General features: G+C 45.9%; 1 protein-coding gene across 4 annotated transcripts; it reads left to right on the top strand.

Annotated features, from left to right (window-relative positions):
• Nucleotides 1-48,542: 48,542 nt before the first annotated feature.
• Nucleotides 48,543-137,706, top strand: STYK1 (serine/threonine/tyrosine kinase 1). Of its 4 annotated transcripts, none has more exons than XM_069242941.1 (10): nucleotides 48,543-48,731; nucleotides 96,955-97,050; nucleotides 98,983-99,117; nucleotides 118,600-118,839; nucleotides 120,444-120,625; nucleotides 121,483-121,566; nucleotides 128,887-129,095; nucleotides 130,474-130,514; nucleotides 133,657-133,753; nucleotides 136,019-137,706. In XM_069242941.1, the coding sequence occupies exons 2-10, from the start codon at nucleotides 96,984-96,986 to the stop codon at nucleotides 136,221-136,223; spliced, it is 1,260 nt and encodes a 419-aa protein (XP_069099042.1). In that variant the 5' UTR covers nucleotides 48,543-48,731; nucleotides 96,955-96,983; the 3' UTR covers nucleotides 136,224-137,706. The 4 variants fall into 4 exon arrangements, with proteins under 4 accessions (XP_069099042.1, XP_069099041.1, XP_069099044.1 ...); XM_069242940.1 differs by having other exon boundaries at nucleotides 48,544-49,730; XM_069242943.1 differs by lacking the exon at nucleotides 48,543-48,731 and adding an exon at nucleotides 59,417-59,435.
• Nucleotides 137,707-144,179: the final 6,473 nt, after the last annotated feature.

Below are 144,179 nucleotides of genomic sequence, written 5' to 3'. Positions count from 1 at the left end.
TATTCAGTTTGTGTCGCAGCACGTTAACATTCCAAATTAGGATCTGGAGACCCTGTCTCTGCTTGCTAGCCATTGTACCAGGTGAATGTTGTGCACTGTCTTGAACTCACGGTGTCCCCACCTCCTCCAAGTCTATGGCATGCCCCAGAGTTGCCAGTAAAACCCCCATGTCTTTATTAAAGAAGCCCCCCTCCCTACTACCTGCTGCCCCAATGCTTAAGGCACCTGTTGCCCTCTCCAACAAACCATTTCAAATGATCAAATCTGAAGTACACAGAAATGAGCAGTGCTTTAAGTTGGCTCGTACTCGAACTAGAAACAATAATGTAGAAGAACATCACACAGGGATATAGAGTCTCGGAAGCAGAGCTATGACACTGCAGTATCTGTCTCATCTCCAGGTCTTCCCTACATCCAGGAGGTATTTGACAATAGCCAGCTGCGTATTGCTCAGGATTCCTAAACTACCAGCAAAATGCTAGGTACGCCGTCCTCCTGATGCGGGCTTGTCCATCCGGTTGATCACAGCGGCGTTATCTCCAGGCACCTACGTTGCGGCGATAGGCGCCTACCGTCATGTTTCTTACTTTCAACCAGACCCCAGACCCCTAGCCAGTCCCAGACCTCCTCCGGAAATGTGAAATACCAGGATCTGCCCTCTGACAGGATTTGCAGTTTAGCTAGTGCACATTCAACTTTCGCAGCTCTGCTTTTGCTTTATCAAAAGATCTTTGCTTCGCTTGCATCTCCTGCATGTAATCTGGGAAGATCAGAATTGTACAGTTGTAGTGCGTGAATGGACCAGTTTGTCATGCAACTCAGAATAAGTGGTCTGGCTTTGGCCCCTGATGTGGGTGGGTGCTTTGGGCACCCTAGCCAAGTGATCTATTTCTGAAATTTGTAGGGGGCACACCACCATCTTGATGAACACCTCCAGGAAACGTTTGAGGTCTTCTCCTCCCATTATCCAAAAAGGCCCACCTCAACGGTTGATTTGTCAGCCTGTCCTTCTGGATCCTCTGCTCTGGCATGAAAGTGTTCAGTGGTTTCTAGTAGCACCTTGACTTCTCTCTCCAAAGTAGCAATGGAGTCAGAGTGATCTACAACTGCTGCTCCAGGGCCTCAAGACCAAGCCCTGCTCCCCACCAGGCTACTAACCTGTGTGTGTGTGGGGGGGGGGGCAGCAGGACCCAGTCCAGTCTGGACACTGTGCACCTAAGAGCAACAGCAGCAGAGACGCACCCCAGTGGCAGCGGAGAGGCCCTCGAGGTCAGTGTACTCTATTTGGGCCTCTGCCAAGGCCTCACCTCTCCCTCCTCCCCACCAGTGTTCATTCGGGAGGAGTGGGGACACTCAGTGAGGGAAGGTCCAGTCCAATCACTCCACACCCAGCAGCAAGAATAGCGGGGACCCTCCCCTTCTGGTCTAATGGGACGCCATCGGGAGCACGCGCACCCTGTGATCACGGTGCCCTGCCAATCCCAAACTCACCTCCTGGGCTGACCCCAGTGCCACCATGTCCTCTCTGCAAACAGCAGCACATCTACCCTGGCCAACCAGGTCCACATCTTTTTCTCTCCGCCACCTCTTCTCATGGCCTCCACGCCTGACTGCAGGCTTGTTTCTACCTGCGGGCTGAGGGTTTCAGTCTCTGCTGCCCTGTTGGGTGTGGGTTGCGCTGCTTCGCCTTGGCTGTGTCTTTGTTCACCCCTGGTTCCCTGCCATCTGAAGTGGTCTCACAGCCAGCAGCACACCTCCACCACTAAGTGTCATTCATAACTGGGGTTGCAGAGGCTGTTTCCACTGGACGAACACCCGAGATTCACTTCCTCAGTGAGAGCTCTGTCTAAGGAGCCATCTTGCCTCGGCACCGAGACAATGCCCTGCATGTTCACTGTTAGTCATTTCTGTAACACGCACTCAAGCGGTCTTGTTCGTTTATTTCCATTGATGCTGTTCTCGCTGTTGCTGAAGAAAACTTTCCAATCTGGAGACAATAATGTTGCTATTTCTCAAGGACATTCCACAAGTTCACTGTACTGCACTCATTCACCACAGTTTGCTGATGTTCTTGTAACTAGTTTGTTCTACTACCTCCAGGTGCCATTAGGCAGAGTGGGTCAAATCAATATTGATATAGTGGAATAGTACTTAGATGGTAAGGCTATATGACGTTTGTAAGTGTCATTGTTTTGCTCACTCAGGATGATTTTGAGGAATTTCATGATTTCCTATGCCAGAAAACTGTATAAAAACTCCAGGTTTGGGGAATGCTACTAAGGATGCTACCCAATTTCATGTTGATTTTGCTGCCTTTTGAAACTTAGGGTATTTCTTGATTCTGCTTATAAATGTGTATTGTCCTATTATGTTGCTTTATTACTGAGAGAGCCTTCATGGCAATAATTCTTTATGCACCTGCACCTTACAATTTTTGTATTGTACCTTTTGAATTTGGGTAGCTCTTTTAAATTTCTGTCTGTGCCCTAGAGGAAGGGAGAGGAAGGAAAAAAAACATCTGAGGTGACCCTGCAGAATGGGCCAGGTCCATCATGACCGCCATCCAGGCGTAAGCTAGGGTAGGCTAATCAGCATCTAGATGGACTTCGATTGCTGAGGCGATAGACCATGAACAATGGCCCTCTTTTTCAGAGGCTTTTGTCAGTTCTGCGCCCTTCTGAACCTAGTTGGATCCCTCTGTCAACACTCTCCCGAGCCACTGGGCTGACCCATGGTATACCCTTCTCCTCATATGTGGACCCCATCTGTGAGACTTTTAACCTTAGTTTGCTTACAGATTCATACCAGTAGGCCACTATGGCCTTGGGCCACCATCCACTAGAACACCACCTGTTTTCTCTGCAGGAGCATGAGAATACACATCCCTCCCTCCCACCTGGGGACCTGTCTGTGTCACCTTGGACCTCCCCCTCAATTTATTGGGTTGAACCTGAACTACAATTCTTGAGGTTACTCCCAGATACCTTGTTGTGGACCCTGGTGCTGAGCCAGAGGTCTGCTTCCTTGCAAGATCACTGTATACAGTGAGTTTGGAATAAAAAGGCACTGGTGTTGATGCAGAAGTGGTCCAAGGCCTTGCTCTCATTTACGTTCTGGGGATGGCCACTTTTATGCCCAGTCCAGCCTGTGTGTGGTAGACACCCCTTTGTCTAACCCCATAAGTAGATATGGTCAATTCTCCCCTCTTCCTTGAATTTAGCTCTAGCCTAGCTGGTGAAACAAAAGACTGGTGTCAGGTCTCTTTATGTGTGTGCTGGGGAAAGTTCCTTTGAAGTGTAATGCAACTTAGGGTATTTCTTGATTCTGCTCATAAATGTGTATTGTCCTATTATGTTGCTTTATTACTGAGAGAGCCTGAGACTGAGAGAAATTTCTGTCTGTGCCCTGGAGCTCACTTATTGTGTTTGTACTTATTTAATTGATGTAATTTTTGAGATGCTGCGTTTTGGCTTTTCTCGAGGCATATTGCCCAATGAAATTGAGGTTCATCATCATTCTGGCCCATCCATCCGTGGATGTGCTATTAAGGCATCTTTTGGGGTGTCAAATGTACACACCCACAAATTACACTTACAAGTGGGACAGATGTAGGGATGTTTGAGTTCAAAAATCAGTAGCATACTCCAAATTTTGAATTGTTTGTAGGTATTCACAAAGGGAAAGCTCAGCCTGCTGTACTGCAACTGCCAACTTCAGATGGTCTGCATTGGTACCCCCAGCAGTTCAAGGCTGACGTTAAGCTACATACAAGTAGCTCCATTATAGCGTTATAAAAACAAGTGTGCAAATAATAAAAATACTCCATAAGTTAGACAAATGCCTAAATGGACGTCCCACTATATTTATCATAGCCTACATATTCTCGCCTATGATTTGAGCATCCCAATTCAGGGTAAGGGTAAAGCCCAGTCCAAGTAACACCACCCGATATCTCACCCTTCCTAACCTCTCAGTTAAAGGAAAGCACTTGGAAGGAGAAGTGAGTGAGAATTGTTCCTTCAGCTTCCCTAGTTCAGATCTTCTACTAGAACAGTGCATACCAGTGAACACAGGATGACTCCTTCGTTACAATGGCTATAGTCTAGTTTACTGCCCTCTCCTCAGAGTTTCTGTTTCATTGAAAACAGTATGCTGGGTCAAGGGAAACTTGATGGGTCTTGCCACTTCCTAGTTGACATCTTTCTCACAGAGGTGTGTGTGGAGCATTATTGGGGCTGAAATAGGGACCAGCAACAGTTATTTGTGCACCTTCCTTCTGGTTATTTGTAGACCCACATTTGTATAATCTAGGGGTTTGGTCTATGAGGGACAAGGGAGACCTTGTGTTTCAGTTAGAAGAACATGGCAATGGGACTTCAGACAATGTGTCTCAAGTGTCCGGTTCATCCCTTCTATATAGAGTGTGAGGGAATGTGGCCTTCCCATTTTGGGGAAGATGCAGCTGACTGCTGTTGAGAAAACCCTTACTGCACCTAATGCTGGTGTTAATGGTGCTCTTTCTGTTCACGCCAGCTGTAATAATCTCATATTGGTCAATTGCCAGTCTAATCTATAATTGTAAAAAACAATCTATCAGATTTGTGTAGTTGACCAAGTCAATATTTGTTACCTTCCAATTATCTTGTTGTGTATAATAGACTGCCCCACCCCCCTGTGATTCTAATGATATAGAATGTTCCATCTGGTAGAGAATGTTGGTGGGAGCTCACGATAGAATGTGAGCTGTGAGGAGTTGAAGCTGTGTGAAGATGGAGCAGTAGAGATGAAAAATAAAGGCTCACACTGGAAGAGTTGTCTCTTGAATTTTACTTTTATTACAACACCAGCCTTGGAAGTTCCTAACAGAAAAGGTCCTCCAAGGAACAATAATTATTTTGTGTCTGAAGATGGACCCCCACCTTGAGGTTCTCTCTTCTGAAATGACATAAGTGACATTATACCATCATGCTACGGTGGACCTGACATTGTGCGTTTTTCTTCCTCAAAGCAATGCCTACCATGCAAGGAGGTTTACCAAGAAGGTGAGAATTCCTTACCTGTTATCGGCCAGATCACCGCCATACACATTTATATGTCTTTCTCAAGGATGCTTGTAAATCCCTTGGAAAACAGGAAGAATATGTACATAGGGTTTGTGTAAGCTATTGAGTTATTAGTTGGGCGTGGTGGAAGCCCCTCTCAAATAAATAAATTCCTTGTCAGAGTGAACCAAGAAAAGTTACTAAATTAACCTGTGCTAAACCCTCCAGTAGGTTGACACAAGAAAGTGTGCCATGTATTTATGTAGCACACAAACAGTAACAAAGGGAAAACACAATACAAAACAAAATACCAACCCCCTTCAGAAAAACAGAGGGTCCCTGGAGCGTGATGTTAGCGGTCGTCACAGTAGGTCGATTCTCTGCACAAAGAGGTTATTTTGCAGTCATCAGGAGCCCAAAACATCTGTGTCTTCATCTTTTCTTCCGGGGGACATTACACTGATGCTATCCAAGGGTCCAGGACCTGCAGAGGCAACCCTGGGATTCACTACTCACTTAAGCAGAGGCCAGCTCAGGCAGGTCCATTTGGTGCTGATCTGCTCGGCAGTTGCAGGGAGGCCTCTGGAATCTTGTTCTGTTCCTGTAGCTCACACAGGAGTTCAGCCTAGAGTGAAGGACAGCACTTCTGAATCTTCCACAGGTCCAAGTGTACTCTGATGAGAGGTTCTGAAGGTCCCACTTTTAAATCTGGTGCCAGCCTTTGTGCCAAAGAATTCCCTTCCTTACTCCTAAAAATAGTCTTGTTAGTTGTTCCTCTTCTCTCCTTGGCTCCAAACTGTCTAGGGTGACCAGGACAGGCCTGGTGTCTGGTTCTTTTCTGTGTGCTGCAGACAGGGCCCTTTGAAAATGTAGTCAGGGCAGGACACATCTCCTTCTGAGACACTGGGTCAAGAACACCCTCTCCCCCACTCATAGCCTCTTTTGTCTCACTGTCTAGAGGCAATGCACAACTTGCAACACAAGAGCCATTCAGTCATGTCACCTAGGACAATGACAGAAAGGCACATTTTATTTAGATCAGAAAATGACAACTTTCTAAAAGTGGCATTTTCAGATTAGTAACTTAAAATTTGATTTTACCATCAAAGAGGAATTTAAGTTACCATGCATTTGAGTGTAAATATAATGTCTCTGTCTTCTCCCAATCTGAAGTTAACATTTATTAAATGTAACAAGCTAACTCACTGGTAGTCAATTGGAGAGGTAGGCCATCCAACAGCGAAAAAACTTTAGGAGTTTTTCACTGTCAGGACATGTAAAACATATACATATACTACTTTTTAAATACCCTGTGCCCTGCCCTAGGGGAGTTTAGGGCTTACCTAGGGTTTACTTAATAAGTAAAAATAAAATGGAAGGTTGAGGCATGGCAAAAGGTTTATTTTGCCAGGTCAAAATGGCAGTTTAAAAGTGCACTATAGGCTGCAGTGACAGGCCTGAAACATATTTTAGACTTTGGAGAGTAGTACAATTGCTGCAACCCACAAGTAGCATTTAATTTACTGGCCCTGGATGCATATAGTGCCATATACTAGAGAATTACAAGTAAATTAAAAGTACAAATCAGGTGTAAGGCAATTTTCTCATGTTGTCAGGAGAAAGCACTTTAGCACTGGTTACCAGTGGTAACATGCACAGAGTCCTCAAAGCCAACAAAAATGGGTTTGCAAAGGAAGGCAGAGGAAGGAAAAAAAACATCTGAGTTGACCCTGCAGAATGGGCCAGGTCCATCATGACCGCCATCCAGGCGTAAGCTAGGGTAGACTAATCAGCATCTAGATGGACTTCGATTGCTGAGGCGATAGACCATGAACAATGGCCCTCTTTTTCAGAGGCTTTTGTCAGTTCTGCGCCCTTCTGAACCTAGTTGGATCCCTCTGTCAACACTCTCCCGAGCCACTGGGCTGACTCATGGTGTACCCTTCTCCTCATATGTGGACCCCATCTGTGAGACTTTTAACCTTAGTTTGCTTACAGATTCATACCAGTAGGCCACTATGGCCTTGGGCCACCATCCACCAGAACACCACCTTTTTTCTCTGCAGGAGCATGAGAATACATATCCCTCCCTCCCACCTGGGGACCTGTCTATGTCACCTTGGACCTCCCCCTCAATTTATTGGGTTGAACCTGAACTACAATTCTTGAGGTTACTCCCAGATACCTTGTTGTGGACCCTGGTGCTGAGCCAGAGGTCTGCTTCCTTGCAAGATCACTGTATACAGTGAGTTTGGAATAAAAAGGCACTGGTGTTGATGCAGAAGTGGTCCAATGCCTTGCTCTCATTTACGTTCTGGGGGTGGCCACTTTTATGCCCAGTCCAGCCTGTGTGTGGTAGACACCTCTTTGTCTAACCCCATAAGTAATTATGGTCAGTTCTCCAATCTTCCTTGAATTTAGCTCTAGCCTAGCTGGTGAAACAAAGGACTGGTGTCAGGTCTCTTTGTGTGTGTGCTGGGGAAAGTTCCTATGAAGTGTAATGAAGGCAGAGCACAACTCCTCCCCAACCACCCTGTCAGACAGGTGCAGCTCCACTCCCTCTGCATCCATGCCCTATTGTGCACTGTCTGGCTCTAATACACATTTCCCAGTGGGAGAGACATCACCAGCCCAGGAAGGTGAAAACACCCAGAACTTGTGGCAGGAAATTGCCAACTTTCGAAAAGTGGCATTTCTAAAATACTAATTTAAAATCTAGCCTTACCATTAATGAGGACTTTAAATTACAATTCAAAAGAGTGGACATTTGTTTCTATCTACTACCAATCCTAATGTAGCATTTCATATTGTAACAATGTAGCCCAATGATTTCCTATTGCAGCAGCCAACCTTGCTACAGTGAAAACCATTCTTGGGAATATTTCATTGTAAGGACATGTTCAACTTTAGTTTCTACATGTCCTACGTTTTAATAGCATGCACCCTGCTTTTATGGGCAATAAGGTCTATGTAAGAGTGATTTAATAATATTCAAAAGGAAGGTTAGGCTGGTCAAAAGAGGTATTTTGACTCATTACAAATTAAAACTGCCATAGGCAGTTCACCTGTGTGCACCTACCAAGGTGTGCATGATTGTAGTCTCTCACATGCTGCCTGCACACCTGCACACACGTGTTCAGCCACTCCAGTGCCCCTATCCTAGCTGTGTTGCAGTGGCCTTATCTTATAAGGCAGGCTTTGGTGGTAAACACGCGCAGTATAATATATCATAAAATTACTGGAAGTGAGACTCGATAGTGAGGCTCATCCACAATAAAGGTTCAAAAATCAGGTGATCTAAAGCAAAAAATGCTGGCATGCTAAATGAACAAAACCTATTTTCAAAATTTTGTTAAAAAGAGGGGAAGAACCCATCAAGCAGAAATTGTGGGAGAACAAATTATTATGTGGAAGGCTGTGGAAACAATTTTGGAGGAAAACATGTTACAAGAGAACAAGTTGTTGTGAGGTTATTTTATCAGCATTTTATGGGCATGTTATTTTAGCCGTAGGCCTGCAGCTTGTGCACTTTAGCCTAGAAAACAATTCATTTTTTTTTTTTAGCAGAAGCTTCATTTTGTAGTGATGTTTTTATTCTTTTATCTGTTGTTCACTCTGCTTCAAATTTTTTTAAATTTTTTAGCACAACATTTTTGTTCTGTGCTTCGCTCAAGACTGTACACAATGTTGTTGGTACCAAGTAGAACATCATATTCCCTGTCATTTCATGGAAATATACATGTTTTTATGTTAGGGCAGTCTTCTTAGAACACCAGTTGTTTTATTATTAAACATCTGTCTGCCCCCATACGTTACAGGGAAATTCCAGCCAGAACTTTGCCACTGCATGCTGTTTGCTTCATTGCAGCTGTCTACTGAGACTAGACATCTTTTCCACCTACATGGGAGAAGACTCTCTGTAGACCAACAGCCCTCTTCACTACTATCATATTCAGGTATGGGGGATGGTGTCTCCCCAGGGGTCCCAAAGGGCGGATTTGGGCTAACACTGCTGTGCTCCAGGATAGAACTTTAGTAGTATAGGTAGGAATTCTAAAACCTAGCATTGTGACACTATGTTGGGACTTTTCTTATTTTTCACTTCTTTTGTCACTGTTCTGCTATTATCATGTTTCATTATCCTTATTATTGCAATACATGCCTCTTAGCTAGAATGCAGTTAATTCAATAACATGTATTGAACCAATTCCTGCTTCTGTTTGTCTTTGCATGTGTGAGACAAATGTAACTGAGACAAAAGGGTAAGATCTGTTCCACTACGATTTTCCTGAGAAATGAGAAAGTCATGCGCACGGCTACCACAAATCACCTCTCCTCTTGGGTACTGGTGAGACATTGCTAGCTGGCCAGAAGGGTAAGGCCAATGGTGTGGAATTGGACTCAGTTCCCCACATTCCGGTGGTGCTGCTGCCCGAATACAGCAGTCTTATTGTTATAATGAGAGCCATTACAACAGAGTGAGATCTTCAGAGTTTTTTTTTTTAACTTTATCTTTTTTCAACAATAAACCAAATAGCAACAACAACTCAGGATAGTCCTATCTAACAGCTCAGCAGTATTTTCATGTCAGGAATCAGTGAGTGCAAAAATCAAAGATAAATCCAATCAAGTATACCAGTATTTACACTGTAGTTTGGATGTTTGGTAAGAAGCCAGCAAACTACAGTACACCATCCCCACTACTTTTCCAACAGGCAACCATCAACAGAAGAATCTTCCGAGTTTGAGTCAATTATTGTTTTGGCAAAGGGTGGTAGGGGCGTCATTTGCATTTGCTCATAAATGCCAACATAGTAGTGAATGTTAATCTGATACTCATGGTAAATGCATTAGTGAGCATTTTAGAAGGCGCAACAGTGTTTCTGATGTTTGATTTGTGATTTGCATATCATCATATTGAGTTAGTACCTGGCTCAGTGTCATTGACTCCAATTATTATCCTGATTGGATAATTCCAGTTTGAGTGAACGCTGTTTAGATTTATGTCAGCATCATCTGTTTTACAGATGGCACTAAACTATCTATTAAATTATATGGATTTCAAAGTAAACAGGGATCCATGTGGTAGGCAGGGACACTGGGCCTCAAGAGCTTGAGCATGTTTGTGTCCGTCCTTCTGTGGATCTGTTATGGACTTGACCCTCACTAGTAGTGATAGTGAGTAGTCATAGGCTTCTCAGGGAATTCAGGACTACACACTATAAGCACAAAATGCAGTTTAGTGTTCCTAGTCGCTATCAGGCCATGCTGCACCTGTCTGCTATCTTGGGCAGTCCTCTGCATTGATACTGCCGCGCCCAAGGCCTCCAACCCCTCACCCCCAGACACAGACTTTGTGTAGATTAATATTTTCCACAGTAGGGTTGTATCCAACCTGGAGAACCCACATCTTAAGCACAAAGAGAAGTGAGGTTTCTGCACTTGACTGTCGTCAGCCAACTGAAGGAGTTAATTAATGATAGCCAGAAGGGCAAGTCTTGCTCTTTTGTCTATTCCTCACCTTGCACAACACAATCTGCTGTCCAACCTCTCCCCCTTAACATCCACCAATTGACTGTGCTAAGGAAGGATAATCAGCAGCTCCAGCATCAGAAATAACAGTAGTACACTTCCACTTCCTGAACAACTACAACGTTTGGCAAAATCCAGGGTTAGGGTGTACAAAATGATCTCCCAGGTCTCCATTACTCTAGCTCACTCACACATTCACCATGCATGTACCGCACATGCATGGCGCACTCATACATGCACATCATACATGCAGAATGTCAGTGCAAGGTACTAGGAAAGCACATAAGGAGGGAATAGTACCTGAGTGAGCACAGAGGCCTCCACTCCAGTGACATGGATGATAAGGTGTGGTCATAACTATAGATTCACAAAATGTAGTACTCTACAACTACAGCACCTTGCTCTATAGCCACAACTGGGACAGTAACCACTGGCTGTCAATGAGGCAATGCATGGTGTGCTCCTTCGGGTCCCAGGACCTTGCTGATGTCAATGGAGAGGCCTAGGTCTCTGCGCACATGGTAGATTAGCATGACACTAGGACCAAAATCAAAAAAACTGATTACCATATACTCACAGTCGGGCACTCAGTGCAGAGGTACACAACTGTACACCATGTAGGGAACATTCACATCCCAACACTTTGATGTGTGTGTATGTGGTTCATAGCAGTATGGTAGCCAAGAAAATGGTATTGAGAAGTATAATTTAGTGGTCAGGTATCAGTTTGTATGCCAGTTGTTTGATTTATGATAGTACTCCGTACACACCAAGAGACAGAATGTTATGAGTGGATTGTTCACTGTTGATTGGCCATGGTTTGCATGGCAGAAAGTGGCTTTAGACATTTCAGATTATATTCTACATTGCCATACTCCTCTCATTATTTATCAAAGGTCATTGATTAAAAATAGCCTCAAATTGTTGTATTCTGTAAACGTGAACACGTTTTGGTACAGGCCCGCAGTCAGTAATGCAAGCGGAGCTCACAACTCACTGTATTTCCTCAGAACACATTCGCCGATTGCAAAGATTACTACTAATGAACCATATGTGCAAGTGTGAACAGTTCATACAGACATTCATATCTTCCCTTAGGCACAGACAGTCCTCTTTCACGGATCCGTACTTGGTACTGTAAACATTCTTTACATGCCTTGATGCATTCTGGTCTGTATTACAATCTCATTATATCCTATGGGAATTGTAATACGGCGAACGGGATATCCGCCGTCACGTTTGTGAGGGAGTAGCCCCTCCGCCAAACTCTAAATCAGGCCCTTAGTCTTTAAAAGCTAACAGAACGTTGGTGTGTGCTAATCTGGTATGTACCTCCCATCACTGGAGAAAGAGTTTTTTTCCAAACACCACAGTGTTTACTGTTGCTGAAGTCAGCCTTCGTTCCTTTCCTGGTGGAGAGCAAGAGATGCAAGAACTGTGTCTTCAGTGGTCTTTCCAGTAAACTAAGTGGTGCATGGTTTTTAGTCCTGCGTTGCAAAATGTAGGTTTCAAGTACATTAGACCCCCCCCCCCCCACCAACAATTGTATAAACAAAAAGGGTATAAAAGACCTGAGAAGTTGTGATGAGAAGGTGGTTCGACCGGTTGCTGGCTGGCTTTGTGCTGTTTGGCATACAGATACAGGGGCAGGTTTCAGGAAGTTGCAAGGTTATGCATGTGTGATAAACAATGTTTGGAGTGCATTAAGATTTCACTCATCTTACCTTTTCATCTCAGAGATATTCATTAATATATAGCTTATAGATCTGATTGGTAGAATAATAGCACTTAATAAACTCCAAATCATTATCCATTTACCAATATTTATGTGCGCACTGATTTGGGGCTTCAGTGGGGAGCTCGACTGTATCACCTGTAGATGCAAGACATTTTCTGACAGGTTTGTCTGCTTCCAAGCATCCTTATTCTGCATGAGCATAGCTCGGTGGAGGAATGGGAAAGATCCGCCAACTTCCCCATTCCCCACAGAGGATACATTTTCCTTTATTGGCTGTGGAAATTTCCCAGGTGTGGTCCCCAGAATTATCAAGTTGGAACTTCTTCTCTCAGAACGAGGGGTGGGAGAGTTACAGCGTGAGAATACTCTTGCACAAGGGCTTAAGAGGAGTCGTAGCAGCTCTCTGCACCGAGTCAGAGGCCCTTATTTAGGTAAAGAAATAATGTTCCTCCTCTACTATTTCATCTTGCCTCAGTGAAACCGTACAAGTACACATCTCTACAGACCGGAAGTTAGAACTACAGCAAAAAGGTGACCTAACATCCAATAAAAAGGCCTCATCTAAAATAAGATTTCTGTAGATCTAATCCTTCTTTGCTGTTCAGCAGCCAGACGTAAGATGTGTTTATTTCGGTGGTTGAAGCAGTGTGGATTTACAGTTATGTCAACGCATTGTTAGGGCGAGTAATGTTGCCGCTAGGTCTCTAGTGAGGGTTTGCTTCACACTGTGGTCTAGTTTCCTCTCCCACCCTCCAGTTTATTCTTGTCCTTGCTTCTCCAGAGTCCGCTCTCGTGTAAATTCCGAGGATTCTCTGCGGCAAAGCTCTGGCGAGGGCAGGTGCACCACTCCCGCTACACAACAGCACTGAGAAAGGCGATGTTACCGCTTCCTCCTCAGAGTGCTGGAGACTCCAGGTGGCTGCAGACCACACACACACGCAGGGTCGGTAAGGAAGTTCTCTTTCCTACCTAGAATGTGTGAAGGTCCACCATTTTGCAGAGTACACAATGGGAGGTCGAAGACATTGTCCTGCATGTATATTTTCTCAGAATGGCCTCAATTCAGATGAGGACTCCTTTGCTTGTCGACCTGTCGGTGTGATAACTGCAGATATGTGCATTCCCATATATATCACAAGGGAAGCAAGATTGATTTCTTATTTCTCCAGGATGGTTTCAGCCTGCACAGTGCAGCGGCATATATGGGTGCACCGCGGTTCACACTTGCTGTGTTTTCGCTTTCAGTTTAGTCATGTGTGCTGCACTGACCATATTTGTTCTTAGTAAGCATTTCATATAGACTAATCACATAGGTGGAGTACAAAGATAGGCCAATGGCAAAGTGGAACTTCATGCTGATTCTGGGTGCAGATCTAGAGAACCACTTAAGACTGAGCCTCCTTATCGTGTGATCTATGGCTAAGGACAGCCATAAACCTCAGATCAGTCCAGTTTGCCTTTGCAAATCCATGCTGGAGCTTACATCTTCTTGTATCCTACTGGTTCCATTATATAATCTCTCACTTTCCAATCAGCAGGATCATGGGATGATGAGGTATACGTCAAGCTGTTGAGGGTAGCACTGTGGTTGTGGCAGTTGTTCACAACCTCACAGTGGGCCTACTCTTTAGGGCACCTATGCCACAGGTCATTATGTCTACTGACTCTTCTATGAATGGATGCAGAGTCCATCTACAGGAGTTGTCTTCCAAGGGTCTGTGGTCAGAACTGAGAGCAGCCCAACTATGGCGTCAGACCTTTCTTTCCTAGATTCAGGGATTGCCTTAGTATAAACATAGTTAATACAACATCCCTGTTCTTCATCAACAAACAGAAAGAAAGAAAATGTTCCTTTCTGTCAGAGGCGGCACAGACGTTGTGGAACTAGACTGTCACCCATGACACCTGAAAGTTGCCAGAACATCTGCCAAGAGTAAACAAGTAGATGGTTACTCAAGAGCACCTTGCATTTGGCCATTTGGAGAATCCACTTTTGTGGAGGAAAGTGCAAGCCTGTGGATAAGGACTTTCCATTACAAAAGCTTACAAAGCTAAATGGAAGCAGCAAGACTTCACCTGCTGTCATTCAATCTCACCAAATGCTTCTCTATCTCTTGTATTTAGCAAATTCGGGCACAAAGTAAATTTCAGCTAAGGATCCATCTTCCATCCATCAAGGTTTTGCCATGGTTCTACCCTGCAATGCCTTAGGAAATACCTGAAATTATTGATGAGTTCTTGATTTCAACTTGCATTCCTCTCCTTTTGTTTAATCAAATGTGTTGTTATTTTTATATCACACACATCAGTCACTAGCAAGGCAAAAATCATGTTATTGGTTGGACCACACAATCAAATCCCATATCCCCACAAAAAAACAGCCCAGGTGATCACACCCTTTTTTGCAAGTTTAATTCTGTGGTCCATGTTTCAGTTACTGTTTCAGGCTGAGGGAGCAAGTTGATCAGTGTAAAGCAGAGCCCTGGCCACTCCAAGTAATCTCAAAATTCTTTCTGTTATAACATCATAAATAGCTGGACAATTAAGCTTATTCCCCCTTTCCTCCTACTGAAAGAACCTTTTCCGGGGTCCTCTATTTTAACTATTAACATTCAGCCCTGAGGATGGTCTCATAATTGTCAACAGGAGCCCGAAACGTGGGCGTACATTCAAAGACTTTCACATATATCTATCATCACTGGGACATTCCCTACACCACAGGGACACGAGCTCCAGGAATGTGCTTGTATTAAGGGTAGATCGCACACTTCTATCTAAGTGAAACACTGTATGTAAATATGTACAAACAAAATCCTGGATAGATGTGCATGTTTTGTGAAAAGATCTCCTTGATATTTCTTGCTCCAGTACATATCGCGTGATTTTCACTACATTGCTGGTGCACCTGTTCCTTCGTTTATTGTTTTTTTTGTGACTCCGTAATTAATATCAGGTACTTGATTGGTTCTTGTGAGTTTTGTTCAGTGCGTTCTAGGTGTTTAAACACAAAAATATGCATTATTGTTTGTAATTGATAACCTTGTTGGCCATTTGCTTTGGTTTACACATAATGGCATCCTGAGCCTCCGCTCATAGTGCCCAGCCCACTCCCTCATCCATCATTCAAGCCGCTGAGGAGCCTCTAAAGGCCCCAATTTCAGCGTTCATAGTTTAGGGTCGACCTCCATGTGGCTCGAGAAGGATGTCCCTGTATTGACACCACTCAGCCCATATTTTATGATATTTCTGTGGGCAGTCTCAGGATGCATAAATGGGTATCTCCAGACTCATACAGTGGTACAGACCTTTCCTCCACCCTTCCAAAGGGGGAAGTTCGCCCTTTTCTATGCTTTGGCATTGTCTGTCTTGCAAAGGACCAATCACAGACACATCCAGGCTGCCTGATAAATATTGCTATCAAAGTCACTTGTACCACGGAGAAACATGCATTTTGGATCCCCTTCCAAAAGGGCAAGAGCTTTACACTGGCCCAGATGGTGTGCAGCAGATCACCCCTCTGAGCACCACGTCTCAGACAACTTGCTGAGGCGCCCATCACCATTTCCCATAGCCGCTCCCGCGCGTCATGTACTTTATGCAGAGACCTCAGCTGGATGACTCAATACTGCAAAACAATCACATGTTGTCGAGGGGAGGCCACATGCTCTTGCCAGTCATTGTCTGTCAGGGGTCTTAGGTCTCCAGCCCATGCTTCTCACAGTTAATTTAAAGTATTCCTTGTGTTGAGTACCAAAGAGCGATAAACTTGTGATATTTAGCTCCTCTGTGAGGCCTTTGGCCTCCATGGGACTGGAATCTGGTAGCTCTTCTGAGTCTTCTATTTAAAGTGTAGGAGCGTATCAGAATTGTAAATACGTGAAAAATTACTTCGATGTAACTTGTACTCCCCTTGTTAATCCATGAAAGATTTGATCGCCATATAGACATGACTTCTCCCAACCTGGAGATACCAATGGTATTCCATGACTGAGATCCCTGTAGAGCAGAAGAGAAGGCTTGATAGGATTCCACGGGGAATAAATCACCACCTGGAGCTTTGGACCTGTTAAGCGCTTTGTTTGCTGTATCTGTTTCTTCCAGTGTTGGGTCCTCTAGCCAGGAAACTATCACTCCAGTCTCATCCTGTGGTCCAGCACTACACACCAACTTAAAGTGTATCGTTAAGACTGATAAGACTTCCCACCGCGGTGCATGCAAATGACCCTCTGCATCCCTTTGTAGTGCTTTCCTCTTAGCTAGTTTTTAAGCACTAACATAACACAACAGAAATGCACTTGTGAGGTCAAAGAAGCCTTTTATTGTTGTTAATTCTTCCCCAACCACAATTTTTATGTTGACGAATTAGTAGCTTTCAAGCCCGCGTTAATCAAACAAAATATATCAGTTTGCAATATACACAGCAGGTTATATTTATAAGATATTGAATGCAAAGCAAAACAAATACTTCACCGTGTGGGAACTATTTACAGCTTCATCTTTCTAAGGTCTGCAAGCTGATGACCCCTGTCAGCCGCGAGAAAGAGATTCATCTACCCACACGGGATTGCTGGCAGCTGGCGCCAAGCTCCAGCACGAGGTCCGGCAGATTCGAATCTGACCCTCTGCAGCCTGTTACATTCGTTACAAAGGTGTGCCCCCTCCTCTCAGACCTGGGAAACTGAGCAAGCCTTTTGGAGACTGGCCAGGTCTCCAAGACTACTCCTGTTCCCAAGCTCAAGCGAAGAAAAAACAACACCCATGTACTCTCTCTTATCATGTCTAGTCTACTGTGAGAAAAACATCTTGGTTCTCTTGTGCAAAAACACAGCTTGGAAAAATACAGCTTGGATTCTCAACTGCAATGTCTAACTCCACGTTAAAGGCAATAGGCAGCTAACCTAAGTATCAAATGCAATGTCTAGTGTCATGTCAAAGCCAATAAGCATCTAAGCTGAATACAAAATGCAATGTCTTATATCATGTCAAAGCCCATAGGCAGCTGAGCTGAATACAAAATGCAATGTATAATATCATGTCAAAGCCAATAGGCAGCTGAGCTGAATATAAAATGCAATGTATAATATCATGTCAAAGCCAATAGGCAGCGGAGCTGAATACATCATGTCAAAGTCAATAGGCATGCAATGTCAAAGCCAATAGGCGGCTAGACTGGATACAGCATGTCAAAGCCAATAGGCAGAATACAGAATGTAATGGCTAATGCAATGTCAAAGCCCATAGGCGGCTCAACTGAATACAGAAAGTAATGGCTAATGCCATGTCAAAGCCAATAGGCAGAATACAGAATGTAATGACTAATGCAATGTCAAAGCCCATAGGCGGCTAAACTGAATACAGAAAGTAATGGCTAATGCCATGTCAAAGCCCATAGGCGGCTCAACTGAACAAAACATACCATGTGCTACTGGTGAACATTGAGCAACTAATATGCGCATTGGTGAAACACAAAGTCATTGGTCAAAACAAAACTTATCAAATGGCAGTACACCCTTATAGATAGAATACGGGGTATCTCTGTTTCCCGTCAAAGAATCCAGGTCAGGAGCTTCCCAGATTTGGCCCCCTCCCTTTGTAGTACCAGTAGGATCTTAATGCGGTTTTGTCTAATGTGTCCCAGAGGGAGTGTATTTCACTGTTTACCTTTAGGGTCATTGTGCAGACATCCGATGCACCTATCCCCTTTTTTTGGAGGTCGGCTAGCTGGTCCTCCTGTTTCTTCAGGTCCGCTGTGAGACTCCTAAGGACTCTGCAGACTGGTCCAATACATTCCACCTGCACTACGGCCTTTAATGCCTCCCACTCAATTGCCTTTGTGTCCATTGTCCCCTAGTTACCAGTAAGATAATCTATATAGCAGCCCACAAGTCCCCCCTACAAGCCACGTCCGTGAGAAGTTCAGAAGGCATGCGCCATTCCCTTGCCCTACTCTGCTTGTCACCCCAGATCAGTGTCAATAACGTCGGGCATGATCAGACAGGAATCGTAGCATATGCATCACCTCACCTATTCACGTAATATCTAGAAAACCGGTCTAACCACTGCAAGAGTTGTTTAGCCAATAGTGATGTGTACTTGCAACCATCTAAGTGTAGTGAGCCCCATCCAATAGAACTAAAGTATGCATCACCCTTCTCAACGATTTCACCATTAGCGGTTTAGCTCCCTCTTTTGGCGGGTAGCAATTTCCTGCCTCATCCAGGACACAGTTAAAGTCTCCTTCCCAGATTATAGGCACATTTACACTACCACCAACAGATCTTGTAAACCTTCAAAGAAAGTCCTATCATCCACATTGGGAGCAATTGAGTTTAGTAGTGTAATCTCTCTACCATCCAGCATGCCCCGGACCAGGATATACTGCCTCTCTACATGTGGCTCAATGTAGGTGTGCTTAAAGGGAACTCCTGGGGCCACCCAGACAGCCACCCCGTGGTGTATGAAGAATAAGAATCAGAAAACAATTAACCCCTCCATTTGTTTTGCATTTTGCCTGTTTCTTCACCCATAAGATGCATTTCCTGAAGTCAAGCGATTCAAATCTCATGGCATCGAAGGAACAAGTGAACCATGTATTGCTTAGAATAGCCTTGCAGCCCTCGGACATTCCTTGTGATAATTTTAAATCGATCATCCTACCCTCCCCAACGTTGGCTTACCACTATCGTGGAGAGGCAACCTTCTAAGACATGGCCCCATAAATAATATTATGCCTACATAGGATTTTGAGTATCCCCAAACAAAAGCTAATGATTTCTGGTAAAAACAAATCATTGCATGTGCCACAGAAGTTAGTATTCCACTGAGATCTCCCACCCGAGGCCCCACTGCCATGAAAACCTAAATTACCATTAGCTCTGTCTATAGGAGAAGAATTAAAATGAAGAGAAAGACCATTATAGAGCAGGAAAGAGACAATGGATACTTAAAGTGTCCCCCTCTGTTGCAATCTTGTGTAGCATCGAACTCTCCTCCTGCACTAGAGGCACCCCCTCCCACTCCACCAAGGAGCCAGTCGGGCTAGGGCCATAGTTCCATCCTCCTGTATCTCAACCCTAAGGGGGTCCTCCGTCTCAGGAGTTTGTTGGTAATCGGATACGTGCACCCCCAGTCGCCCTTCAGTCAGAGCTCTCCACTTCAGCCAATCTCCCAGTGCCAGTCCTCCAGGATCCAGTCCATTCCTTGAGCACAATATCCCAGGCTTCCAGCCAGAGCCACATGTTGTCAGGATGATCAAAGAAATGCTACTTGCCACCTGAGATTATTCTGTTCTTGCCTCATTTAATAGTGTTTGCTGAAGAACCCCTTGTGCGTGCAAAGAGTCGCTGAGAATATAGAATGAACACAACACAAAGCCCCCTTCTAATTTTAAACTGCACATCTCCAGGCTGTCACTTCTTGTTGCCTTTGTTTGTGTCTACCTGTCAGGTAGCTAATGAGTTCCCCACACAGAGTTGCTTTAAGAACCTCACAGATCATCTCTAGGGAATCAACCGACTCTTTGTTTACTAGAGAATTTTGCTCAATTGCCTCTAAAATATGTTTGCAAACACCATGTGCTAAGGCACCGTCTCAATCTCAGACATCACGGACCTAGACGCAGCCGCATTTCCTCTGTTGAATGATTGGACAGGTCGCTCACTAGAATACATACCCTCACATCTCAGTGAATCTCACAGCACAGTAGGAAGAGTTAATTCAGTCGAGAGAACACACCATGGGCCTTGAATAAAATATGTGGTGCCATTTCTACGGATGTAGAGCCCTGCATATGCCCACCAGACCCAGTACCTCAAGAAACTGGGGCGATGGAGAGGCCATGATCCCACCACCTCCTCCATAGGATCTATACAGTCTCCAATCCACCACTTCATTAAAGTCCCCTTCGCTATCCAAGGGCCTGCCAAAATCTGTGTCATGAATGTCCCAAAACCTTTGAGGAAATCCACTGTGAGGGGTGAGAGGGCATAGGCACTGAGCTGGGATGTGGACCGTGCATGTAGGAGCCCTAATGTTGCCACATCTCTGCTCTGGTTGTCATGTCATAACTGTATGACCATCAGGGGTAAATGTCCACTAACTGATATGACCCGCCCAGACTCACTAGTAAAGCCGACATGGAAAACATCTGAAAAAAGCATCTTAGCCATGAAAGGACACCTAGTGTCCACCAAATGGGTCTCCTGCAGCAGGAGGAAGTGTGTAGTTTAGCTGCTTTCAGTATTGCTTTCCTTTTAATCCTGTCTAAGAGGTCATTGGGTTTACAGGTAAGAATGCAAATATGGTCCTGTTGTACTGCATCATCCTGTTCAGCCATGAGTGAAGACATACCTGTCAGCAGTGGGCTCAGGAGGTAGGTATGTGTGTAATAGCTGGTTTTCTGTAGTGATCCTTTTTGGGCATGGCTGATGTGATAGTAAACAGATAAAAACGTATCTCCCACCCTTTAATTTGAGGACTTGTGGTGTCTGCTCAGGAGTAAACTAGGAATGAATGCCAACTGGGCAAACAAACCCCAAATATGCCTGACTCCCTTTGCTGAGCCTCACAACTGAAAACTAAAACCAGAGCATAAAAAGGTGTGAGATGGGTTACGCCTGCTGAAAATCACTCCACCAACTGACGGATCATTAGAAGCATTCTAAGTTAATCTGGTAGCTGAAGTGTCTGATGGACATTGTCTAGCATCTACAGAGTTGTTGGTTTCATATCCCCAGTGCCAACATCCACAGATGCTGATCGTAGGGCTGTCCCTGGATGATTGTTTTTTCTGGCAATTCGAGCCAGCCAGGGGAGACGTCTTCGACCTTGGTCTCCACCACTTCTCCTCTCTGTTGTCTGATGACTGAACTTGGCCTCAGCAAAAATCGAGTCTCTTCTCCAGCCAGGTCCTGGCAGCCTCTGGGGTATTGAAGAAAAGAGTCTTGTCATGGAAAATAATCTCAAGGTGAGCCGGAAAGACCACCATATATTGCATTTGTATTGACAGCATATTTTGCTTGACCTCTAAAAAGGTACGTCTCTATTACTGTACCCTTGAAGTATAGGTCAGGATTATCAGGACTCAGGTGGAGTTACAAAGTACGCATTTTATTTCTGTGAGGGCTTAAGAATAGCTTCTCTGTCTGCAAAATATACAGGCAATGATGGGTCATGGCAGAGCCCCACAGTGGCCATGTTCATATTGGCTTGCTCTACTACAAAACACAAGGAGACATAGGGCCTGATTTAGATTTCGGTAGATGGGTTACTCCATCACAACGGTGACGGATATCCCATCCGCCAAAATATAAATCCAATTACATCCTATGGGATTTATATTTCGGTGGACCGACTATCCATCACTGTTGTGATGGAGTAACCTGCCCTCTGAAATTTAAATGAGCCCCATAATCTTTAGGAACCCAAGATTTCAGCTACTGCATGATGAACTGACTAGGGGACAGCCCCTTTGACCTATCCGGGATGCCCACTAATCTGATGTTGTTGCAACAGGATCACCCCTTCACATCCATTGCCCTTGCATCCAGCTGATGTTCTGTTTTTTGCAGTTCAAAGATTTCAGTGTGAGGATGCAGCAAGAGTCCTCAAACTCTGAAATCCGCCTCTCAGCTTCTCTAACCCTCCTAATTGTATTGCTGAGGTCCTGTCTTACTAGTGAAAGGTCCATGCTAAGTTTGTCCATCTTCACCTCCAGGGTCAGTCGGGAGTCTTGGATAGCCTGCCGAATGTAGGCAGTCTAGGGTGGTGAAGACATCCTTGTCTTGGGCATTAGTAGGTTTAATTAATTTGTCGATGCGTCCTTGTGAGGACTGGGCCATTTGATTATTGTCTTTCCCCTTTGTGTTTCATGTCTATTAGATGTGGGATGTCAGTGGGAAGGTTCAGTTCCCCCCTCCCCAAGTACCAGAACAGTCACCTGAGCCTAAAACAAGTCAGATTGACATTGGGTGGGATCACTGGCAACCAGGTCTCTTTTTATCTAGGTTTCTGTAATGTAGGGCAACAGCATAGACCCAGGGCAGTGCTCAATTGGATCTTCCTTCTCCTCAGTGGTGCCATTCTTTCTCATCTATAAATTTCTCTAGTGTAAGAATGGAAACCTACCTCAGAGAGTGTGGTCACTGGAAGGCCAGGAAAAGAAACAGGACAGTGCAGTTGCCAATACGTAGAGGCACTTGTACAGCACACCCCTCTCTCACCTCAAAATCCTGTGTATGATGGGGATATCTGACTGCTGCGGCGCCCCAGATCCCTGACCACTAGTATGCACCTATGCTTCCTGCAGCCTGTCTCCAGTAAAGAGGGCCTTGCTCAACAACGCATTTTGTCCAGGCTCTAGGAGCAAACCAACCCACTGTACTAGCCACAGCTCCTGGAAACGGGTCTACCTCTGATCCCAGCCAGGGGATTAGGGGCAAGGGATCACAAGACCCGATGATGTTGCGGAGGCTACGAGTACGTCAATGGGTAAGATGCCTACTGACAGAAACTAGCTATTGCGGGTCAATATTATTTTTTAGACAACATCGTTGAGTCTTTGGACTCCAAGTATGGTGTGGATTCACTCCTCTTTGATATTTTCTGGCTATGCATGAGAAGCTGAGTGAAGCCCTTCTTGTTGCTTTTCACTCCCTCATCTTGATGAATTTATGGTGAACCTAAGAAACGAGGTAATGTATATACTAAACGAAATCCAGTGTTATGCTGGAACAATCGCTAACTCATCCGCTGTTTTCACCGGGGAAGAGCCTGCCAGCCTCACACTCTGACTGCCAATATTAACTATGGTTGTAAATAAGCCTGCACCCGGAAACAACAGGGTGTTACACTCTTAGCACGCCATATGGAAGTGTTGTAGAAGTTTAGCATCACACGGCATGGGCTGTGTTTGGGTACCTTTAGATTAATACGTGAACCGGAAGAAGCTTGTCCTGTAGGAGGCTGGCCTGGCTTATAGTGGGTACATTGTGGTACTTACACCTTGTGCCAGGTCCAGTTATCCCTTATTGGTAGAATAGAGGTGTTCTAGCAGCTTAGGCTGATAGAGGTAGCTATAGCAGAGCAGCTTAGGCTGAACTAGGAGACATGCAAAGCTCCTACTATACCACTTATATCATATAGCACTATATCACAAGAAAACACAATACTCAGAATTACTAAAAATAAAGGTACTTTATTTTAGTGACAATATGCCAAAAGTATCTCATAGAATACCCTCAGTTAGGAGGTAAGTAATATACACAAATTGTATGTACACAAACCAAAATCAGGTAAGTAACAGTAAGAAAAGTAGTGCAAACAATGTAGAATCACAATAGGATGAAATAGGTAGAAATAAACCCAAAGGGGCAACACAAACCATATACTACAAAAGTGGAATGCGAATCACGAATGGACCCCAGGCCTATGGTAGGTTGTAGAGGGTCGCTGGGACTGTGAGAAAACAGTAAGGGTGTCCAAAATACCCCACCCCAAGACCCTGAAAAGTAGGAGTAAAGTTACCCTACTACCCCAGAAAGACAGTATAGTCGAGATAGGGGATTCTGCAAGAACAACAACTGCTACCAAAGCACTGAAGACGGATTCTTAGACCTGAGGACCTGTAAAGGAAGGGGACCAAGTCCAAGAGTCACGCAAGTGTCCGGGGGGGCAGGAGCCCACTAAACCCCAGATGAAGGTGCAAAAGGGCTCCCTCTGGGTGGAAGAAGCTGAAGATTCTGCAACAAGGGAAGGTGCCAGGAACTTCTCCTTTCATCAGAAGATGTCCCACGGCGTTCTGGAGGATGCAGGAGTGTTTCCATGCAGAAATACCGCAAACAAGCCTTGCTAGCTGCAAGAGTCACGGTTGAGGATTTTGGGTGCTGCTGGGTCCCAGGAAGGACCAGGATGTCGCCCCTTGGAGGAGGAGACAGAGGGGGCGCTCAGCAACTCAGAGAGCCCCCACAGAAGCAGGCAGCACCCGCAGAAGTACCAGAACAGGCACTTAGAAGATCTGAGGACAGCGGTCGACTCAGAGTCACAAAGGAGGGTCCCACGACGTCGGAGTCCAACTCAGCGAGTTGGGCAATGCAAGACGGAGTGCTGGGGACCCAGGCTAGGCTGTGCACAAAGGAATCCTTGGAAGAGTGCACAGAAGCCGGAACAGCTGCAGATCACGCAATACACCGGATTATTGTCTGGCATGGGGAGGCAAGGACTTACCTCCACCAAATTTGGACAGAAGGGCCACTGGACTGTGGGAGACACTTGGACCCAGCTCCTGTGTTCCAGAGATCACGCTCGTCAGGATGAGAGGGGACCCAGAGGACCGGTGATGCAGACGTTTGGTGCCTGTGATAGCAGGGGGAAGATTCCGTCGACCCACAGGAGATTTCTTCTTGGCTTCCAGTACAGGGTGAAGGCAGACAGCCCTCAGAGCATGCACCACCAGGAAACAGTCGAGAATGCCGGCAGGATGAGGCGCTACAATGTTGCTGGTAGTCGTCTTGCTACTTTGTTGCGGTTTTGCAGGCGTCCTGGACCAGTCAGCAGTCGATCCTTGGCAGAAGTCAAAGAGGGGAGTGCAGAGGAACTCTGGTGAGCTCTTGCATTCGTTATCTGAGGAATAGCCCACAGGAGAGACCCTAAATAGCCCACAGAGGAGGATTGGCTACTGAGAAAGGTAAGCACCTATCAGGAGGGGTCTCTGACATCACCTGCTGGCACTGGCCACTCAGAGCTGTCCATTGTGCCCTCACACCTCTGCATCCAAGATGGCAGAGGTCTGGGACACACTGGAGGAGCTCTGGGCACCTCCCCTGGGAGGTGCTGGTCAGGGCAGTGGTCACTCCCCTTTCCTTTGTCCAGTTTCGCGCCAGAGCAGGGCTGGGGGATCCCTGAACCGGTGTAGACTGGCTTATGCAGAGAGGGCACCATCTGTGCCCATCAAAGCATTTCCAGAGGCTTGGGGAGGCTACTCCTCCCCAGCCCTTCACACCTATTTCCAAAGGGAGAGGGTGTAACACCCTCTCTCAGAGGAAATTATTTGTTCGGCCTTCCTGGGACCAGGCTGCCCAGGCCCCAGGGGGGCAGAAACCTGTCTGAGGGGTTGGCAGCAGCAGTAGCTGCAGTGGAGACCCCGGAAAGCAAGTTTGGCAGTACCCGGGTTCTGTGCTAGAGACCCGGGGATGCATGGAATTGTCTCCCCAATACCAGAATGGTATTGGGGAGACAATTCCATGATCCTAGACATGTTACATGGCCATGTTCGGAGTTACCATGGTGACGCTACATATAGGTATTGACCTATATGTAGTGCACGCGTGTAATGGTGTCCCCACACTTGCAAAGTCCTGGGAATTTGCCTTGAACAATGAGGGGGCACCTTGGCTAGTGCCAGGGTGCTCGCACACTAAGGGCCAGATGTATGAAGAAATGGCTTTGTGAATCGCAAATAGCGATTTTTAAGAAATCGCTATTTCCGAGTCGCAATAGGCCATGTACCATAATTGCGATTCGGAATTAGCGATTTCTTAAATATCGCTATTTGTGAGGCCGATTTACCGAATCGCAATTTGCATTTTTACAAATTGCGATTCGGTAATTGAAAATTGAAAATTGCGAGAAAGTGCGAGAAAGCACACGTGGAGGAGCCTGATGACATCACAAGCAGGAAGTGAGTCATCCCAGGCAGTTTCAGGTGCCACACCCAAACCAGCATCCAGAGAGAGTCAGCCCAGCCACACTGAGCAACACTCTGAAGGAGTCAGCACACCAGAACAACCATGGACACCTTAGCCCAAGGAAAGGAGAAGGGAGAAAGAAAGCGGAAGCTCAAATTTAGCGAGCAAGAGCTGGAGGTGCTGACAGAGGAGGTGGTCAGGAGCCATGACCGGCTTTTTGAAAAAAGCTCACTCCAAGTGCCAGAGAGTGAGAAAAGGAGACTCTGGGCAGACATACAAACAAAGATCTGCGCTATTGGAGTGGCACGGCGCTCGGCCAAAGAAATTAAGAAGAGGTGGTACGACCTGCGGTCCCGTGCCAAGGAGAGGGTGGCAAGACGACTGCAGGAGGCCAGGAGCACAGGAGGCGGTCAATCCACAGAGTCACCATCCACCCCGTTAGAGGACCTAGTGGAGTCCACACTCCTCACTGAAGCAGTCAGTGGAATCACAGAGATAGACACCTCCGGCACACCAAGTACCAGCAAAGGTAAGTGCAATATTGAATTGTAACCCAATATGTGTATGCACAAAAGCCCCTTAGGAATTAGCAAGTAATGTAAAACATTCCACATCTTAGAAGCAGCACAACAATGAATTATGGGAGTGGCAGTCCACAACCCAGAGCTGAAAGTAGCACATACAATGTAATTAAGTAGAGCGACACCCAGAAGAACACAAAACCCACAACACAGTGAAGAGAAGTACCTGTACCTTTATTACCATTGTGTGACCTTAATTGTAACAAACATAACTGACATGCTGCATATTGTCGTTGCAGGTGGGCCAGGCCCAGCAGCCTTAGCATGTGCCAGCTTAGGGGAGACTGACACCCATCCAGCCTCAGACTCCAACACGAGTGGGTCTCTGACCATTGCGCCACTCCGACACAGGCCATGGGCACTGCCACTGCCAGAGCTCAGTCAGGATTCCGAGGAGCAGCAGGAAGGGCCACATACACCATCCCCAACTGGCAGATGCACCCAGATGCAGGAGGCCAGTTCGCAGCAGACCACAGCACCCCGCAGGATGGCTACAAATGCGGGTGCACAGGGGTATGAGGCAGGTGAGGGAATCTACTTCTTTGGTGGCCTGGAATCAGCTATGTTGCAGCAGCAGCGCATGCAGAATAAAAAGATCACTGCTTTACAAAAACAGATACAGCAACATAATGCCAACATGGGGGGCCTGCATCACCAGATGGAGTGCCTGAATGCAAATATAGAACAGCTGCATGAGGGACAGGTCCAGGCATCGCAGGACACAAGGGAGCTCACTTCTGCTGTGCAGGAACTATGCCAGGAGCTGCGCCATGACAGGGTGAGCCACCGCAGGCAGGAGCGACGCTTCATGAACATGTTCAGGGGATTTTGTCACTCTGTCACTAGGCTAGCTAATTCAACCTCACATATTTCACATCGTGCAGTGGCTGCACAGGTGGAGGCAGCACACAGCAGCAGGGATGTGGCTCACGGACCAGTCCAAATAACAAATGTGATTGACAACATCATGGGACACAGGTCAGCCACACCTAGCGAGCTTGGACTGCGGGACACGGAGGACACTTCCAGCCTCAGCAGCCTAGCTGTGCCCGCAATGGACACCAGACGGTGCAGTGCCAGGCACAGCACTGCCACTGAGCAGACAATCGAAGTGCCAGTGAGGCAACTGGGCACCCGAGTGGTATGCGTGGCCGCAAGAAGTAACGGTAGCGGCCAGAGGGGTAATGAGTACACTATGAAGTAAAAGGTGCTTTACTCTGAACTTCCATTGTTTCTATTTTTTAACTCACTTTTGTTGGTATTCAGTGGACTAACATTACCTGACATTTAGTTAATAAATGTACTCCACTACAGGTACATTTTTCAGTGCATTTGTCTTATTCATACTTATTTCTGAAATGGTTGTGTGTGATGTCAGCACGCCTTTGCCTTCCCTCTGCTGCACTTGTCCTGTCTGCTGGCTGTAGGGGTGGTATGGGATCATCATCCTCATCAGATCCAGTATCACATAATTCTACAGGTATGCCCCTGGTGATAGCTATATTGTGCAAGATTGCACAAGTTGCCACTATTCTACATGTCGTCTCCGGGCTGTACTGTAGTGCACCTCCACTTTTGCGGAGGCACCGGAAGCGACTCTTCAGCAGTCCAAAGGTGCGCTCCACCACGTTGCGGGTCACCCTGTGTGCTGCATTGTATCTCCGTTCTGCTGGTGTTGCAGGATTTAGATAGGGTATCATCATGTAGGTGCGCACTGCGTAAGCACTGTCTCCTGGAAGGGACAGAGGGTATGATGAGTAAGTGAGCCATCTGACATCAGCACAGCATCAATGCGCCCCTGTACAGAGGGGAAATACCTAGTAGATATCCTTCTCCATACTCCCCAGCTAGCAGTCTTGTGTGAATGCCGCTATGGCGAAAGATGTATGAATCATGTGTGCTCCCTGGGTACCTGGCCACGAGATCAGTAATGATGTATGAGGCATTGCATATCACCTGTATATTCATTGAATGTTGGTATTTACGGTTGCGGTACACATACTCTGTGGCTGATGGTGGACAGATTGCAACATGTGTCCCATCTATGGCACCTAGGACGTGGGGGAACTGTGCTATCTGGTAAAAATAAATTTTGTCTGCTGTATATCCTGTGGGGTGTGGGGGAATCTGGTGTACTGGTGTATCCTGCTCAGCATGGTGTTAATAAATGCATTGAAAAATCTCGAGAGGGTACTCTGTGATACCCCTCCAGCTGCTGCTATGACCCCTTGATAGCTCCCTGAGGCAAGTAGGTGGAGGGAGCATAATACCTGCACATGGGTGGGTATGCTGTGAGTCCTGTGTGTTCTGCGCAGCGGTATGGGTTGTAGCTCAGCTATCAGATCAAGTATCATGGCTGAGTTCAACCTATACCTCTCAAATATTTCCTCCTCAGTCTGGTCAAAAAGTGTAATGCGCACTCTGAAAATGCGCTCCTGCCTCCTCCTCCCTCTCCTCAGACCTGCCAAGATCCTCATCCTCCTCGCTATGACGTAGAGTGCAGCCATTGTGGAAAAAAGTCTGAGGCATTCTGGGCCTCTTTATATAGGTTGCACCTGGTTACCACCTGGTTTCACTTAGTGGTATTTTGCATGTGCAAAATGCCATTCTGCGAAAAATCGCAATTTGCGATTTTTTGGTGCATCGATTTGCGACTTGGACTTTGCGAATCGCATTTTGCGCCTCGCAATTTCCTACTGGAAATACCGAATCACAAAATGCGACTCGCAAAACCAGGTCGCAACGCAAAAAAACACAATTTTTGCGATTTCTTATTTTTGGTCTGCGAATGCCTTTCATGCATCGCAGACCACGTTTTTGCATTCGCAAACGGCCGATTTTTGCGATTCGCACCGTTTGCGAATGCAAAAAAGTTTCATACATCTGGCCCTAAGTAACTTGGAACCTAACCTTCACTAAGTGAGGGTTAGACATATAGGTGACTTATAAGTTACTTAAGTGCAGTATAAAATGGCTGTGAAATAACGTGGACGTTATTTCACTCAGGCTGCAGTGGCAGTCCTGTGTAAGAATTGTCTGAGCTCTCTATGGGTGTGTTATATGAAGCAACAGGGTGAGGAAAGTACCTTTACATTTTAGAATGTGATTGAGATCATTGATCATTATTTACAGTATCAACAGTTCAAGCAGGCGTTCCAGCACATTAAGAGTTGCATTCTAAGTGCCTTGAAGTTATGCCTGGTAGCTAAAAAGCCCTCTCCACTTCAGTTACCAACTCCAAGATCTTTGGCTACTGAGGATTATGTGTGATACCTGGGAAATCTGTAATCCCCAGCCAGATTTCCTCCATGTATTTAACTTAGAGACTCCAACCTACTTTAATCAGTTACCAGTCCTGCAGTGCTCTTGTGGTCAAGTATGTGTAGGTTGTTAAGTACTCCTCTACAGAAGTTGGATTGCTGGTGACAATGCTCAAGGTTACTTAGCGCTGATACTTTTAGCAGCATTGTTTTACCAGTTGGACGGCCTTTCCCTGGACTCAAAACATATCCAATCCGAGTACCTAAAGTAAAAAACACATGCTTTAATTTGCCATGTGAGTTGACAAAGTGGGTATGTTCAATAAGGCTGTCATAAACCACACTAAACATAACTAACTCGTACCTATTCCTGTGCAGGAACTGCCCGTGCCAGCTCAGTAATCACCCAGAAGCAAAAGAGACGCTACCTTAAACTACTCCACTTCCTGTGACCTGGTTACTTTCATTCATGTTAGTAGCTGGAAGAGAATATGTATTTCTGGTGGATACTTCTAACTGCAGATTCCTCGCCCTGTGAATATCCTGAGGTGCCAGACTGGATCCGGAGAATTTTCTAAGCAACTTCTTTGTGTGTTGGAAAGTAACAGCAGGCTCTGTGTCGGGTCCATCCTGCCTCAGATATGACATCATGGCCCTTACATAGCCACCACATCCTTTTCATGCCTTCCAAAGCAGATCTGGAGCTCGCTCCCTTAATTCTGTCAGAGCCTGAAATCTCATATGTTTTTCCAGTGTGCAAGGGATATACCCCTTCTGAAAATGAAAGGTTTCAAACTGTGTAACGACTACTACAAAAAGAAGATAGTGACAGACCCTCATGATGTCTTGTATCTGGGCTCCAACCACGATTTAATGTTGTTCGACAGAAAGATGAACCCAAAGGCCATCTGAGAGTGCGTATACCTGGGTCCCAACTGAGGTGGCATGTCATGCAAAATAATGATAGATTGGAATGCTGCCCAGGTAATTACCAGTGGCTGGGATTAATTCAAGCATTACATCCATCACCTTTTGTAAACTTCAGTATGTCACTCTAAGTGGGATGGATATTCCCAGACATGGGTCCCATGCAAACTGTGCCACTGGAACCAAGCTATACTTGGCTAATCAGCCCATATAAAGGGCAAAACGGTCCTGGGTTGCTTGTGTTCTAGTTCAGGGAACACCAGGCGTGGCAGTTCGGGCTGGACTCTTCCCATTGGAGTAGGGTTTTCTGATTTGCATGTAGCTGGGTCGAAACTGAGGTGGCATGGTGTGCAAAACAATGATGGATTGAGATGCGACCCAAGTAATTACCAGTGGCTGAGATTAGTTAAAGCATTCCATCCATTAATTTTTGTATGCTTTAGTATGTCGCCCTAAGTGGGACAGGTATGCTAAGACCTGAGTCCCATGCACAATGTGTCATTGGAACCAAGCTATACTGGGATTATGAGCCCATAGCAAGGGTGAAACCATTCCTGTGTTGCTTGTGTTCCATTTCATAACATAAAATGTGTATTTGTAAAGCGCACGTTCACCCGCAGGCATCTTGGCGCTGAATAACAGATGTTTATTGTTTATTTCAGGGAGGGCCTTGCATACAGTTTGGGCTGACTTTCCATTGGAGGAGGTTCAAGTCTGTTTTGCATATAGCTGGGTCCAAAGTGAGGTAGCAAGTTGTGCAAAATAGTGATGGATTGTGATGCATCCGAGTAATTAACATTTACTGACATCCGTTCAAGCACTCCATCCATCACTTTTTGTATACTTCAATACCACTAAAATAAAAGCCAACTATCTGATGACAAAAACTTATTTTTTGACCTCCAGTATGCCAGTGGACTCCACAAATGCCCTGACACTGGCCTCCACTCACCCAAACAAACTACAACTACTGAGGAATCTGCCTGCTTTGCTAGAGTCATAGGGGAGGGGAGCAGAGGCTCTGCGTCTTCTATTACCAACCACAGAGACTAATGTCCTCACAGAAGTACTACATCCAGGACAAGCATCACAAGAACATCTCAGTCCATCCAATGGGGCCCTGACTAACAATCAGCTGGGCACCTTGGCCAAACCAGGATCTGGACGCACTAGTTAAATTCAGTCCAGATATTAAGTGATCTAAGGAAGATCCACAATGAGGCACCAGAAGATGAGAAATGAAAAAAGGAAATGTCAAGTTATATAAAACACCACAAAGATGTGTGGGCAACAGCTTAGAGACAATATATTCACCTGATTCAATGTTGTTTTCCAAGTGCAGGCTAATTTATGGTCCAACTCATATTTGTCAAGATTCTATGGTTAGCCGTTTTAATAAATATTGGTACAACCCACACTTTGGATCAGTTACTGAGAATGTGTGTCCATGCTGCATTGCACACATGTCAACAAAATAATCCAGGGAAGAAGTCCTTGCTGACGATGAACCAGATAGACAAGTACGAATTTATTTTTACCATGATACAGTTGGATTTTGGTTACATCCGTGTGATAATTAGTTTTTTTTCTAGGTGGTTGGAAGCCTACTCAATGGGTCCAGGTGGCAGCATGCCAGTAGCCAAACAATTATGAGGGAATTGATCCCTAGATTCAGTTTGCCAACTTCTTTAGAATCAGATAAAGGTACTCACTTCAAGAGTGAGGTGATGAAGTTGTTGCGCACAGCCTTACAAATTGAGCAAAAGTTCCATTGTAGTTACAGATCAAAAGCTTCAGGAGTTGTAGAACAAGTTAACAACACTCTAAAATCCAAGCTAGCAAAAGTTTGTGCATCAATATCACTGACAAGGCTGGACGCAATCCCATTTGTGTTGATAAACTTTAGAAATTTGCCAAACAAAAAGACTGGACTCTCTCCTCGTGAAGTTCTTTCTTGTATTTCTTGCATCCCACCAGCAGGACTTGTGTCAGACATTGAGTTTAGATTTAATTTGTTCATTGCACTTGTAAAAGGGTTTAGTTGGCGTCCTCATTAGTTCTAATGAATGGGGGCTAGAAATAGATTTGGTAGCAGTAGTAAAATTACAATGTTATTTCCGTCATTCGTTGCTTTGGTGATGAGTCTGTCACTGTGATAATTGACAGTAGTGCTGATAAGGAGATGGGATTTGGAGTTGGTGGTCACATTTGTGATACAGAAGAATTGGGGTTGTTTGTTGAAGTGGTGACTCATAATTGTAATCAAGTAATTGCATGTTGTGGATTTATGAAGCCAGGCCTTCGATAGACAGTGGTGATAAGGTGTTGGGATCAATGGTTGGTTGCAAGAGTTAGACTAGTTGATTGGAATGGTGACGGTGTTTGTACTGGAGCAGTTGATTGTAGTAGTGATGTTGGGGTGGGACTTGAAGTTATTTAATGTTTTGGTTAGCGGGACTGAAATCTATATTAGAAGGGGTAATATTGTAGCCATTGGTTGTGGTGCTGTTGAGGGCAGGAATCGAAGTAGATGAAAGATTCAGTGATGACATCCAACTTGGGGTATCAGTATTTGTCAAGGGTGGGCTTTGTAGTAGATGGTAACATTGTCAAATGGTTCATATTAGAGTCCTTGATAGCAATGGTGATTAGTGGCTAAAACTGATTTTTATGGTAGCATTAGTCACAGGGTTAGGGGAGTGACATTGTAGGTTGGAAGTTGTGGTAGGGGGCTGTGATTGGAGTAATTAGCAGTAGTGATGGTAAGTAACTGGCACTGGACTGCTGCGATGTACAGAAGGTGTGGTGACATATTTATGGCAAAGGTTCTTGCTTGTTGGTAGTGTTAGCAGATGCCAGTGGTTGCAGCCTTTGTTCTGGTCATGAGTTGAAGTTTTGACAACAAAGTCTGGCCAGTCTGTCTTTATAGACAGAGTATGTGAAAGTTTGAGCCTATGAAGGTGTTCACTGTATCCATGCCTATCTGGCTGAATACCAGATTTTTTAAAAGTAACCTGTGGAACCAGTTCATCTGTAGTTGTATTAAAGACTGGGTTGAAACGTGCTCCTGAATTTGATTGGTGACTAATCTTGCTAGCATACATAACCCACAGCCTCAGTGTCCCAAAATGTGTTCTAAGAATATCGCCTCTATGTATTGCTTACAAAAAACAGTAAATAGAAATTAACTTGGAGTCAGCGAAAGTAATGTCACTATGGTCTCTAATGCAGGGATTTCCTGGCTTTATAGAAAAAATAATTTCAGCTTTTATGCAGCTGAAGCTTTATGGAGATGTAATGAGTAGGGGTGGAGATGACCAGCCAAGCAACAAGTTCAGAAACTACACACCCCTCTTCACAAAAAGCCTCTACTTTGAGTTGGGTAGTTGATGGGAAATCTGCCATGTAAGCAGAGATTCATTCGCAAAAATAAATAAATAAATCCATGTCTTAAGAGGGTGTCACCTACTTCCACCATTGGCGCTGCCAACCACAGGTGAAGCCCATTGCCTTGGGTGTTCGCACAAACTGGAGTGAAGGTGGTTACCTCTGGTGAACATTTGAAGCAGTGGGATGCATACACTTGCCTTGAATAGTAATTTGTGAGGGAGCAAGTCTGACTCTTTTTCAATGGATTTCAGGGCAGATTTCCCCTGGGAAATTTTGAAAAGTATCTGAAAAATGCATAATTTTACAGTATCATTTAAATATGAAAAGACAATGAAACAAGAGCTTCTGAAGAGGCACATGGCTAATAGGGCTGACCTTCCCAAGAAGTCTTTGAAAACTGAGGGCAGAACAGTGGAATTGTTTGCACAATTTCTTTAAAAAATGGTAAAAGAGCGAGCTGAAAGTGGTATAAACAATTACAGAAGGCCAATCATTTACAAAAGGTGTACAGCAACTTCCTTCATGCTTTCATATTGTTTTCATTCTGCTACCACCATGGCAGATTCTCTGTCATGTTGTGTTATATGACTGAAATTCTACTTGGAAGATACAGGGTGATAAAATGAAATGTTTACAAAACTCTCAGCTGTAAACAAGAAGTGCTAGAAAGGTCCTACTGGCTCATTTAACAATACTACTGTTCATTTACATAGAGCAGTATTATTAGTATACAGTAGATAGCAGACAGTGGTATCAAGTAGCACATACCAGCAACACACCTGCCAAGCTCTACATGATTTATCCCCTAAAACATCAGCTTTAAACTAATAGTGACATATAACTCAGAAGTGCAATAAGTCTGTCTCAAACCTCAGCCTAACCTGTTTCTGAAAATACAGACATTTCCTGGTAAAATACTAAAGATGCATATTGGATAAATGAGTTATCCTCTTCCCTCAGCTGTCAGGAACATCAACACAGTATCCATTTTATGTGGTGAGAGAAGGAGAGGTGTCATCACTGGAGCCAATCAAGGTAGATAGACATAGGCATGAGGTACATTTTTCCTACATTTAGTCTTACTAGTGTCCTATTGCATAAGTGTACCTTCTTATATTCAGTCTAATATTTATATATTGACTAGTGATTTAACATCACTAATATTGAGTGCAGATTAAGTAGCATTCTAACTTCAAAGATGGAAGGCAAAATTGTATTTGATTCAGCTTTCCCAAACAAAGATGGTGTCCACATAGTGACAGTAACATTCAAAACCGTAACATACTTGAACTAGTAGGTGACAGCCATCTTTGAACCTTAGAATAACAAGGGGCTTACCCTGGGGAACCTTTCTTCCCAATGTCCTTTCTTGTGTGTTCATGTCTGACTCACTTTGAAAACTAAATTGTGCAGCAATCATCTCAGAAACGTCCTCTGTGTGGTATCAGCTCCCTTTCTGCACTGTAACTGATTTGTTTTAGAGTCCAGATCTGTGTTTGCATGGAGCTGAACAATTTGACAAAGGCAATATTGTTTCATGACTGATTCTGTTGAACTAAAGTTGTGCTATTGTCTACAGTGACTGTTGTCTCCCATTTTTTCTAAAGTCTTTGAATCACATAATTTATTTGGTTTTCTAAAAGTATAAACTGCATTCCTTATTAATCAAGGTAGTAACATTTCATATTATGTGTTGCAGGTGAACCATTTACAAGCACACACTGCTGCAGTGTGTTCCACAACTACTAAAGGTATATAGTACACAGTATTTTGGATAGCGTGAGATAGTTCAGAAGATAACATAGTTAATATTCTTTGTTTATTTCCTTCAGGACTCCAATGTACGAGACAAATCAATGCCAAATCCAAGAGAGTCTGCTACACAATGTGTCTGTTGAAATTCCCCTTCCCCCCTGTATTCTATGGAGTGTCTTCTGGGCTTCCTCAGAATAATAGGTGGGTGAGGCGGAGCAGCATTCAGTCTAGACTTTCCCGCAGTGGAACGGTGAGTCTGACATCAACCCCCACCTCCCAACACCATTGGAGCCATTGTTTTACACAGAATGTTGACAAGCATACCCACTTTGTCATTGATGGGTCAAAATTATACCAGGGACAGCCAGAAAGTTACCAAGAATGTCTGTTTTCTCAGGACTCAGCACTATTATGCTAGAAGCAGCTAGAAAAATGGCAAGAATGCCCACTTTGTAAAGGTGGGCCACCATTCTACCAAATAGAGGACAACTGTTTACATGCATGCCTAATATGTCAAGGATGTATCACCATTGTGCCTGGTATAATCAGAAGGTTTCCAGGAGCACCCATATTTCAGGGTTGGGCCAAACATCCACATTGCTTGATTTTCAAACTGGATGTTTTCTAGCCATGGCGCAGTACTCCTCACTTCCATCGATCGAGGTCAAGAGGTGAGGTGCGTTATAAGCAATGATATCAATGATATCTGCAAGTTAAGCACATTCTTTTTCAATTTATAGATGCATGCAGGGGCATACCAGATGAAAGCCCCCTAGAATATAGAGTACTAGGGGCCCCTCTGCTTTACCATGCTATCTTGGTGATCTACAGAACATTGCTGGCCAACACATCACCCCACCCCACCCCCAGAGGGCATTATGGGACAAGTGAGAGGGGTATCTGGGAGACATCAAGGAAGATGAATGTGGCGATGCCTGTAGATATCTGAGTAAGGTAACAATCCATGTGAGGCTAAGGCTCATTTAACTCAAAATCTTGCATAGAGCAAATTACACACAAATACGATGACTTGCGATGGATAGGGCAGCAACAGATCGATACCTGAGCAGGTGTGCACAATTGGGTATATTGAGACATACTCTGTGGTACCGCCAGAAACTGTCTCCGTTTTGAAGGGGATCAAGAATAGGATCTCAAAACCCCTGGAGTAGCCACTGGAGATCAACCTCAAATTGGCTTTACCAGGGTCCTGTGGGTGGGGGGAGATACTGGGTAGATATGCTCATCTTTTTTGTAATGTTACATTGATTGTGGCCAGGTAGGACATTGTTCAATTGTGGGGGGCACCCAGTATACTGACAGTGGCCAAATGGGAGACCGACATGGACTGGTGCATGAGGGCTGAACGGCAATTACATAAGGCCAGTACTAGCCCAGGCCCATTTACCAAGATCTGGAGCCCCTGGCAAGGCCTGATGGAGGAAACTTACTAGGTGGCCTATCTACAACTCCCCAGATGGAATTTACTTAAGGCAAAGGGGGGCTCTCTGTGTTGTGACTATGCCTAGATGTTGAAGTGCATGTTCAGACATCCCCCCTCAATGGGATGAGAACCCCAGAGGGGTGATAACTATTGTGGCGTTAATTCTTGGATCGTCATATCTAGGTTACCAGTAACTTCCCTGTATTGTTAAGGGGAGGAGGACTACATGCAAACACCTTGAATCAAGAGAGTTTTTAACAAGAAAAAATGGCTTAAAATCCAACTTCACCATTGATGAGGATTAAAAATTGCAATTCCTTAGGCACCGTACATGATATTTCTACCTACCCCCAAACAAAAGTTATTACTTATTAGACGTAATAAGGTAACCCAACGTTATCCTTTGGCAGAGGTAGGCCTCACAGTAGTAAAAAAACAAATATGTGAGTTTTTTACTACCAGGCCATGTACAATTTAAAAGTACTTGCCCACATTTGTAAATACAATGCACCCTGCCCTAAGGGCTATTAAAGACCTACCCTAGGGTTGACATATGTATTAAAAAGGGAGTTTAGGCTTCGCAAAGGTTTTTTTTGCCATTCAAATTGTTATTTCAAAATTACACACAGGCTGTAATGGCAAGACTGAGAGATGGTTAAAAAGGATACTTAAGTGGGTGGCACAATAATTACTGCAGGGGCACTAGTAGCATTTAATTTACAGGCCCTGGGTACATGTGGTACCACTTTACTATCGACTTACAAGTAAAATAAATGTGCCAATCGAGTGTAAGCCAATGTTACAATGTTTAAAGGAGAGAGCACAAGCACTTTACAATGGGTTAGCAATCGTAAATTGGAAGAGTCCTAACTCCAACAAAAACTAAGTCAGCAAAACAGTATTAGAGAAGGCAACACATTTGGGATTGACCCTACAGAAAGGGCCAAGTCCAACACCTACACATGGGAATATTCATACTACTTGACCATGCATCACTCCTGCATTGGCATATACAGATATACAGATATTTGCATACTCCCTTGGACCTTATTAGATCACTCCCTAGTCCAATTTACCATTGCCACACACTCTAACCCGAAAACCTATCGGCTGTGGACCTTCCCATCACAAGCTTTGCTAGACAGTGTTTTTTTGTGATGATATATGGCAAGTTGTGTCTGAACGCTTCCTCAACAATGAGGGCTCCATGAGCAGTCATGACGCACTATGCGAGGTGTTCAAGGCCTACCATAGAGGTCAGTGTACATCTAAGCAGAGTTATTATTATGCTCACTCATTATTAGAATTGATACACTGGTGAAAAAATTAAAACAATTAGAGGATTGCTACTCCCACTCTCAGGTCACTTCAATCCCCACTCCCAAATCCAAGTAACATTGCATTAGTTCCGGGAGGAAGAGGGCAGGGAGGTGAAGTACTTGGGTAAAAATGTGGTGGCAAGATGATCCAGGGACGGGGACCGGACTGTTCAAACCGTGGCTAGGCTACTGAAAAGTAATCCTAATACTAGAGATAAAATGTCTGTCTGCAGGCCCTGGATTGGGAGGTCCTTAATGCCCCCTTCACTGTTGATCAAGTTAAAGAAGTGATGAAATCCCTTGTAGGTGGGAAAGTGCCAGACCTAGGTGGCCTAACAGCTGAGTTTTATAAAGAATTTGCCTCTCTTCTGGCCCCCCATGTTCCTAGTAATGTGTAGCCAGGCCCGCTTGTCGGGCACTCTTCCATATACCCTCAGAGATGTGATGATTACTGATCTACCCAAACCCGGTAATTCTTCTCAAGACTGACCTTCCTACCATCCTCTATCATTGTTGAACTTAGACTCGAAAATCCTAGTGAAAATCCTGGTAAAACGTCTTCACTCTTCGATAAGGAGTATAGTCTCATTGGAACTGACCAGCTAAATCCCTGGGTGTTCAACAGCGTATCTCGGTCTGCAACGGTTTTGTACACGCTCAGCAGGGGAAGCTGATCTTCCTGTGATTGCTATGCTGGTGGATGCCAAGAAGGTTTTTGGTGTAGGAATTATTGTTTGCCACGCTGTCAAATTTGGGGAAGGAATGTGTTTTTTTTGTGTGAATTTAGTTTCTCTAAAACCAGGACCACTGGAATTATATGATTGTGTGGCCGTAGAGATTTTGCATGATTATAGTTTTGCTGCATTTGCCACATAATTCATCATCTGCCACATAACCTGCAGATTTTGACTAAAATAAAATAAAAACTTTGCTCGTAGCTCATAGCATTTAAATGTTACTACAAATGTAGCAACACGTGTTGCTGCGCTGTGGAAGGCCTTTTACAAAGGTTGACTGGTCACCTTTCTGTTTCTTATTGCTATATTTGGGTGTTATACTGGTACTAATGAGGTGTAACAGTGCTAACAAGTTAAAAAAAATACAAAATATTGAAGTAATACTTTCACAAAATGTGTTGCATTATGCTGCTTAATTAGCCTTTTCTTGCCACATAATTTAATCAACCTTGCCCCATAATTTCGCTGTCCCCTGCCAGATAATTACAGTCACCCTGTCTATAACCACCCAATGGCCATTGGTCTTACTAACAATTCTAAATGCCTACGATGCAACCACCCATTATTGTGGATTCCATTTTAGTATGTTAGCTGGGCACACTTATTTTAGTTTGCGGCCTTCGACCTGTACCTTTTTACCCAGTTTATTTCATTTATTCCTTTTATTATTTAGCAAGGCTTCATTTCAGCACTGCTGTTTTATTACTGTTATCAAGTGCTTTTTATGCAGGCATTTTTTATTCACTTCTTTGCACGACATTCTCATCTTGTGCCCATGCTCAAGGCTGTTTGATAGCTTACAGAGTATTGCCTGCCCAAGAGCATGAACTTAACCTTATACAGAACAAATGCATTATCACAACAGGCCAGTTCTTAGAACACAACCCGTTTTGTTATTGAAACATCACACTGGCCAAATAGGTTAGAGGGTAAATTCCATCCATCCATATTATGCTGTACCAGCCATACAGGAGGCCCGCTAGCAGATCACAGGCAAACCCCTGCTTATTCAGGGAAGGCGCTGGGTCGTCCTTTCAGGGACTACTGCAGGCAGATAAGGGTTAACACTGCTATGCTCTTGTGTAGAACCTCAAAGCATTGTTAAGGATTTGAGATTCACTAATGTGCCAGGATAATGGGACTTTTCGTCTGTTTCTTACTCTTGGTCACTGTGATATTCGTTTTGTGTTCTCTTTTCCTAATAATTGCAGCTAGTGTTCTTGGACATGGAATGCAGGTATGTCATTAAAACTCATTGAAACCTTTCCTGCATTTCTTTGTCCATATTCAAATGTGTGAGACCTTGTGCAAATCAGAAAATGGGGAGATATCTGTCCTACCACGACTCCCCTGAGGAGTCTGAATGTCATGCGTCGGGCTGCCACAAATCACCTTTATTTTCTAGGTCCAGGTGAGGTGCTGCTAGGTAGCCGAAAGGGTTAGCCTGACAGGTTTCCAGCCGGTTTGGGAATGACTCAGTCACTCAAATGCAGTGGTGATGCCCCCCAATTCCAGCAGTCTTACCCTATCGGTAAGAGTCCTACCACACCATCGGCCAATTACTTTCTTGTAGCATGGACCTGCCCTCCTATTCTGATATTTGTGATTCTATCTTTGCTGTTGCTTGAAGATGATTAGGACTAATGTATTGCCTTCACCATCACATGCCTTATTAGGCTTTGTTGAAGATTATCCTAAATGTGTTCGGCCATCCACAGTGTTGGTACTTTTATTGGTGAAACGAGTGGCCTTACGATTGGGCAAAGACAAAACATAGAGTGGCCTTACAACGGGCAGAGACCAGCTTCCACTGTAAAGGACTGTATCACCCACCTAGTAACAGTATGGAGATATATTCCTCATTACTATCCCACAGTGCACAACCTAAATATATTTGGTCACCCCTGTGGACACATTTATTTACCACTGACTCCCCAGATGCTGATATTCTTCCTGATAAGCATGGAATACTGTCCTTGGGCACTAATTGGTTTTGAAGTGCACCTGGCCAGCTGTATACTGGTTGACCTACTGCACACATGTGTAATTTGTTTTTATTCCTTTTAATTGCCTTTTTTAATTGCCTTATCATTTCACAGTTATTGCATGGACTGTGCTGTTTCGACATGTATGTGAATTAGAGCGTTTTCAATACTTTGTGGTACTAACGTGAAACTGGACATAAATTGTAAAAAGACGAACACCTAACTTGCTATAAATATCTGGGAGTCTGGTTTGATGAGCGGATGCGCTTTTGCACATTTGAAGGCATTGAAAAACACATCCCTTTCCTTATATATTGCGTTTCTCAGTCCGTTTAAGAATCCGGCGGGAGCAGGTGTGGCCAGTCTGTGTAAGGCTATGGGATGTAAACTAATGCTGACTCTCTCATATGGGGTGGTAAGGTTCAGAAACAGACTCTGCAAATGGATCGATAAAGTACGCTGCAGTACCTATCGACTGCTTTTCACCTTCCAGGCGCCACCATTCAGTAAAAGCTACTCTTGGAACTTCACCAACGGAACACTTAGGGCCTCATTACGACTTCGGTGGTCTTCAATGAAGACTGCCGAAGCCGCTGGCGGTATGCTTGCCATCCTATTAGGAGTTTTTCCCTGGGGCAGCGGGCAAAAACAGCGTTTCCGTCTGCTGGCCCAGCAGAAAACTCACCACAACATTGATGCCGGCTCATAACGGAGCCGGCAGCAATGTTGTGGTGCGTCGGGTGCGACAGCACCCATCGCGCATTTCACTGCCCGTAATTCGGGCAGTGAAATTCACGATGGGGCTGCCTATGGGGGCCCCCTGACGCCCCAATTCCGCCAGCCTTTCCATGGCAGTGTAAACCACCATGGAAAGGCTGGCGGATGGGGACTCCTAATTCCCAGGGCAGCCCTACACCTCTGGGACAGCCAGGCTGCAGGCAGCCTGGCGTTGGTGGCGGTTGGACCGTGGTGGCTCCGCCACCGTCATAATAGGGCAGTCGGACCGCCCTGTCTGCGGCAGTCCGACCACCATCGCGAGTGTGGCGGTCTTGAGACTCCACACTCGTAATGAGGCCCTTAATGCAAGATACCTGGCTTAATGTGTGAAACTAAATAAAACAACACCAAAGAGGCTGAAAAGCCTCCTGTGGCAGTCAATAGTCAAGGTGATCACTCCGTAGCAATACTACTTGAATCATCCCTGCTTGAACTGATTGGAAAAGGCAGGGGCGCAGCTTGGTCAGTGTAATTGGGGGGGGAGCAGGATGAGAGCTTCAGATTTTCCGACAACCAGGCCGGCACATACTGTTTAAATACATTATAGGAGAAGCAGGGTGCAGGAGAGGAGCCTACGGGGCAGTTGAAGGGGCGAGGAATGCGGATTGGTAGGAGCACTAAGAAAAAAACATTATATTTTATAAAATAACCAATATTTTTTTAGGACTTTCAAAACGAGAGGGGGAGAGAGTGTGTGCGCGTTTTTGTCTGTGTATGTAAAGATCCCTGCTGAAATCTGACAGACATCTCACCATACCCGACTGAAAGCACCTGTACCCATCGATTTAGCAGAAAATACTTTTATTACGGGGGTGCAACACCCCAAACACCCCCTGAAGCTACGCCCCTGGGACAAAGGAAAAGGGAAACTGGGCTGCCAAGCAAGCAATCAGCAGAGGCTCTGGCTGAACAGACTAGACTCCTCTGAGGCGCTCGGAAGGAAGGCTGATGCGCGAATCTAGCTTCAGACTATATGACCCGCCTGTGAGAAAACAGGGATGATTGCAGAGGCCCCCTAACTTTTTGCCCCCATTTTCCACTTTTTGCTGGTGTTTACCTGACTCTGGTGGTGCCCTGGGTACTGCTAACCAGTCCCAGGGACTGTGCTCTGTGTAAACTGGATATGCAAATTAGGCTAATTATAATTGGCTAAGTCAACCTACCTATAAGTCCCTAGTATATGGTAGGGCATGTAGGTTTAGGGACCACAGCATAGGTAGGGCACCCATAGGTGCACTGCTGAGATTCCCAGTGTCATTTTAAAGGCAGGCCTGCCTTGCTGACTGCTTTTAAATTAAAGTTATATGCAAATTGGACTTTGGAATTAAAAGTAGTTCCAAAGTCTTAAACTACCTTATTTTTACATATGTCACCCCTAAGGTGTGCCCTATGTGCCCTTAGGGCTGGGTGCCATGTAACTATAAGCAGGGGCCTTATAAAAATAGTCTTATAAGCCCTGGTGAGGTAAAAACAGCCAAATTCGGTTTTCCCTCATTGTAGTGAATGGCCTCCATAGGCTAGAATGGGGAGACTTTATTTTAATTTTTAAAGTCCCCTTAAATGATGGATATCAAGAGTTTGGTATCAAATTAATTGTTATATTAAATCCCACAACTTCCAGTTGTTGGATTTAATATACCTTGTTCAGGTAAAGAGTTTTAAACTTTACCTGAAATGTTGCCAATTTCAGCCCTGCATTGTTTTTGCTGCTGTGCTCTGATTGGCCAGCTGTAGTAGCTTGGCCAAGCTGCCTTGATGAGGTGTGAAGTGGCCTGGCTTCACACAAAGGAATGTGCCTGTGGGAGGGAATCTCCCCTCAGCAGATGGTGAGGCAGGAAGGGGGAGGGCTGCCAAACTGGTCTTCAAAGGCAGAGAAGGACATTTGGAGCAACCAGCAACACCCCCACATCCTGCAACCCCAGACAACTAGGTGCCCCCTTGATTAGATTAGGAGAGGGCAGGAGAGGGGTGTGTTTATGATTTTTAGTCACATCAGTGGGTGGGCTCAGCCAGATGTAACCTCCAAAAATCAGATTCAGCCATGGTGGATTTTTGGAGAATGTTGCCTCCTGGGATTGATTTTTGCCACACTTCCCAGGAAGTGGTCATCACAGGGGGAAGGACCCTGCACCTGATTGGAGAACCAGGACCCCCCTGCTTTTCACCCAGGAGCAAGGATAAAACTGGCAGACCTGCACCCACACCTCAGTTCCCTATCACATCCAACAAGGAAGAACTACGGAAGAAGAAGGACTGCCCTGCTGGACCCCTGGCCTGCACCTGGAACCTGCACTCAGAAGGACTGCACCAGCTGCGCACCTGGGCTTCACCACAAGAAGGACTTTGGCTTCAACTGGTTCAAGGAGGAACTCCCTGTTTGCTACAGGTGAAAAATTGCTAACCAGAGTCCCCTGCACCAACCCCTGAAGAAAGCGACCAGCTGACCACTGTCCAGTGGCCAAAAAGGAGTTTGCGCCAGGTGCATTCTGGGAGTTGTATTCCGCACCCCCCAAGGACCATCTCAGAACTTCTGGACCCTTGGGGTGAGCTGTGGACCTCAAAAGAACCTTAAAAGGACATCTGGGAGAAGCCCCAGAAGTTTGGAGAAGTTTGGAGAACTTTTGAAAAAAAGCTCCATAGAGGGACCGACCCGCCGCGGCAACTCTAGCCGGCTTGCCTCAACCGCGACCCGGCCTGATTTGCTGGTTCGTCCCGGTAAAGAAAGTCTCTGAAAAAGAGACTAAGTCCGAAGGTAAAAAGTTGACCGGGACCTCCCAGCCAGCGTATCCGAGGAGGGCTCCATGGACGTCGGATCAAGATCCATGTTTACCCCGGTCGAAGGATTTTCACCTCGAAAAAACGACTAAGTCCGAAGGTAAAAATCTACACCGAGGAGTCCCGCGACGCGTATCTGGAGAAGGGCTCCAGGAGGTTGGATTGGACTGGAGGTTCGTCCCGCTGAAGAAAAATCTTCGCAAAAGAGACTAAGTGTGAAGGTAAACTTTTAACCGAGGTCTCCCGCGGCCTGTAGCCGAGCAGGGCTCCATCGCGGTCGGCCTGAAACTTTGACTTTGCCCCGGTCGAGGTGCAACCAGATGACCAGACTGTCGCTTTTTGTTTCTAGGCGCTAAAAAAAAAAATTCTTTAAAAATTCATATCTCGGTTCCCCTCGGTTTTGGTGTAATTTTAAAGATAAAAATATAATCTATTTTTATAAATTGGTTTTGGATTTTTAAACTGTTTCCTGTGTTTTATTTAAAAACTATTTTGTGATATTTGAATGCTTTACACTCTGTCTCCTAAATTAAGCCTTGACGCTCGTTGCCAAGCTACCAAGGGTTGAGCTAGGTTTAATTTACTGAGACCTAACTGGACCTAAGTGAAGGTTAGTGGCCTATTGCTAAGTGTAGGTACCTACCTGCTCTTACCAGTAACCCATTTTCCAACACCGCCCAATATAACATGTCTGTGTATCTAAATCTACCGCTTGCACCCGAGCTCAGAAGGCAGTGGGTGCGGCTGGGATTGGGCATAATCCCACTGATGGCATCGATTTATGGGAGAAAAGAAGGGGTTCTGGGTTAGCTCTAGACTCTGTGGGGCTCACCGGCATCCTTCACCAGTGATCTGGGAATATCTCACGAACTGCGGACACTTCTAGAATTCTGGACACTAAAAAGTTGATTCTCCAATAATGAAGAGGGGAAGTGATGTCTAAAGGGGAATCCAGCCAGCTGGACGCCCGGTTTTTAGAGTACATGAAGCTGGCACTGATAAGTAGAACCGATTAGTAGCTGAGGACACAGCTGAACAGCTGATCCACAATTTTTAATAAATATAAAATGGCCTGGATGTGTCGATCTCCCAGGTGTGGAGCTGTAGCCTGTGTCCTTATAATGTCTCCTTGACAGACCCTTGCATTATGGGGCCTAGGGCTGGCAGGGGTGGACTCGCTGTCTGTATTTAACCTGTTCCGTATATCCTGCCTGTTTCTTTTGTCCTCTGTGCTCTACCCAGACGTATGGATCCACTAATGCGGTATGTGAAACCCAGTGCTTAATTTGTGCTTGTTGTTTCCGGTGCGGCCATCACTTATTTTTTCGCCTCAAGCAATTACTGCGAGCAAAAGACACACGTCAGAAAGACGGAGGAAGAGAAAAACGACAAAGCACCACAATGAGAGAAAGCAGAAAGCTGCAAGAGTGAGCTGAAGGGGCAGGGAGTGGCTGTAAATGGATTCAAGAGGCCCGAGATGACTTCAGGATTAGGCTTCCTTGTGTTCACACATTTAATTGCAGCAGCCGAGTGTTTAAGAGGAGGGCTTTGGGCACCGGCACGGTGTCATTATAGTATTTGCGGCAGGTGCAAGAAATATGACGCATCAATGCTGAGGGGTCAGTTCTTGTAAATGATGCCCTAAAACTCCCCGTGCCTCCAATTCACGGCCTTCAGACCCTCATGGATGTTTTGCTGCGCTTTACAGATCATGGATGTAATTACTTTATTTAGTAGGTGTTAGTTTTGATGCAAAGTCTGGTCAAGCTGTGAAAACCTATGGATGTTTGTGCAGACGTGGGACAAAGTGAAGGCGGTGCTGGGGAAGGGAACCGTTTCGAGTGAAAAACAGTTTTTGCGATTTAAAGTAAATCTCGGGTTTCTCTTTGTCTCACAGTTGCGCTGATGCAGTGTTTGTGAACCTTGGCCCTAATCTCCTGGTAGACTTCCAAGATCCTGGCTCTGGAGGTGAACCAAGAAAATTGTGACGTTTCGGCAAAAAAATCAATATCAGACACAAGTTTAAATTTGTGCTTGGTGCGACAAATGTGGAGGGTTGTCACCTGGAGACCGGGTGAGACGGGGTGGGCACAAGGAGGGACAGTGAAACAGTATTCGCACAGGGAGAATCAGTCTATATCAGGGCTCTTCAAACTGGGGGACAAGCCCCTTAGGGGGCCCTCAAGTGATCCCACAGGGGCACCGGGCTCCGGCCAAAAGAAGCAATATGCAGAAAACAGTGCTTTGTTTTAAGAAGAAAAACAAAATACTGATTTTTAAACAGGTAACAGAACTTAACTGCATTGTTTAAATAAGTCTAGAAATATTTTAAAATTGCCATTTTAACAGAATAAGTGTGAAAAATTCTATGGGGGGCCCGCTGATTTGTTTTCCCCGCTGGGGGTGCACAGCATTGAAATGATTGAAAACCACTGGAGTAGATCAAAAAGCCGCCTGGGATACTGACACAACCCGTGAAACCGGAAATCACAAGGATACACGACCTGCCATCTTCTGCGGGCACTGGGTGACACGAGATACTGACATAGGGTGACCAAATTTTTAATTTAAAAAACAAGGACATTTCCCAAAAATAGAAGTAGGACTAGAATTTCACATTGACCGGCTTGGGGGGGGTCGTGGATGAATGACTGAGTGTTAGAAGATAGAGCTCACCAACATAAAAAACATCGACACCGAGGCACTAGGGGAATAAATTAATTACAACTTTTGCACAGGCTATCATAAGTGCTATTACGCTGATTTCTAGAAAAAACTGCTGCTTAGTCATGCAGCGGAACACACAAACGCTTGATGAGTGGATCTTCTCTTAGAAACCAGGAGAGGTGATGATTTTAGTGAGATCTGCCGCTGCCGGGACTCCTGGGCACCCTGTATTGACTGAGGGTCAGAGGCTGCCTCCTGTGGGACGGATGGCACAAAGAACTGGCAGAGGAGAGAGACTGGATGGGCTGAGGGAGTTGGGGCATCTGAGTTAAAGAGGCGGTTGGCACATAGATAAAGATCTTGCCACCTCTAAAACAATTGTGTGGAGGTTTTTTGCTTCGTACACAGTGTGTCACCTCGAACTCAGGGTAATGGGACACGAATCCTGTAACTTCTAGGACTGCAGGGCCACAGCGGACTTGGAAGAGAATTGCTGAGCCCGTCTCCTCCGGGAATGCACCTGCTGAGGGGTGGGGAATGTGCTGTAGCGCTTCTACGCTTCGTCGGGGGTTGCAAGCGCTATGTAAACGCAATTACAATACCGAGCCTCTCGCCGGTGGTAATAGATCGGTTCAGCGGGGACAGACATTGTCACGTTTGGGTGTGTGTGGGCTCGGTGGAAGGGCTCCGGGGTACAGAGATGCCGTCTCTGGGGTGGGGGGTTCAGGACGGTGACAAGAAACAACACGGGACAGAGTGGACCCGTGTTGGAGGTGCTCCGTGTCCCGCCCCGCCCGTCTCCCAGCCATGCCCGAGCTGTGACAATGATGCCAGTGCACCCAGGCACGCAGGGAGGTTGGGCCGCTATTGTGTCACGCAGGTGGGGGTGTCCAAGCCAAACCCAGGCAGACCAGTTTAACAGGTGTGAACACCGCAGACACACCTGCCAAGCCTGGGAAATATGATCGGTAGGGCAGCCCCGGCCACCCCGCGCAGACCTGTGGAGCGGGCCAGAGAGAGCGTGAGCGGGGATCCTGGGGAGACGTCCGCAGGAGAGGTGCACGGCGTACCCCATACCCCACCTGCCTGTGGCAGAGGAACGCGGGGGAGACTTCCACAGGTGAGGTGCACGGCGTACCCCACCAGCCTGTAGGACAGGAGCGTGGGGAGACATCCACAGGTGAGGTGGACACCGTACCCTACCTGCCTGTGGCAGAGGAACTCGGAGGAGAGTCCCACAGGTGAGGTGCACGACGTACCATACCTGCCTGTAGGAGAGGAGCGTGGGGAGACATCCACAGGTGAGGTGGACACCGTACCCCACCTGCCTGTGGCAGAGGAACTCGGAGGAGAGTCCCACAGGTGAGGTGCACGACGTACCATCCCTGCCTGTAGGAGAGGAGCGTGGGGAGACATCCACAGGTGAGGTGGACACCGTACCCTACCTGCCTGTGGCAGAGGAACTCGGAGGAGAGTTCCACAGGTGAGGTGGACGGCGTACCCCATACCCCACCTGCCTGTGGCAGAGGAACGCGGGGGAGACTCCCACAGGTGAGGTGCACGGCGTACCCTACTAGCCTGTAGGGCAGGAGTGTGGGGAGACATCCGCAGGTGAGGTGGACACCGTACCCTACCTGCTTTTGGGGCAGAGGAACTTTGGGAGACAACCACAGGTGACGTGGACACCGCTCCCTACCAGCCTGTTGTAGAGGGCAGCCCGAGGGCGTGCAGAGCACACCCTCGCATGAGGAGGGCAGGCTGGCCGGATTTGGAGAGGGTGCTGTGAGGAAGATACCCCCTGATGGTGTGGGCAGCCGCCCCCCTGTGCTGATAGAGCCGCGGGTGAGACGGGTATTCTGAGACTGAGAGGCTGCGGGGACGCACCTACGCGTGAGGTGGTCTCCCTGCCCCGTTGCTGGAGAGGAGTGTGGAGCCCTCTGCCTGGGTGAGGTGGTCTGCAGCGAAGGAGGAGACCGTGGGGATCCCACAACTTTGGACTGGGCATCCAGGCCACCCATGGTGGTGACGTGGAGTCCACATTCCGTGGAAGGGCCTGTGAAAGAAACGCGAGAGCTGCCGCGGTTCCCTGCAAGAGGACAAGGCGAGGAGCCCGCTCGAGGTGAGTGTGTTATGTGAAGGTGGGCTGGAGTGGTGCACGGGGCGGGGGCCACAGTGCCAAGGGGCACACCACATCTTACAAGGGCGCCATCACTCATTCATCTGTAAGGACATTTGCCGCCTTCCACTCTCCCACATCCAATGGGACTCGTTAGTACCCCAGGGCCACTTTCCCATGTTTAATAAGTCCCATTCTATTCTATTTATTTCATTTTTTTGGCAGTTTTATATAGCGTGAAATCGACCCGAAGATATTGGACCGCTTTAGGTGAGCACCAGTTACTTGCACAAGGACACAATCATGTTTTGGTAGACACGGGGACATTAAGTGATCTGTCCAGAGTCACAGGGTTTTTGAGACTCGAACCTGGTTCCTTAGCTCCAAAGTCAGCAGCTCTGGCCGCTCCCACAACCAGGTATTGCCCGCGCCTGGACATAGCCTAACCACATCTCACAGATCCTTTCCAAGGAAAATCCAATAATGACCTTGGTAAAAAGGCTACTTTCCCACAAGCATCTTCACAAAACATAGGCCCCTCGTTCCACGGAGTCTAGGAAAATCCACTGGAGAAAACACCAAAGACAAAGACCAGTATTGTCCTAGGGGTTTTTACACCCCAATTTCGAGCTCCTAAGTCACATTAGGAAATAGATTGTGGTTTGAGTTTCAGTATCTGGTAAAACCGTGCACACATACAAAGTTTTTTACCGGTTGCAATCCATTCCATTTACTAACCAGGTGGTTTGTGAAATAAAAATTTAAAAATGTCTTTTTTAATGCACTAAATCCATTTACCACATTGAAAAACCTTTTTTGAATCTGTAGATGGGCTTCGAAATGATTCTTGACTCGCAAATTAAAGGGGATATGTTGAAACACCACCTGAGGGGGAGTTGGTAGCAGTCCCACAAACCACTGCATCCTCTGACTGAAGTTTTTCAGATTAAAAAAATACTTTTTTTTTTAAAGCCCCTGTTTTGTTTAAAAAATCTGACTATTAAACAAAAATAAAATTTTTCACAGGCATAATGGTCTGCTGTCCCTTTCAGGCCACCATCAATGCGGAGGTAACCAATCAAAGGGAGTCACAATTTGCAATCTGTCTCATGAATATTATTACTGTTATTCCTGGATGGTGCCCTCCCCTGTATGAACTGAAACACATTCAAGGAGTAAAACTTTCACTAGTTCTATCAAAGATTGGATCTAGCATTTAAATAGAATGTTACAGTATGGCCCTGTGGCAAAACAGACAGGAAAATAAGTGTTTCCCGGAACGTAAACAATCTTTGTGCTGATAGAGCGAAAGTAGATCAGACTTTTATGATAGAGCAGGAAATGTACTACATGTTTTTTAATTAAGGGTAGGTGGGTAGAGACATTGTAAAAAAAAGATTAATATGTAAAATCAATCAAGTAATCAGGCAAACCATAGTTTACAATGATTGATGGCATAAACATGTGCCCAAACATAAGACCAAAAGAACAGCACAAGAAACTTTCGGCATAAAGTTTCACGCTTAAACTGGACAGTATATTCAGGTGTCAGATGTCGCAAACAGTGAGGAAAAGTAAGTCATTAGTTTAAACTTATTTTTTTCCTTTGCTTTAGGTCTCAACAAATTACATTTCCATAGTCTAGCAACAGTGCCACAAAAGCCCAGTGGAAGTAAATATTTGTGCCATAGTGGGGAGTAGACTGTGTTAGTAGGATTTTTCTGAAATTTTGAAATGTCAATCAAGCAATCACCGTTCTTGTAGAGCGCGGCTAATCATCCGTGAGGGTCTCAAGGCACTGGGGGGTATTAGGAGTTCAGTCGAAGAGCCACGCTTTGAGGTCCTTCTTGAATTGAGGTAGTGAGGGTGGTTGCCTGAGGTGTAGTGGGAGAGCATTCCAGGTCTTTGTGGGGAGGTAAGAGAAGGATATTCCTCCAGCCGAGTTCTTGCGGATCCTTGGGATGTGGCGAGGGCCACTAGGGCGGAGCGGAGGTGCCGGGTGGGCGTGTGGAGGTCAGGCAGTGGTTGAGGTATGCACGTCTGATGTTGTGAAGGGCCTTGTATGCGTGTTTGAGGAGCTTAAAGGTGATTCTTTTGTTGATCAGGAGCCATTGAAGGTCTCTCAAGTGACTGGAAATGTGGCAGAGGCGGGGGATGTCGAGGATGAGTCTGGAACAAAGTATGTCGTTACAAGTACGGAACAAAGATTCAGCCAGGTTTAGCTTGACTCATTTTAAATGGACCAGGTGAAGACGAACGGACCAACGGATCCTAGAATGGAAGGCGATTGCCAAGGACTGTGCTTTATCTGAAGGGGGGGCCTGCATTAATCTCTCCTCCTTGGTAGGCCATAAGTCCAGCAAAGTAAAACAAGATTCCAGTTTGGCCAGCCTAAGCCATTACCTACTCCCCTTAACCCAGTTGAAGCCTAGAAAAAGAGAATTACAGTCTAATATTGGCACTTATAGAAGTTTGATGGGATGTGGTAGGTCAGATCTCTTGCTATATAATGTTGTGGAGAATGGTCATTTTAACATCATGAGTTCTTCTTAAAATGGAAAGAGGAAAATGTGCCATCTTCATGTGCAACTTTCTTGGTTTTATCTGACATAAAGGTCACACCATTTTTGTAAAAGAAATTGTAAAGATCAACACATTGTTTTACTTCCAAATATTGTTAACTGTGATTAATAAGTTGTTAAATTGTAATCAGGGGTCTTCAATGAGTAGCTCGCGGGCTACTAGTGGCTCTTGAGCTACCCATAAGTAGCTCTCCTGTGTGCAGCCCAACCTACAAAAAGTGAAAAGTGTATATTTGAAACAAACGTGTTAACTTGTCTGATGTGGTCAGTATTAACATTCTAATAATATTCTTAGCTTTGAATGATTTTCATCAACATAAGTAGCTTTTACTACAAAAAAAGGTTGAAGACCCTTCCTCCCCAGGACATGGTTACAGTCATTATTTCAATGTCTTACTTTATGAATTTGTAAAGGATCCTTGTGAAAAAGATTTCAGTGAGCTGCATTTGCAACAAGTCTGCAAAATGTATGTATTTTAAAGTTGTGGTCACAGAAGGGTCTTGCCAGCAGCCACCAAGGAGTTGAACCCCCAAAACAAAGCATTGCAGATATTTAAAACAAATGCTGGAAACTCTCGAATAGTGTCACATGATTAACATGTTAATACTTTGAAGGACAGGTTTTAGTATGAGATCTGAAAAACAAACTCCAAGCAAATGTCTTCAGTTGCATCTAAACATGAAGCTTTTTCCCCAATCATTTTACACAGACATCGGTTTATAGAAATATCACATTTTACAACTTTGGTCTCTCTGCGAGTAGAAAACTTATGGTTAAAACATGAATAGGGCCCAAGGAAAAATATGGCTGCTACAGGTTACATGATTAAACTTGGCATGAGTTGAGTTCTGCACTGTTTCTGTAAAAGTGCTGAACAGCAAAGAAACAACGAGTAGATCCTACGAATTAGGAAACGCATGACCATTGGACTAGGTTGTCAATGTCACAGATTTCCCGCTTTTGTTCCATCATTTGGTATATAGCACCTAAAAGCACACTGAACCAGTTTGTTGGCACTATACGAAACACTTTAACAGCAATATATAAAACACTTTGACAAATGTATTAAAGTGAATGAGGTTTTTTGGACAGATTGCTTCCATGAGGTTGGAGGTGTGCTGTCGCCTTTAATTTCTACATATTTGTGCATGATTTCTGTAGGCCAGCAAACACTTACGCAACCTCAAACAGCTTATGACAAGATCACAGTCTATTCTCAATTAGTAATTCTAATGAGGCTTGTTCTCCACACGACTCGTGAGCTGGAGGAGTTAATTTGTTGCACTAGGGCCCGGCTTGTGTGAATTCCACAATGCCAAGTGATGTGTCAGACTTGATGGCCTGTGTGAATCCTAGACCGAAAAGTTATTCTTCAAGCTCATAAGTTGTCTGGAGTACAAGCCTCATTGGAATGACTAATTGAGAATAGACCTGTGATCTTGTCAAAAGCTATTTGAGGTTGTGCAAGTGTTTGCTGCACAGCGCATTGAATTTAGTACGACAAAATCACGCCATAGGGTCAATGAAATACGTCTTACCACATGGATCTTGGACGGTGATGGTGTTTGACCTTCTCACACTTACCCGCTGCAGCGATTCTGCACAGTTTGTGAGGTACTATATTGTAACACAATAACACAGGGTAGATTTTTTGTTATCATCTCTTAGGTCTGGCAGACTGATGTAGCTCAGAGTTATGGTTTATGAGATGAAAGATCATGCATGCCTCCATAGGGCCGGCTTCTTCAGGATGAGGTTACAGTGACTAGGCGAGCCCAAAGACCAGTGTTACTGTAAACTCAGGTCAAGTAGGCCTTCTCCAGGCACAAGTTGGCAGTATGACATGTCTAGGATGTGCAAAGTTCTTCTTAGCGAGCCTAGTCCAGTATGGATTCTGATTTCTTACCATAGTTTATGGGGTCTGTCGCTGTCCCTACCTACATCTCCCCACTTTTGTACTTTGGCTATATAAACTAGCAATGTTTCCTTGTGAAGGGCGATACTTTATTGAAAGGGCGAGTTAGGACTGGACTTGCATGTGCCTTGTTCTTGTGAGTGAACTTTATCACTATTTCTTTCTCATTCTTGGGTACAGGATGGCTCACTTATTTTGATGTGGAGCTGATACTTTTTACTGTGAAATTTATGGTCCATTCTTTTTCTGGGTATTCCAGGTGTACTGATTCCAGAGTGAGCTGTCAGGTCACACTGGTGAATGTGAGGGTGGTTTAGGTATAGCTGTGCCAACAATAGGGACATGAGAGACGTCTGATGCTAAATATTGAGGTGACATTTTCTTTTTTTTTGTTGGGGTGTGGGGAGTGGAGTGTAATTTGTAAAAACATAACTGCAAAGCCCCAAACCTTTTCTTCGGGTCCGATCACTGAATGCCAGGGTTGCCATAACTTTTTTTAGTACCCTGCACTTGCTTATTCTTGCAGGTTCTTTTATTCACCTATCTTTCTGCCTTCATCATTGGTTTCCTGTCTCTGTTTTTCCTTTCTTCTCTTTCGGCCTTTCTCTGTTGCTTTGGGCCATTGCTTGTTCGTGAAAAATGAATCCTAACCTCCTAAAATGAGTGCAGGTGGCCACCACAGACACATTAAATGGTGGGTGGGGCTGAGTAAGCATACTTCACATAGGAGAGCACTCTCACCGCTCGAGGGTGCAGGCAGCCAATGCAATCACATCTACATGGAAATGTACTGCATATGAAATATTATGCTTCTCCGAGTATGCTGGCTGTAGAGCTAGTTTGTTCAATTCTTGGCTAAATTAAGTTGTACACTGACAAAAGGCAACTTTGTTTTATGTGTAGCTTACAAAAGAATGAGTCTTCTATCTAAATCAGGTGTGGTTGCGTATAAACTTCTTGTGCCTTGGCTTCAAAAATCTATTTCACAATCTCTGGAAGCATGCTGCAAGGTTTCCAGACATGGCAAGAATGGAGCTCAGTTTGTGTCCCATGCCCTGGTCACTGACCTATCTGACAAGTTTCAGCACGGTTTCCTGCAGTTACTAGGGTCTCCTTCAGTCAATACACCCATTTCATTAATTTAGATGTGCCTAATTCAACTCTTATGTGCTGCTTACATGAGCATTATGCGCTGGTGAAAGTATAAGGTGATGTGGCTATGATTCAAATGTATCTCCATGCTGGGAAATGAGCTGTTTGCGACCAAAAAAAAGCATTTGCCCATGTACAAAACCCTACTTTGTGATTCGCAGTAGTGGACTTTTAACTCAAACAGCTAAATGATCAGTTCACCACTTTGTTCAATATTTTACTTTATATATTTAAGCCACAGATTTAAATTCCCCCAATTTTTTATAATTTTTTTACTGATGTGAACCACTTGATTCTTGGATACAGAAATGTTCTTCAGTATTCTTTGACTACTTTTTATTAGGACACTTTAAGGTGGGGGATAAAGCTGAAGGAGTTGTATCCACAGGGCATGTATGAGCAACCTATGCATGCTCGTCCAGTGCTGGCTGTACATGTTCTTAAGGTCTCTGGTTACAGTAGTGGCTGCAGACACACCCTTATGCAGGCCCCTCAAAGAAATACACTGGGGAGTAATTTTGAGTATGTGTAGTTTGTGTTAGTGTATAGACTGTTGCAGGGGATTCTCTCTTAATTCTAAACTCATATCAGAAGTTTTCCAAGACCATATTGACAGTGGTGGGGATGAGACTGTAGAACACCTGCAACCTGTTTTAAGGAGCAGTAAACACACTCCCAGTGACTTCAAGTGACTATGAAAGAGATTTCAGCATCATGAACTAGGTCACCCTTACAAACCTTTCCTGTTAACACACGTCTTTCTTCAATAATGTTCATAGAGTTCATAGGCCCCCCTCTGCCTCTTTGGAACCATTGTCATATGTTAACAGATGGCGGACTGCTCATTGTGGATGATACTCAGTCTAAGAAGGTAGATCACCACAACCAAAGATACCAAATGCACATGATTTTTAAAGTGATTTTATTATCCACATGTTAGGGATTCAGTGATGCAAAAGGTCTCACTAATTACTCACTTCTTTTGTTGAAACCGCCAGTGGTAATATAGCATGGTCCAAAATGTGTGAATTAACATAAGTGCAAAATATCCAGTCATAACGGTATCTTTCATAGAGAATATCGTTTGCCATGCTCGGAATACCCCATGCAATGTGCACCTTGCATTTTGTTTATAGTGGTTAAAGTGTGCTACAATTGTCAGTGTATGTAATGGTGGTATGTTAGGTGGGTTAATACATGTTGTAGTTTTGATATTCACAATTACAGTTTCTAGTATTTTTTATGCAATGCATGAATTGTGCTTCGTTCTTGATGCCAAGTTTAGTAGGGTTAGCTTGTAGCACTTAGTGGCTTGTCTACTGTAGCTAGTCAGACACCAAACGTCATCCCCATTTGGGCTGTCAATACCTGAAGCAGGGATCTCAAGCCGCTGACTTAAATAATGATCAATTTTCATTTGTTAAATCTTGCAGTGCGCTGAAATGTACTCATGATAGACCTGCTAAACATATATGTGGGTTCCTAAGATTGGATGCCACTTCTTGTGATGTCACTTCCTGTGAGGTAATGTTTTGTGATGTAACTTTCTGTGAGGTAGTGGTTTGTGATGTCACTTCCTGTGATGTCACTTCCTGTGGTGCCACATGCAGTGTCACACGTCGTGATATCACTTGCATTCTCTCCTTCTTGGTTACTGCCCCACTACATTTTTTAAGACTTGTGAACTGGCAAAAGTGTTTCTGGACTGAGTATGGGCCAATGAGAGATTGTAGTAGTGTGAGAGATTTGTGCACACTGTTTGATGGGTGACACTGTATCATCTCTGGAGGTACATGGAATGAACACTGGAAAGTGAGACACAGTACTGTGTGCGAGAATTTTGTGCACACAGGGTGAGCATGACACTATCCTCTCTGGAAGAGTTATGAGGCACTAGAGTGCATGTCTGTGAGACCCATTTAGTACTGGGAGTTTCAATCAATCAGTCAGGGATTCTTGTACAAGTGCGGCTAATCACCCATCAGGGTCTCAAGGCGCTGGGGGGTAGTTTGTGAAAAGTTTGTGCACACACGGGGTGAGAGGTGACCCTGTATCCCCTTTGGAGGTCTGTGCAGACTCTAAGGTTGACAATTTGTGACTTGTAAATTGTGAGATTTAGAGACTCGCAATTTGTGAGTTGCAAAACCTGATGTACAACAGTGTCTCGGACAAGCAAGCTTCCTAATTAATATTCGCACGGCAGGTCGCAATGTGACCCATTTGGGAATGGCCGCACTCACAGGGATGGTGGCCTGCTGGGGTCAGCTGACCACCATGTCTGTGAACCCTTTTTAAATAAAGCAGGTTTTTAAAATGCAGCCCGTTTTGGATGCATCACAAAACAATGAAAAGGTTCCTTTTCATTTTTTCAGAGTAGGCAGTGGCCGCTGGCGCCTCCATTCACAAAGGGGAAGAGGTCCCTTGGGGACCCCTCCTCGTTTGCGAATGGGGCACCACCAGTTTGAAATTGGTGGTAACTGTGATTGATTTGTGAGCGCATCCCCGGTCTCAAAACAATCATACCTGGGCCTGCTAGTGGCAATTCGAAGTGACACCCTTGGCATGCCACGTTCCTAAGAGTGAGTCGCAACCCCACTATGCTATTCAGTAATAGGTTACCGAATCACAAAGTAGGGTTTTGTAAATAGGCAAATACTTTTTTTTTTTTTTTTTTTGGTCGCAAATGGCTCGTTTCACAGAATCGGGGCATTTGCGCCCACAAAAAATCTATGTACATGTGGCCCTCAGTGAATATCACTAAGGCCCACTTACTAAAACAAGTATGTGAGTGTTTGTGCACACTTGGGGTGGGAGTAAAGCATTACAGTTACTACAGTCATATGAAGAATGAGTGCCAGTCACTGAGGCTCAGTCGGAACTGTGAGTGTGAGAGAGTTATGCACACGAAGAAAGGTGTATGCAGTCCACGGTGCACTGGCCCATGGAGACCTGGTTATTAACACAAGCATGAGTGGTTTCCCACACATATATGGAGGGGTGACCCCGTATCCTCTTTGAAGTGTGCACTGGTCACTGAGGCTATGTACTGTGAGTGGGTTTGTGCACACCCCGGATGAGGGGTGACACGATCTTGTCTGGGGGTGTGTGCGGACCAAGAGCTTGTTACTGATGATAAGTTAACCCTACGAATGTGTGTAACAGAGTGAGGGGGCACACTGTAACCTTTCTGTCTGGAACTGTGAAGATGCTAAATGTTTGTGCACACCCAGTGGGAGGGGTGATAGTATCTTCCCTGGAGGTGTGTGTAGACTATGCTCTTGTTACTGATGTTAAGTTAGCCCTATGAATGTGTGTGCGTGTGTGTGTGTGGTTTGTGCACACACAGGGTGAGGGCATACATTGTATCCTTTCTATGTGCTGCTGTAAAGGTGCCAGAGGTTGTGCACAGTTGGATGAGGGTGACACTTTATCCTGTCTGCAGGTGTGTGACCTCAGCGCTGCCAAGGAGCTATAAGTCATTTACCCGTGGAAGGAATGACTCCATTGTAATAAGAGAGGGGAGAAGGAGAGACGACAAAGGCAGGGCACGGATAATGTGCATTCATCATTGTGTGAGGTGCAACACCTGCAAATTCAGCCTATGAGGCCAGTGTGAGATTTTATGAAGGATCTGGGGGTGGCAATGAGGGATGAGTGAGTATGGTCGTGTGAAAGTAGATCTGCCATGTACAGCATGAGTTCTTTAGAGAAGTGGGCGAAGTAACTGGCACCACAGGCATGCTATACAAAACTCCTTAACATGGGGTAAGGATAGGTTTCTTTGAAGCATGACCACATCTCTTGATCGGGGAGTGCCTGTTGTAACACAGTACAAAGCAAATATTTTCACTCTGTGTTCTTTAAATGCAGAGAAGTTACATGGTGTTCATATCCTGGTACACGCAGCTCAGTGTTTGCTGTTCGGACAGGTTTCACTGGTAAACCAGGGTGAAAGGACACAATGAGAGTGCACGACTGGTGTTTCTAGAGCGAGGCCAGATAAGAAGAGAGAAGGCTCAGATGTGGAATGGGAGGCTGTTCCATGCTTTAGGAGCACTGTAAGAGAAACTACTGTTCTCCTGATCTGGATCTGTGTACGGGAGTAGGAGTCCTGCAGTGCAGTGGTGTCTGGGTGGTTGGTGGAAGGAAATGCAACTGTTGCGGTAGATGGTGCCTAAGTTGTGTAGTACCTTGAATGTGTGCATGAGGCATTTAAATTGAGTGCATTTGTGTATTGGGAGCCAGTGGAGGTCCCTGAGGTGTGATGTGAGTTCTGTGTGGGATGTTGAGGATAATTCTGGCTGAGCAGTTCTGGATGGTTTGTAATCATCTAGTGAGTTGCTTGGTGATCCCGGCGTAGAGGGTGTTCTCATAGGTCAACTAGCTATTGACTGGGTTTATTTGTTGACAGAAAATAGAAACTCAAAAAGCAAGCAGATAGTACGGAATAAAGAACCAATGACAAACTCTTTAAGGGCTGATTTAAACATTGGCAGGCTGGTACCGCTCTAAATTAAGGGTTCTCTGCCAGGCAGGTGTCTGTGCCTTCAGAAACCTACCTGTGTGTTCAGAAGAGAGCCTTGGCAACTACTCTGAAGTTACTGAAGCTTGGCTCCGCAGCAGCATGTTCAGTGCACCCATACAGATGTTTTTGAAAAGCAAAAAATGAATGCCTCTGACATGCTAAGAGTTTACTCCGTTCATGTGGTCGCCTGCCCCATGTAGGGCGAATGGGTGGAAATGTCCGTCTGGAAGTCATTCAAATGTATCCGCTGACGGAGCCAATGGAGAGTCTGCGAGTAGAAACATGGTGGTTGCCCTGACTCTAATACAGTGTGGGAACAGTAAGTGTGGGACAGGTATTCCACCATGTTTGTGATTAAATACTCTGTCCTCCAAACTTTAAATAAAGCCTTAAGTCTTTTGAACTCTAGGGCTCATCTGCCCATTTTAGAGTGCTTTGTAGGGTACGGGGTGTAAAAAGTGTGTGCCTTGGTGCACTGCTCTGCCTTTAAGTGTTCTACAGATTGTGCCACCCTACATTCAGCCTTCCCATCTCTCTGTAAATGTTCATCTCTTCTTTAGTGTGACCAGTTGCCCTATCCCAGTACACTTACTTTTGCCTGATAAGGCATGATTTTTTTTTAATTCACAATTTCAAGCTACTTTTATTTTTACTGCAAACCAAATTCATCACTTTTCTCATGGAAATCTAGAGTGAGCTCAGAAGCAGTGTAGGTAGAGACTGTGTGAAAAGTGCCAAGTTTAGATTGTGTTATTGATTTTGAAAGTTTTCTTGTGTACCAAGTTTTGGGGACATTGAGGCATGTGGCATGCAAAGCAGTTATCAACTGTCTTGCTTTGGAAGATGACCTTACAAAATGTCCCAGCTTCAGTATAACTGGTATCAGAGTACTAAGCTTAGTGAAAAGCCCACACACATGGCTTTACCTTCGTTGGCCACTGCCAAGATTTTTAAAATTAGCGCCAATACTGATTGAGAGGTAGATCCCTCTGTAGTTCCCAGTCGGTGAGTAACTTCTGTCCCATTGGGTTCTATGTCTCAGGATGCTAACGATGTCCATCTATCCTGAATGACTTATGTGGTGCATCACAAGATGTGGAAAAGAGTACCTATGTGCCCATTTCCTACCGAGCTAGAGTCAAGCTGGTGCAAACCTCTGCTCAAAGGACAGCTACATTCTGTGGTGCTTGCAAGTAGTGCAGCGGTAATGTAGAGAAGTCGTGTTTATGAACACCCATCCAAAATACAGAAATAGGGAAGGTGTCAATTTGAATATACCCTGGTACACATGTGAGAGCGCAGCCTTACTTTGGATTTATGTAGATTGGGGGAGATGGAATGGTGGTGCGTGTCTCATAGTTTGGTGAGACTAGGTGGACATCTTAGTCTTGCTTTCTGGTCTGACTGTTTGTTGGACCTATCTGATGGGGAGAAGCTGAGAGAGGAGCTTAGCTCAGTAGCTTCCTGGTTCCAAAGAGGCAGTCCATTGAATGGCTATGAGGGGGTATTGTATTCTAGAGGCCAGGGCATCTACTCTTCATGTTGAGTTTATCAATAGGGTGAGTTTGTGCCAGTGGTTCTTAATTTTTGGTTCAGGGTCGCCGGAGGTGGGTGGTTGTGGAGGGTGTGCAACTGCTTAGAAAATTAAATAATATTAACAGCTTAATAAACTAAGAAGCAAAATGTAAAATTGAACTTTTTAAAATCTATAAATGTGAAGGAATTTGAAATTGGAGGCTAAAAATTAAGTTAATACACTGAGATTGATTATTTGGGAGGAGGGCAAGTGCATCTAACAGAATACGGTATGGAAGGGGAGTGGTCTCAAACGAATTTAAAAAATCTCCAACCCTCCCAATAAATGTATTTATTTATTTTTAATACTTGTGAATTAAATATTTCATCATTTGTGTATTTTTTTGATGAATACATGTTTCTGTATTTTTTGTGTATTGCTTTGTGGTTCAACTCATCGAAAATGCTTAGGGCAGGGTGCCCGACTTCCAATAATGGCTCAGTGAGGTTCCCCAAAATCCAATAATGATTCAGCGGGGTTCTATAGTTTCCAGTATTGATTAAGTTGGGGTCCACAGAAGACAAAAGTTCAAGAACCACTGGCGTAGAGGCTTTGCTCAAGAGGATGCCCTTTTCAACCATCTTTCTGGACACAATGCTGATTATGACGTGGTGTGTGATGACAGCGAAAATGGACTTCATCAACTTGGTGAAATGTTCTTAATACCGTACCTACTTCATAATGTTAGTGGCATTTCCACATTGTATGAAAATCACTAACATATGTTTTGCTGTAGAAAGCCTTCAAAAACCTACTTTTGGAGAGACAGTTGTAGGTAAATTTACAAAATAGTTTTTGCAGCATATTTCACCTGCAGCTGAAGTTTTGCAATTGTGACAAATGTTTTAGCAACATGGGGCTGCAAAGTTTGTCAAATCCTAAAATATAAGCCGTGCAGAATTATCAGTTCCTAAATCGCATGTTATAATGATGTTTATGAGAATACGACTTTTCTCGAAGAGAGCCTCGTTCTCGCTTGCTGTGGGTGGGATTAACTGAAAGCTTAAGTTCTCCTTTTCTAGATAAGTCTCTTGTAAAATATAAATAAATCACTTGAAAAGTGACCAGAGCAAATGAAAAAGATAAATCACTTCAGAAGTAACCAGGGGGCATGAAAAAAATAACTTATTTTGAAACATAATTTCCCTGTTCACTTTTGAAATGATTTTTTTTTTTTCCATGCGCCCTAGTTATTTCTAAAGTGATTTATCTTTTTCCTTTGCACTGGTCACTTTTCAAGTGATGTATTTATGTTTTTTCGTGTGTTCTGGTTACTTCTGAAGAGATTTATCCTTTTCCTTTGCCCTGGCCACCTTTCAAGTGATTAATAGTTTTCGTTTGCCCATAGCTTCCCTCGCTGGCGGTATTGTTGCAGTTTCATTTTTTTGGAAGGGAGGCAGATAGCCAAGTGTTCCCATACAAAAACACAAAGAAGCCTCTTTACTTTAAGAGCTTGAAATCTCTCACGACGTCGTCTTCACCGTTGGCAGTTGCTGGTCTGAAGCCACAACCTGCTCTGCCAGTCCTCTGCATGCCATCCTTGCCTAGCCTTTTACCACAAGACCCGGAAATACCGGATCCTGCCCTGGGCACACCACACCCTGTGCACGCATGGCACGGTGACCTGCTTGCAGACCTGGGCTCTGATTCAGCCTTTCTACAACTCCACTCCTCCAGGCAGAAAAACAGGAGAAGGTGTTTGAGAAGGTCTGTGGCGAGGAGCTGGTCTCTGAGCTGCAAACCGCAGGTGTGCTGGATCTTGGAGCAGTTGTGACACCATCATACGCCATGATACACTGGAGCAAAACTGAACATCTTTGGTTTTTGGGTCAGAAGTGGGTATGGTTTTTGCACGTGAAGCTTCTGAGTGAGTACTCCGGGGTCTTGTACCCAGCATCAGGTGGAGAAGTGTGGCACAATGGTTAGAGCGGAGACCCTGATGCAGAGATCTGGCCCAGTACCAGGGTACAATTCCCGCCTCAGCAAGTCTTCGGCTCATTTCCCTTGGACCAGATAATTCTCGCCTCAGTGCCAAATCTAATTATTGAGTTCCACTCTGTAACTCTGGACAATAGCTTGCTTAATCTCCACAACTGCCCTGACAGCGCTTGGATGCCTGGCTTAACGCTGGGGGTTGCCCAGGAGTGGGCGCCTCACAGGGAAAAGCCAGGAGAGGGTTCCACAGCGGTATGCGTACAGCGCCTTGAGACCCTACGGGTGAGTAGTGCGCTATGCAAGTGCGAAGTTTTAAGCATCATATTCATATTACCACCTCTGTGAAGTTGTGTGCAGGTGTAATGAAGAGAGTTGGAGGACTTGTTGCTTCAGATACCCAGGGTGATTCGTGTCCCGGTTTCTCTGAACAACGCAAGATGCTTCTAAAGCATTCTTGAGCCATTGTAAGGTCTCTGAAATGGGGGAAATGTGAGACTATGTCCCCAAGTGCTTGCCACTACCACTGTTTGAATAGATTATTTCTGTACTTCTCTTCACACTCTACTCCTGGGGGTGGATGAAGAATGTTGCTGTGGTCCGACTCAACTCTTGCCTCCACCCCCAGAAGTCCATGTCATTGGTTGAGGCCTGTTATTTTAAATGATCTTTTAAGATTTTTACCCGAGTCAAGTTTTAAAGAGAGAAGAATGATGGTCTTTAATTTTCTTAGGTAATATCTTACAGCCTTCCAGTAAAGTTTGTGCATTGAGGCTAAGATAATTTCAGTTCATCTCTAGACGGTGCGTGTGGTGGCACAAAAAGCTCCTATGGTTCAGGAGAGGTGCAGTATTTTTGCATTGTCTTTGCCTGAAAGTGTATGAGAAGTAACACGACTACATTACACCGTGGGGAAAACTAACCCTCAGAAAAGGTGTTTTGTTACTACTTCACTATATACTCTGAAAAAAGTAGGAAGTAGGTAAAAGAGACTGGAAGAGAAGCAGCGGGGTAAGAGTTGTCTTCGTGTTGGTAAGTATTAAATAAATAAATCCAGGACTTGTAAAGCACAACAATTCACCTGTGAGGGTCTCAAGGTGCTAGATTGTAGGCAACAGGGAGATTAAGTGATTTGCCTAGAGTCACAGGATGTTGAGCCGACACCGAGACTTGAACTCGATTCCCCCAGCTTCGAAGTCGGCAGTGTTAGAAGTGGGGATGCGTGGGGAGCTGCATCTTCCCCAAAATAGCCATGCTGGATTTCAGAAGGTGAATGGACAATAAAGATTCCTTTACATTTTGTTTTCATCTTGTCACAGTTGTTCTGCTTCAAAGACAGAGGTGTGATGTCAGATTATGGGCCTAATTTAGGGAAGGGAGGACGGGTGACTCAGTCTCACCGGTGATGGGTATCCCGTCCACCGAAATCTAAATCTCATTATGTCCTATGGGATTTAGATTTTGCCGGATGGGATATCCGTCATTGTTGTGACAGAGTAACCTGTCCGCCAATATCTAAATCAGGCCCCATGTCTTCTGTAAAATTGCTGGTTAGTTTTTAACACGGAGACTGGTGTTTACTTTTCTTTTTCTGACTCCAAAGTGTGAGGATTTTCTAAAGTAAACAATGTGATAAAATGTAAATACCTTTAAAAGGAGTATACAAAATTACTCAAACTATATTAGCAACTAGGAAAGCACACAAAAGTTATTGTAACTCTAAAGTATGAAAATTAGATTTTAATACAATCCCAATAAATCAAGGCAATTTACTTGGTGGTACGCAAATGAGAAATATTCATGAAATCCGATTTACACACATTATTTTTTGTGCCCTATATAGTTTTAGCAGGAAAACTGTAGGTCTGTGCAAATTTATTAGCCATTTGAATGGAAATGTGCTCTCTGTAAATGACACTGGCTACGACACAATGGTTTCGCAATATATTTGATACAAAATGCACCACCTGGCACATATCTCACCCTTGAACTTACTCCTGAGTGGGCGTGGCTTATAGACTATACTTGCTCTTTGTGTGACGTTGGAATTTTTCACAGTCCCTATGACTTTAATGATGTAACACTGATGGCCGCACCCCCACTCTGAAAATTGTTCCAGCACCACTGCCTGTAAACATATATTATTAATAAACATGCTATCCCTTGACCTAAAAATCTTGAACATTATGCGGTCCTCTTCTTTTGTGACAGAAGAGAAGTGTTCACTTTCAGATGGGTTTAAGTTGTCACCAATATGAAAATATGAAAGTACCCAGGGTGTGAAGTAAATAGTGAACATGAAGTGATGTGGAGACTCTGCCTGAAACATTACTTTTGTAATTTCTTGCCACTGGTATATATGTCAATTTCATTTAAGTGCGGGTGCTGGTCGCCCTTAAGAAGTTCCATCTGAATTGTCACTGCAGGGCCGAAACATAGCAGTACTTATTATTTATGATGTTTGTCTGTAGAAGGGGGTGGGGTGGGGTTGATGATGATGGGTAATACTTCAATTTGTCTAACATTAGGAACATAAGAACGAATGAGACACAAATTGGATTTTTTTAATACTTTGATTATATTTTTTTCTAGATCTATTTTGTCCTAATGGTAAACAATCATTGCAGAACAGTCCTTATGGAAACAATTATTGGAATGGTCCACTAGAATGTTTTATGCGTGAGACTATGGAAAATAATTATTGACCAGAAATTTGTCAAATTAACTCTTGGATTATCTGTAATTTGAATTGTATTAGCGAATGAGCGCTGTTCACGAATAACTAGCCGCTAAATTCATTGATCGACAAGCTAGACATCAGTGCTTAATTTGTGCTTGTTGTTTCCGGTGCTGAGCACCGCCACTTAATTTTGAGGGCCGGGTTTATTCTTCTGCCTTAAGCATTTGCTGCGAGTAAAATAAACATAGGGGAAAGACGGATGAAGGGTAAAGCGAAAAAGCGTCACAAAGAGAGAAAGTAAAAAGCTGTAAGAGTGAGCTGAAGGGGCAGGGAGTGGCCGTAAATGGATTGAAGAGGCCCGAGATGGATTCGGGATTACGCCGCCTCAGTATTCCGTGTTCACACATTTAATTGCGGCAGCCCCGTGTCTGAGGAGGGCTTTGAGCACAGGCACCTTTTTACTTACAAATTAAGCACTGGGAAGGTTGAACCCCATCTAAGGACTCTCGATAGGGTGATTAGGACCCCAAAAAGAAGAAAATACTGTAGTTGCTGGATTTTTAAGGTGTATTTTGCTATTTGGTCATTTGATTATTTTGGCTTGATGTTGCCCAACTGTGAGTAGTTACTAGCAAGCAAGAGGCAATGCTTGAGACTGTAAAAATATAGGTTGTCTTAAAACCTTCCCAGGTGGTTTTGAAGGCACCATAGCCTTTCTGAGGGGTGACGGTGCAGGCTCCTGGCTGTCACCTGCCAGCCAAGGAAGCCAAGTGGCATTGGCACCATCGCAAGAGTAGTTTGTTTCTATATAAAGCGCTTGCTGCCGCAGCCTTGCTGAGTCATTGCGCTTTAAATAATTGGTGTTAGCAGTGCTTTATCTCCTGTGGGTGGGGACAGTCTGGGCTACGATGTGGTGGTTCAAACGTGGGCCCTACTTATTACACTTTAACCTCTGCAGGGGGGCGTCGGCCTATCGACGTAGTTCACCTGCCCCGGTAACCTTTCTTCTGCCGGGATAGTGAACGCGCTGCCAATGGAAACTTCAATCTGATTCTTGCTGCTGTTTTTAGGTTTGGCTCGAAGATCTGGTCATGGCGAACCTGATTCATTTACAACCAGGAGGAGCTGGGGCTGGTAGTCTACATTTCTGGCTTCGTGGGTGGTGTGTAAAGCTAGGGGTGAGTTTCGCTGTTGAGCTACACCAACGTGCTACTCTCTGAATCCATCGGCGCTATAACAGAGCCTCTGTCACCCTCTGTCAGCAATCGAGGGGTGTCTGCATTTTCAGAACAGGAGGCATCGTGCACGTGGCAGCGTTCACAACAGCCTCGAGTACTGTGCTTGTTTTCAGAGGCACACTTAATTCGTGCATTCATTAACTAATTAATTAATTCATTCATTCATTCACGCGACTACGTGCCTTTTCAGAGGCACAAACGTGACGCGTGACTCCCTGCTGGACTCTTCCTGCTTCCGGTGCCACATTCCTCCACGTCACTCACCCTGCCACAGCTCCTCGTGGTATTCAGAGGCACAAACGTGACGAGCACGCCGCCCCCTCTGAGACACTCTCCTAACGTGACTGGCTCTTCCGGGTGTGCAGGCCTGCCACGCACTGGCTGTGACTCAAGTGTCGCCTTCCAGAGGCCCGCCTGGCATGTGACTGACTCTGTCCCAACCCTAAGATGTGGTGACCCCACTTTTCAACATCACCGGCCTATGTGGTTGGCATGTGAGTGGCCCCGACCTCAGGGGCCTCGGTGGTCTGTACTTCCCCGGCCCCGACCCTCGCGGGGTTCTAAGACCCAGGGAAGGTATCCGTAACAATATTTCTTCATCATGGGGAGCAAATGTGAGAAGATCCCTTCAGTCCACACTCCGAGTGGGAGTTCCTCGCACTGTTGTAACTGTCCGTTTAACCTACGAATTCTGTAAAAACACAACAAACATCTGAACTCGTGGGCCTTGATATGAGTGTCAGTAAAGTAGTTTTGTCACCCTCATTGACACTGGGAACCAAGGCACAAGCCCTAAAAAAAGTAGTGGGGAGACTAACCACACGAGGGAGCTTGCAAGTGACATCATGGCGCGTGACATCACAGCGCCTGACATCACGGAACGTGACTTCGCAGTAAGTGACATCACAAGAAGATACATCACATACTAAACCCTCCTACGTGTGTAGCATTTCTATCTTTTACGAGATGTAACAGAGATGTGCCAAAAAATTGGCTTAACCCCTGGCACAAAATGTGGGCCTCAACTTATATATATATATATATTGTTAACTGCCATAAAGACATTAGTATCAAGGAGAAATGTGGCAGCAGACCTGTTCTGATTAATTGGTTGCAAAGTCTACATTTTAAAATATCCTATGGGGTTAAGGCACCTGCTGCAGATATCTTTGTGCGCCTACTAAATATCAGGGCATAATGAAAATGGTAATATACCTCTAGAGGTTATTGCTGTTTCTGGAAAGATCTGTGTTTTGTCCAGTCTTATATTTGAATCGAAATCATATAAAGGGTTAATGTGTCTCCTGCAAAGCACATCATGTAAAAGGCAGATGACAGACTCTTATTTTAAATACATAGGTAAATGGGCCACTGTTTAAACACATCCTTTGATTACTTGCAGTTCATAAATTGTGATCCTTATAATGTAGCACAGTGAGCTGCGAAGGACTTGTGACTCCTACATCTTGCAACCCTCACTGTCTTGTGCAACACATCCTGGTAACTGATTTACACACTTGTATGATTTATTGTCAACGTATAGTATGTATGTTACATAAATCACTCTAACATCCTACTTTGGGATGAGTACTTCTGCAAAAAGAAAACACTGGGATTTAAATTGTTATTTGTGTAACTTCTAGGACAGGCCAACATATCCGACATTCTTACACCGCATGATTATTTCTTATAAACAGGGACTGAACAAAGCCAAAAGCAGCCTCTCAAGTATTTGTGCAGTGATAACAAGCTGTGAGCCTTTGTTTCCCCTCATTCTGAGTGTGAGGCTACAGACAGCGCCCAGCCAGGAACATATTGGAACAAGCGATTGCAATGCAGCGGGTCTCGCGTTTGCTCGAGATAGAGATATTAGCGTTGTAAATTCCTAATTGGACTTTTGTTGCCAAATAAATTGAAAATGTAAAGTAAAACAGTTGACATAAGCAAGCCGATTCAAAGTGTCAAGGCCGCCATGAGCATGACTGCGAAGGAGAGACACAAAAGGAAAAAGAAGTCCGCTCGCAGTCAAACGTATCAGCAAACGTGTAATTATCTATGTAACAGGGTCAGTGTCCAAGGCGGTAACAAAACCGCCCTAAGGAGGGACAAGCGCAAAGCATTTACCAATGATAACAGGATTTTTTAACGGCAAGCCCATGAATGAGTTAAAGTGATGGGCATGTGGTGGGCTCGGTTAAAAGCCCACATTACTTACAACAGATCAAACCGCTTGTGCACTCGACCTACTAAAAGGAGGCCTGATGCCCCTCAAATTGATATTTATCTTTGGCTCAACTGGAGGCAAAAATACAAAAGTCGTCTCCCTGCCTGCGCGTTGCTGCAGTGAATAGAAAACAGACAGCGAGCAGACGCTGCAAACATGTGCCAGTGTGTGAAAATTACACAGGGACAAGTTCAGCATATTTCAGGGGGGCCAAACTTCTTGGAAGGGTGGATGGTGTCTAGTATGTGAAAATAGTGGGTGGACGCCGTCTACAGGCGTGTACCACTGACTTGTGCTCTGCTGGGAAGGCATCCTTGCTCACGCAGTGTGTGGAGGGTGTCCAGACATGGTTTGTAAAGCTCTTATACCCCACAGCGTCTGCCTCCATGCCACCAGGGCTCAATGCTCCAGTCCTGCACGTTCATTGAACACCCAAATGCATGCAGGGAGATGTAGTCTTAGTTCACATCAATTAAACCATTTGCATGTTACAGTGGTTTGGTAAAGGTAAACATACTGATGGAGAGGACAAGGGCACAGTTGTGTGTTGTCTCTTGAATGACGTCCGTGGAGACAAAAAAGAAAAGAAACAGACTTGCTACGGTATGAAAAGGTAAAACAATTAACGTAACAGAAAGTGCAACAGTTTAAACCTGATATATATATATATATATATATATATATATATACACACTTTTCTTTCACTGACTCCAAAGTGAGAGGATTTTGTAAAGTGAACGATGTGATAGTCTTGCTGGGGTGCAGGGAGTGTGAAAGAAAAAGGCTGTAGGATGTAAAATTTTCTCTAACAAAAACCGAAATGTAAATACCTGTAAATGAACTGTACACATTACTCAAAATATGGCTCAGCAACAAACAAACCACAGATGAAATGTTTTTTTGTATTTCTGAACTATGATGGAATGGAAACAGAGCTTTTAACACGATCCAAATCAACCAAGGCACTTTGGAGTGCTGGTGTTGGAGTGGTTTGTTGTTAAGTTGAAATATTTGATGAGTAATGTAACAATAGCTTCCGAACAAAGAGGCGAGGAGGCTAAGCAGGATTAAAGTTGTATCAGGAGAGAGAATGAGTCTGCCCTTTTGTTCTTTCAATGTCCAGGTGTTTCATGTCTACATGTTTAGATATAAGATGTTACATTGCATGACACCGACACAGGCCTGGGGACTAAGGGACTGATGTATAGTTGGGTGGGCAGGACACCCTCCGAATACCATGGCACCTGCCCTGTCTACCAGACTCACTGTTCCCTGGCTCTAGTTCATGTCTGAGGTGTACCATGCTTCCCACAGCAGAGCCGTACCGGCGCCACCCGTGGAAACCGTGGACCGACACCCTGTTTGACATTGAGCTATTGGACAAAGTACATCCCCCCTATTCAGGTCAGTCTTCCCAATGTACCTTCTTCTGTCCTGGAGTGCTTCTGAAAAGCTGCTTGCTGCGAGCACAAACCCTAAGAAATGACCCCACACACTGGGAGATGTCTGTTTTGTTTTTTCAGTAATAAATTCCCACTTCTGAAGTTTGTTTTTGAAAAACAAAAAAACTTGGTTGAGCATATGCATGAGACATGGCACCCAATCGGCAAAGTTCCTGAGCCTTCGGTGGAGCCACCACGACAGCAGATCGATTAAGCCAGAGAGGTCTCCATCTGCCAGGCAGAGATATGTAGCGGTGGTAGTCTTCTAGAGATATGTAGCGGTGGTAGTCTTCTAGAGATATGTAGCGGTGGTAGTCTTCTAGAGATATGTAGCGGTGGTAGTCTTCTAGAGATATGTAGCGGTGGTAGTCTTCTAGCCGCAAAGCCCATTCTCTTGCGTGGGCAGACCCACGGACAGGCCGCCACACTCCAATTCAGGCTCTAAATATTGTCTACATCAGGCTTTGCAGTCTAGATTCAGGAAGGCATTATATATGCCAGTTCAAGGATAACGTCTATGTAAATGTTTTTCATATATATTAATTAAAATTACATTAACCGTAAGTGGGTTTCCTAAAAATGTGTCATGGATCAAACCCTCATTAATCACTGTTAAATATCCTTGATCAAAGAGTTGTAGCAACAAATAGGAAAATACACACTTGGTCTTGTTTACATTCGACTCATACTTCTCAATATCTGTACACTAATGTGTACAAAGTTATTGCCATGTGAGAGTAAAAACAATGGATGGAAATTGGCACATTACCTGAGCTCTTGGACCTGCAAAGTAGATTCATGAAGGGTCGATTCATGCGGCAGCTTTTCAATATAAACTCAGACTACCTAAATGTGTTCCCTTTAGGTTAAAGAGTGTGGAGATTAATCTTATTTTGATATCCTGAAAATTGGTGCTGATCCAGCCTTACCGAAGTAGACTTTGTTGGTGTTGAAACATGTAGGTAAATTGCCGCACTAAATGAGCCCGCAAGACTCCTGGTGTTTCTAACATTTGTTTGCACATATTCAATGTATTCATGTTGTGAGAGCAAACACAGACTTGGAGACCAAACAAAGAATGTAGTAATGCAGCATGGACATTACTGGGTAAACTAAGGCCCAGTCTAACAACTATGGCAAACTTCAGCACACAAATACATGCTCTAAAAAGTCAATCTTGTTGGCTTTTGAAGATAATTATCTGTTCACTACCACAGTTGTTTGGTGGATTACATTTTTATATATGAATTTCTGATTACTGGGAGAGGCACGTTTGTCCTCTAAACTACCCGGATTTATGGAATCTGGCCAGCAGGATACACACTGAAAAGAAACAAGCAAACCCAGCAGCACTAGGGCAGGTTTGGATCCAGCAGAACATGGCTCATGTCTGTGGACTTCCAGGCAGCATCTGATTGAAGTATATCTGCCGGAAGGACTTTTGGCCACCAACATTTTAGACTGCAGCCTGAATTTCCATTGGTTCTTTCTGAGATACCTTTTATTTTTAACACAAACTGTATTGCATTTTAATAATGAGACGCATTTACATTACAGGTCAAGGGACTCTTGACATTATGGATAAATCTTTAAAAAAAGATGCAATGGCATTCTGTTGTACAAGAATTATGCTTCAGATAGAACAGATGATTGTAATTCTGTCTCATTGAGATGATCAGCGTCAATTATATTGTGCATATTAGTTACATGAAATCCAACAAATCTCTTCCCACCCCCTTCAACTGGACGTCACCGCCTATTGGTGGATCTATCAGTATAGGACAGTTTGTATTGATAGTTATGAATCAATGCACGTACCATGGTGGGAGAGCTTCTAGCATCTCTAATATTATCGTATAACCTTCCGTAGGGGCGTCACTGCCTGAACGTGAGTTACTGAGCACATTGCATCCAAATCGCGAATGGTGTGAGGTTTGGTGGGGTAGGACCTCCAGCTCGGTGCCGCTTCCGGGTCATCACTCAATAAGTCTGTGTTTATTGTTCACCCTCGATCAATGGACGATGGGGGGATCGTGCTCTGAAAACAGTTTAGTTGAAATCAGGTGTGTGATTGTCATGGATGTTTGCAGCAAAATTGTAATGCGAGAGGGTTGGATGCAAAAAAAGCTGCTGTTTGCAGTAGCTGTGCCTTAGCACTTATTTTAGCACAAAATACAACTTCATGTCAGAATGTGATGCAAATGCAGCACTAAATTTAAATTGTGCATAGTTGCAAGCATTTTCTTGTACTTTTCCTGAAAATGTGCGTAACTACATGAAAGTAAATGGCCCAAATTGCTCACACAGTTATCTTCAGCATTTATGGAGTGCTGACAGGTTTCTGTCTGTTAGCCTGTGTGATATGTCCATTCTTGATTGCCAGTGGTACATGCATCCCCGCCCAATGGCAATGTTCCTTCAGCTGAAGGCGGCTGTGAGAATCAGTCTTATTCAACATGGTAAGGTCGATCGTGGAAAGGGATGAGACTATGCCCCATACTTATGGTTTCGTGGCCCAGGGCAGGGCACAAGTCACCTTGCAGCTCTACCCTGCATCACAGGGAAAGGGCAGGAGTCTACCATATTTATCCAACGCGGCACGTTCCTCTCCCCCTGCGCAGGCATCTGTGGGCTGCCTAGCACCAATGCAGACGCTCTTGCACCATGCAAGGGTGCCCGAGTGCCATGTAGGATTGTTGCTGTGCAGGAAGGGACATCTTCATGCAGAAAAACAATCCTGGGAGGCAGTTTCCTCAGTTGGACCCTAACCGGCCTCAAATCAAAAAGGAACATCTGTTTAAGGCTAAACAGGGCACCTTTCTGTGCTCCCAAGAAACTCAGGGACCTTTCGGTTTGTGAGAGAAGGGCCTATAGTAGGGCACCCATTGAACAATCTTCTTTATGCCTCTCTGAAAAAGGGACATGTCTTGCAATAAGAAAACATTGTTGGGATGACGAAGAGCAGAACTGTCCTCACCAATCCAAGACATAAGCCCTCTCCTTAACCTCAATCTTCAAAGCCCCTGATTGCTGAACTGACCGTAGCAGTCTCAGTGTGGCTAACGGGTGCTGACCTTTTAAAATTTGCAACCCCCAGAGATTGGCCACAGCCCACACATTTGTTAGGTACCCTGCTGCTTTTGCGGAAGTTGCGAATGGCGTCTCTAGATGTGAATTTTAGGAATAATGCACGCATTGGCCACAGTTAAAACTGGTTAGGCCACCTACAATAGTTAAAAAAAATATATATGTACGTACGACATTACATTTAGGAAATAAAATTTAAAAAATCTTAACAATTCACTTCAAAAAAACAAAGGTTGCAGTGACATTATAGTTAGGTTCGGAATTTACTTCCACAAAACCATAGAAATTCAGCAGTTATAGATAGAGTTATTTTAAAAAACTGTAACTTGAGGCCTCAGGTAACTATAATTCACGGCACCGCCATGCACAGTTTTTTCTTAAATAATTTGACTGATAATGTTTCATTGATATTTTTATTGATGTTATAAAAGTTGCCATAAGTGCTGTAATCTCCGGAGTAATTAGCAGAGCATGGCGAGGGTGTGAGTTATAGCTACCTAATCAGCAACTTCCAGTGGCATCTCTAGAGCGTGGACAGATGTGGGCGCAAAACAACTTCATCAAAGAAGAACCTTAAGTATGGGTCTTTGCAGAGTAGAGGTCTCAGTTCTCTTGCTCGACGGCCAAAACATGTTCATACCAAAAACCAGGGGCCTAGCTCCAGGGGTATTACACCCCATTAATAAATGTGATTTCTGATAAATAGTTGGGCACAGGTACTTTCAGGCGGGTATGGTGAGATGTCTGATGGATTTCACCCGGAATTTTTACATACACACAGACCTTTGCAGTGCCCTTTAGGCCCCTATCATACACTCTGCTTGTCAACATATTTTAACATTATATGCCAGCCCAATTGTCAGAAAATTTGAAGTTCTCACCTCCAATCATACTGACCAAGCTACGCCCCTGCCCAAAACATTACTTTTTGTGTATAGAAATGTGAACTCTACTGGTCGAAGATGCTGAAAAGATGGATCTTAAAAGGCTTCAAGGACTAATCCCATGGAGGAAGAGGAGAGTGTACAGCCAGATGTCTAAGTAAAAACTGCATAATCCAGCATCTAGGTCGTCAATATGCAAAATATTTTCAAGCTTTCATCTCTGGCTACTGACAGTTTAGTGTAGACACAACTAAGCCTACAAGGCAATAAGGACAAGAAGCAGGGTAGAATCACTTCCTTGTTCTGATACCATTTCTCAAGTTTTGCACAAATGCCTATCATAAACTTTTAATGTTTCTGATCTCCTAGACTGTTGTAGCTATAAAGGTACATCAACTAAACACCTCCTCGCCTTTAAGGTTAACCTCTCAGGAACCAAATTCTCATCAAAGATGACTGTTTGAGAGATGGACGGAAACAGAAGTGGAAAGGAACAAGAGGAAATGTCCATGGAGGAGAGCATGCCATTTGTATCAGAAACAGGCACCATTGATGTCTAGGTCAACATGGAACCATGTTGAACATCTACCTCAGTGTCCTAAAGTTTCCAAAGAACCTGAGGATAAGAAGAAAAGCGGAAAAGCATACAGACTTTCCTCAGACCAATGGCTTGCTGGGGCATCTGTTCCCCATGCCTTCATTGATGAAAACTGGTCTCCGTTGCAAATAGACTGATCCATGACTGGCTGAATCTGGAGACAGCCTCCTGAGACAGCTCTTTACATAAATTCATTGTCCGTGAGGAAAGGGATGATCCATGGAAGAAGAGGCCAATGCAACCATCACAGACCGAGCCCTCCAAGCAAGCCGCAGTCCCAGAACTTGAGAAAATGTTACCACTGATGGACTGGGGTCTCAGCTAGAGACAAGCAATGGCACGACATTTCAAGGAAGAGGTGTACACTTTATGGGTGAAAGAGGTGTTTTGCATTGCAGAATGACCCTCAGTTGGCCTCAGTGGGAAGGTGGATCAGCCTATGTACACCTTAAAAATGTTACTGTAATAGTAACCAAGCGGCACCAAGATATGCAGATAGCAGTGCCTCAGGTTGTCCAGAACTACAGAAATAGAGATTACCAGGTATGTGACACCGATGCACCATACCTCTAAGACAGCCATCTTGGTAGTGCTATATTGGGCTCCAGGAATGAAGGATTTCTATGGCAAAAAGGTAAATGAACATATAAGCAAAAGGCTTTAACTGCATGGCTTCCATACAAGCACGATCTCCCATATTTATCTCACTACAAACATTCCCACTTGCACACACAACCCCACTATAAAGTACTTCCTCTCAAATATGTTAGTACCAGGGCGGCTCCTTCGCATATGGCGAAGGAGCGTTGCCCCACTGGATGTGCCAGATTTAAACAATGGGCCATGGGAGGGAGGAGGGGAGAGTGCACCTAAGTGCGCGTGTGTTTGGCCAGCCGCCCGAGACCAGCCAAACACTCATGCGCACTTAGGTTTCTCTAGCCTGGTTGTATACACAGAAACTGCACAGACCCCAGGACTGTGTCTTAGCGGTAGTCACTGCCACTCAGTCCAATCCTGGTGCTGCTTTCATGCAAGCTTGGAATGCTGGGACACCAGAGGAAGAGGAGCGCGAGGCGGCAGGATATGGCAGGGACGGAGACAAGGTAAGTTATTTTTTTATTTTACGTTATCTCTGTCCCACCCCTCCCCTTGAGTTATGCGACGGCAGCCGCTGGTTAGTACTGGTGATTCAACACTAATCAGTCCTTGCGTAGGTGGGAAGCGGGTTTGACTGGATTTAGGACTTAAATGAAGATCGAAATAGCTTTAGGTAGACATTTATCTAACGTTGATATTTTGGCACTCTGTGATTTTGGAAATTGTGAAAAATATGCTTTTGTACGATATTTTTTAGGCCTGGAATTATCCACAACATTTTGATTTTAGTAAAATAAGACACAATTAGTTAGAGCAGTTTTCACCCAGCCATTTTCATCCATTGTTCTGTTGCTGGGTCATTCAACATTTTTAATCTGCCCACTACAATATACAGCATGGGCCAGTGGTTCATCCCACTTCCTCCATTGGCTAACTTCACTGTGAGTGACAGCATGCCTCTTTTTCACAAGGAGAACTTCCACACACAAAATAGCTTCAATGAATTCCAGTGACTACTAGGCTAATATGTGCTTTTCAAAACCAAAGAAATATTTTTTATTTTTGAGTGGTCAAATTGCTGGGTGGCAGGCTTTGCCAGACCTATGGGCTTTGCCGCTTCTTGTTTCACGTGGAGCCACTACCTGAACCTCTCTTCCCATGTGCTAGACTCGCCCTGATTTGTTTGCTTAGGGTGTCTAGTGCCAGGTTGACACTCCAACTTACAGAGGGCTGACCTAGAAACCCTCACGTCACAAACCACAGCATTATATGTTCCAAAACTTACTTTTTAAACCAAATGGAAATGGAGGAGACAGTAGATGTGATTGCAGGCTCAGTGCGTGTGGGACGCGGCTAGAGAGGATGTAGTATAGTGTGTTTGCCCCTTGTAGTGATAGATGTCAGGTGTTGGCTGGGACAAGATGCTTCCTGCCCCAGAAGGATCCTAAACCTTGTTGTGATTGGTCAGTCTGTGACAGCTTCATAGTTCCCAAGTGGCGCCATGTCATGTGACCCTTTCAAGCTGTTTTAGCTTTTTATATTGACAACACAGCGGGCCTGATTTAGAGTTTAGCAGAGGGGGGTTACTCCTTCACAAACTTGACGGATATCCTGTCTGCCGCATTACAATTCCATTGTAGCCTATATCACAAGTAATACTTTATCTTTTGGGACTAGTAGTTTCACTTTTAAGCACATGGACTCATTAATCACACCTTGCAAAGTACTCTTGATTTTAAAAAAAACAGCTGCCTGGCCGGCTGCTCGTCCGAAGACATGATGTAGGCCTGCCGGAACTAGAATAGCTGACAGGTGCCATCTCATCAAAGTGGCTTTTGCCAGTCAATAGTTTTTAGCCAACAACCAATGAGTTGGCTGGAACTGCAGGCCTGTGCTTACTACGAACAACGCGAAATTGCATGTCTCAGTCTGAAAACGCTGTCAATTAAAACGCCAAGACTTGGTGAAAGTCATGTTATGACTCTGGGCGTAGCTGCCGAGCTTCTTAGGTCCATGCGTTAGCAGTTAGCCCAGTTCCGTGGTTTTCTTAGAATTTTGGGATTTGTATTCCTGGTTTTACACTCTGTTAAATATGACTGCACATCCCACAGTTCTAAGGAACGGTGCAGGACTGACCTAATTACCTAGTCACACATGGACTTGGGAAACTTGGCAGCTATGTCTGGGACTGATAAAAGCTCTAAAAGGCTATAAAATAACTGTTACTAGTGACAGCGACAATGAAGGACAAACTTGTATTATTGTATTGAAAAGTGGTCCCATTACTGGAACCACTTATAGGCGCCTAGTGACCCATCACCCTTTCAATGACACCTTCAGCTAGTCCTGTTTTTTTTAGTCAACAGCGCTTCATATACTGAGATTTTTTAGAGAATATGTGCACATTTAAAAACAAAACTGCAAGTCCCAGAATGCAGTGCTGTTCCAGCTAAAGTCAGGTCTGGTCCACGGGGGTTGTCAGGTGGCCTAAGCTCCTCTCATTGGTGCTTATGATGTCGACCCTTGAAGAATGAAGGGGAAGCCTCTACGTGAAACCGCGTCACGTGCAACACATTGACTTTCTAGCCCGCATCACATTGCACTGTTTATGAGTGGATAGGTTACAGTCCTGGGGGATGGAACTACAAGTCCCAGGGTGCATGTGCTGGGACCGAGTGAGTGTCACACGTGCCCTGTGGCGACTCCTCAAGCCCGGTCACCTCCTCAGGATTGTGGCCAGTGACATGTAGGATTCCTGCGGACCTCGTGCAGGTGCCCTCACCTGCTGAGCACCTTTCCCGGCCTCGTGCACGGCAATGAAGGGCCTCCTTGGACGTCCGGCTCGTCAGGTAATTGACACGCTGCCAGTTTTGGGAACGCGATCCTTCCCGCCCCGCCCTCCTCTCTGCAACCTCGGAAGGGGATGGATGGGTGTGTGGGCAGCGCCCGGCTCAGGTTTCCGCCTTCCCGCCCTGCGGACTGCGCCCCCTGCAGCCATCCCGCAGACAGCCTGAAAGCGTGTGGTAATCTGATTACTGTAGTCATATTAGAGTTCCATTGTCTGTACTCTCGCTTCACCAAACGAGACCCTTTGCTTTACGTGCTGAGTGGCCCGCATGTCATCTTTGGCACCCTCAGTTGGGCCTTCTTTTCCAGAGGATGCGCTTATCCTGAGATTTGCGCCCACGATTGCAATGTTGAAAACAAAACTGCAAGACCCAGAATGCAACTTTCTGTCAACTGAAACCCAGGCGTGACCGAACCCAACACAGATAACATGACATCGCTTGGGGGAGCTTTGCTTTTGCTTTTATCTGGGTGTGAAATTATATTCCCACAGAGCTCTGAAATGTCTTGTTTCCAAGCCTAAACAACGCATGCAATACAGTCTACCCCTCTCCTTTTTCGTACTTCCCGCGTTGGTTGCAGTGCTTAATTTGTAAATAACAATTTGCCGGTGCCCGAAGCTCTCCTTTGGAACACGCGGCTGCTATGTTTAAATGTGAGAGCACTGAATACTGAGGCAGCATAATCCTGAAGCCATCTGGGGGCCCCTTAATACATTTACAGCCACCCCCTGTCCATTCAGATCACTCTTGCAGCTTTCTGCCTTTGTGACGCTTTTTCGTTTTAATCTTCCCCCGTCTTTCCCATATGTGTCGTTTACTTCCAGTAAATGCCTAATGCAGAAAAATAAGCTCTGGCCCTCAAAAATAAGTGCGGGGTCCCCCACCGGAAACCACCGACTCAAATTAAGCACTGGTTGGTTGTAGGAGAATACAAAATTGCAGGTGCAAGGGCTTTGGAACCCCATTGGGTAAGAGGCACTACATAGAAGCGACTGCTGCAAGAATACAAATAAAAAAACATTGGCAAAGCCAGTAGTTCCGTTTTCATTTTGAGACCTATCTAAAACAATAAAAAAAACGTTGGCAGTGAATAAAAACCATGTAAGCATTGGTAAAGCCAATAGTTTCGGACTTGAAAGCTGATGCAATGGGTATTTTTAAATTATTTCTCATGATTCATGTGCATGACGGGAAAATGTGATTCCTATTGGTGCAAAGAAAACATTCTATTGCTTTTGAATTACTGTAATCTGAAGACACAGTATAAGCAGTGATAACCGAAGAACTTTTTAAAAATGATAAATACTGGAAATAAAATAATTTAAAGTATTAGCCTAGCAGCCCTGGAGCTGAAGTGCACTTCTTTTTAAATAAATGCGCAGGAGCAAAATTACGCCACTAAAAGTGCAAGAGAACTAGTGGCTAAACTGGGCTGACCCTTTGCACCCTGCTTTGTGCTGTGACTGGCAGGTACAACATGTGAATGACAGCTGAACAGGCCAGTGGATTATTAGGGCAGAGCTAACGCCCTCCTTTGTATCTACTCATGTATGACTTTTGTATTTCTTATTACAAGGCTGGTGAGCTATCTCTAGGTCAAACAAAAAAAACATGATTGCTTTCAGCGTGAAATGCATCGCTGCAATAACTAATGTAATATATGAATCATAGTATATTTGATTTTTTAAATAGTCCACATACACTGCTGTGCAATTACTCCATTGGAAACAGAATGATACATCAAACAGCCAATAGCATGAAGTGAGAGGAGACTCAACTGGGAGGAGCCAAAGCCCACTCTGCATAATTTAAAGAATTGGAAACAAAAGGTCATGTGTACTGCTGCTCTATAAATCCAGATCTAAAATCTGGTCCTGCTTTGATAAGGTACTGACTCATTGCATCACGAAAAAGGGCTTCTCTGTCATCACGTTTAAAGTAAGACTCGCCTTGCACCCCCTTCGTGATTGATGAGTGTGGAGATGGTCAGGGTTTAAGTGAGCCAGGTCCTGCCGGTGTCCCGGCAGTTCCAAAAAGCAGCATGTACTACCGTGCGCTGTCTTTGATGTAACTTCAAAGAGACTTATTATACTTTCAGAACTGAAGCATTTTCAATACTTTATACAGTGAAGCCATTGTTGTTGCTTATTTATCTTATGCCACTAATAACCATTGACAAAGGCAATAGTCCTGGCTTGTTGTAGGTGTAATGTTACTTGTATTATATATCTGGATGCATTGACAGAAAGAAGCAGAAAAATACCAGTCGGGCGGAACACTATGCTAAGCAAAGAATTTTATCTTATGTGTTTTTAAGCCACACCCCTAATTACATCGGCCACACCCCTTTGCGAGATCCCCTGCTTTCTTCATCCTACGTAAAACCCTGGAGATGCCAGCGACTGCTAGCCATGTTGTGTGTTTATAACTGATTTTGTGGGAAATCTGCAGCCAGTCTCGGGATGGCTTCCAGCTGGCCCGATGTCCATTGCGTCGGTTCTTCTTTCGCCGAAGAGTTAAAGGTTAGCAGGTGTCGTGGGTAGGCATATCTCTTACCAGGCTGTGGGAAGTGCCAGGAAATCCTACCCTGCACTTGGTGTGTGAGAAGGAGGGAGGTTTTGTTCAGAGCACAATGCCTGCTTCACAGACCAGGGCGCTTCTTAGGTCTGTACCTGATGGCATTCAGGCCTAAGGGGAACTTGCGGCATTTCTCAAGTGACTGGCACCTTTTAAAGGCCGCGGGGGCAGCATGGATTCACCAAAATTCCAGTGGTAGCGGAAGTGGTATCACACCCCTTCACTCGCACACACATGCTTACACAAACGCACATTCTCTTATACACACTATTACATGAGCACGCACACACAACATACATTTAAAATAGTTTTTTACTCACCTCAGCTGCCAAGGAGGGTCGTAGTCCAGCTAACTGTACTCCATTTTTAATTACACTATTATTGAATTAAAAATAATATATTATTCACTATTAGTGTAATTTAAAAAAAACGGATTAAAAACAAGGAAGTGGGGCTCCAAGAAACGTCCATAAGGACGAGCTGCCCCTGTGTTCTTGGCACTGATTTTGCCACCTCTGAACCCAGAGGTCGCAGAAGCAGTGCCAGGGGTCGCAAGGGGCAAGCTGGGGGTCGCAGGCGCGACCCCCAATTACGTTCACGGGGGGCTGGTGGAAGTCTGCGTCACCAAATTTGCCTTCCAACTTTTTGCTACTCGATGAAAGTGGCCCGGGCCCTTCGATCCAGTTCCGAGGGTCCTCCGGAGGCAGGAGTCGCAGGTTCTCCAGGTACGAGAATAGCTCAGTTTTTCTCAGTGCATTCTAGTACTTGCCATGCTCACTTTGTGATCCAAAAACAAGTGTACAGGTACCAGAATTTACAGAAAAGCTTAGAGTGGGAAGGGTATCCATTTAAGGAAAACTAAAGTCAGAATTAACATTCTGAAAACTGTTGAAGTTGCTCCTTTTAGCTTTCCTGAATCAGCATTTCCACCTTTCATCCGGTTTAACACCGGGAGGCCCTTCTGGGTCGTGCGCTCTACGAATCTCCAGGACAGGAAGTTGAAGGCTGTGCACGGGAACCAGAAGGGAGTGGTTCATCGCAGCGGTGTTAGCAGATGCTCCGGGTGGCCCAGGTTTGCCCATATCTACGGCCCGCTTCTGTGCAGATCTGCAGGTCACAGGTCCAAGGATGAAGGTCACAGGTCCAAGGATGAAGGTCACAGGTCCAAGGATGAAGGTCACAGGTCCAAGAATGAAGGTCACAGGTCCAAGGATGCTCCTGGCAGCTGACTCTTCACCTGCGTCAGGGATTACCAGGTGACACAGTGGCTTTCCTTTTACAAACCATTGCTTTCAGGCGCCTTTCCGTTCCATTCAAGCGAACCAAGAGTACAACGTCTGTCCGGACTCCATCGAATTTCTACATCTTTTCACCTGTCCGCCCCCCAGAGTAATTTCGGAGTGTTTTGGATTAGTCCCATAGTGAGACTCATGAAATAGTTGATGGATGACCGGTTGCGTTCATATTCTGTACTCTTGCAGAGGGCCTAGTGGACTCATTCTTGCTCGTCTTGCCCCGTTTCCCCTCAACCTCTCTGGGACCCCGCAGTCGCCACTGCACCATACGCCATTGCACTCTACTCTGCACCACTCTACTGTAGCCTACTGCGCTCTACCCATTCTACTCTACGCCACAGCACTTTGCGTCACTCAACTCAACACCCCTGCACTCTACTCTACACCACTGAACTTAACGCCACTCTGTTCTGCACCATTGCAATCTACGCAGCTCCACTCTAAGCCACTCTGCTCTGTCCCTGCACTCTACACCACTCTACTCTACTTTGTGCCACTCTACTCTGCATTCTAAACCACTGCATTCTACTCTGTACCACCCTGTGCCACTGCAACCTACGCCAGTCTTCTCTACTCTATTCCACCCCATTCTGTGCCACTCAACTCTGCTGCTCTACTATATGCCACTCCACTCCACACAGTGCCACTCTACCACACTCCACCCTGCTCTATGCCACTCTACTCTATGCTACTGTACTCAAGTCTACACCATGTCACTTCACTCTATGCCACTCCATGCCATTCCACTCTATGCCACTCTAGTCTACTCCACTGCATTCTATGCCACTCAACTAAACTCTGCCAATCCACTCTACTCCACTGCACTGTACACCAGTCTTCTCTACGCCACTTCACCCTGCCACTCTACACCACTCAAATTTACAACACTCTATGCCACTTTATTCTACGCCCCTCTACTACACGCCAATCCAGTCTACGCCACTCTACACCATGCCTTTTCACTCCACTCTACCCACGCTGCTGTACAACATGGCTAAGGTACATTGGGAAAGCTCTATAGCTGTTGCGTAGGCTAAACCCCTGATTTTGCCAATCTTTGTTAATATTTCATTTTGCTCTTGGACAGACACGGTGCTTGGACTATCGGCTTTATCACCACTGGGTCCAAAAACTCATAGAGGCTTGTACATTTAGAATTGTAGAAGTGAAGATCTCTACTCTGGGGCCTTTTGTCAATGACCCAGCAGCACGCGACCCAAGATGGAGCCTGAGATGCCAGTGTCTGGCAGGCCTGGTCCAGACCTTACCGGTGGGTGGGGGGGGGGAGAATTGGAGGGGTGGGGGGGCGACATACTCAGTTACCTAGGACGTGGTCTGGCTGCTCTATGTGGCCTCATGAGGATTACATCTGTGTAAGTGACCCTCTTCCACACAAGGGAAAGTAAAGAATCAACACAAGGTTCAGTTGGTTTATGATACTTTTACAACATTTTTTTTTTTCTAAACAAATAAAGATCAATGAAATGTTCATGTTTCATTACTGAAAGACCTGTTCAGAAATCCTAGCTTCTACACTTGGCTCACAGAGATGATGGGCTTCTGAGACTTGTGCACCTTAGAAACTTCTGAGACTCTCAGCCATTTGCAGCTCCCGAGACTCTCAGTGTCACTCACCCTTACTGGCCCCCGAGTCTCTCACTTTTCGAGGCTCCCGAGTCTCTCACTCTTCGAGGCTCCTGAGTCTCCCACTCTTAGTGGCCCCTGAGTCTCCCACTCTTAGTGGCCCCTGAGTCTCCCACTCTTAGTGGCCCCTGAGTCTCCCACTCTTAGTGGCCCCTGAGTCTCCCACTCTTAGTGGCCCCTGAGTCTCCCACTCTTAGTGGCCCCTGAGTCTCCCACTCTTAGTGGCCCCTGAGTCTCCCACTCTTAGTGGCCCCTGAGTCTCCCACTCTTAGTGGCCCCCGGGTTTCTCACTCTTCGAGGCCCCCGGGTTTCTCACTCTTCGAGGCCCCCGGGTTTCTCACTCTTCGAGGCCCCCGGGTTTCTCACTCTTCGAGGCCCCCGGGTTTCTCACTCTTCGAGGCCCCCGGGTTTCTCACTCTTCGAGGCCCTCGGGTTTCTCACTCTTCGAGGCCCTCGGGTCTCTCACTCTTCGAGGCCCCCGAGTCTCTCACTCTTCGAGGCCCCCGAGTCTCTCACTCTTCGAGGCCCCCGAGTCTCTCACTCTTCGAGGCCCCCGAGTCTCTCACTCTTCGAGGCCCCCGAGTCTCTCACCCTTTGTGGCCCCCGAGTCTCTCACCCTTTGTGGCCCCTGAGTCTCTCACCCTTTGTGGCCCCTGAGTCTCTCACCCTTTGTGGCCCCTGAGTCTCTCACCCTTTGTGGCCCCTGAGTCTCTCACCCTTTGTGGCCCCTGAGTCTCTCACCCTTTGTGGCCCCTGAGTCTCTCACCCTTTGTGGCCCCTGAGTCTCTCACCCTTTGTGGCCCCTGAGTCTCTCACCCTTTGTGGCCCCTGAGTCTCTCACCCTTTGTGGCCCCTGAGTCTCGTCACCCTTTGTGGCCCCTGAGTCTCTCACCCTTTGTGGCCCCTGATCCTGTCACCCTTTCTGGCCCCTGATCCTGTCACCCTTTCTGGCCCCTGATCCTGTCACCCTTTGTGGCCCCTGATCCTGTCACCCTTTGTGGCCCCTGATCCTGTCACCCTTTGTGGCTCCTGACTCTCTACCCCTTGTGGCTCCTGACTCTCTACCCCTTGTGGCTCCTGACTCTCTACCCCTTGTGGCTCCTGACTCTCTACCCCTTGTGGCTCCTGACTCTCTACCCTTTGTGGCTCCTGACTCTCTACCCTTTGTGGCTCCTGACTCTCTACCCTTTGTGGCTCCTGACTCTCTACCCTTTGTGGCTCCTGACTCTCTACCCTTTGTGGCTCCTGACTCTCTACCCCTTGTGGCTCCTGACTCTCTACCCCTTGTGGCTCCTGACTCTCTACCCCTTGTGGCTCCTGACTCTCTACCCTTTGTGGCTCCTGACTCTCTACCCTTTGTGGCTCCTGACTCTCTACCCTTTGTGGCTCCTGACTCTCTACCCTTTGTGGCTCCTGACTCTCTACCCTTTGTGGCTCCTGACTCTCTACCCTTTGTGGCTCCTGACTCTCTACCCTTTGTGGCTCCTGACTCTCTACCCTTTGTGGCTCCTGACTCTCTACCCTTTGTGGCTCCTGACTCTCTACCCTTTGTGGCTCCTGACTCTCTACCCTTTGTGGCTCCTGACTCTCTACCCTTTGTGGCTCCTGACTCTCTACCCTTTGTGGCTCCTGACTCTCTACCCTTTGTGGCTCCTGACTCTCTACCCTTTGTGGCTCCTGACTCTCTACCCTTTGTGGCTCCTGACTCTCTACCCTTTGTGGCTCCTGACTCTCCACCCTTTGTGGCTCCTGACTCTCCACCCTTAGTGGCTTCTGAGTTACTCGCCCTAAGTGGTTTCTGAGTCACTCACTTTTGTGGCTCCCGAGTCTCTCACTCTGAGTGGCTCCCGAGTCTCTCACTCTGAGTGGCTCCCGAGTCTCTCACTCTGAGTGTCTCCAGAGTCTCTCACTCTGAGTGTCTCCAGAGTCTCTCACTCTGAGTGTCTCCAGAGTCTCTCACTCTGAGTGTCTCCAGAGTCTCTCACTCTGAGTGTCTCCAGAGTCTCTCACTCTGAGTGTCTCCAGAGTCTCTCACTCTGAGTGTCTCCAGAGTCTCTCACTCTGAGTGTCTCCAGAGTCTCTCACTCTGAGTGTCTCCAGAGTCTCTCACTCTGAGTGTCTCCAGAGTCTCTCACTCTGAGTGTCTCCAGAGTCTCTCACTCTGAGTGTCTCCAGAGTCTCTCACTCTGAGTGTCTCCAGATTCTCTCATCCTTAGTACCTCCTGAGACTCTCACTCTTATTGGCTCCTGAGTCTCTCACTCTTATTGGCTCCTGAGTCTCTCACTCTTAGTGGTTCATGAGTCTCTCACTCTTAGTGGTTCATGAGTCTCTCACTCTTAGTGGTTCATGAGTCTCTCACTATTAGTGGTTCATGAGTCTCTCACTATTAGTGGTTCATGAGTCTCTCACTATTAGTGGTTCATGAGTCTCTCACTATTAGTGGTTCATGAGTCTCTCACTATTAGTGGTTCATGAGTCTCTCACTATTAGTGGTTCATGAGTCTCTCACTATTAGTGGTTCATGAGTCTCTCACTATTAGTGGTTCATGAGTCACCCACTCTTAGTGGCTAGTGAGTCTCTCACTATTAGTGCCTTCTGAGTCTCTCACCCTTAGTGGCTCCTGAGTCTCTCACCCTTAGTGGCTCCTGAGTCTCTCACCCATAGTGGCTCCTGAGTCTTTCACCCATAGTGGCTCCTGAGTCTTTCACCGTTCTGGGCTCCTTAGACTTGCACAATGTGTCACCAGAGAGGTACTTCTGAGAAATACATTTGTTAAGGTTTCCTGTGATTCTAAGAGTTTTGAGGCTTGCAGCCTATAAGGCAATGGCCTTCAAACGTTAACATGTTGTGCCCCACTTGTGTAAAAAAAGAAAATAATAATAATCTGGAGCCCTAGAATGACAAACTAATTTTCTCATAATTTTGCTATGATATTGTCAGCTCTGAACATAATAAGCTATTGAAAATTGCAATTGTGTTCAGTTATCCTTTTACAAATACAATGAAATACACAATTTTCAGCATGCTTGGGTAGCTGGGACTCACTCATAAAGTGCAAAGGACTCTTCAGTGTGGTTCTTCATCAGAAATCGGGGGAGGCACTTTGATGATTAGTTGGAGGCTTCACTCCCCTTCTCTCACTTTGATACCCGCTTCCAGCCAGGTTTGAGTGAAAAAAGACATTACTGTTGGCCCACTATAGCCTTATAGCCTGCCATAGGCTACAAGGTATAGTGGTCCATTGCCACTCTGGTTTCTTCTACTAAAAACACAGGGTCAATTTAAGCATGATATTTGTCTCTGTTCACTAGCAGCATAATAACTGCTCCTCTTGGACAGAACTTGACACCGCCCCTGAGATCAAGTCCGCTATCCCATACCCTCCCCTCAGAGGCCTACCCCCCTCCTATTCCCCCACCTATTCCCCACACTGAAGATTCTGCATTAGGGTCTCCTTTGCCTCACAGCCAATAGTGTCTCCTGACCTGCCCAGCCAATAGTGTTGCATGACGTTTGCAGCCATTGGGGGCTCCTGAAGCTAGTCTCGAATAGGGTCATCTTAGACTCCCCTCTCCTTTTGCGCTATTTTCCATCATTTTCACGTTTTTATTGCCCAGCTCCATTATTTTCTTTACAGCACTTTCGTATTTAAAGCCGTGGAAAAGCTTTCCCAGAATGCATTGTCTCATGAATGTTAATGAGGCAGAATTTCTGTGAACCCTTGTCAGTTGCTTGTCAAGTGTTTTGTTGCGACCCTGCCCATCGTCCACAGTGACCCATTGTCAATGCGTGATAATGACTTGTAAAGGAATAAACTTTCAAGTGATGCATATAAGCATTTTTATTCCTAATGCTTCTGGAAATCTGGGTATATGTCTTGCTACATCCTCACTCTTGCTGCTGTGTAGGAATTCTGAATCTTTTCACACGTGTAGGTGACACCAAGAGCAGATGCGGGAGGGGTGACGAGGAACACCCACTGCTAATGTGGTAAATACCACGAGAGGTGAAACTTTTGTAGCTTTTCACATACATTTGAAATGTTTTTCCTAGACTTATGTGCACTTCTAAACCTACATCTATATTGATGAACCTAGAGTAAGTGATATAGAAATGTGGGTAATCATAGAACACCCGCATTTTAGATGGTACATAAATGAGGAGAAGACATATATTTGTGACATTTCACACATGTACTATCTTCACACATAGGGGCATATTTAAACTTTTTGGTGCAAAACTGCACTAAAGCAGTTTTGCACCAAAAGGTTTACTGCAGCTTGCACCCTTCATGAGCACCAGCCGGGTGCCATATTCATGGAATGGTGTAAGCCGGTGCTAAGCTTGGGCTAGCGTAAACAGAAATTACGCTAGCCGGGGTGGGTGGCGGTATGAGAATAGGAGATTGTGCATCAAAAAATGATGTTAGGCTGGTTAGCGGCAAAAAATTCTGCTAACCAGCCCTGTGTCATTTCCAGGCGCACAACCATCCTAAAACATGACTTCTGTCTTAGAAAAGAAAGGAGTCATGCCCACCACCCCAGTGGCCAGCACAGGGGACCAGTGTCCCCTGGGCATGGCCATTGCACCCACTGCCATGCAGGTGGCCCCTTGTTGGTCCCCTAATGGAACTTAAAAAAAAAAAAATACTTACCCATACTTACCTGGGATGGGGTCCCCCGTCCTCTGGTGTCCCTCTGGTGTGGGTGTGGATGTTCCTGAGGCTTGGGTTGGGCACCTGTGGACCCATTCCATGATGTTTGACCATGGAAATGTGTCCACAGGTCCCCTAATGCCTGGTCTGACCCAGGCGTTAAATAATGGTGCTAAGCACTTAACGCCATTACCTGGGTCCGTCTCCCACCCGTGCTTCATTTTAGCATGGAGGGATAAATACTGCGCTATGGGGATAGCGTCATTTTTTGGATGGGAATGCCTACCTTGCATTTCATTGACGAAAGGTGGGTTCACGCATTTAAAAAATGGTGCAAACTCCCGAAGGGTCTAGCATCAACATATAAATATGGAGTTAAGTTTGCGCCAAATTTGCATTAAAAAAATGATGCAAATTTGGCGCAAACAGAGTATAAATATGCCCCATAGATTTTCCTCCACATGAAGGATCTGGATTCATGCACAGCTGTAGGTGGAAGGCTGCACAAAGAATACTTTCCCTTGCAGTTTGTGGCTCTGTTAGTCAAGACACCACAAAGCATAAGCACAGATGAAGGGATCTAGACATTTGCAACTCTTAAAAATCCATCCTGAATGTTTTAGCACAATCAGTGGGATTAAACAATCAACTGGCATCTGCAGTGACCTGAAGGTCACAATTTTGCATCCTGTTTAGGCGAAGTCAGCCTTCCATCCTTCAAGGATTGGTACATTGAATACAATTAACTCGGGTAATAGCAACACCTGTTGTTTATTCCTGAAGCTTTGATCTCTATGTCAGAAATACAGGCTGGTGTTTTGCTGTTTTCCTGAGTTTGGGTTTGGTGCAAAGAGCTGCCTGTGTTATTCGACAGGAGGAAAGCAATGGACATGTCCTGGTGTAGTGCTGACAATCACAAATTATAATTAGGTGACCTTAAGCAATCCATGACTTAGTCGTGTCAGGTGTAAATATCCACCCATTGCTAGCTGAAGGGAGAGATGACCTTATGTTACAGGTATGGAGACAGGCCATAGTTGGAAGGCTAGTGAATAGCAATGCTTCTTCGTGCCCTATTAGGGTGCTGGCTCTACAGAGGATTGATATGGCTTTATAGCCCACCGTAGCGGGCTATACTGGCAATTAAAGGCCTGCTCCAGCGTTAAAGGCCCAAACCAAAGGCTAGGGCCATTAACAATGGAGCGGGCCTTTTATGGCAGTTATAACCCAGCTACAAAGAGCTATAAGGTTATTAGAACATTCCGCCACTAGAGGGCAGAATGTTCGAATAAATAAAACAAAGTCCCTACAGAGCCAGATTGGACCGAAATCCCCTCAGGCTCTGTGAAAGACACACATTGGAATGTTGGAGCTCCAGGCTTCTACCAGCCATTAGAAGCCCGAAGCACTCCGTTGTTTCCAATGGAGCGCTTGACATTCCACTGTTCTAATTATGGTTGGTGCATCCTATGCAGTAACTCTGGCACTCAGGGATATGTCAGGCCCATACACCCCAATTATGGCTTTACATGCACAGTACTGCTTGTTCCAAAGGTTATTACTTTACCACCACATTTCATTTTGGTGATTAGACCATCAACCCACCCTTCCCAAAGTAATATCTAGGCCAGTTTATTTTTAACCACAAACTTTCAAATTGCTATTAGATTGACTCCCAAATATTCCCAATTTGGACAAAAAAAATGTAGGTAAATGAAATAAGGTAATTGTTCAAGACCGCACAATTTAACCAGATGGGGATTTAAAAACGTGTCTTCGGGCTCCAAAGTTTTGAACTGGACCACACTAGGGTGGCAGTGTGCATATTTCTAAGCATATCCCCCACATATTGTCATGTAAAGAGAAAAAGGAAGAAGTAGATTGTGAGATCTTTTCTGGGGGTCCTGCGGCAGTAGGGGCTGATTCGGCGGTATTCAGAAGGGTACTGTTGTTTATCATTGGTGTTTCAGCCCTTAAGGTAATTTCATTCATTTTGTGAGCTTGTCTCCTCAAAGGTGCAAGTAACAAGCACTCGAAGTCTACCCCAGAGAAGGCTAAGGGTGGTTGGAACTCAGATGCAGTATGACCCAGCAAAGAGACTCCATAAGCTGAATATCCGTCCAGTTGATATTTTTCAAGAGGGCCTGATACAGAGTATGGTTTAAGAAATTCAATCCCAAAAATGCATTATTGGACTCATTAGCTTCCCCTCCTCCCTTTAAACCGCTTCTGATGTGTCCGTGCATAAGACCAAAAGTCTAACTTTACTACTTCTTGGTATTCACAAAGGTAAGTTACAATAAATATCTTTATCTCCACTCTTGGGGCGGAATCTCAGCATGCAGGGCACGACGTAAAGATACTACTCGTAACTTGCGTTTGTGTTTGTGAATACCGAAAGTTGTAAGCTGAGCCTTTTGGTCTAAGTTTACCTTTGTGAATGGGGACCTTAACGTCCTCTTGAGCTGCAGTTTCCACTGGTGACCACCAGAGGACAGACTTCGACAATGTATATCTCTCTTCCATACGAGAAATTGTAAAGCACATACAAATCTAAGCGGATAAAGGCCCCTCTTTTTTGTGTTTTTTTTATTTTTTTATATGGCGCAAACTCCACCCAAAGGTATTGGAGCGCTTTTCATGAGCACCAGTTGCATTACACAAGGACACATTAATTTTTGGTGGGCGCAGGGAGAGTAATTGATTTGCCCAGAGTCACAGGATGTTGAGCCAAAGCCGAGACTCGAATAAGGTTCCCGTGCGCTCCAAAGTCGGCAGCTCTGGCTGTTATGCCACATTCTCTCACTCAGCTGGTGCTCCCGTCTTCCCCTATTTTAAGCTTTCACCAACTTTACCCACGTCCCACCATCTTGACTGCGCTCCCAGGTGCAGAGTCTGCAGCGCAAGACTCTTCTTGACCCAAACAGGATTTACCTTCGTACTACTACCTTAGCACCCCAGGGAGATGTTCTTAAATGAGTGTGTAACTGAGAGGGAGACCTGCGTCCTGGAGTCGTCGTCCCCAGTACTGACTCTGCCAGCAGTCTCCTGTTGGGGGATTTTCAGCTACATCAAAAGGCCTGGTGGATACTATAGTATCCTCGTCTCCTCACCAGTGAACTGTTGTTAGGAGGCTGTAAGAGCCCTCATGTTTGCTTCTCACCCTTCCCTCGGGTACCATTTCTGATACTGTTCATGGCCTTCAACTGTGTTGAATGCCATCTTTTCCTTCGGATGCAGTTTGTGTCTTTTTTATTGTTTTAAAGTTCTAGTTGATTTCATTGTTTGGTTGATTTTGTTTTCAGCCTCTGTTAATAACTCATATTTTTTAAAAGATTTGTTGGGTGTAGGTGTGGTGTCCGTTGCTTCCTGATAGGCCTAATTCGAACATCTTTTGGTCATTACTATGGCTAAAGTACTTGGATTTAGAGGCCTGGGTGTTGAATTGAGTCCCATGGACCACAAGTCATAAGACCAGCCGAGATAAAAATATTGTTCAAATGTGTGATGCTATCCAGAAGGCGCATCCAGCCAGAGTCTCGCGTGCTCCCCCCGCAGGAAGTCATGTTGCCTAACTCAGGAAGCGCACGTCAGCACGCTGGAATCATTCATCCATTTTAAGGTCTTTCTTCATCCAGGGATCTTGTCCAGCCCCCGCTTTAGCAGCTACAGCGGGGCGGGATGTTTTATGGGCTCTTCTGTCTGCACCTGGACAGACAAAGGCTTGTAATTAACGGAAAAGGGTGGGAAGGCGAGTGAGTGAAATGGTGGGTTGGTGAATGGATGGATAAACGGATGAATGAGTGAAAGGGTGGATGTAATGATGGATGCGTGAAACGGAGGAAGGACCGATGAATCGATGAATGTGAAGGGATGGATGATGAGAGAAAGGATGGATGGATGAGTGAGTGGAAGGATGGACGATGAATGAGAAGATAAATGGATGGATAGATGGCTGGGTTGGAAGGCTAGATGGATGAGTTGAAAGGGTGGATGGGAGGATGAGTGGATGGATGGATAAATGAATGGATGAGTGAAAGGACGGATGTAAGGATTGGTGAGTGATAATGAATGAGTGAAAGTGAGGATAAATGGACGGCTAGATGAAAGGGTGCATGGATGAGTGAAAGGGTGGATGGATGGGTTTGTGAGTGAAATGGTGGATGGATGATCGAAAAGATGGATAGATGAGAGATGATGAATAGATAGATGTACTGATGAATGATTGAAAGGATGGATGTTAAGATGGATGAGTGAAAGGGAAGAAGGATGGATGAGTGAAAGGGTAGATGGATGGGTGGATAATGAGAGAGGATGAGTGGGTGAAAGGGTGGATTGATGAGTGAAAGGGTAAATGGATGGATTGACGAGGGGAAGAATGGATTGATGGACTGAGTGAAAGGGTGGATAAATGGATGAGTGAAAGGATGGACGTAAGGATGGATGCGTAAAAGAACTGATGAATAATTGAAAGGGTGGGTTGATGGATGGCTGGATGAAAGGATGGAAAGATGGATGGACAGATGAGTGAAAGGGTGAATGAATGAGCAGATGAGTGAAAGAGTGGATGGATGGGTGAATGAAAGGATGGATGGATGGATGAATGAGTGAAAGGGTGGATGGATGACTGAAAAAGTGGATTGATCAGTGGATGGTTGGATGAGTGGATGGGTGGGTCAAAGGTCTGACGGATAAGTGAAAGGAAGGATGAGTAGGTAGATGGATGAGAGGCAGGGAGGATGGATGGATGCATGGGGTGAAAGGATGGATGAATGAGTAAAAGGGTGGATGGATGAGCGAAAGAAAGGATGGATGACTGAAAGAATTGATGGATGAATGAAAGGAGAGATGGATACTTGAAAGGATGAGTGATTGAATGAAAGGATGGATATATTTGATGGATAGGTTTGTAGATAGATGGATATGTTTAGAAATGAGCAGGTAGACGGATGGATGTATGGTAATAGACAATGTCGGATGAAAGACTGGATGTCAGAATGTAAAGGTGAAATGGTGGATATCAGCAGGTGGATGGTAAGATGAAAAGATGAGTGAATAGATGCTTGGATGGAATAGCCCAGCAAGCCCGTCTGGGGAGGGTCGCAATGACTTGCTTCTTCCAATAAGAGTTTGGTTCTAAGTGGGGGGTGGATATTTTTATTTTCCGACTACTCCCTTGTCTCCACCCCTCAGCTGATGGCATTCTTATGAAGGTTGAAAATAGAGTAATGTCTGCAAACTTTAATATAATCGTTTCTTAAAGACAGCTTTGTGTTCCTCAAGCATCTGACAAACACATATAAAACCAGGGTTGCAGCCTCGGGCATTTCCAAGGAGAAATTCAGGAAGGATGGTTCCTCACAACCAAAACGGAGGAACTCTTACATATATCACTCAGTGTTTCTCTTTGTCTTCTCAAATTCCACATATACAAGAAAAACAAAACTGGCTTTCTGTAGGGATGAAGGCACAGTGATGTCTACCTATTAGCGCTTAGAAACACTCCAGAGCAGTGGTTTCCAACCTGGGGTCTGCAGACCGCTGGGGGTCTGTGAAGCCTCTTCAGGGGGTCTGCGACTGCTCAGGAAATGAATTCATATTAACAGATTAGGTCCCCAGCTTTCAGTAATGACTCAATGTGGGGTGGGGGGGGGGGGTCCCCAGATTCTACTAATGATTCAGTAGGGGTCCCCAGGTTCCAGTAATGATAAAAATGGGGGTCCACAGAATTCAAAAGGTCGGGACCCACTGCTGTACCTCATTGGTCTCTTCACCTCCCTTCTCCTACCATCCTCTTCATTTATCTGTCCCCCTTCATTTCACGTCCTCGCTCATCAGATGAGTCTGCACAAGGAGGGGGAGAGGAGGGACTGTGCAGGGAAGAGACCTAGGGAGAGCATGATCAGATTTTACCTGCACTATACCTCCCCAGGGCCCCATGTGCTTTAAGGTGGCACTGGGTCGAGGCTGGAGCACAGCCTGGAGCACCCTGGTGTGTGGTCACATCGCCTGTCCTTCTGGAAGTGTCTTGCACTTTAATGTCGCTTCTGCGCTGACATAAGGGTGCTGGTGGCTCAGACCTGTCTGGCAGTTCAGCCATAATCCAAAGGAGGCTGTGCAGGGAGGTGGTGTCCTTCCAGGTGCTTTTTCTTCATTTAACTTGAACTTCCTAAGTAGACTTTGTTTTTACTTACACATCTACTGCCTGATCTCTCTACTCGGGACACTAGTTAGAACAATACAAAAGTCTGCTGAGCCTGTATCTTCTACAGGAATAGATTTAGTTACTTGGAAGACAGCATTTTCATTGCTATCACGTTTATTTGCAAAATGGCAGCATTCCTGCTTGATTAGCATTAGACAGTTTTCACATAAACATTGCATTTTGTAGCATCTTTCTGTTTTTAATCAAAAGGTTCTTTCTGAAACATGAGTTGTCTTTTTCTTAGATTTTTTCCTCTTTCCTTAGACTGAAGGCGCCCCAATCATACTCTTCAGATGCAATGTTTCTTTGTTACCTCCTTTAACATTTCTAAATAGTTTAGGAAATCAAAAATAATGTTACTAACAGTAAGAAAGAAGTAATAAATTGATTACAGCTTCCAGATTTTTTTCCTGCATTGAATAAACTCATTTGCCTCGAAGGATATCCAAGCCTATACAATTAGGGGTAGATCAGCTTCCATAGTCAGTCCCAGGCATACCAACCGAAATCCTCTGCAGGACAGTCACCTATTCTTCACCACACATCCTGCGAGAAGTACTTCTTGGCTACTTCTTGGTCATCTCGGTTCAGAACAGGCGAGCCCTTTACATTAGACTTATTCTGCATTGTGCAAATGGAGTCAAACCACACATAGCATTGAAAGGGCTGAGATATATGAACATGAAGTAGTCATCACTCTGGCATCCTTCACACGGAAGCACCTTCAGCCCTACTACCCTGCCTCCCCAGTGCTTACTTTGTTAAAAGAAAAAAAAATCAGGAATCCATTGTAGCTTCCACCATCAGTCGCTGCTGCCAATGACACTATCTGCAAAACTGCTAACAGTCACACTGTTGTAAGTGTAACAATTCACACTATTTGAGGCCCCCAAAGCTATAGCAAAGCCTTACGCTGCAGGCATTAGTTATTTTTAATTTATATTGAATTAACATCTGTTGTTCTGCTCATCTCTAAATTACACAAACAGTGCCACCATGTGGCAGTTGTCATAAGTTGCAGTGTTCACAATTACGTGCTGGTGCTGAGCGACAGAAAACACCAGTTCAAATTAAGCACTTCGCTTCCCCTCAACCACTTCCCCATCAATTACAATGTGCTACATTGAAAGGACATCCCTTACATATTTCTGAATAAGCTGTAAAACTAAGAATACATAAGTTATCCTGAACTAAGTATACATATGTTAACACAAGTAACCACCACTTTTTCTCAAGTGACAGTCTGCAATCAGGAAGTTGGAGCTTGGTGTGCTGTCCGTAGTTATTTCCTCCACTCCGTCACTCTGAATTCCACAAGGTAAAACCCAAGTGAGATTTTCCAAGACTTCCCTATATGCGGTGACTTCCTGCAGGCAGTTAATAAAGGTGTGGTTTGCCCTTGCCATGTACCTTCTGTCGATTGTCGTATGCTGCAGTTAGTGATTTGTGTCACAGTTATATAATCACGGTGTGTGCAGTCAAGACGTGTCTAAGCCTGGACTACTGTCATACATTGATTTTGTATTTTGTATTCTTAGTTTTGACCTCTTTATGTCTTTTCTTTATAGATCCGAAAGGCCGGCTGAGTTAGGGAGCCATGGATGGGGATCTAAAGCCGCAAAGCCGCTCACTGATGGCCTGTGCCGACAATGACACACTCTGCAGTGAGTATGAACCTGATATACCTTGGAAAGGCCTCCACTGACTGTGCTGTCCACAATCATTCAGCAGCCACCTATGTCAAAGAAACACACTGACCTAGCCCTAGCTTCAATGGCTTTTCATGCGCAGTGCCCTTCTCCTTATTTCTAATGACAGCACTGTGATCCTGCTCACACCCGGTTTTCCTTCTGTTTGATCTATTTGCTGATCCACTGGATCCAGTGTTTTCATGATCTTCATAGTTGGACTTGCCTTCACGTGTTTAAAGTTTCCTCAAAACCAAGAGGGAGAGAGGGCCCCACTCAACCTGTCACCCCAAGGGGACAGGACACTGTAGCACAGTAATTAGAAAACTTATCCCCAGGGGGAACAAAAGTCTATCCACCACTCAATACACTGCTGAAGCACTCATTCACTCCAATGATCAGTCTCAATAAAGGAATATACTAGAAAATAATTTAATAAATAATCCCATATAAGTACAAAGTTAATAAGCCCTATTAAAAAACCTAGTCAACCCGGCGGAAAAACACTACAAAACGTTTAATTGAAAACAGAACATCTGGGAGACAAAACACAAGACATCCACCCTAGTCTATCATATTGTGCTGTCCCAAATTTGATATATACTGGCTAATTGATTTGTGTACTCAATCTCTTTTCTGTTTTAGGCCAGTTACAATGGGTCCAGCAATCCAACTTGTGTTGACATGTTTCGGTGGTGGTGGTAGGACTTTGAAAGTCCACAAAAATGCGTCGACACTTGGGACAGCACAATATGACAGACTAGAGTGGATGTCTTGTGTTTTGTCTCCCAGATGTTCTGTTTTTAATTAACCTTTTTGCAGCAGTTTTTTCCACTGGGTTGACTAGGTTTTTTAAAAGTGTTTTTTATCTTTGTACTTATATGGGATTATTTATTAAATCATTTTCTAGTATATTCCTTTATTAAGACTGATCATTAGCGTGAATGAGCGCTTGAGTGGTGGATAGCCTTTTGTTCCCCCTGTAGATACTTTTTCTAATCATAAAGTTTTATTAACACATCAATGTTCGGTGCTGCTCATAAGTTTCCACCCCGCCTTCTTGCTTTCTGAGACTCGCTAAGTGTCCCCCTTTGTTCATCTGCTCGTCTTTCTTCTTCCTGGTTCTCCTTTCTCTTGCCCAACTTTCTTTCTTCTTTTTCCATTTGTATATCTGTTCTCTAGTCTGCTTCTCTTTGCTTTTGTTCCTCGGTCATCCCTGTTGGTTGTTCACCCTGTACTGTCTTCTCATCATCCCCAAACTGTACTGCCACTGTTTTACACTCCCTTTAACTCACTTATCACTCCTAGTTTTCTCTGTGATCGTCTTTTCTCTAGTTCTTTTTTTCATTGCTCTCCAATTTGCTTTTGTCTGTTCAAGATTTCCCCTGTCAGCTTCTTCAATTGTCTCTTCCTTTATGACTTCTCCTGCCTGTAGATCTTCAGTCTACGGGTTGCTTATCTTGTCACCTTCTTAATAGTGCTCTTTTGCTGAATCCACTTGTATACTTTGCAGAGTTCTTCTCTTTCTTTATTGTTCCTTCTAAATCTTTGTCTTTGTGCAGAGTCAATGGGAATCTAAATTCATTATTGAGCTTCAAGCTAGCATTAAGCTCTCCATAGTGGTACATATATATTTTTTTAAAGTATTAAGAATTATAGCTGAATACACAGTTCACATCTGATTTGTTTGGCTCTTAAATAACAGGTAGTTTTGTAACCTGACTAACTGCTATTTTTTTTAATCTACCTATGAGGATAAACATCATAGTTGGCTCTGGCACTGGTCAAGATCATAGCCCAACCACTAGCCAGGGACTCAGCCTGCTCAACCCACCACACTGTCGTTCTGGCTCTGTCTGAACATCCCATTCCATTACGCCTCTTCTCTCTGCCTTCTATCCGCTGCAGTTGTCCGCGAGTACCAGTATGAGGTGATCATAGTGCCCGTGCTTCTGATTGGACTCTTCCTAATCTTGCTGATTACCATCCTCTGCCTGCGACACCGAAGTATGAAGGTGAAGGATCAAGAGATTGCTGAAGCAGGTAAGCAGTGGGCTGCCCAGAGCTTTTTGAAAAGCTTTAAGAAGTTGAGAAGGTTATCAGTTTCACGCATCATGGCTTTTGCGACGAGGTATTTTACAAAAGCTAAATGTGTAGTTTAAATAAGGTTTAAGCTGCCAAAAAGTCTGGATACACTACCCACCTTAGCCCAGTGCTTAATGTTTAAAAAAAATATTAATTAGTGCCAGGGCCCTCGTCAGGAGGCCACTGCAGGTTGCAACACATATTGTCACTGTCAGCGCTGCAAATGGCAGTACCTACACAACTCCTAACCATCACACTGCTACAGGTCTGACAATTCAGACTCTTCGAGGCCCCCAAAGCTACAAGAATGGCTCGGGTGGCAGACACTAGTTGTTTACAATGCTTATTGCACTAGTAAACAACTGTTGTTCTATTCATATTTAAACTGCAAAAAACAGTGCCACCAAATGGCAGCTGTCAAGTCCTGCTGTTGCAAATAAGTGCCACTTCCGAGCACCGAAAACCACCGGCTCAAATTAAGCACTGACTTAGCTGGGTTTGATTAGTGTGAACATTGCCTCGTAGTGCAGTGAAAAACTTTGCAGAAATGAAGGTGAGCTTAAACAGAGCAGTTTTGGAAACCTTGTGAAATGCGAAAAAAAAGAACATTGCTATGTTCGCTGGTGTAAAAGAAAGCATTAAACGCCTCTAACCATGTTAGGTACATGACACTTCTGCTTTTGAAAGATGACTTTTGGGGATCCACAGGCTTGCCACAGCTGAGTGCCTCCAAATCTGTGTGACCTTCCCTTGAAGGAAATGTTTGCTGTACAGCATTCACAAACAAATCCACTACTAATGTATGAGAAAATATGCAAAAATTCATAAACAAAAAAAGCAAGAACGGATCCCCAAAGTTCCATGAACCCCAACATAAGTACAAATCGCATCAGGTATTGATGACAGAAGGCTACTTTTTTTTTTAACTTGTTTAAATCGAGTAGTCACGAGAACCTAATAATACAGAAATCATCAACATTAAATAAGGGTTCGTGCTGAGAAGGCCAAGCCCCCGTCCCTGCAGCCTCTGTTAGGAAGGATGTAACCCTGCTCCCCGACCAAGCGGGGGAGAGGTCCATTAAACGCTTTACTAAGGCTGTGTTTCCTGTGCATGTGACCAACATCTAAAAAATAGACCAAACAGCAAAATGTAATCCACAATAATGCATAACATCAGCGGCAGCGTGGAAATAACATGTGTGAGTATGTATGTGTATAACGCTCCCCCAACACCCCGCCCACTGGGCCAGGGCAGGCCACTGAGCAGTCGGGTGGTCCCCACAGAGGTGGGACGGGGTTGGGGGAAACCCCTGTGAGCACAATGACAGAATCTCGTATCTCTTCGAACATCCACGCCTAACCTCGAGCATCTGAAGTTTTCTCCCTTTGTCATGACATTATATTAAAGTTACCCAGTCCAACCCCTAATTCCTAATTGGTCAATTAATCACCCTATGTGATGTTACCCAATACATTCAATCCTTCAAATCTATGAATTCTAATATTTCATCGCTCTCAGGTTGTCGATTGGTTCATGGTATGATGTCCTCATCATCCGGCTCATCAGGTATCGAAAATGTTGCATCTTCTCCTTCAGTCAGTGTCTCTATTGTTCGAGTCCTGGGAGAGTACATCTAGCCTGCTCTACACACTGCATGTTGCAACATTTATTCCCTCATCTCCTGTCAGTCGGTGCATTGCAAAAAATTCTAGCTAAGCAGATTTGATTAACATCGAGTGGTTCGGGGTCAGTTCAACACGTAAGCTTCTATACAGTGCATGGTTATTCTGCTGCTGCATGAGGCCTGGCAAAACTAGGCCACAACTTCGGCTAAGCTAGCTCTACAATATAATGCAAAACATATGTTATACATCTTAATATGACATACTACTACATTGTTATTGCACATTTTCAATATTTCACACATTTGTAATCATTTTAGTGCAACTTCGTGTAAGTTGATAGCCACTGTTCGTGGGCACATTTTCAAACGTGCACATTAATTTCTCTACGTTTAATTTTTCTATTCTATCATTTTCTTGTTATTCAAAATGCATAAACATTCATTAATAATTTCTAATTAACATTTCTGCTTTAACACTCCTAAATACCTAGGGGTCAGGAGCCCCGGTGAGCACCCAACCCAAGACCTCAGACATGATAGATAACTCCTTTATGACCCGAACTTACAAACTATTTTGTCACCAGAATCGGCAATGTTGGGATAACTTGTTGCCCAAAACATTCCCCCCAACCTCAGGCTTTTCCTCTCTTTAATCAGCAAATTTCACACCCTGTTCTACAGAAATCGTATATTGCACCAGATTCCTGTCTTCTCTAGATTTTCAGAGATGAGAAATGGCCCTAAGCATTTATCTCGGAATGAGTGGCACGGTTCTGTCACCAGTAGAGCCTGCTAGGAAGTAGGTGGTCTTATATCCGGGCAGGAAGGCACATAACAAAAGGGCCCCTCCTATTCTGAACTTTTGCACAAACTGGATGTCGAGGGCCCTTGGAGAATTTAAATTCCTGCCAGACTATCACAGAGAGAGAGAGAAACTTTATCTGGGAAGTCTGGGCCATCGGTAAATGCCATCTTAAGACAATCACCTTTAAGGCACTGGGAGTGAGTTCTCTGGTTCGTAAAATTCAGTAATTTATTTTTCTCCTAGCCATGTTGAGTCTTTTAACTGAAGGTTCACTTCCTGTGGGTGATGTCAGGCCATCCGCAGCCTGTCATCTCTGATGATGGTTCTGCTACAGAATGCTCCTTTTTACTGTCTAATCCCTTGGCTGCACCCCCATCCCATGTTCAGGAGGGGCGTGGAATGGAGGTGAGTGTAGCTGGTTGAATATCCTCTTGTTGGTTGTTCAAGCGCCTGCCTTGTACTGGACATGATAACCTCCAGATATAATGAGCAGCCCAAGTTTATTCTATCAAGTCTTTCACATCTTTCTTTGGGGATCCCCGCAGCACCTGTGGTTGTGATCCTGTCAATATTGTAGTCTGTCTTGTGTGGCGGGAGAGTGGCATGAAGAGGTATTTGGAAGGAAAAATCCTCCCATGGGTGTGGGTTAAGGATGCAAATGTGTTCCTGAGTAGTAAATTATATTTATGTCTTTTGTAGTATTGGTGGACAAAAGAGGACTTCCTCCACACTGCTTTCATGGTCACGCAATCTCTTTAAACCTTGGGCAAAGAGGAGGAGGAGTCAGTGTCTCCATAGGACTTTGACACACTTTCTCCTGGCCCTTTTTTTGAAGTTCCTTGGGACTTTGCAGTTTGTTTCCCATACTAGCTCCATGTCTCTGGATGTGTGAGCAATCATGCTCACTGCCATCAAAAATTGATTTGGGAACGGAAGGTAAGATGCAGGCCTATTGTGCATTCCTGTCCTTATCTTTTATTTTGTAGGGCTGTTTTGAGTCAGATGGTTCTTTGTTTCATTTAATTGTCTTGCTCTCTCTGTCAGCGTTATAGTTCGGATTATGATGTTACTTTTCCAGGTTATAAGAGCAAGAGTGAAAATAAAAAGTTTAGAGGATTAGAGATGGCCATCATTTGTTCCCATGTAAACTTTTGTTTCTCTTAAGAACAGAGATGAGAAGCAATGACCACTGCATCAAGTCTGAGCCCCCACCATCGCTTGGAGTTTCTAGTGGACCTCTTTCCTTCCTCTCCAAATGTCCTCCTACTTGGTTGGTCATTTATTTGTGCTAGGAGCAGCTGGGTGTCCACCCCTCTGGTCATTGCTCTGTTTAAGAGGGGTGTTTCTTGAGCTGATGCATGGATTAGTCTCATTATGTTTAATCACCCTGTTTTGAGGGGAAAACTTCTGAGTGATGGGAGTTACTGATGCATGATTGTCTTCTATTTTCCCGGTTTCTAGATGGGGTTACAATTGTCTCAGTTGTTTTCTAGTTGTCCTGTTTCTAGATGAGTTGTTCCTTGAAGTCAGGAGTAGCTCAGTCTCAGTTGTCTTCTAGTTTTCCCATCTCTAGATGAGTTGTTCCTTGAGGTTACAAGTAGCTCAGACTCATTTTTTTTCTAGTTGTACTGTTTTTAGGTGCATTGTTCCTTGAGTCAGGAGTGGCTCATTCTCAGCTGTATTTTTAGTTGTCCTATTCCTAGACAAGTTGTTCCTTGTTGTCGGCAGTGGCTCAGTCTCAGTTGTTTTCTAGTTGTCCTGTTACTAGGCAAGTTGTTACTTGAGATTCAGGAGTGGCGCAGTCTTATTTGTTTTCTAGTTGTCCTGTTTCTAGGTGGGCTGTTCCTTAAGGTCAGGAGTGGCTCAGACTCAGTTGTTTTCTAGTTGTCCTTTTTCTAGGCGAGAGTTTCCTTGAAGTCACGAGTGGCTCAGTCTGAGTTGTATTAAAGTTGCTTTTCTTTGGATGAGTTGTTCTTTTTGGTTAGGAGTGGTTCAGTGTTAGTTGTTTTCTAGTTGTTTTGTTGTCAGATGAGTTGTTCCTTGAGGCCAGGAATGGCTCAGGTTCAGTTGTTTTCCAGTTGGCCTGTTTCTAGGTGAGTTCTTCCTTGAGGTCAGGAGTAGCTCAGCCTCAGTTGTTGCCTTTTAGTCCTGTCAGCAGCTAAATTGTTCATTTAGGCTAAGAGTTGCTCTGGTTCAGCTGTTTTCCATTTGCTTTTCTTTGGATGATTTGTTATTTTTGGAAAAGAGGGGACCAGGCTCAGTTGTTTTCCATGAGGTTTGGAGTAGCTCAGTTTGGCTTGTTTCCCAATTGCCTTGTTGCTGGATGACTTGTGGTTAGAAGTGGTCGTTTTATGTCCCCTGTTGTTGTGCTGTTTCTGGAAGGGTCATTTCCCAGTTTCCTTTCAGGCATTCTGTTTCTGATGGTATTATTTCTTTTTTTTTTTAAATATGTTTATTAAATTTTGAGTGTTTACTTTGGAAGGATTATACAGGTACATTGCAACACTACTTCCTTGCCAGCTGCAGAGGAGAGGTAGGTACAGCAGGATCAATAGTGATGGAACAAAAAGTACATATACAGCAAAATAAACAAACTAGAACCCCCCCACCTTACTCATAACAAAACGTAGGTCAAATGTTGCTGCAGTAGATCTATTTAACTGCGGCGCTTCTTTGGAGGGACGTTCTAATTGGCACCCAGTGACCCTGTCTCGGGGTACCTGAGCGGTGTTGCCCACTGATGTTACTTATTAATTATATTGAGAGGATAGGAGCCACGTTTTATTTCTGATTGTTCGGTGTGGCATGATAGTGTGCATTGTGCGCGTGTTGTTTATGTGTGTGTTCCTCCCCGGGCACCAACTGTGAGTTATGCTGGTCTCTAGGGAGAGGGTGTGGTCTTCCAGCTCTCCCGTGAGTTGTATTACGGGTTTGATTTGAGTGAACCGGCGCTAAATGAGGGCTTGCCGAGTCTATACCCTCCCGTGATCTCCATCTGCATCAAGGTGGCCTTTCATCGTTTTTGGCCTCTAGTCGGGTAATCAGTGTTTCCCAGGTTTCCTTTCCCGTATGGTGTTGTCCCACGCGTGCAAGTTTGCTCAGTACCAGAGCCTCTGTCCTAGTCCAGCACAGTGTGAGGGAGTGCCAGGCTTTCAGATCTGGAGCCCTGGGCGCCTTCCAGTTCATTGCAATCAGCCTCTTGTACAACACGAATGCTAGGTCTACAAACTTGTGTAGATGTCTATGTTTCTTTTCTCTGACTTTCAGCCCTAGCAGGCAAGATTTGGGGTTTGCTGCGAGTGTCAGGCCTGTTAATTCCGCTACCACCTCTGTCAATCCTCTCCATTCCCTATATATATGTGCGCATTCCCATACCATATGATAGAAGTGCGCTTCTGAGGCGCCACACCGCGGGCAGGCAGGCGCTGACCCGGGGAACATGCGACGTATCCTAGCTGGAGATAGGTATGTTTGTTGTGTGTAATTGAATTGTGTGTAGTGGAACCTGGGTTCCTGGACACCCCCCTGATGTGGTAGAGGGCTTTCAGCCACTCTGCCTGCGGAATCGGGTCAGTAAGGACTGCATTCCACCTGTCCCTTGTTCTCTCTAGATTGAGCTCAGAGGGTTTGTTCAGAGTTTTGTACAAATTTGTCACTATTTTTGTTTGGTTGTCAAAATGCAGCATGTGGTGTAATGTGGGAGAGCACTCAGGTTCCCCATCCCCCGCTGCCCACGTCTTTTGGATCAGGTGGCTTATTGCATAATACGACAGGAATTGCCCGGGGTTCACTGCTGTGAGGGCTTGAATAGCTTCAAATGTCATCAATTTCCCGACTTCGAAGCAGTCCCCAACCAATGTTGGAGAGACGAGTATGGGAGTGTTTTATGGCACTTTTGTATGTATCTTTGCCAGCACAATTGCGCTACCTCCATTAGCGGGTTACCGGGTACCCCCCTTGGTGTTTTATTCATTAACCATGTGATCAGTGGTGCCCCGTTCAGCCGCGCCAGAAGCCATTTGGACTCCGCCTGTGTTGGCCTGTGCAACCAGTTCAGTATCCACTGTAGTTGTGCAGCTGCATAGTAAAGTTCGAAGTTGGGGGCTCCCAGCCCGCCCGCAGCAAGCGGGCGCTGCAGGGTGGTGAGTGCAACCCTTGTCCTGCCGCCTCCCCATATTAGTTGCAGTAAGACTGCATTCAGATCCTTGAAAAAACTCCTGGGGACCCAGAGAGGCAGCGCCGCGAAGTAATATAGTAACCTAGGCAGCAGCAGCATATTTGCCACCGCCACCCTGCCCAGGGGCGAAAGTGGAAGTTTGGTCCAGAATCTTAGCGAACCCTTCATGAAGGCTAGCGCTCTCCCTAAATTCCCGGCTCTGAGGTCTTCGTTTTTGTGGTATATATGTACCCCCAGGTATTTGAATGTGTCAAAGCACCATTTCAAACGGCCTGCTGGGGCATTCTCTTGTCTTGCCGGGGACCATCTAGTTAATGGAAATATACATGATTTGTCCCAGTTCACCACTAATCCTGATAAGTCCCCGTACTTAGTTAGTAGTGACATTACTAAAGGAATTGTCTCAGGCCCATTTCGCACGTATATTAGCGCATCATCTGCGTACAGCGATATACTGTGGTGTAGCCCACTCCTGATCACCCCCCCATCTCGCCTGTGTAGCACGTATTCGGATGGCCAGCGGCTCCATTGCTATGGTGAACAAAAGGGGGGACAAGGGACAGCCCTGTCAGGTGCCTCTTGTAATTAGGAATCTATCTGATATGACCCTGCCTGTTTTTACCCTGGCTTGTGGTTTGGTGTACAGTGTCTGTACCCACTGTATATAATTAGGCCCTATTCCCATGTCCTGCATTGTGGCAAACAGGAAGTCCCACTCCAGGGTGCAAATGCCTTCTCGATATCTAACGATAGTACCATCTCATCATAAGCCTCCGGGGGAGTGTCCCCCAGTACTCCTAGAAGCCTGCGGATATTCAAGAAGGTTTTGCGTTTTGGGATGAAGCCATTTTGGTCTTCGTGTATCACAGTGTGCATTAGGGGGGCAAACCTGTTGGCCAGGATCTTGCCCAGGATCTTGCCTAATATTTTGCAGCCTAAGTTCAGCCTGTAGGATTTAACATCAGTGGGGTCGTGCCCTTGTTTGGGGAGGACCACCACCATTGCCTCTCTTAATGTAGGAGGTAGAATTTTATTGGCCCATGCCTCCTCAAACACTTTCAGCAAGTGTAGTGTCAAGTGTGTCGAGTATGTGGAGTAGTATTCTATTGGGAGTCCATCTGTGCCTGGGGCTTTATTCCTGGGCATCTGCAACACTGCTCTGTATATTTCTTCCATTGTTAGTCAATCAATCATAGTATTTATAAAGCGCGCTATGTACCCATTAGGGTTTCGAGGCGCTGAGGTGGGGGGGGGGGGTGGAGAGGCTGTTTAGCGGTCGAAGAGCCAGGTCTTGAGGAGCTTTGGGGATGCCCGGAAGCATTCAGTGGAGGGCCCGGGGTTGAGGGCGCGGAGCTCTTCGGCCGAGAAGTGGGCGCGGGAGGCGCGAGGACCAGGGGGGGTGGCGCTGGGCGCGGTACAGGCGCGGACGGGCGCAGACGGGCTTGCCTCTAAGCCATTAAGAAGGGAGGGGGGAGGGAGGAGCAGCTGGGAGGCGGGAGGCGGGAGGGAGCGGCAAATGGGGGCGCGAGGGGGGCGGGGCCGCAGGGAAGCAGCGGCTGGGGTCGAGGAGCGCACAAGGGGCGAAAGGCACAGAAATCGGGCAAAAACAGTCACAAATGCAGGAAAAAACACAATATGGACACAATACTGGGATTAAATACGATCGGGGAGACAGCAATCAGGGGGGCACAATGGGGCAAAAAGCGCCGGCGGCGAGGCGCAGAAAAGCGGAAAAAAGCTGAAAAACAAACTTACGGGACGGCGGAAGCGGCACTCGGGTCAAGTGAGCCCACTAGCCACCAGGGATGAGGCGCAGGAGGATGCCTGCGGGTGGAGGAGGGCCTCGAACACGCAGACGGCAGCGTGGTCGTGGGGCAGAGGCAGAAAGGCAGCAGGTTGGCGCTGCGGTCGTGAGGGGCGAGTTCAGGACCTGAACCAGGTCCGAACTCGCTCACTGGCGACGCGCAGCGCCAGCCATTAAGAAGGGAGGGGGGAGGGAGGAGCAGCTGGGAGGCGGGAGGCGGGAGGGAGCGGCAAATGGGGGCGCGAGGGGGGCGGGCCGCAGGGAAGCAGCGGCTGGGGTCGAGGAGCGCACAAGGGGCGAAAGGCACAGAAATCGGGCAAAAACAGTCACAAATGCAGGAAAAAACACAATATGGACACAATACTGGGATTAAATACGATCGGGGAGACAGCAATCAGGGGGGCACAATGGGGCAAAAGCGCCGGCGGCGAGGCGCAGAAAAGCGGAAAAAAGCTGAAAAACAAACTTACGGGACGGCGGAAGCGGCACTCGGGTCAAGTGAGCCCACTAGCCACCAGGGATGAGGCGCAGGAGGATGCCTGCGGGTGGAGGAGGGCCTCGAACACGCAGACAGCAGCGTGGTCATGGGGCAGAGGCAGAAAGGCAGCAGGTTGGCGCTGCGGTCGTGAGGGGCGAGTTCAGGACCTGAACCAGGTCCGAACTCGCTCACTGGTGATGCGCAGCGCCAGCCATTAAGAAGGGAGGGGGGAGGGAGGAGCAGCTGGGAGGCGGGAGGCGGGAGGGAGCGGCAAATGGGGGCGCGAGGGGGGCGGGGCCGCAGGGAAGCAGCGGCTGGGGTCGAGGAGCGCACAAGGGGCGAAAGGCACAGAAATCGGGCAAAAACAGTCACAAATGCAGGAAAAAACACAATATGGACACAATACTGGGATTAAATACGATCGGGGAGACAGCAATCAGGGGGGCACAATGGGGCAAAAAGCGCCGGCGGCGAGGCGCAGAAAAGCGGAAAAAAGCTGAAAAACAAACTTACGGGACGGCGGAAGCGGCACTCGGGTCAAGTGAGCCCACTAGCCACCAGGGATGAGGCGCAGGAGGATGCCTGCGGGTGGAGGAGGGCCTCGAACACGTAGACGGCAGCGTGGTCGTGGGGCAGAGGCAGAAAGGCAGCAGGTTGGCGCTGCGGTCGTGAGGGGCGAGTTCAGGACCTGAACCAGGTCCGAACTCGCTCACTGGCGACGCGCAGCGCCAGCCATTAAGAAGGGAGGGGGGAGGGAGGAGCAGCTGGGAGGCGGGAGGCGGGAGGGAGCGGCAGATGGGGGCACGAGGGGGGCGGGGCCGCAGGGAAGCAGCGGCTGGGGTCGAGGAGCGCACAAGGGGCGAAAGGCACAGAAATCGGGCAAAAACAGTCACAAATGCAGGAAAAAACACAATATGGACACAATACTGGGATTAAATACGATCGGGGAGACAGCAATCAGGGGGGCACAATGGGGCAAAAAGTGCCGGCGGCGAGGCGCAGAAAAGCGGAAAAAAGCTGAAAAACAAACTTACGGGACGGCGGAAGCGGCACTCGGGTCAAGTGAGCCCACTAGCCACCAGGGATGAGGCGCAGGAGGATGCCTGCGGGTGGAGGAGGGCCTCGAACACGCAGACGGCAGCGTGGTCGTGGGGCAGAGGCAGAAAGGCAGCAGGTTGGCGCTGCGGTCGTGAGGGGCGAGTTCAGGACCTCTAGTAGCTGCCTATCTGTCAGCGATATTTGTGCCATTGGGGAGCCCTCCAGAAAGGACCGCAGTTGCAGGGGGGTTATATGTTGTACGTTTGGTGTACAAATTTGTATAGTACTCTCTGAATGCCGCATTGATTTCTTCCTGCGTGGTGAGCATTTTACCCGAAAGGGGAGTGCTGCCGGTTCTCGCAGAGAAGCCATGCCAGCATCCTGCCAGACCTATCGCCCTCCGCGTGCAAGCGCATTAAGCGGTATTTATGGTCGTGTTTTCGGAGGCGAAAGTCTGCTTCATTATATTTTGTTCGTGCCTCTGTTAGTGTTGTGTAAGGGACCACTTTATTTGCCACCGCTTTTTCCAGCTCTCCCAGTTCCTTTTCTAGTTTATTTATTTCTGCATGCAGCGTGCGCCTGACTCCCCAGCTGGTTGAGATGCAATACCCTCTAACTACGGCCTTGTGTGCCTCCCATTCCAGTGCTCTGAAGCTGGTTGTTTCCTTATGTACAGGGAGTGCAGAATTATTAGGCAAGTTGTATTTTTGAGGATTAATTTTATTATTGAACAACAACCATGTTCTCAATGAACCCAAAAAACTCATTAATATCAAAGCTGAATATTTTTGGAAGTAGTTTTTAGTTTGTTTTTAGTTTTAGCTATGTTAGGGGGATATCTGTGTGTGCAGGTGACTATTACTGTGCATAATTATTAGGCAACTTAACAAAAAAAAATATATACCCATTTCAATTATTTATTATTACCAGTGAAACCAATATAACATCTCAACATTCACAAATATACATTTCTGACATTCAAAAACAAAACAAAAACAAATCAGTGACCAATATAGCCACCTTTCTTTGCAAGGACACTCAAAAGCCTGCCATCCATGGATTCTGTCAGTGTTTTGATCTGTTCACCATCAACATTGCGTGCAGCAGCCACCACAGCCTCCCAGACACTGTTCAGAGAGGTGTACTGTTTTCCCTCCTTGTAAATCTCACATTTGATGATGGACCACAGGTTCTCAATGGGGTTCAGATCAGGTGAACAAGGAGGCCATGTCATTAGATTTCCTTCTTTTATACCCTTTCTTGCCAGCCACGCTGTGGAGTACTTGGACGCGTGTGATGGAGCATTGTCCTGCATGAAAATCATGTTTTTCTTGAAGGATGCAGACTTCTTCCTGTACCACTGCTTGAAGAAGGTGTCTTCCAGGAACTGGCAGTAGGACTGGGAGTTGAGCTTGACTCCATCCTCAACCCGAAAAGGCCCCACAAGCTCATCTTTGATGATACCAGCCCAAACCAGTACTCCACCTCCACCTTGCTGGCGCCTGAGTCGGACTGGAGCTCTCTGCCCTTTACCAATCCAGCCACGGGCCCATCCATCTGGCCCATCAAGACTCACTCTCATTTCATCAGTCCATAAAACCTTAGAAAAATCAGTCTTGAGATATTTCTTGGCCCAGTCTTGACGTTTCAGCTTGTGTGTCTTGTTCAGTGGTGTTCGTCTTTCAGCCTTTCTTACCTTGGCCATGTCTCTGAGTATTGCACACCTTGTGCTTTTGGGCACTCCAGTGATGTTGCAGCTCTGAAATATGGCCAAACTGGTGGCAAGTGGCATCGTGGCAGCTGCACGCTTGACTTTTCTCAGTTCATGGGCAGTTATTTTGCGCCTTGGTTTTTCCACACGCTTCTTGCGACCCTGTTGACTATTTTGAATGAAACGCTTGATTGTTCGATGATCACGCTTCAGAAGCTTTGCAATTTTAAGAGTGCTGCATCCCTCTGCAAGATATCTCACTATTTTTGACTTTTCTGAGCCTGTCAAGTCCTTCTTTTGACCCATTTTGCCAAAGGAAAGGAAGTTGCCTAATAATTATGCACACCTGATATAGGGTGTTGATGTCATTAGACCACACCCCTTCTCATTACAGAGATGCACATCACCTAATATGCTTAATTGGTAGTAGGCTTTCGAGCCTATACAGCTTGGAGTAAGACAACATGCATAAAGAGGATGATGTGGTCAAAATACTCATTTGCCTAATAATTCTGCACTCCCTGTATTTCCCAGTACTGCTTCACCGCTGCATTTAGTCCTTCTCTGAACGCTTGATCCTGAAGGGCCTCCCCCTGCATTCGCCAGGTGGGGATCTGTGAGTGTCTCCTGCCCCAGTTCAGAGTTATTCTTAGTGGAGAATGATCGGATAATGCTTTGGCCAAGTATTCTGACTTATTTATCAGGGCGCAGATATCCCAGGTCCCCCAAATGATATCTATTCTTGTGTGTACCTTATAAGGTATTGAGTAGAATGAATATTCCCTTCGTTGGGGATATTTTGTGCGCCATAAGTCGAATATACTCATATCTGCCGCCCAGCCAAGCAGGGGGCTTCTAGCTGTTCTATTTGGTGTTGCTTTTGAGGTAATGTTGGACCTGTCTAATTCTGCATTTGGGATACTATTAAAATCGCCTCCCCAAATAGCTGGGACTTCGGGGTTCACTAATAATGCTGGTGTGAGTGTGCCCAGAAATTCGACTATAGCACTGCTAGGGGCGTATACGCCGATTATTGACAGCTGCTTCCCGTCCAGGTACCCCTCTAATACCACATATCTGCCCCTTTTATCAATCGTCTGACGGGTTATGACAAAGGGGACCCCGCCAGCTATCCAAATGAGCACTCCCCTGGCGTATGCCGAGAACGTTGTACCCACCACCTGTCCACCCCATCTTTCTCGCAGCTCACGTAGGTCAGATTCCAGGCAGTGTGTCTCCTGCAGGATTACTATGTGTGCGCCCAGTCGCCTAAGGTGATCATATACCCAATGTCTTTTGCTTGGAGCCCCCAGACCTCTTACGTTCCACGTAATTATATCATATTGATGCACAGAGAGGTTTGCACTTAGCGCCATTTCACATTGTATGTATAGCACCTACCCGCCTCCTTGCATCCTAAGCTGTGTCCGCGCGGGTCCCCTCCAGCTCAATTAAGTGTGCCCTCCGATGTGTCAGCGCTAGCAGTATAATCTGTATTTTGTATTGACCTTTTGAGTTCAATTTAACTGTTGTTCCCACTACACACCCACTACTCACACCCAATATCAAACTATTGACTAATAACAAACTACTAATCCCGCTAACACACAACAAACTTTGTGTCCATTCGAATACCTGTGGGGCAGCCATATTGGCGACCAGATTTGGCTCGTGTATGGGGCCCACATCTTTCCGCAGCCGTAGACTGCCTGTGTATCTAGGCACTCCCAGACCCCCCCCCAACCCGCCCACCCGGCCACCAGCATTAAGCAATACCGTCGATGAAATAGTCAGAGTTATTCTAGGCCGTCCGGCGGCGGCATTCCTCAGCATGCAGGCAAGCCTTTAGTCGCCACGGACCTCCCAGTCAGGTTGACGTTCCCCGCGGGCGGGGGGGGGATAAAGGGGTGGGGCAAGAGGGGGGGGGAAGGAAAGCGGGCAGCAACCCCCGTCTACAGTTCGTCTGCAGCTCGAGGAGTGAGCCTTGGCCCTGTAGGTGAATCCGTAAGCGCGGATGCCGAGCTGATCGAGTCGGAGTCTGGGCTGTCCGCTGGGATCTCCCTCAGAGCCGCAAAGGTATTTTGTGTGTGCAACGGACTAGCTTTCAGGGCTTTTGCCCTTTCCTCTGCTGCCTGTTCCTCAGTGGGCTGGCCTTTGGGCCTTCTCTTGGAGCGCTTCCGCATTGGGGCGGTCAACCATTCCTCTCTCTCCTCTGCTCCAGATTGGGATCGCGCCAGATCCTTAGCATGCAGCCACGTCCAAGCATCCTCGGGGGAGGTGAATACATGGGTGCGTTCATCTGATACTACTCTTAGCTTTGCGGGAAACAGCAGTGCATATTTGATGTTGTGCTCACGGAGGCGTTGTTTGACCCTCACAAATGAGTTACGCTGTCTTTGCACTTCCTTTGTGAAGTCTGGGTAAGCGTTGATTTCTGAGTCTTTGTGTCAGAATGGGCCTTTGCTGCGGAATTGCTGCAAGATAAGATCGCGGTCCCTATAGTTTAAGAATCTCGCTATCGGAGGTCTTGGTGGCTGGCCCGGAGCCGGGGGTCTCCCCGGTATCCTGTGTACTCTTTCCACAGAGAAGAATTTCGACGGGGTCCCATTTAGCACTTCCTTGATCATCCATTGCTCCAGGAATATTTCTGTACTCTGCTCTGCTAACTTTTCAGGGAATCCTAGAAAGCGTACGTTGTTTCTCCAGGATCTGCCTTCTGCCTCTTCGGCGCGGCGCCAAAGTGTTTTTACGTCTGCATCCAGCCGCTGTATTTGTTTTTGATTAGCCAAGACCGAAGGATTCAGTTCTTTTAGCTCCGCCTCCGCTGACTTCACCCTCTCCGCTAAATTACGATGATCCACTCTTAGCAAGTTTAGGTCTTGTGACACTGAGTCAATCCTGTTCTCCAGGGAAGTTTTAGTGTCCATAATTGCTTGCAGTACTTTTTCGAACTGGGTGGAGTGGGCTTGCAGAGTGGTTTCCAGTGCTCGTAAAGTTGGTGCTAACTGCTGGTCACTTGTTGACTGCCCCTGTGTGAGACGGTCCTGGCTTTTCGTGGATTTGTTTCTTGCAGCCATGATGTGCGGCGGGTGAGCTGCTCGCAATGAGCGGGCCGTGTAACTGTGCACCTGTTGAGCAATGCGGAACTCAAGTGTAGCCTTTGAGGGCAGCCAGTTGAGTTTCCCCTTGCGCCACAGCCAGCCAAGTCCGCCGCTCACACCGATCAGGGGAGCAGGAGATGGCCGCAGCTCCACGCGATCCGCAGGTACCCGTGCTCACAATACTCCCGAGCCGGCGGGGCTTGTCAGTCCCTTTGGGGCCGTGGTCCCATTTTGATCCCCTTAGGAGGAGATGCTATTTGAAGTATTGCACAATCCTTGTGCTGGGCGCCCTGTCCCTCCGCTGGATAACGGCTCCGGTCTGCTAGCAGGAGATACCATGTTCCATTAGGCTTTGAGTCCTGCAGCTGCTGGCAGTTTATAGGGTGGTTGCTCTGATCCACCCAGGGGACCCAGGCCTGCCCCTCTCTCCCACGCCGCCTCACTCCGCGCCCCCTCCACGAGCAGCACAGGGGAAGGGGGGGGGGAGACGTGACAATCCCCAGAGCAGCCGAGGCCGGAGGTGGGGGGGGGGGGGGAACGGCCCTTTACTGCCCGCGTTCCACAATGCCCGCCCCGCCTCGTGCAGGCGGCCTCCGCCGTTACCTTCGCCCCCGCAAGGGAGGGGGGGGTTCGGCCGGGAGTGTCCCTTGGCAGCCTCTCCTCACCAACTCCGTGCTTCCGTCGACCTCCCAGCTGCCTTCGCCGCGATCCTGGGCAGGGCTCCATTACGCTCAGCACGGCAGCCTTCACTCCAGCGCGGGAGGGGCGTCCCTCACGCGGGTCCGCGTCCTCTGCAATCTCCTCGTACAGGGGTGGGGGGGGAACACCCCCTCAGCTTCGCCCCCCCGCCACGGCAAAGATTCCGCCAGAGTCCGACCGCAGCGCGGGGTGTGGCGTCCCGGCGCTGCCGCGCTGCTTAGAGCACACCGTGCGGGCTCGGCCGAACGCCTTACTCGGGCCGCACCTCAGTTCATCTTGCGGTTCAACGTGGGCGAGCGCATTCGAGTCCCGGGGGCTGCCGGATGTCCGCGTCGAACCCCACCACGCCCGCGCCCCCCGCAGCGGTCCAGAAGCGCCTACAGGATAATTTTGTATGGGCACAGGCCGGAGCTCAGATTTTAGGCTCCCTTCCCGGCCGCCCTTTTGGCTCCTCCGATGGTATTATTTCTTAAGGTTGGGACTGAATCAGTCTACTATCTCCCCCATTCATGCTGCTCTCAGAGGGGTAGGCGACCTAGCTAGGACCGAGCCAGTATTCATTCTCTCCTGTTATCCATTTGTTTCCATTGTTGGGTTGCATTCTCTCCTGCATGGTTTTGCTAGCATGCAGCCTTGCCTTAAGTTACCCAAAGTTTCTATAGTATTTTTTATTTTAATTCCCAGCGTGTATGGCAGTCTTCCATTAGAACTGCGCTCTTAATTGTAAAGGTTCTGAAGATCCAGAGCAAGGCTCTGGGGTTGGCTAAACTGCCTTTCATTTTATATGCGACTATGGTCCGTGCACCGGTGTCTAGATGCTTAGCGGCGGTGGCAGCATGGCATTTTTTAGGTCGAGTGTGCAAGCACCCTGGCCTGTTGTAATCTCTCTGTGGGCTTTCAACCACACCCACCGCATGCTCTCACTATGACTCGTTCATGGGCTTACCTTTCAAAAATCCTTTGTTATCATTGGTAAATGCTTTACGTTTGTTCCTCCTTGGGGCAGTTTTGTTACCGCCTTGAAGATCTTTAGTAACCAATAGGCTGGCAGGTTTCTTGCTCACTGCCAGGGACAGGAAAATCCCTAACTCTCTAACATTCCGCTAAACTTCCATGCGCTTCGCTGACATCTGGAGCATCAGGCCACTGGTGTTATGAATCTGCAGCGCATGTGAAACTGGCTATCAGACCATTCTGATCCAATGTGGATTTCTGCTAATCAAGCAGGACACAAGATGGAGGCAGGGTAAACCCCTCCCGAATGACCAGGGTGTATTTCTGATGTTCCTGAATCTTTTGTGTGGCACCAGACTTTGAGGCGTGGCGGGACGGAGACAGGAATCACTATAGAAATGTAGCGGTGATCCTTCAGCAGAGGGCAGCTTGATTGTTCCTTCCTGAGTGCTCCCTTGGGATTGATTGAGAGAGAGAGGGGTGATGGGACCAGCTGTACCCTTGTAGGTGCTGCATGAACCATTCTGTCAGTGCCGGCCTTTTGTGTCTCCAGAGGGGCCACTCCAAAAGGTTGATGGCTGTCAGTTGCAAGGACTTCAGTCCTCATTGTGTCCTTGTTTCAGGGGCTCTCCCTGGATACATCCCTCATGACTTCTGCTCTAAGACTATTACCTGATAACAAAGACCGTGCTTGCTCTGGACAGAAGTGATATGCAAACTGAGTGAACCGCCTCAGACCAGCTCCTGGTCTAGAAAAGAACTGCATCAGAAAAACTGAAAAGTCTTCAAATGGTTCATGGATTTCTCGCAGACCAAAGAGGGGACACAATGCAGAGAATCGGGGAAACTGTAGAGATCGAGGGCTGGTTTAGCTGACAGCCAGTCTCAGAAGTGAGGGGAACATCACCTTAAAGTCCGCAATCTCATGGTGAAGGAGAGTTGTGGGTCTCCTTGGAAAGTAGCCTATGTGGCCTGCTGAGAGAGAGAAGCAGAGGCCACCCCGCAGGAGGAAGGTCTGCCCTTAGGAGAAGCCCAGCACTGCGGTGTCCTGGAAGAGGAAACTGTCCAGAACAGCAGACCGACTGAGGGAGCTGATCTGAGTTCTGGACTGTCAACTTTCTGCAACCCCCCATTTGAGATTGGTACTCTGTGCTAAGGAGTCCATGCATGAGTGCAGTCCACTATAACACCTTACCAGGTGCTGAACCCCACAACTGGGGTGGACACTGAGTCACCCCGCATCCTATCAGTTGATTCTGGGACACTGAACTGAAGATCCCAAGCATAACTACTGCTTCTGGTCTCACCCACTCAGGATGGGCATCACAAGAGACGACCCAAGTGCTGGAGTGGGTCTCTCTGCCCTTCCCTGTGTACCTAGCACCTTGCTTCAAAGAAGAGAAGGGTGACCCCCTCACTCGGTCTTCCTTGTGCTGTGCCCAGAGAACTGTGATGCGTGCTGGCACCACCCTTGACCTCCAACCCTCCCAAGCCCAATATGGGACTCACCTGTGAACTATAGTTGGACTCTGATCACTGTTTGAGGGGCTGGGGTTGTGTCCATTGCAACCGCCCCTGCTGAGCATTCATGGCATCTGGCACTGTCAACAGAGATGGCAGAGCCACATGCACACAGAGCATCCATCTAGGACTTTGTGCTGCGGTCACTAGAGAGGTAAACGCTAAGCAATGAGACCCGCTGGTCTTGGAACAGAGATTGATGTCTCATTCCTAACTACTAAGAAACTGGGTACTATTAAGAGAAAGACCTCTGGGTGAGAGATACAGTAACATACTTGCACTTGTGAGCCTACATCTGTAATTTGTGTCTTAGAATGCTATTCCCTTTTCTGTGGCATCACGTTAGACCAGTGGTCTCCAAACTTTTTAATGCTGCGCCCCCCAAGTTGAAAAATACAAATCATTGGGCCCCCCTTCAGAATCTTTCAGAAATATTTTATAAAGACGGCAATGTTTAAATATGTCCAGATGTGTTTAAACATTGCAGTTAAGTACTGTTGCCATTTTAAAAATGCAATAACATGTTTCTGCTTAAAACAAAACACTTATATGTGAAATGCTTCTTTTGGCCAGAGCCTTCCGCCCCCCTGGGATCACTTGAGGCCGCCCAAGGGGGGCCCATCCCCCAGTTTGAAGACCCCTGTGTTAGAACCTTGTATTCACTTGGATAATCTGTGTTATCATTTACCTGGTGTGATGAAGTACTTTTTCCTCTCTCACCAGTCCCTGGGCTGAACAGTCATTATTGAGTAATTGTTGAGTTCTGAGTCTCTATACCCACACTGAGAAGCCTTGGACTACTTGTCTCACCACCCTGTGAGTTGAGTACTAAAAGGTTTATGAGTTGTTCAGTTTTCAATGGCCCGAGTAAGTCAAGTTCTGGGACATCAGTGGCAAAAGGTGTCAACCACCTCATGTCTGGTCCGCTATGCCCTGCGTGCCCAGGGATCCTGAAAGCAGTTCTGACATGCATTCATCTTGTTTTAGAGTGGTCATTTCTTGGATTGCTTCACTATCCATTCTCTCTCATGGATCCTGTTTTCCTAGATCTCACCTCTTGGGGTGCAGAGTGGCACAGTCTCCAATCCCTTCCATCCATCCTGATCTTAAAGATATCTTGTAGTTTAGACTGGCTAAATCTATTCCTCCTGTTTAAATAGGTGTCATTTCTTGGTGTCAACGTGTCTCGGTATCCATTCTCTTCCATTCATCCTGTTTCTTGCAGTGCCATTTATTGTGGTTATGGGTGGCAGTATCCATTTCCCCAGTCACCCTAATCCAATGGAGTCATTTCTCATTATTAATAGTGTGTGTTTTAGTTGACCGGTTTGTGAAGAGATCAATTCTTGGAGTAAGGAAATGGCCAATGTCTATTCACTTCCAATAATTCCCCTAGAAGGGTTCTAGAAGGCTTGTTCTCCCAAGTAATCATAACGTTGAACATTGATTATGTACTAGGTCTATGACTGAGTGTATATCTCTTACTAGCCTCTTCTTCAATATCCTTCACCGTTTTCTCCCCTACAGCAGGAGAGAAGGAGCAGACCAACGTGCGTGGGAACTCCTACATCGCCTTGAGCGAGGCCACAGTGCAGAGTGTCCTGAGCTCCAAAGATCCATGCCTGAGGAAGCTGGAGGTCTCTCATGACAGCATAGATGGCCAGGGCGAGCAGATCCAGAATGGCAGCTACGGCCCCATCTTCAAGGCAGAGATGGTGGAGGAGAACCCCAACCGACCAAAGGCTATCGTCATCAAAGCCTTGCGAGGTATGGAATCTGTGCTCCCCCAATCCCCTCTCACACTTCTGCTCTCACAATCCTTCATCTGAACTTTATTTTGGGAGGCTTGCTAGGTCCAAGACCCCCTTTTTAGAACTTATTTTCCGTGGCTTTCCTCTTCAATAATATAGTTATATTGTGCATGGAGCAGGGTCTCCTTATCTTAGAATTTATCTAAGTTGTGACCTGTTGTGCTCTTGTTCCTTCCGCAAATTAAGTTGAATGTTACAGGGGAGATGCTTATATGTTTGTGCTTCATCCATTAATTTTATTCAAAGAAAAATAAAGGTATATATAGTGTAAACCAACACATCTTGCTGCTCTTTTCCAGGGCAGACGTTGTGAGCATGATTAAAGAAAGGTTTGTGGCATGCATTTGTTGCGATATTGATGCTACACTGCATTATGAATTGCTCGTTATTGTTCACTTGCCAGAGACATCTCTATGTTGTTATAAAAAACAAGCATTTGCTCTTACAACATGACCCTGAATTAGAATTAAAAATCAAAAGAACATCAGGTCAAAATTTAGTAAGATTGCACGCTGATTTATTTCAGAAAATGTTTGCACCAATATACAAGATGACCACTTGAAAGGCATTTTTAAGGTGCACTGAAGTGGTGTAGGGACAGCATTTCTGAGTTAGTGAGTAGCGCCTACTGTAAAACATATGTTCACTCCTTATGCAAACTTTTCAGCAGCTTTGTCCTAGATGCAATGGTCATATCAAAAACTGGGCACACAGATGGACGGAAAATTAGTTGTATCTACAATGTGCTTCACTGGAGACGTTCACCACTGCAGAAGGATGCCTATGTAGTGTGCACTGGACAGTCAAATATGAATTATGCATCTGCCTCCAAGGGTGGCTAGAGTCATTGGTTTGGTGAGGCTCAAACATGTCTACGACAGTCCTGAGGAATTGACCTTGCACTAATCTTGTGGCTAATGTTCGAATGACGGGGTGGGTTGGCCAGTACATTATCCGTTTGTCTCCAAACGGGAAGTACCAGTAAAATGCTGTCACTGGGGAGGGGTTTAGGATTACATAGAAGTGGACTACTACATCCAATGGGAACACACGTTCCGGAGAGTAACAGTTCCACCAATGTTATGGCAGGATTTAGTAAGTGGAAGGGATCTTGGAGATGATGCATGAGAGTCTTGCATACCTTCTGGCCCACTTTTAGAAGATGCCCTAGGTAGGTGGTGACAGCCACTAGAACTGGACTCTTCATTCATGTAGGAATATAGGCATGGGGACCTCCTCCTGTGTGCATTGGTGTGCTTAGTGGGCAAAGTTGTAGTGTAGACAGGCATATGTTATGAGACCCTGGGTATCTTAAATATTCAGACAGCTGTATCCACAAGAGATAGGGTTTTAGGGTAATAATTATTTGCTTTTACAGTAAAGCAGATCATTTTGAGGGGGAACTTAAACCTTGTGAACGCCAAACATCTGGGTTTATTTCTTATGCTTAGTCAAAGTATCTCCTTAGAGGTGGTATGACCCTTAAAGTTAATGGATGGCTGTTCTGAAGGCTTCCTGCATGAGTCCCTTTCTGACCTTCCCAGACCTCTGTGACTCTAGATTCCTCCAGCCTGCAAGAGATGAAAGACTTCCTTGGACAGATGGCCTTCCAATCGCAGTTGGGTCACCATGAGAACATTGTGCAGCTGATCGGATGCTGCACAGACAAGTTACCCGTCTATGCCATCCTGGAGTGTGTTGACCATCGGGACCTGCTGACCTTCCTGTGGACCTGCCGCAGGGTGAGTTCTGAATATTGTTATAATGCTTAGGATAGACAGAACAGATAGGCTCAGTACCCATGTAATTATGTTGAGATACCAACTATAGCAAAATTATAGAGTTGTGCTTTTGCAACATAAAGTGCATAGCAATCTGGGATTAGGATGCTTGCTAACTCCTTTAGTGTAGCAGCCTACTGGTATCAAGTCCTCTGGTTTTCATACTATAAGTTGGAATTGTGGGAATGTCTTGCAGTTTTAACTCTCTTTGTTTGGAGAAGGAGTTCAACAATGTGGATGCTGCCTGTGTTCCCTCACTTTATTGGTTCTTGTCTTTCATGTTTTCTAAGATTCTCTCACTCTGTTGTGCTCTTCGTGCCTGTCTCTTTACCATCAACCACCTCATTTTTCTCGGCTGCCCCAGGCCTCATCTATCCTTGTTTTCTCTTTGTCTTTACTCTAGTCTGCTTTTGTTCCAGTAGATCTCCTTCTAGTCGTCTTCCTGTCCACGTATCCTCTTACTTTTTCCCCATCCTCCAGTTCTTCTATAACTCATAGATTTGTCTCTCCTCCACTTTCACGAGTTCTTTTAATTTTTTTCTTTGCTCTCCACGTTTTCTCTTATTTTCGACCAACCTTTGCCCTGTCAGTTTCTGACAATTGCCCCTTCTTTGCTACCTCCCTTGCTTCTGTATGTTCTATTTCTCCGAATTTTCTATCTTGTCACCCTCTCACTGGTTCTCTTTTTTTGTCATAACCTAGCTTTTTCCCTCCCTACTTTAGTTGTACTGTTGTTTAATTTAGTTTCTGTTCTTAACGATTCTCATAATTGTAGCCCTTTGCTAATTTTCTTCTGTTTCCTTTCTCTCCCACTGCAGGATGTAATGACAATGGATGGGATCCCCTTTGACCTCACGGAGCGCCAGGTCTACAACATCGCCCTGCAGGTTGTCTCTGGCTTGGTGAGTGCAATTTTCATGGCCCTCAGGATGCTTGTTGGTGGCAGAGTGCATGTTGTCTTTCTAGATAAATGTTGAGTTAAAAAGACTGAGTCTGATGAACCTAGTTGAGCAAACAGTCAAGTGGATAAAAAGTCAACATGTTGTGTGCCTGAGTGGGCTTCATCTAGGGGCTCAGAATATCTTTGGAAAAAGAGGGAGCAATATTATTGTGCCTATCCAGGAGCATTTGGAGCTATTCTTTCAATACATACTGCTTTAGCACTATACAATGTACAATATGTATAAAGGTGTACAGTATAAAAACTAACATCTGCATTCTTACTTCTGCGTAAACTTGCATAATAAATATCTATACTACCTTGTGCAGTATTTACTGGATGCACAATTACTGCACCATTCCAAGTTTTAGACCTTGGAGTAAGGGACAGGTTGGTAATACTGTAGGCTTCCAAGCTGCACAGACTCCAGATGTATGGTGCTTGTCAGCACAAATTGTACCAGGGTTCCCTTGCAAACTTTGTGTCTATCAATCTATCCTCTATCTCCACTCTGTTTCACCCCAAACTCATTTTACTACTATGATCTCCAAAATAACCCTTCCCAGACTCTACCCTCCCCTGCTCGTCCTGGCTCACCCCAAACCTCAGTGTACGACTGTGATCTCCCAAACAACCCTACTAAGTTCTCCCTCATTTATCTCTCCTTTGATTCATCCCAAACTCCATTTAACTGCTATGATCTCCCTAATCCCTTTCTACAGACTCTTCCATCCTTCAAGTCTTCTTTACTCACCCCAAACCTCATCTTACTATTGATCTCCCAATTAACACTTCTGGATTTTTCCAGCTATCCCTCCATTAGTCTATTCAAACCAACAAACAGACGCACATGTCCTCCGCTCAAATGAACTCTTACCTCACTATACTAATACTGTACTCGTATTTCGCTGTACTAATCCATCACTAATCCTTTTGGGTTCCGGAGCAGTGTGCTACTCGCCGAAAAGCACTTTGACGCCTTGAAGGGGTAGTAAGCACTATGTAAATACAATTACAATTACAAAAACGTGAGATGCTGTATTGCTGGTGTTGGTGCATGCTCACGTTTGTGCCTGGTTCAGTACTTGTATGGGAGTAGAAATTAGCGCATATGTACCATGACATAGCAACAAACACTGTTCCCTACACATGATAAAGTAAGGATTGAGTGAGTAAACCTAGATAAGTTGCTAAGTGTCACAGCAGGACCCCACAAACTCACTCCTCTTCTGTCCTGGCCACTCAAACCCTCTTGGCATGCAGTAGGGACCTTTAAATGAAGTGATAGTGTTTTGGGAGTCTGCGTAAGCTTGTACAGCTTGAGCTCTGTATTGTGACAGATGAAGTATGAAGATGCTGGACAGGGGCTGCCTGGGGTTGGCCAGCAGTGGACCCAGAATTGAAAATGTGCAATTCAGTAACCCCAGGATGAATGTTAAAGTCTACAGTCTGGGTACCGCCAGCAGGCTACAAATCAGAAACTAAGATCAAATGCTGCACAGCACTGTCCTTGACCATTTAACTAACACTCTGGGTATACCTTAGAGTTTGCCAGTCTCTGGGCATCTCTTCCAGGGCAGACAGATACCCCCCGTTTATGGTCCCCTTTAGGTCATTCCTGGTGAAGAGGAGAAGGCGTGGGTTGACCTGTGGCTGGATGTGGGTTGGGTTTGCAGCAAAGCATTCTCAGAAGCCTATACTGGATGGGGTAGCCCCTGACCTACCCAGCTGAAAGCGTGCAGTGCCAGTCATACAGTCAGTCTTGTACTCCCCAGGCACCATTCAGGCTACAGGTTTGCAGTACGAGGTAATTAGTCCTATAGATGAGCAGTAGGTTTTACAGCTTCCCCAGAGAGAAGTACCGGCCATCTGTCCATGTTGTAAGATTCTGCAAAGGTCCAGACATTATTATTCCTACATAGAAGTTTATAAGATTATTTGTGTTAATTTTTAACATGCTTTTTCTGCCTTCGTTTACTTTACTTATCAGTCCGGGTTCACTAAGGCGCCTGTAAAACACATTTTAAAGTGTTTTCTTCTAACATTTAGGTTTAAAGTATATACTGATAAGGGGAAAAAATACTGGCTTAAGTGATTTTGCTAATTCTTGTACTGGCTGGAATTGTAATTGTATTTATATAGCGCTCACTGCCTCTGACAAGGCACTGAATGGGACATTAAAATACCAGTCATGTCGGTATAAAACCAGCAGGTGGCAACCCTAGTCAAAATAAAGGAACACAACTTCCCTGCTGAATACATTACTCGAGTGGTCCTGCAGCCTTGCTGTGTGTGTCCTCTCTTCAAGGAGTTTGCCAATCAGCAAGCACAGCAGGCTTCTTTCACAAATCCCGGTCAGGTAGTGCCATCCCCCAGGTTCTGGATTATTCTGGTGATGTCAGGGACCACAAGACATCCGAGGTCAATCAGGGTCTGCTCCCCTGTCTCCTTTGTCCATGAGAGTTGCCTTAGGCCTGAGCTTTTATTAGGTCGAAGCCTACCAGTCAGTGCAGCTATCTGGTTAGTTAACAACATCTTGGGGACATTCCAAAGCTTCCCTGGGAATACATTCCGCCTGTTGCTTACCATTGGCTTTGTGGTTTGTAACTCACATTTGCTTGCTTTCTATATGCTGGCTTTATTTGTTTAAGGCTGTCCAGATTTAGTTCTTCCCTTCCCTTGCCCAAACCTTCTGTATTCTTCCACCAGTACCGCACAGACCTTAAGGTCTTGTTCACATTTACTGTGCAGTCAAGGACAGAGGTCAAATGTCAAATCTGTCTTCCTGGGAGCTTGGTGTTTACTTTTCTTTTTGTGACTTCAAAGTGAGAGGATTTATGCAACAATCATGCTGGCTATTGAGTGTGTGCTCGTCAGAAGGCTGTGCAATGTTATGTTTTCTCTAGCACACAACAAAATATACATTTCTGGAAATGAACTGAGCAGATATTTCAGAATATCTGAATTAGGACAACACAAATGTACAATATTGTTTGGTAATCCTGAAGTGTGATGGGAACAAAGATCAAATATAAAGGTCAAAACTAGGTGATGACATTTCCACACAGTTTGTGCGCTGTATACTTTAATCAGTAAAACTGTATGTCTGTGCATGTAATGGTCATTTCAGTTGAAGATGTGCTGTCTGTAATGGCAGTATACTACTGCACCATGCATGCTCCACTTTAGCCTACTCCACTCTACTCTGCACCGCTCCACCCCACTGCACTCAACTCTGCACCACTCCACATTACACCTCTCCACAGCGCTCCACTCTGAGTCGCTGCACTCCACTCTACACCGCTCCACCCCACTGCACTCAACTCTGCACCACTCCACATTACACCTCTCCACAGCGCTCCACACTGAGTTGCTGCACTCCACTCTGCACAGCTCCACCCCACTGCACTCAAATCTGCACCACTCCACATTACACCTCTCCACAGCGCTCCACACTGAGTCGCTGCACTCCACTCTGCACCGCTCCACCCCACTGCACTCAAATCTGCACCACTCCACATTACACCTCTCCACAGTGCTCCACACTGAGTCGCTGCACTCTACTCTGCACCACTCCACTCTGAGCCTCTCTTCTCGTCACCATTCTAGTCTTGCCAATACACTCTACCCAACACTGTTCTACTATGCACCACTCCACTCTTCCCCACTCTACTCTCCAGCAATGCACTCTACGCCAATGCTCTCTACTGTGTACCACTCTATGCCAGTGCACTCTGTCAATCCACTTTACACCACTCAAATCTACTCTGCAGTCTACGCCACCACTCTTTACGCCACTGTACTCCACTATGTACCACTCTACTCTACGCAGAAACAATCTGCTGTACGCCATTGCAGTCAGCAAAACAGGACTCGGCGCACTGGCACACTACTCTGCAACACTCTACACCACTGACTCTAAGCCAACTGCAGTGTACATCATTTAACTCTACACCACTGCTCTCTATGCCACTCTACTGTACACCACTGCATTCTATGCCACTCTACTCTACACCACTGCACTCCACAACAGTCTTCTCTGCAACACTACACTCTTTGCCATTGAACTCTATGGCACAGCACTCTACTCTGCCTCACACTACTCTACACCAATGTACTCTATGCCACTACACTAAGCCACTCTGCACCTCTCCATTCTGTGCCACCTCACTTCATGCCACTCTACTCTGTAACACTATACTCTCTGCCACTGAACTTTCCACACTCTACTCTGCAACACTGCACTGTATACCACTGCACTCTACTCTACACTACTGTACTCTACACCTCAATACTGCACTCTATGCCAATGCACCACTATACGCCAGTACACTCGACATCCCTCTACTATGCACCACTCTATGCCAATCCACTCTAATCTACTCTGCACCAATGCACTCTATCACGCTGCACTCCATGACACTCTACTGTCTGCTACTGCTCTCTACGTCACTATATTTAACTCTGCGCCATTCCATACTATGCCATTACACTCTATGCCACTGCAGTTTACCCTGTACCACTCCACTCTATTCTAGGCCGATGCACTCTAGGCCAGTGCACTCCAGGCCAGTGCACTCTTCACTACTTTACTCAAAACCAATGCACTCTATGGCACTATACTCTATACCAATCTACTCTGCACCACTGCACTGTACACACTATACTCCACTCCGCAACACTTTACATCAGTCCACTCTACACCAGTGCCATTATATTCTACACTACTGCACTCTATGCCACTCAAACCTGCGTCACTCTGCTTTAAGCCACTCTACTACACACGACTGCCAATGCACTCTACAGCCACTTCACGCTATGCCACTCTGATCTGCAGTGCACCTCTGCACTGTAACACTACGTCTCTATACTCTACTCCGCACCACTCTACTCTGTCAGTGCACTACCTCACTCTACTATGCACCACTGCACTCTTTGGCATTGCGCTATGCACAACTGCACTCTATTCCACTCCATTCTACTCAGCATGGCTGCATTCTACGCCGCTCCACTCTACTCTGCACAGCTGCACTCACTGCCACTCCACTCTGCTCTGCACAACTGCACTCTTCACCACCTCATTCTAACCTGCACCACTCCGCTCTGCGCCACAACACTCATTGCCACTGCACTTTGTATGACTTCATTCTCTGCCACCGCACTCTACACTGCACCACTCATCTCTATGCCCCTCTACTGCACTCTATGCCACTACACTCTACGCCACTCTGATCTGTTCTGCACCACTGCAACCTGCTCCACTCTAATCTATGCCCACTGCACTCTGACACTGTACCCCATACCAATCCACTCTACCCTGCACCACTCCACTTTGTGCCACTTCACTCTGCTCTGAAATATTCTACTGTATGCCACTGCACTCTACACTACTGTACTCCACACTACTCTACTCACTCTGCACCGTTCTACTCTATGCCACTGAATGCTACGCCACTGCAATCAACTCTGCTCCACTCTACACTGCGCTATTCTACTTCACTGCACTCTACACGAATGCGTGTACACCACTTTACTCAAAACCAATGCACTCTATGCCACTGCACTCTACGCCAATTAGTTCTGTACCACTGTACTTTATGCGGCTTCACTGTAGGTGACTCTGCTCCACTCTGATGCTCAAATCCATTAAACTCTACTCCACTGTACTCCATGGCACTCCACTTTACAACACTCTACAACATTCTACTCCACTCTATGCCACTCTACGACACTACTTCATGAGCTGTAGGCACTTCAAGCCACTTTACTCCTCTTTGTTCTACAACACAGAACTACACTCTTCTCCACTCGACTACTCCCCCTTAGGCCACTCAACTCTATGCCACTATATGCCTATCTACTTCACTCGACTCAACAAAACTCTACTCCACTCCATGCCGTTCCAGTCTCCTACACTACTTCACTCTGTAACTCCACTCTGACAATCTACTCTTCTCTACGCCACCAGTGCTTAAGTCGTACAAAAAAGTAAGTGCTAGTGACCTTCTCAGGAGGCCACTGCAGCCTGCACCACCCATTGACCCTGCCAGCACTGCCAGTGACAGCACCAACACAACTACTAACCATCACACTCCTATAAGTGTGACAATTCCAGGCCACCCACAGCTATAATAATGGTATGAGCGGCAGGTATTATTCATTTAAATGTATATTGACTTATTAAACACTCTTGTTGTGCTCATCTCAAAATCTGACAGACTGGCCACCATGTGGTGGACTGTCTCTAGAGCGGGTGCTGACAATTACATGCCAGTGCTCAAACAACCAGCTCAAATTAAGCACTGTTGTCTACTCTTCAAAACACCCTGTGCATCGCTCCACTCTGTTCTACACCACTCAATGACATTATGCCACTCCACTCTGACACTCTACTCCACTCAATTCTACTCCTCTGTGCCCTTCCACTATATGACATTCTACTCCCTCCATGACACTCCACAACGCTCTACAGCACTCAACCCAACGCCACTCCATGACTCTCTACCCCACTTCATAACACTCCACTCTAATCTACTTTATGACACTCCACTCCGCTCTCATTTACCTCAGTAGCTGTTAGCCATGCTGAACAGGAGCCAGGGTGGTGTACAATTTAGCTAAAACCTATTGCAAAGCCAATAGCTCTTGTATAGGCGAAACATATTGGCTTTGCCAATGCTTGTGCCTATCCTCCTGGAGAGACATCTGGTGTGGAACATGTCCCTAAGTCCCAGAAGCTTACCCGAGCACCAGAGAACTATGCGAGAAAAGGAAGCAAGCAAAAGGGCGGGAGAAAAAGCATAAGGTCCTTGAAGGCCATCTTATGAATGTATAATGAGAGTTTAGAGTGTTAAGAGAGAGCAGGCACACATGTGGCTTATTTTTGGTGCTAAGAAGACAAAACATTTTTAGAGGGAGAATAGAGGCCAGCTGAGAGAAGTAAGAGTGAGTTTTTTGCTTGGAAGAGCATATGTGCAACTTTTGGAACATTTGATGAAAGTTGGCGCGGTGCAGACAGTAGCCGGCCCCAACCAGGAGGTGCTTATATTCTCTGAGTGTGAGTGTGAAATCTGTGGGCATGTGTGTGGAGCTCAGCCCTTTGGCTGCTGGTCTTGGTGCCACAGACATTGAAGAAGGAGCCTCTTACAATATTGTGTTTTTGCTTTCTTTGACCTACCCCAACGGGCTGTTCCCTACCACTAGTGCTCACAGTAATTGACAAAAACATGTTTCATATTTACTGGTCCCAAGTATGTTCACAGTTCTCTTTATCACTCCACAGGACTTTCTACAGCAAAAAAAACTCATTCATGGGGATGTGGGGGCCCGCAACGTCCTCATCCAGCGCAACTTCACCGCAAAGCTGAGCGGCCTAGGCGCGGCCTATGAGATTCATACCTATGGGGACGTGGCCACCCGGCGTCAGCTACCTGCCAAGTGGATGGCTCCAGAACGCATCCTGAAGCGGCCATGTGGTGTGAAGAGTGACGTGTATGGTTTACGTTCTAGTTTATTTGTGTATGAAGGTTGCCTTCTAGCTCATACTGTCACCCAAGCGCCTTGAGGTGCATCTGTGTTACAGTTGATGTGCTACATCTCACACTCATTTTAATACAGCCAGTTACAATTGAGAACTTTGAACTTGATTAAGATTTTGGCTGATGGAATAATCTGTCACAAACATGACAGATATCCCCCTCTGCCGTATTACGATCTCCATAGGATATAATGAAATCATAATACGGCGCACGGAATATCCGTTGCGTTTGTGACCGAGTAACCCAGTTCGCCAAGATCGTAATCAATCAGTTTGATTTGAAACTCGAGGCTAGGCCTTTAAGTTGGGTTGCGGCAGGACAATACTGACCTGAGCTTCTAGTGAACTTAATGACTGTATCTGGAAGCAGCAAAAGCAGGAAAGGCTGTGCTGAAACACTGAGGGAAGCAGTGTACAATTTAGAAAGGCAGCATTGTGGGGTATATTGGGGGATGACACCGATTTAAACACCCCCAGCATGTCCATCTAAAGACTTTGTCAATGTGCTGCTCCCTGACCTTTTGAGTCAGCTTCTCTCTGGGATCAAAATGCCATCAGTGACCCCCTACAGCTTTATTCTGTAAGTGCAAGGCACATTGTTTTACTTCCATGTGGATATTGCAACCTTGGTTATCATATGTGCTAATAAGACTGTTGGTCATTCACTTACCAGATTTCACCACCAGTGCATTAATGATATCACTGCTATGGGCAAGAAGTTGGATTTTTGTTCCTGTGGGTAGCCTATAGAGAAGTATTTTGGGGCATTCTCACAGGAATTGTGGATACAAAAAAGGAAAGAGTGAGTTATGGAATCCCCAACTCTAGGGAGATTTTATATCTCATTTATTTGCAGAAAGTGTTTGTAGACCTAAAATGTATAGTTTTTTTACTTTTGATGAGCAATACACACATAAAAAAACACTTGGTTTATTTTGTAGCTTTCAAATTGACAAACCCACAATTTCAAAGTATTACTTTCTATAAACAATCCCGAGATTTTAGAAAATTGCATTAAATTTTTCACTTGTGTATAACTATGTTATAAGAAATGCAACATTTTTAAATATATTACATTTCTTTTCAATTTTGTCCTTAAATTATTTTAGTAATCCAAAACACTTCATTATGCCTATATTATTTAGCCTTTGTTATATCAATATTATTTCTTAAGCTCGAACAGTAAGGTAAAGTTAACCTAAAACTCAGATCTCCTAAAAAAAAAAAAAGTCAAATAATTTTACATTTGGTCAGTGTGTTTTATGTTGACCTTGTGCTCCTTTGACTGCTTCTGTGACTAACTCTTGTGTTTCTTTTGCTCTTTCCTGGCAGCTGGTCCTTCGGCATTTTGCTGTATGAGATGATCACTTTAGGTAAGGAAAATGGTGACTTGGGCTTCGGGAAAATCTGAAATGGAGGCTATGTTGCCAAGTTTCACGCAAACAGCATGGAGTTTAGAGGCAGGGTGGCATTAGCCAAGTAGCGGCAAACTGCAAGGATGATTACAGAGCGGGGTGGTTGACATCAGGGCCTGTGCAGTTTGAAAACACAGGGTGTTAGACCCGGCATCCTTAGTGTTGTCTTACCCCAGACTTTTTGCCTTTACCTCCTGGTTTGTTGTTGTATATTTTTGTTGGCTTTAGCACTCTGAGCCCTTTACCACTGCTAACTAGTACTAAAGTGCATATGCGTCTCCTCTAAACATGGTAATATTGGTGTATCCACAATTGGCATACTCAATATACATGTAAGTCCCTTGTACAGTGGCGTACCATATACCCAGGGCCTGCAAGTTGAATGGTACTAGTGGGCCTGCAGCCCTTAAGTAGCCCTGTGAACCTGTCTCAGGCCTGCCACTGCAGTGTTCCTACAGCCTGTCTCCAGTATACCTCAGGCTTGGGATAGGTGACAGTTCCACTTGCGCATTCCCTCCAAGACACCCACAACACAGGATACTCACCTACATCTGCATACTGATGGGTCCACCGGGGGAGGAGGTTGGGAAGGGCTCCCACTTACATCTCAAATGGTAGTGACCAGAGCCCACACAAAGAGGCTGATAACCTCCCAATGGCCGTCTGGAGCCGAGGCTGACCTGAAGGGGGACCTGTGCACTTCACAAGAATTCTTTGTAGTAATCTCCCACATCAAAGGTGCTTTGTGGTATACGTACTGGGCCTTTTGACCCACTAAGACAGTACACTTGTGTACCAAAATGACATTCTGTTGGAGTAAAGACTACTGTGCTGCCAGGATTGCCACTCTGCCAGGATTGACTGTTCCTAGGAAGTGCTGCTCTGCTTTGTTGTGCATCCCTGCTGCCTGCTGCTCTCTGGCCTGCCCGAGACTGCACCCAAAGTGACTCCAAGGGCTTGCTGGCTTGTCCCCTGGTCTGTGGGAAATCTTCAGGATATTGAAGATTTTCTCGCTGTATAACTGCCCCAGGGCTTTGCCAAGCCGTGAGTCTGGAAGCTGCATTCCACATTACAGCCCTTCACTTCTTAGCGCTGAGGATCTGCAAAGAGACCAGTCATCAGCACAGGGGGAAATGCTGTGGAGCATTATCCTGTCCGAGTGCCCGAAGAGCAGCACTTTCCTCTCCACTAGCTCTAACCATGACCGGCTCCTGGGGTGACCAAAGTCTCCCCCTGCACCAGAGGAGCGGCAAGCTTTTCTTGTGCTGTGGAGTGCTGACTTTATTCTGGGTGCCCCAGCCCCACCTGAGTGGTTACCCTGGTGCTGGTGTGCTATGCCAAGGAACAACGGAGCAACGCGACTTGCTTCCCCGCAGTGCGGCCACGTGTGCCAGGTCTGCCGACACCCAACCAATGGACTGCCTCTCCTAACATGGAGCAACTCGCTCCCAGGAACGCATGCCCCGTGTGCGAGTCCCGCTGACAGCCCTGCGGCTGGTACTGGAGTAAAAAGGGTGGGTTGAGTCATGTAGTCAGTTCTCAGTGTTGCAGTACTGAATCAAATTACCATGAAGGATCTAAAAGGAGCTCACACAAACTAAGCACTGCTCTTTCATTTCTTTCTGTAAGAATTGTATTTCATGACCAACTAAGCAGATTTTTATCGTATTGGTCTTATTTAAATCAGATAAACCTCATCTATTTTTCTAAACCTGTGTGGAGTCTTTTTCTGGTGTTTCCACTGTGTTGCTGTGTGTGTTGCACAAATAGTTTATACATTGCCTTCTAAGTTAAGCCTGCCTGCTCTGTGCCAAGCTACCAGACGGTGAGCACAGTTTGGTATAGTCTGAGTATCTGACTTACCCTGACTAGGATTGTGGTCCCTACTTGGAAAAGGTGGATACCTCTGTTAACTGGAGACTCCAGTTTCTAACACCAAGCAACCCAATTCCCTAAAGGTATTGGTGTCCAATTCTAGAATATACACATGTGACCCCTAAAGGAGATGATGTAGCCAATACTTTCTCAATTGCTTTTTAGTTTGACTTAAAGTCTAATCAAAGATCTTTAAATATAAACAAATAAATGCATCCTGGTTCAATAAATACTGGATAGCTCGGGAGAAAAATGGTTCTACCAGAAGTAACAGTAAAAATGTAGTTTGATTATAGAATACAGATTCATATTTGTAATACACATACTTGTCAAAATTCCACACAGAACAGTGTAGGGTGAGACAAGTAAAATATTCAGTGCTTTAGCACAATTAAAATGCAAGCAAATAGAACAGGTTATCAGATTTAACAGACATCTGGTGTCTGCATCTCCAGAATCACAAAAGTAGAAACTCATTGCTTTATAAGTGATAATTCTACTCAAGGGTGACTGTTTCGGTTCTGCTGCACAACATGCATTGCCCTTTCATCAGGACAATTAAAATAAAAAGCATTCTCCTGATTTGCACTGTCTTCAAGATAATTAATGTTTTTAAAAAATTAGGCAACTTGTAAAGCATATGTGTGCCTTTAAAATCTTTCAAAACATGATCTTCTGGATTCTGGTTTGTCACTCAGCCAAGAGAGAGTTTGGCAAGTAAATGGACCGTGCAAGAATTGAGTGCACACATTGAATTTTGAGCACTTGGTGCAAGAATCCATATACTTTAGTGTACTGCAGTCCACAACAGACTTCATCTGCAGTCATTACAACCTTGGGAGTGAATAATGTGGCATACTAAATGCACCCAATTGATTTGCTACTTGGCTCTGAGCTGGCTATTTATCATCATATAATCAAACTTTAGAGACTGACTTTAGTATCAAGACTGTTTACATGAAAATATGTGACTGTTTTCACTGAAAGATGTTGTATCTGGATGTTGGGGAACAGAAACCCTCCAATTGAGTGATTTGATCTTGCATGAAAAAGTGAGTCTTTGAATTGTGTGTGGTGCTGAGTGTAGGATTGTGTTATGGTACAGGTTGTGATGATGAACAACAGTGAGTCCACTTTGCCAAGTTTCGAAAGTCATCAACTGAAGGATACAGAAAAAATATCTGCAGCAGGAGTAGAACGGTCTTCCTTTTTCTTTATTTCATAGGAGCTCCACCATACCCTGAGATTCCACCATCTGACATCTTTCAGCACCTGCAGAGAGGGAACATCATGCCAAGACCCTCAACTTGCCAGCCGTCCCTGTAAGTGTTGTCCTTCTTTCACACATAGGTGGTCATTCTGACCGCGGCGGGCGGCGGTCACCGCCATTTGGCCGCTCCGCAGTCAAAAGACCGCGGAGGCCATTCTGGCTTTCCCGCTGGGCCGGCGGGCGCCCGCCAAAGGAGCACCCGCCGGCCCAGCGGGAAAGGCCCTGCAACATTGAAGCCGGCTCCGAATGGAGCCGGCGGTGTTGCAGGGGTGCGACGGGTGCAGTTGCACCCGTCGCGATTTTCACTGTCTGCAATGCAGACAGTGAAAATCTTGCTGGGGCCCTGTTAGGGGGCCCCTGCACTGCCCATGCCAGTGGCATGGGCAGTGCAGGGGCCCCTAGGGGCCCCACGACACCCGTTCCCGCCATCCTGTTCCTGGCGGTAAAAACCGCCAGAAACAGGGTGGCGGGAAGGGGGTCGGAATCTCCATGGCGGCGCTGCTTGAAGCGCCGCCATGGAGATTCAGCCCAGCCAGGGGTATTCCGGCGGGAAACCGCCGGATCCCCTTTTCTGACCGCGGCTTTACCGCCGCGGTCAGAATGGGCAATGAAGCACCGCCAGCCTGTTGGCGGTGCTTCCGTTGCCCCCGGCCCTGGCGGTCTTGGACCGCCAGGGTTGGAATGAGGCCCATAGTGCTGCAGCTGCTGCTTGTCATTCCCATGCTTCGCCCTTTCCCTTACAGGGCAAATTATGTATATACACATATACTAATCAGAATCTTATTTTACTCTCAAACCAGTGCGTGCGTGATAATTCGTATTAAAATTATTTTCCATTTTTCACCGCATTTTCTCTCTTCAAACAAGTGAATACAGTGTGCATATTAAAATTTATATTTACAGATCATCATTTATAAATTCAATTTGCTTGTATTCAATGTAATCTCCATTCATTTGAAGTTGATTCATCCCTTTTCATGAGTGGTCAAACAGCCAGATTTCTAAATGTACAGTTCTGGGGAAACCATCCTGTACTCAACGCCAACCAAAGAAGGAAGGCCTGCAGAAGTCATTTTGAGCATAGTTGGTGTTTTCAAAGAGATTGGGGATACTAAACTTTACATACTGTGTCTTAAAGTTTGAGTTTAATTTGGACATTTGTTTCAGTATTTTACATAAAACTTAAGCCCCTGATGGTTGACGGTAGTATGGGGGAAAGTACTACCAACAAGCTGGCGGTACTTTCCACCATATTATGACATTGCCAAACCACCATTGTACCACACCGACCGCCACGGCAGTAACGGCCGCCAGGCTGGAGATATCAATCTCCAGCCTGGTGGCCATCACTGTACTGCCTATGGGATTATGACCCCGCCTACCGCCATGGATTCCACGGCTCCCTTACCGCCACGAAAACCATGGCGGTAGGCACTATCAGTGACAGGGAATCCTTTCCCTGTCACTGATAGAGGTCTTCCCCAGCCCTACCCCCTCCCATATCCCCCCCACACCCTTCTCCAAACCCCCTCACAGTCTCACCCCTATTCACTCACACACACACTCCCACATGCATCCATGCATGCATACATCCATTCACACACACATCCACACACACTTTTATACATACATGCATTCACAGAACACAACATACACGCACTCACACCTCCATACATGCACACATATTCAACATGTAACACACACCCACATGCACATTCACACACACACATAACACCCCCCAACCCCCTCCCCTGTTGGAGTACCCACTTACCTGTATTTGGGGGATCCTCCAGCAGGAGACGGGGCGCTGCTGCCACCAGCAGCATCCGCCACCAGAACTCCACCAGGCCGTATTATGGGTCATAATACGGCTGGCGGCAGTCTACTGGCGTGGTGCTGCTGGTGGCAGCAGCGCCACCTTACCACCATCTGCCGGCATGGCCACAGCCAGATTTTAGCCATCCTTCTGGTGGAAATCCGGCTGGTCATAATACAGCGGACGGCTGGTAGCCACGGTTACGGTCTTTTGGCGGCTGTCGCCGAGGCGGTAGGCGTTTTTTACCGCCAATGACATAATGAGGGCCTTAGTGTTTAATGAATCCTGAAGAAGGAAGAAGCAGTCTGGAATGCATTGAGTTTACACTGAACACAAGGAATTTGAAATAATACATGAAAATGATAAAATAAAGATCTAAACAGCCACATTAGAGCGATACCAGATCCTGATTTGTATATGTGCATTTATAATATTGTAAGCCTCTTCTCAGTCTAATCCCCATGTATCACATCTCAAAACTTCTGTTTGGTCCTGTCCCAGGTACAGCATCATGAAGTCCTGCTGGCCCTGGAAAGAGTCATCGCGGCCCTCACTCCCAGAGCTCCGCAAGCGCCTCGAGGTGGGAAAAAGGAATGCCAATGACCGCATGGTTCTACAGGTGCCTGACCTTGTGGTCCCAGAGTTGTATGCACGTGTGGCAGGAATTGATCCCGTGAGCCTGGCAGCAGATTACACCATCCTCTGATATGGCACTGGGAGAAAGACTCAAACAGTTTTTCAGCACTAATGCACTTTACGCTCTGTGCATTCCTTGCTTCTGGCAGGACAGTCGACTTCTCTTTTTTTCACCTGGAACTGTCTTCTAGTTCCCATTCTCTTCTCCACTGCTGGACAAAAGACATCTTCTTATTGGGTGCCACAAAAGAAGGGTGTCTTTTCCAACTGATTGGACAGTTATTTTAAGTAATGGTTTCCCCTTTTAACGTGCTACACAGTTCGCAAGAAAAAAGAGTTGCTTTGCACAGTATTTTTCAACTGAGGGCAGAGGAGTCTTCCAAATTAGTGATTCACCGCAACTAATCGAAATACTTTTAATACTGAATAATGGGTTAATGGGTTTTAGGGTTGGAGGATAACCCACAGGAGGATATATTTAAAGTCACCACATATTAAGTGACAAAAATGAAGGATTCACTTCCAAGAAAGGACCATTCTGCCAGAAGATGAAGAACTCAAAAATTCAGCTGTGAGCTTGGAGGTCACACTAACCAAGCAATGCCCTTGCAGCAGTGGAGGATTCGTCTCAAAGATAAACGAGCTGACTAATAGGAGTTCTGGGCTCCTCTAACACTTGATTTTAGCAAGAGTATCAAGTATTTCTGACAGCAAATAAGACTCCGGACAAAAAATAGAGAAATGAAGGATTTCTATTACAGCGTATTCACTAAACCTCATGAGAGGAAAAAAACATTCCTTTTTAGCATGATGAAACAGGCTGTTAGTAGGTTAGACACATTCCTACAGGGTTAGACAAACATTTCCTGGATAGGTGGATTGGTCTGCCTCACATGAGCCATTGTGTGTTACATTATGTGCCTCACCTGAGGATTTTGTTGATTAGTAAATGTTCTATATTGTTGGTATTTAATTGTGTTATCTGTGTTAAAAATATATTGTTACATTTCTTCTAGAACTATGGTTTTTGTAATGAGGAAAATGTCTGTGGGAAAGCTAGTGGGAGAATTACAAAGAATGTTCTGAAAATTATGCAGGGATGATCGCAACACAGAAATATAGGGAGTAAGGGCCCTTCTACTGTGAGGTGACTGATATTTAGATACTGGTAATGGGGAATGAATAACAGGAACTGACAGCCAGTGTGGCATAGTAGAAATCCATGTGGCTAGTGTGAGAAGAAAGGGCTTGCATAGTGTAGGTAGTGCAACAGTGGCTGGTGACATGACAATCGCTGAGAGAATTTGTGGTGTAGTAAGAATCCTATCGACCCCAATGCAAGATAATCAAATGGGTCCCTATGAGAATTTCACACTGCGATATTCAGAAGTTGATGTCAGATATGTCATGTTTGTCCACACCAAGTGATTAATGTCAGAGAGTCTGATGTGGTAGAATGTTCTTGTGAATATGATGGTCAAAGTGCTCCATCACACACTCTGTATGTTTCAAAGCCATTTGTAAATTACTTTAAATTAAAATATTTATATGTGTTACATGTCTTAGTATTCTACTGTATGGAAGCATCTGTAAAGCACTGCATACCATTGACTAGGCCCTGAACAACTTTTTGAGGGTCAAAGGAGTGGGTTGTCCATTCATTGTGTACTGTCTCTTAAATTTGAGTTTATAAACTGTTGTGTGGGGCAGCGTGTTGGTGTTGTGCCAAGCACGCCCCCTGTCTTGCAGCAGCCTTGCACTCACTTCTTCTGGACTTACATACAGGTTCAGGACGCCCTTCCTTGGGGACCACCACTAGCAGCAGTGAACCAGCTCTGCACTAGTGTAGGAGGCTGGCCTGGTTTGTAGTGGGTACCTAAGGTACTTACACCTTATACAAGGTCCAGTTATCCCTTATTAGTGAAATGTAGTCAGTGTCTAGAAGCCAGGCTCTCATGGGGTAGCTGTGTGCATAGCAGCCAAGGCTAAAATAGGAGACATGCAAAGCTCTTGCAATACCACTGTAGTCACAGAGTACTTACACACAAGAAAGACAATACTCACTGTTACCAAAATAAAGGTCCTTTAGTTTTAGTGACACAAGGCCAGAAATATATTAGAGGCTATACGCCCTTAGGAGGTAAGTATTATACACAAAATATACAGTACTAACCAAAATCAGGTAAACAATCATAAAATAGTGCAAACAGTGAAAATCACCATAAGCTATAATGGGAGTAGAGGCAACACAAACTATATACTAAAATAGTGGAATGCGAAAGTCGGTTTCCCACCTAGGCAAGAGTAGTGTGTAGAGGGGTGCCGGGAGTGTAAGAAAACCCAAAGGTAAGTAAGGTACCCCACCCCAGAGCCCAGGAAAACAGGAGTAAAGTACAGCAAGTTTCCTCAGAACACACTAGAAGTTGTGGTAAAGTATTATGCAAAAACCAAGCAAGCCTGCAAGACATCAACAATGGATTCCTGGACCTGAAGACCTCACCCACGCACACAAAGCCCTCCACAACAAGGGACCTGATTACCTCAACCGTCGCCTCAGCTTCTACACACCGACCCGCCAACTTCGCTCCGCCAACCTCGCACTCGCCGCCGTCCCCCACATCCGCCGCACCACGGCAGGTGGGAAATCCTTCTCCTACCTGGCAGCAAAGACATGGATTTCCCTCCCCACCAACCTCAGGACCACCCAGGACCACCTCGCATTCCGGAGGCAACTCAAGACCTGGCTCTTCGAGCAGCAGTAATCCCCCTCCCCCTAGAGCCTTGAGACCCTCACGGGTGAGTAGCGCGCTTTATAAATGTTGTTGATTTGATTTGATTTGTGGAGAGAGGAGACCAAGAACAAGAACAGATGAAAAGTCCAGGAAGAACAGGAGCCCCTGCTAATCCGAATTAAGGTGCAAAAGTGGATTCTCCAGTTATAAGAAAAAGTCAGAAATGCACCAAAGAAGACAGCTGCGGGTTCCTGCTTGGCGCAAGAGATGTCCCACTTTTAGTCATTGGATGCAGGCTGGTTTTCGTCATTGGATTCCGCCAACAAGCCTTGGCTCTCACAAATGTCGCAGTTAGCAGGAAAAGGCGCTACCAGGGCCCAGGAGGATCCTGGAGGTCTCAACTTAGACTGAAGAGATAGAGGGGGCTCACAGCACTTTGAGAGGCCTCAGAGGACCAGGCAGCACCCACGGGAGCCCCAGGACTCAGGGACAAAGGAGTTGTAAATTGCGGTCATCGCAGCACTACACAAAGGGATCCCACGCCGCCAGAGAACAACTCATGGAGCTGAGCGTCACTGGATACAGTGCTGGGGACCTGGGCTACGCTGTGCACAAAAGATGTCTTGGAGAAGTGCACAGAAGCCCTAGGAGCTGCAAAACATGTGGTACACAGGGGTACTGTCTGGCTCGGGAAGGCAAGCCCTTACCGCCACCAAATTTGGACAGCTGGACCTTTCGACAGTCAGCATCACTTCAGTCTACCACCTGTGTTCCAGGGATCACGCTCGTCGACAGGAGAGGAGTCTCAGAGTACCAGTTGTCACTTCAGAGAGATGCCTGCTGAAGCAGGGAAGTGACTCTGTCACCCCACAGGAGATTCCTTCAGTCCTTCTGGTGCAGGATGAAGACAGGCAGTCCTCAGAGCGTGCACAACCTGGAAACTGTTGCAGTTGCTGGCAGGAGCTGAAGTTACAGAGTTGCAGTAGCCTTATTGGATAATTTGTTGCAGTTGTAGAGTTCCTGGAGCAGTTCTGAGGTTGATCTGGTGGTAGAAGGTGAAGCAGAGGTTGCAGAGGTTTCCTGCTGGAGTCTTGCAAAACCATATCTAAGGAAACGCCCAGGGGAGAGACCCTAAATAACCCTCAGAGAGGGATTGGTCACCTAGTCAGGTACGGACCTATCAGGAGGGGTCTCTGATGTCACCTGCTGGCACTGGCCACTCAGAGGCTTCCAGGGTTCCCTGACCATCCTGAAAACAAGATGGCAGAACCTAGGGACACTCTGGAGGAGCCCTAGGCAACACCCCTGGATTTGTGATGGACAGGGGAGTGGTCACTCCCCCTTTCCTTTGTCCAGTTTCACACCAGAGCAGGGACTGGGGTTCCCTGGACCGGTGTAGAGTGGATTATGCAAGGAAGGCACAGTTTGTGCCATTCAAAACATCTCCAGAGGCTCTGGGAGGATACCCCTCCCATACCTGTAACACCTATTTCCAAAGAGAGAGGGTGGAACACCCCTGTCGAAAAGGAAATGCTTTGTTCTGCCTTCCTGGGATTGAGCTGCTCAATCCCCAGGAGGGCAGAAACCTGTCTGTAAGATGGCAGCAACTGAGGCTTCAGTGGAAACCTCAGAGAGCTGGTTTGGCAGTACGGGGCTCCATGGTGGAGGCCCCAGGGTGCATGGAATTGGACCCCCAATACCAGAATCGGATTAGGGGTACAATTTCACAATCTTAGACACCTCACATGGCATATTTGGGGTTACCATTTTGAAGCTACATATGTTTATTAACCTATATGTAGTGCACACTTATAATGGTGTCCCTGCACTCACAAAGTCTGGGAAATTGGTCCTGGACAATGTGGGGGCACCTCTGCTAGTGCAGGGGTGCCCTCACACATAGTAACTTTGCACCTAGCCTTCAGGAACTGAAGGTTAGACATATAGGTGACTTTTAAATTACCTGGTGAAGTGAAAATGGCTGTGTAATAGTGCTTAACTATTTCACTCAGGTTGCAATGGCAGTCCTGAAGTAGTGTTTGCATGGGCTCCTTATGGGTGGCAAAAGAAATGCTGAAGCTCTTAAGGATCTCCTGGAACCCTAATTCCCTGGGTACCTAGGTACCATACACTAGGGCCTTATGAGGGGGGTCTAGTGTGCCAATCTGGAGTGGAATATGGAGTCACTAGACTATATTGACAAATTTAGAAAACAGAGAGAGCATGAGCACTGGAATTCTGGTTAGAAGACCTCCAGTGACGCAGTCAAGCATACTGACAACACAGTAAAACATAATGATATCGCAATAAAACACACTGACATATAGGCCACAAACTATGAGCACCGGGGTTCTGACTAGCAGGATTCCAGTGAGACAGTAAAAACGCACTGACAAACAGGCAGAAATTGGGGGTAACATGCCAAGAAAGATGGTACTTTCCTACAACCAGCAGTCGGCCATTTTCACAAAGTGCCTAGCCTTGCTTCCCACTGGGCTCTAAGGCACTCTCTCAGGCCACACACATCTCTGTGTGGCGGGGGCTACCAGGCTACCACTCAGGAGCTGATGCTCGCCCGGTCTCCAGCTCTCCCTGCTGACCTCAGCACCCTACCCGCTAACACCACTCCCTTTCTCAGGGAAGACAAGTTCTTTTCTGTGGAGCTCTGACTGCAAGTTTCCTTTTTTCCCCCCACGCACAGACCCCCTGATCCCATCATATGCAAATAACATCCAGACCCAGTGCCAGCCCCTGTGTGCACATAGAAGAGAAACGAAGACGAGGGTCTAAATGCTATCAGGGTCCAGGCTCCCGGCTCCCCGTTGCCAGCAGGCTGGCTCTCTGCCTCGCTCTGCCCCCTGCTCCCAGGCTGCTGAAGACAGTGAAAGAGTGAGGCCTCGAATGAGCGCTGGTGTGGTGCAGCCCCTCAGCAGCAGCTCAGTGCCAACCGGCAGAAAGCAAGGCCTTATGTAAGGGTCCCCTTGCCTGTCATAGGGCAAATGGTGTTTTCATTTTGGGCCGAGTGTGAAGTTCAGCCAAGTTTTCAATTTGTCTTTATTACAGTCATGGGCAGCATACATTTTGATGTCATTGCCGTTTTTTAATTTATTTGGTCAGAGAGGAAAAAAGAATAGAAGAAATAAATAATGACAAATTAAATTAGCATGGAAGCAGTGTAATTGAGTGGCGGATGAGCAGCACTTACTGTCAGAGATGCAAAACTGCTACAGCACTTAGTTGTCCCAAGGGGTCTCCAAACCAGCTACTAATATGCATTGAACGGAATAGTCCATGTGCCATCACTGCCCATAGCTGCCAACCTACCTGCCCCGAGCCCGCGTGCGCTTTTCAGCTACGACACGCAGCATCTGGGACCTGTTTCATTTTTTCATCAATGGTCTAATATACAAAGTAGGCGACCAACGTTAACAGCTACAGACTATCTACTGGTACTTCTCTGCACTCACGAGATGAAAGTTATTCACTGCCTTCAGGGCCAAAATGGTGAAAAGCCAGGTTGGTTGTCTCTACATGATATAAACAAGTGTTTTACACATGGTGCAGCGCCTTGCACAAGTGTGATCATCCACGGGTGACTTCCATAGTTCTTTGCCCACTCCGACTCAAGGTGTTTGATGATCGTAGCTTGCTTTCACTGATACAGAGATATCCGGGCATTGTCTCTTGCGTGAACATAACCCTCAGTTTACCTGCTGCTTGAAAGTTGAAACCCATTTCCTACTAGAACTCTGTGGGATTGGCTGATCTCGCACATACAGGAGGTGCGGTTTCTGAGTCGTCGGGGGAGGTGGGCGTGGCTTAGACCGACAATGGGCGGGGCTCTAGTTGTCAGAGCGAATAGAATCCCGTTTACACTTACACTACGGGTTTTGCTCTTTTTTAATACCCTGAGGTTCTTAGTGCTCACTTTAGTCAGTTGCTGTACATGGTCCTTTGGTTGATGGGAATAACCGAGCATGTGTTTCTACACAGGTGGGGTACCCGAGTAGAGGGTCTTCGGTACCGCGCCTGGAGCTATGCCTAGGATATGGTGGCGTGTCCTGCCAGGCGAGAGGCAGCAGTCAGTATAAACCCTGCTTAGTAACTTTAATGTAATGTCTAGCTGTGTAGTTTTTCTAATTGTAAACGAATTATTCTAGCATCCTGTAGTTCACACCAGTGTTTAGGTGTAGGTGAGCGGTGTGCTGGTGAAACTCCGCCCGCCACCAGCTAGTGGAGTTTTTTATGACAAACTCTGTGCTCCGTTTGGAGCACGGAGTGCCAAAACTCTGCAAGTTCTGTCAGCGGAGAGATGTTCACTGCCCACCCCTACTTAAAACATGTGTCAGGACTGCCTATGCAGCCTGTGTTTGCAGTTTTAAACTGCCACTTTGACCTTGCAAAATTAGCTGTTAGCCAGGCCAAATGCTTGTTTATCTGCAGGAAGTGGAACTAGAAACTTTAGAAACGTGACTTTTTCGTGCCCGATCACCCTTTAGCAGGGGTTGGCATTCGGCCCGCGACATGGGCCCAGACTACCTTGAATTTTTATATCTTTGATTGCTTTTTCAGCAAGTACATGACATACACAAATGACTTGCGGTGAAAAACACACATTCTATACACCTACAGTGGTGCTTAGATCGCTGTAGCTCACGTGTTAGACAAACGGTCCGTAAACTGCTTCAGTTCCAGCAGGTCGTCGCCGGTAGTAGCATCGCTTGGTCTAGGGCAAATTGAAGAAAGAGCAGTAAAACAATAACGTATGCCTGGTCCTGTCGTGACAGGGTATGTGTCGCGAGATATTGTAAAGGTGCTACGTTCGCTGCCGGTCACTATCCCTAAAGGGATTGATGCGGCTTGAAATCGAAGCCCAGATAGTTGACCTTGGTATGATGTCTGTGTACAGATACTGTTGCCATGGCGACATGATGGGGGGCTTTCACAGGTATCAGTGAGGTCTCACCAGAGGCTCGCTCTTGGGTGTTTGAGGAGTCCTCCGTGTTTTTGGATGTGGAAGGCAGTGCCCTCAGCTCTCCCCCATCCGCGGACCTCAGCCCTCCAGCGCAGACTAACAACCTTGTAATAGAGGTCTGAACCCTTGGCGACTAGAATTCTTCCGTCTTCATAGAATTTAACTTTAAAACAGATGTGTCATCCGCCACTTCTCACTCCCTGCCTCAAACTGACCTCATACATGTCCATGAAGTCTCACTCCTTCCCCGTCTCTGGCCTCGTAGACGTATGTGGAGTCTCACTCCCTGCCTATAACTGTCCTCATACACGTGAATGAA

This window comes from Pleurodeles waltl, chromosome 7 (genome assembly GCF_031143425.1).
Source record: "Pleurodeles waltl isolate 20211129_DDA chromosome 7, aPleWal1.hap1.20221129, whole genome shotgun sequence".
NCBI classification, from domain to species: domain Eukaryota; kingdom Metazoa; phylum Chordata; class Amphibia; order Caudata; family Salamandridae; genus Pleurodeles; species Pleurodeles waltl.
Note: the sequence above shows the minus strand (reverse complement) of the source record. Positions and strands in the feature narration are given on the sequence as shown.

Excerpts from the sequence above, each read along its gene's own strand:
- STYK1 (XM_069242941.1), top strand. The coding sequence starts at position 96,984 with ATGGATGGGGATCTAAAGCCGCAAAGCCGCTCACTGATGGCCTGTGCC. Across the intron at positions 97,051-98,982 it reads CGACAATGACACACTCTGCA|TTGTCCGCGAGTACCAGTAT; the intron begins GTGAGTATGAAC and ends TATCCGCTGCAG. Across the intron at positions 121,567-128,886 it reads TGCAGGTTGTCTCTGGCTTG|GACTTTCTACAGCAAAAAAA; the intron begins GTGAGTGCAATT and ends ATCACTCCACAG.